We start from the raw sequence: 144,179 nt of genomic DNA, 5'->3' as shown, positions 1-144,179 counted from the left end.
ATATGCATTAGCTTAAGTTTTTATACTGTAAGTATTGTGTGCTGGAGAGAGCAAGGGAAGTTGTGTTTGTGACAAGACAAACAGAAACCACAAATTGGTTTTCAAGTAGGTGAATCATTCCTTCTCCTTCTTCACTACATGTTTCTTGAGAAGTGGGAAGAAGGCCTTGAAAACACAACAAAACAAAAAGTGGGTTTTAAATGAAGCTATTTCAGATACCAAGTGTTGATTAGAGAAGGCCTGCACAACTTATGATCCACCCAGACAAACACACTCGCAGTGTTCTGTGACCTGCGCTCAATATGTGTCTTCCTTGTTTTTCTCCATTCCTGGCTGTCAGCATGAACAGGAGCTTTTGTCAAGCCTCCTGTGTCGTGGGGTGTCGTACGTGGCTTGTGGGCTGCGTTCAAGCTTTGCAGTTCACAGTTTGCACAGACCCAGATTAGAAATGGAATGAATTTGAAATTTCAGATAGCAGCTCCATACGCAGATAAGGAGCAGCTGATTGAAACAAATCTGTTTTCAGTTCCACTTTGAAGACTGGCAAAGGATTGGATTAGGTTGCCTTTCACCTCTTCAGTTTCTGTGATAACAAGTGAGTGAAGACATTAGGAAATAAGGAGCTTGTGCATTTTTTAATAGTTGCCATATGATATTACTCCCACAAAAGAACATGGAACAGGAAGACAGATCATTGGTCCATTTACACAGCTGTCCATCATCTTTACTAGGGATGGGGAACTTGTGGTTCTCCAGGTGTTGGTGAACCCCATCCCTCATCAACCCCAGCTTCTGGAATTCATCTAGTAATCTGTGAAAAATTCACCCCATTGTTGTTACAAGCAGTAGCGTTCAAATCCAGAGTATTCAAACCCAGGAATACCATTGTCTATTGAATGTTTTTGTTGTTCTTCCCACACAAAACACAATGGTATTACGTTAATGAAGTAAAACAACAACAACAACCCTTTCCTTCATGTTCTTGTAGAATAGCCTTCCCATGGCTACTTTTATCAGAAAGGTTGGGGGGTTTTAATTTTCACGTGTGAAATATATGTAATCTCTGGGCACTTGGTAGCAAATGTAAGAAGGTCCTAACAAACGTCGCTTTCCCTTTCATGTCCCCTTGGCTTTGCTTTTACCCACTTATCTGGTAAGTTTATGAAACTTGTAAGGCAATGTATGTAATGGATGGCTTGGGAGTTGCTATGGAAAGCACACTTACTTCAAGCAAATAGGCACATAAATCCCCTCCTAATACGTTCCTCACAAAGCAGGTCTGTCCTGGGAAATGCAGTATTCACAAAAGAATGATTTTCACACTTCTTTACTAAAGACCTCATAGCTGATTTCAAGCACTGTGACTTAGCTATAGAAGTGGTTTTTTAACAGATGTGTAAAAACAGCTTGGCCCTCTCACCTTGGTCTCATCAGCCATTGCTCTGGGATGGGACTCGGTCAAAGGTCTCTGGTGCTGTATGGTGGCTAATACGGTGGGACTCTGTGGCCCTCCCAACAATGGTGTTGCCCATTTAGTTCATCAGAGGTTAAATGCATTGGTCTCAAATACTAAATTGGGTTATATTCTGAAATACCAGATTGGGTCCAAACCAAGTCTTGTGGTCAGTGCTTGCCCTTAGTTTGGTCCAGTCTGTGTCTGCTGCTACAATGAAGGAGCCTGTTGACAGTTCCCTTGGGCTTTTTTTTTTAAGAAAAAAGTTTTCAGTAATGATTTTTTTTTGTGATACAAAACAAACAAATAAATATGAAAAAGCATCTCCACTTTCAATTCACAGAGTATTTTACACAGTTCGTTTACATTCAGTGTGAGACACTATTGTCATAGACACTGGGGGGGGGGAGATGGGGAAGGGTGAGGGTTGGGAGAGGGTAATGATCTATTCATTCTATTGCACAGTGTTTGTACATGGTTTTTGTGTCAGCATCTGTATTTATATAGTTATTTGTTTTTATTGGTATTGACAGAGACTGGAGAGTCCAGAGCTTGCTTGGTTGTGTTCAGTTGGTTGCAGTATGGTTTGTTTGTTTGTTTGTTTGTTTGTTTGTGTGTGTGTGTGGTGGGGTTGTTGTTGCATCAGATTAGCCATATTGATTTGTATGCTTTTTATGTATTGTAATTGATTTAGCTGGTCTCTTAATTGTAAAGATGTGTGAATGGATTTAGCTGCTCTCTCAATTTTATTGGAATTGTGTTGCTTACATATTGATGTGCATTTTACTCTGCCCTGGGGTCATGTGATCAACAGTAATACAAAAGTAAATAAATTACCAACTCTCCTCCCTTGTGGCGCACCGCGCCGGTAAGAGCGGGTGGGGGGAGCGGCAGTGGTCACCATGGGCCAGTTAGACAAGCCTCGTGGGCTGCTACCATCCCATAGGCCTTAGGTTGCCGACCCCTGATCCAGTGCATTGCAATGAATATCATTCAAAGAAAATAACACATCACCAACCATTTTAAATGCATACTACAGTGGTACCTCAGGTTAAGAACTTAATTCATTCCGGAGGTCCATTCTTAACCTAAAACTGTTCTTAACCTGAGGTGCCACTTTAGCTAATGGGGGCTGCCACCACGCCACTGCCATGCGATTTCTGTTCTCATCCTGAAGCAAAGTTCTTAACCCGAGGTACTATTTCTGGGTTAGCGGAGTCTGTATCATATCCCTTCTCTCTTCCACCTGCTATAGCAAATCAGACTCTTGTTGGGTTCATGGTTGTGCAGTAACAGGGCCATCAGTACCAGTTAAGGAGATACAGTAAGGCTGTAGAAAATCCACAGAGGGAGTGTAGACAATTCCAGGAGAGACTGCATCTGAGGGCTGCCATTTATATAGAAAACTAGCCAAGCACACTCCTTACCTGCTAAGAAAGGGTTCTGCCCACCAGAGAGTGCGTTCAAAATATGATTCCCCCTCCCCCGGTGTCTGAAATAGTACAGTCCTACCTGCCGCCTCAGAACTCAAACACCATATTCCTAACACCTTCTGTTCTATGTGTAGACCAAACCTAAGTGCCTGTTTCTTTCTAAAGCAGCTATGACTATTTTATCTCAAACCTTATTAAAAAGGTAAAGGGACCCCTGACCATTAGGTCCAGTCGTGACCGACTCTGGGGTTGCGGCGCTCATCCCGCTTTATTGGCCAAGGGAGCCGGCGTGTAGCTTCCAGGTCATGTGGCCAGCATGACTAAGCCACTTCTGGCAAACCAGAGCAGCACACGGAAACGCCGTTTACCTTCCGGCGGGAGCGGTACCTATTTATCTACTTGCCCTTTGACGTGCTTTCGAACTGCTAGGTTGGCAGGAGCTGGGACCAAGCAATGGGAGCTCACCCCGTCGCATGGATTCGAACCGCCGACCTTCTGATCGGCAAGTCCTAGGCTCTGTGGTTTAACCCACAGCGCCACCTGCGTCCCTCTAAACCTTATTAAAATCAATAGATATCCTCCTGCCCACATACAGGGTGATTAAGGTGCAAATCCACCAAATGTGCATGAGAGCACATTATAGAGGACTTACTAGAGAAGTCATATGAGAGAGAGAGAGAGAGGTAAAGGTAAAGGGACCCCTGACCATTAGGTCCAGTCGTGACTGACTCTGGGGTTGCGGCGCTCATCTCGCTTTATTGGCCGAGGGAGCCAGCGTACAGCTTCCGGGTCATGTGGCCAGCATGACTAAGCCGCTTCTGGCGAACCAGAGCAGTACACAGAAACGCCGTTTACCTTCCCGCCGGAGCGGTACCTATTTATCTACTTGCACTTTGACGTGCTTTCGAACTGCTAGGTTGGCAGGAGCAGGGACCGAGCAACAGGAGCTCACCCCGTTGTGGGGATTCGAACCGCCGACCTTCTGATATGCAAGTCCTAGGCTCTGTGGTTTAACCCACAACGCCACCCCTGTCCCTCAGAGAGAGAGAGAGAGAGAGAGAGAGAGAGAGAGAGAGAGAGAGGTGAAAACCTAGGAACTATGAAGAAGAGAGCTATCTCTGTTTGCTTAAAGGAAACACAGGAGTTTGCAGGTGGCATATCAAATCATTTACAGGAGACTCTGAGCATGATTTCTCTGATTATTATTTTTTAAAATTGAAACCTTCTTACTACCAAGAATCTTACACTGTGAGTGGTTGACTACCTCAAGGTCACCCAGTGAACTTCATGGCTGAGTTGGGATTTGAACCTTACTGTTCCAGATCCTAAACCAGAGCAAATTGGTGTTCTAATATGCCCTGATATGATTGCTGGCCATTTTAATACAGGCAACTCCCCATTTATATGGGGGTTGTATTCTGAGGTACCACACACATCAGTGAGACACCTGTAACCCCATTCTGCCCTGTCCCACCCCTGCCCCCTTGCAGTGCTGAAGATAGTTGTGCAGGTGCCAATCACCTGGAAATGGGAAGTTGCCTGTACTAAAGTCAACCTCAGTTCACCACGTAGACAGAATGTCAGTGTGAGCACAGAGGAAGCTGTCAGCATGGCCCTATATATGTCTATCCGTAAGTAAACTCCACTGAGTTCAGTAGGACTTACTCCCAGGTAAATAGATAGAGGACTGCAGCCTAAATCTCTTGTGTCTTCATCAGATACATTCAGTGGGAGGGGTGAAGAGAGAGAAAACTGAGATATTTTATTCACATCAGTTAGTTGCCAATTTTTGAAGCTTTTAGCATCCAGCGAGAAAATACATTGCCCAGCAGGGAGTGACAAATTGTTCTAATGGCTTTTTAAAATGCTGCACCAGTTTCCCTTTAACACAAGAGGTCAAAGATGCAGTGATCATGTTGGGAGAAATTCTTGTTCAACAAATCGAAAGCTACCCTTATCCACAATCTCTCCCCCCCCCCCCCGTATGAGTTCGTTAAAGACTCTAAAACTTTAAGGTTTCACATGTGTAGTTGATAGTGAGTCACCGATAAAATTATGGATATGTCCAAAGTCCAATGGGGTGCTAGCTGCATATGAATAATCGTTGCACTACATTTAAATAAGCACCATATATCTTTGTGGATATGGGTCTTTCCCTTGTGTTGTGTTGTAAAGAGCCACGCATATCTCCCCAGTTTTTACTCTTAGGTAAGTGTGTAGAAGATTGCAGCTTTCCTCCCTCACCCTCATAGCTTTATGGAGTGGTGGGGACACCACTGCAACTTCAGCCCTGATGTTCATGATACCTGAAGCAGAATCGTAGAATTATAGAGTTGGAAGGGACCTTGAGGGTCATCTAGTCCAAGCCCTTGCAATGCAGGAATCTCCAGAAGTTTGACAGTCCCTGTCCCCCTGCAACCTCTGCTATAAAACCTCGAAGGAAGGAGAGTCCACCACTTTTACTGGGAAAAGAAGAGTTTGGATTTGATGTCCCACTTTATCACTACCCAAAGGAGTCTCAAAGCGACTAACACTCTCCTTTCCCTTCCTCCCTCACAACAAACATTCTGTGAGGTGAGTGGGGCTGAGAGACTTCAGAGAAGTGTGACTAGTCCAAGGTCACCCAGCAGTTGCATGTGGAGGAGCGGAGACGTGAACCCGGTTCCCCAGATTACGAATCTACCGCTCTTAACCACTACACCACACTGGGAGTCCGTTCCACTGTCAAACAGCTCTTACTGTCAGAAAGTTCTGTCAGGAGTTCAGCCTACACTCAAGTAGGACCCTGGCAGAGACACATGCCCGACTGGCATGTTCCCTCCCTCCTGGTCAATCGTTCGGGAGCTTCAAAAGCTTTCTTCTGCCTGATGGCAGATGAAGTTGATGGACTATATGGAATTGGCGGAAATGACTGGCAGAATCCGAGACCAGGGAGAAGAGTCGGTGGAAGAAGATTGGAAAAAATTTAAAGATTACTTACAGAAATATTGTAAAATTAATAAACGTTAGAAAAATGTTGGAATGAAGTTACATGGCTTTAGTAGAAATGTTATAAGGAATTAAGTATAAATAGATCAATAGAGTATTAAGGGGGAAAATAAGGTTAGAATGAGATACGATAATTATAGGATAGAAAACAGATAGTTGGAAAGGAATTGCTGTAATAATTAACAGAAGTGGAATACAAAAAGGGAGGTGTGAGGAGGTCGCGGAAATAAGTGAATGAAAGATGGGATAATGAAATTGTTTGATTTATTTTATTGTTGTTGTATTGTTTTGTTGGTTTGATGTATTGTATTGTATGTGTTTTTTTTTCTTTTAGTGTTAAATTTTTTTGGAAAAGTAATAAATAATTTTTTTAAAAAAAGCTTTCTTCTGCCTGAACATCACAGCGACCGATGCCTACAGACACCGGCACAATTAGGGATCCGCAGAGGTTGCGCCGTTTGCATGACAGAACCCCAGCAACTCAGCATTTTGGCTAATCTACTTTATTTACATATAAACTCACGGAGCACTGCAACAGGGCTCCCCCTCTCTCTCTAGCATCAGACAGCAAAGAGAAAAAGAACAAAGGACAGTAGTCCCACCTCACGGAACACAGTAACACAAACATCCTGTCTCCGTCACTTCCCACTCTGTGGAGTCAAAACATATACCATCATGTGATAGACAACAATCCCATGACTGCAATCATGGAGCAGGAATTCTAACAAGTTCTTCCTGATGTTTAGCTGGAACCTCCTTTCTTATAATTTGAATCCATTGGTAAAGGACAGAACGATTGCAGTGCCAGTCTGGAGCTGGCATAACAATTGAGACTGGTTCAGTGAACACTGGTCAAAATGCAAAGTAATTCCTTCTTGCGGCCCTGGTAACAGCAGCTGGGATGTGCTGGAGGCATTGTGGGCCATACTGGAGAAAGCTTTGGCTCCGTCTGATCCAAAGTCCTTCCGCTTCCCCATGTCACCAGAATGGGGGGTTCAGGGGTAGATTTACACCAACCCTGATGCCTGCATGCTTATTTTCCTTCCAGCTGCACACATCTGCCAACCTCCCTGGCTGGTGCAAGACCATCAGAGATCTGTATCTGGTAGCTGCTGTGCCTTGTCTTCTCTTTCTCTGCCTCCATAGCATCACTCTGCCCACATCTGAACATTTCTATGTCACTTCCCCTTTTGGAAGCAGGGGATTAGACAAGAGAAAGCGAATATAAAAAGTAAAGTTTGCTGAGGAGGATTGGAAAGTGGCCCAAAACCTCCTCTCTCTCTCTCTCTCTCTCTCTCTATATATATATATATATATATATATATATATATAATCAAATTCCAGATTATTCCAGTGCCACAACAAGCTGCAAAGTTTATTGTTCTGTTTCCAGACTGAAGTCTACAGATAATAAATATCTGGGGCTCAGGGCATCTGCAGGTAATGAACATCCGGAGCTTGGCATGCACCCTGAGGTATTTTGGGAACTGTCTTGCAGAAAGAATAGAAAGCAGATAAAATAGCAAAGAGGAAATATGATCAGCAGAGGCAAGGAAAGAGGGTAAGATTTGGTTCAGAGGCTCAAACTGACTGGTAAATAATGGGAACTTTCCACCCCTCATAAAAAATAACTGCATTCAAAGTTTACTGGGAAATAGATTTCAGCTGACACAGCCATAGCTGGCTTCATGGCATTTCTGCCCTATCTTCTGCAGCTGTGGCAAATGAACTTGCAGACCCAATTAAGTGTCTGTGAAGTCAGAACCAGTTTGTTTGTATTCTTGACACTGCCATCTCTTCCAACTTGACCTGAAGGCAAGGAACTCATAACCACCTTGTTCTGTGAAACCTGGGTTATTATTTGTCTGAAACCACCTGGGCTCTGAAATAAAGGACCCAGCAAATGTAAAATATTAGACCTTGAAAATAAACAGGACCCACACACTATTATTATTTTTAACAGACAAGAAGGATAAGTGTCTGATTTGCCATCTTTTTTCAGTCCTTTGCATACAACAAAACTTTTGAAATGTCTTTTCTCCCTTCAACCTTGTACAGGATGAGAACAGAAATCATGCTCTGGTGGCAAGTCGGCAGCGGGAAGCCCCATTAGCTAAAGTGGTCTTCAGGTTAAGAACAGTTTTAGGTTAAGAACGGACCTCCAGAACGAATTAAGTATTTAACTGTACATCCAAATAGTTCCATAAGACATATGCTTGTCTAATTTCCTTCATTAAAGCATAGGTTCATCTTCTTAGTAATATTAGATTACTCCAAACAGACCTAAAATCAAAGGTCTCTCTCTCCAGCTTCCATTAGCCTGGCGCTGTTTTCTCTCTTGGGCAGAATCATTTTCACATCCTTCTCCCACTGTGGCTGGGAACAAAAGAGCAAAGGCAACTCCCTTCAAAATGGATATATGCAACTGATTACCTTACTCACATGATCTAAGGTTAAACACTCATGTGAAAGAGCAGAGAACATCAACAGTTAATTATCAACCTACTTAGAAGCTCAGAGAGCCCTATTTTGCTTTAGTAAATACCCCAATGAAATTTTCCAGTGTTAAACCCTTAGCAATACACATGCATGCATTTCCCATTTCAGTGTGCAACTAAACAATTTTACTTTGCAGTAAGGACCCTTAGTCATAGTAGAACTTTTGAAATCAACAGGACTTAGGACTCATCCAGACTTGCCCATGTCCCAAGCCTAGAAAGCACAGGTCTGAGTAGTTTTAACATTGACATTTGCTCTGATTTATCACTAAAGAGCAGGTATTCCTGGGGGAAGCAGCCAGGTAAAGGCAAAACCTCTTCGACCTGTGCTCACAAGATTGCCCTGAATGGAAAGCCCACCCCCCAAGTATGCTGTAACACAGCCTGTAGTTCAGCTTAAGCATGTGTGACTGGAAAAATCTTGCATCCTCCCTATATTGTTTGGCACATGGCACAGTTTAGATTATGAGGGTAGAATTGCTTACTTATATGAGGCATGAGGAACCTCTTTCAGCATGGGAGCCACATTCCCTTCTATGGGAATCACATGACAGTGGTGGGTAGTGTTAGGATATTTCCGTTCCACCTTAAAAGGGAGCAGGCTTTGTGAGTCACAGAGTCTGCGCGTGTCCTGTTCACAGGATGTTTATGTTTGCTGCTGTTTTCGATTTCTCTCTCTGTCTAAGACACTGACGCAGAACAGTCATGTCTTTTCTTTGTTCTGATCAACGCTGAATAAAGCCTGTAAATAATGCTCTTCTGAGTGCAACTTCTGGCTGTGTATTATCTGCTGATAAGAGCGTGCACGAGCCCTGGAATGTGGCAAAGAAACTCGTGTTGCTAATCGCTACGGGAGATCGATGGATCGTCCGGCAGCCGTCTTGGGGGCCATGATGGACTTTATCTCCCTGGCAGTATCCCAACATGTAGGGCCATAGGCAAAAGCGGGTGGAGCAAAAAATGCTAATTTTACCATTGTTCAGTCGGATCGTTTCTACACACACTTGCACATTGCGTTCTATCCAGGCAAGCAAGAAACATTTTCAGAGTTCAAGGAGAAGCAAAGATTGAGGGCAAAAACACTCAAAAAAGCACAAACCAGTGTGGTGTGGGTTGTTTGGGGAGAAAGGGGTGTGAGAGATGAGAATGTGTGGCTTGCAGAATGACTCAAGAGTCAGATAAAAAGGTTTGGAGGGCTGTATTTGGGGGGAGGGGGACAAGCCTGAGATTCCCCACCCCTGATTTATACTGTTTAAATTGTCATGTACGGTGACAGTGCTTTTTTATGGCCAAAGTTGTTAAGGTTTTTTTTCAGAAAATCTCCATAAAAAGTAAACTTTTTAAGCTACTTTTTGGGATATTCGCCAAAAATGGGCTGCCATATGCCCAGGTTTTCCCTAACATTTTTACCGGTTTTCTCAAATTCCACCATTTTCATATGGCAGCCCTAATATAAATAATTATTATTTTATTTTAATCTAGTTCTAAAAGTATGTATATACCATCTTCTTGCAAATCACCAGGGCAGGGTACAACAGCGTAAAAACATTTAAAAGCAATCGCTGAAATGACTGACTGCTCGAGGGACATTTTAGACAATTGCACAGACCTGTCCACATGGCATAGGCTTAGTGCTACGGCAACAGTGACAGCCGTATCTTTTGACCCTAAGCACAATAAAGCAGCGGCACACAACGGATCAATATAATGCAGTTTTTCAACATACTGAAACATTTTCTTTCTTCCAGCCGCGTGTTCTGTCACAGATGATTTATGTTGCAGGTAAATTATGTAAGTCCCTTAATAATTATTAAGGACTTTCCAGGGGCTTGTGCCATTTGGGGGTCCCTTAAAGCAGTCAGCATTCCTTATGATTAATGTTCTCTTCCTGATAAGGGAAAGCATGAAAGCTTGGTTTCCTGTCTTCATTTACTTCTGGGTGAGGTCCCTCTGGCTTGCCTCATAATTAGCTAAGGGAACTTTCCATAAAAAGGTGGGTCTTTTTTTTTTAACTGAAAGTTTTCTGGGAAAGGTTAGAAAGTTGGCACACCAGGGAGAACTCCCCACTAGTCCTAACTGTGAACTCCTTCTACTCCAATGTGGGCAGCTGCCACTGAAGGCTGTCTGGACAAAGGCTGGATTTAGGTTTGATGAGGCCCTAAGCTACTGAAGGTAATGGGGCCCTTTATATGTCCAACTGTCCTTTGTCAACAACAAATTGTCGCTGTTTTTTGTGTTGGCTATATGCCATTTTCACATAGCAAAATATGTATTTTATCAAAGTAATTGCTGAACTGAAATACACTTACAAAGAAGCATATTAATAGTGAAATACAATTAAGAAGAAGTATATTAATAGTGAAATAATTATTAAGCTCTAACTTAAAGTGATTTTTTATTCAAACTTAATAATGCAAACACATTAGCATTTGGCAATAACAAAAGTTCCTTTAGAAACACAGTTTACAAAGACTCATAATCTAGTCTCTAGAAACTTGCTATAACATGAAATAATAAGAGGTGCAAACTACTAATAATTATAAAAAGCAGAATGTATGCACCCTGTATATGGAAATGAGCAAACCAGTGATATTTTAGGGAGCAGGCAGGGCCCATTACTTACATCACAGGAGCCTACACAACACAAAACACTGTTGGTTTTATTTTATTTGTTTTTTATCTTATATTTTGGAAATGTACATCCTGTTTTTCTCCTTTAAATTTTTTGGGGGGTCCCCAAGAGAGTGGGGCCCTAAGCTATAGCTTGTAAATCCGGCACTGGTCTGGACTCTGAAGGATGCAGCTCATTAAGAATGTGGGTGCTAGCTTGGTAAGTGGGGCGGTCGAACAGGACTGTATATCATCAGCCCTAGAGTCACTACACAGGCTGCCAGGGAGCTATTAGGTCTATTGTAGAAAGCCTTCAGCAACCTGAGACTCAAATAGCTGAAAGTGTGCTTCCTCTAATATTAACCACCTTGAGCCTGACAGTTAGCAAGGGAGGCTTTGGGGTGTATGTGGTGCCACAGCCAGGGTCTGTCCAGGTGGTGTTGAACCATTAAAGGACCTTCACAGTGGTGGCCCCGTTTGTAGAATGTCCTCCCATGGTGACATGCATCTGTCTCCCTTACTGTTAACTTTGAGGATCAATTTTAAAACATTCTTCTTTGCCCAGGCCATTGATGGCTGAAATATACTGTTCTTAGTATCCTTGAAGTTATTAGCTGTGGGGTAGATAACTGTTTCAGGACGCGGGTGGTGCTGTGGTCTAAACCACTGAGCCTACGGCTTGCCGATCAGAAGGTCAGCGGTTCGAATCCCCGCGATGGGATGAGCTCCCGTTGCTCGGTCCCTGCTCCTGCCAACCTAGCAGTTCAAAATCACGGTAAAGTGCAAGTAGATAAAAAGATACCACTCCAGCGGGAAGGTAAACGGCGTTTCCGTGCGCTGCTCTGGTTTCGCCAGAAGTGGCTTAGTCATGCTGACCACACGACCCGGAAAAACTGTCTGCGGACAAACGTCGGCTCCCTTGGCCTGTAAAGCGAGATGAGCGCCGTAACCCCAGAGTCGTTCGCAACTGGACTTAACTGTCAGGGGTCCTTTACCTTTTAGATAACTGTTTCACATGGTGTTTATATATGTATATATCCTTAATTCTTAAGCTCCTGCAGCCAGTCAGAAGCCACAGAAGCTGCGTCAGACATTTGGGTTCCAAAGAACATTCACAAAGCGGAACACCCACTTCCGGGTTTGCAGCGTTGGGGAGCCAAAACGTTTTACTCGCAAGGCATTCGTCAATCAAGGTGCGACTGTATAGGGTCCTGCTAGAATATTGCTGCACAAGGACTTCTGCAAGTGCAGTGGGATTTCCCCCTCTCCTCCCCCGCCACACACCAGCCCCAAATTGGCTCAGGAGTGTCAAGACACGAGAGAGGTTAGTACTGGTGCCAGCACCACAGAGAATATTAAAAAGATCTCAGAACACCGGCTGAAATAGAGATGGTGTTCTTGCTTTCAGGTCATCTGAAACTCTTGGTGAATAACGGTCGAGTCAGCACCTTCCCTTTTTGCTCTGAAATGACAAGGTAAATTGAACCATCTGCTGCCTTTTATTAGAGCTGTGCGGAAAGTGCAAGAAATAATGTCGGAATATCTGACCTCTAAATTCTCCCTTTGTGTTTGTTAAATACAGATGTGTTTGGAGTAGATTGAGTTGTTGACATTTTGACACAGTTACATTGGACATGATAATATCCTGGGACTTATAAAAGGTATTGCAAAGGGAAATGGAAGGTAGATTTTTTTATATATTAAAAAAAGTCTTTTAGCCTGGCAGTAGGAATATAGCAACTATATACTCGTTAAGGTGCTAAATAAGTTGCATGTTATTACCATGAATACTTGGAGAATTCGATCTTTGTCAGTTCAGAAATGAATTGATCAGATCTGCATCCTTACAGATGGATGTGTGGATCAAAACTTAGGACATGTTATTGCTGCAGTAATGGTGGCCCATCCAGACTTCAGGTTTTTTTAGTTGTTCTGCAATGCATTGTAGCCATTGGACACCCTTGAGCTACAGTACATGCAACAAAAGCAGGACAATCCATACACACACCCCACACAAATTTATGATCTGAAATGTCACAGGATTGTGGCAGGAAGCTATGAAGGAATGTGTCCACCCTGAAACATTTTCAGGTGCAAACGTTATTGAGAGGTAGATATAACTTCCCTGATGCTCTCAGGAGTAGAAATCAATGCACAATAAAAAGGAAATCTGAGTCCTTTGTTATCCCACAGCTTCTGCACTTCCTGAGAGCTCAAAAAAAGAAGTCTCAAATTGCATTTGAAGCTACAACTTTTGAGAGCAAATATGTTGAGAAATGTGTATTTTTAGAGAAAATGCATTTAAAAATACATATTTTTATATAACTTTCAGAGGAGTGGCCACAATAGTTTCATACTGCAAAAAACAAACAAACAAAGAGCCATATGACAATTCTTTTGATGTATGCTTTTGTATATCTGGTTAAGTGGGCTACAGTCTGAAAAATGCTAAAATAAACTTGTCTATCTCTAATGTGCCACAAGACTCTTTGGGTGGAATCCAGCTTGGCACTAAGGCAAACATTCAGTCGATGCAAGGATTTCTCTTCTGGAGCATATTTGCAGAGGTTTGCATCACACACAGGAGGGGAAGGAGAGGAGGGGAAGTCCCAATGTGCAAATGGAAATCCTTGCACTGACAGGACTCATTAGTAGAATATGGCTCTTTGTTATATTGTTGTAAGTATTTAAATCATTTTTGGATGCATTCCAGAAGCTCATTTCATAACTTATTTTCATCTTAAATATATACGTATTATCAGGGGTGGAGGATGTTTTTGTTGTCAATTTGATTCTAATGTATCAGGACTGTGGTTGTCCAGCTGTTGTAAAGCATGGAATCCGGGAGGGGAGTATTCATTGTGTACTTTTTACAGTTGAAATAATATGCATTAATATCTGAAGAAATGCCCTGTGAGACCTCCTCAGAGTTCTACACTGGCTGGCAAATTCTTACTGGGACAAATTCAGGTGTTACTATTGGTACCGTATATGAAGCAGCTAACAGCTTGGAACCAGTTCACTTGAAAAATATGTATGTTTCCTTGCAGCCAATGCAGATCTCCAAGCAGAGGTGTGATAGGCTGACAGAATCTCACTCATTTCAGAAATCCTATTTGATTGATTGATTTCTATACCACTTAATATATTTAAAGTATCTCTAAGCAGTGCACAAAAAACTGAAACAACAGTTAAATTAAAATATTACAAAAAACCACACAGTTACATATAAAAATGTTGCATTAATGCAAAATTACTAATATATTTCAATCAATATCCATTCGTTTTCTCCCTCTGTCTCCAGGTTGTCACCCAGGGTCCAAACAAACTCTCACATCACCCACAAAAGTCTCACAACGAAAAGAGTTGCTGGCAACAGCTAACGTCAGCCTAGCCTAGACCAGGTGGAATCTACACACATATTTAAAAAAAGCTGTAAAAATGTCTTATTTTAAAACGTTTTGAAAAATACATTGAATTTTGCGTAGCTCACTGTCCCCATCTAGTGTCGCATTTGTATACTGCACTTTACAACACATATAAAACATTTTATTTGCAGCTGTGTAGCTGTGTCCTTGCTTTTTATGGGCAGGCTAAAGGTGGGTGCCCACAGCTGTGTTCTATTCAGCTGCACTCTGCACACCCTGTTCCAGGTACAGCAGGTTTGTTGAGTTTCCCCAGAGGGTTCAAAGGATGAGAAAAGGGTCCCCCTCAACTCACAGCTCTTTCTTCACCCTCTGTCCTCTCCTCTTCTCCTCCTCCTGCTATAATCTTCTGCACCTAATTGTTTCCACACCGAGTATGAAGGAAGCACCACAGACTTCCAGTAATCTAGTTTGAAGAACCAATGCCTAGACTACTACAGTCAGTGCCAGATTTACGTATAAGCTAACCAAGCTATAGCTTAGGGCCCCACTCTCTTGGGGCCCCCAAAAAAAATTAAAGGGAAAAAAAGCTGGATGTACATTTCCAAAAAATATGAGATAAAAAAGAAAACCTACATACAGCAACAGTGTTTTGTGTTGTGCAGGCTCCTATGATGTAAGTAATGGGCCACGCCTGCTAGCCTGCTCCCTAAAATATCACTGGTTTGCTCATTTCTATATATAGGGTGCCTACATTCTGCATGGACTGGTTGCAGGGCAACATGTGCAAATGGCTTTAGATACCCATTAGCTCCATAAATTACCATATAGCATATATTCAACACAAAAAACAGTGGCAATTTGTTGTTGACAAAGGACAGCTGGGCATATAAAGGGCCCCATTACCTTCAGGAGCTTAGGGCCTCGTCAAACCTAAATCTGGCCCTGACTGCAGTCAAGGAATCTTGGTCCAGGAAGCACCCCAGACTCTTTCAAGGGGACTGCAACTGTTAAAGTACTCTCAGTCAGCAAAGCATCAACACCAGTAATGTTTTGCTGACTGCGGCACAGTATGCCTTCTGTTTGAAGCTCAGAACTCAATGCTGCGGTGGTGTGGTTTTGTTTTTTTTAATCTAGTGACTGCCTGTCTTACTTAATCGTTGCCATTCTGTAGGCATTCATCAGGCAGAGGCGGTGAGAGTGGCTTTCTGTTTCCCCACATGTCTTGCTTTATTCCACATTTGGTGGCAAACCACCAGATAGGTCGTGTACATATTACAGTGGGAGAGACAAGTCAAATTTTAATTAACACATAGGAGGCTTTGCGTTCACGATGCCTGAGATCTCCTTCGAGCTATGCTGAAATATGTCTAATTAATTTCTTCTGCTGCCCTGACTTTAAAGCAGGTGAATTTCATATTATCATTTAGATAATCTGAAATCAGACTTATAGATGCATTTATCATAGAATTGCAGAGCTGGAAGGATCCTGTAGTCCAACTCCCTGCAATACAGGAATCTTTCATCCAACATGGGGCTTGAACCCTTGACCCTAAGATTAAGAGTCTCATGCTTTACTAACTGAGTGATCCCAGGTCTTATATGAAAGAGAGGGGGGTGATCAAACATGCAGCTTTGATATCAGTAAAGGGAAGGGCAACTCTGTGCTTGCTCCCAGTAATGTATGTACAGTATGTATGTATGTATGTATGTATGTATGTATGTATGTAGTATGTGATTTGTCTTCCTCTTCTTTGGCGATCACTCGTAGCCAAGTAAGATTGTCTTCCATAAACACGGTTTTAAAAGTGAGTCCGTAAGTGACTGTGGAGGCCAATTCTGGATCCACACATCCTTCCACAGTGAGGACATAGATTTCCAGGCGGGAGTTGATCATGGTGAGGGTTTCCCAAGCCTGCCTTCCTCTTCGCGCGTTTCTCCCTTTTGTGGGGATGTTTAGGGAGACAGGAGAGGATATATTGTTTAATAATATCCTTCCTAACTTGTGTTAGCAAGTTCGCACATCCCACACCTTTCATCCTGAGTTCAAGCGTCTTCAAAACCCATGACACCTTTGGGAAAGGCTGTTCTCCAAGTGGAGCGCTCACAGGCCAGTGTTTCCCAAATGTCGGTGCTTGTACTTTTTTTTAGTTTATTTATTTACCTTGAGCGTGTCTTTGAGCCTCTTTTGTTGACCACCAGCATTATGCTTACCATTTTTAAGTGCACAATAGAGTAGTTGCTTTGGAAGACGATAATCAGGTATCCGCACAACATGACCAGTCCAACGAAGTTGATGTTGAAGATCTCACAGTGGTCCACAGCATAAATGAGCAGACAGTTGTCTTCTCAGAGGTTCACTGCGTATGCATGTGGTGGGCATTATGGTCACAGCAGCAGGCCCCACCCCTTCCATGTGCCCCACCACACCTAACTTTCCATACATTGGTCAGAATATCTGCAGAGCAGCCTCCATGCACTAGTCTTTATGCCACTACGCGGAAATTGTGTGGTTCAAACACCAGGGAAATGTGAGCGAAGTGTCAAGGAGCTGACCGATCCATCAAGTAAGGTTTGAGAGCCTTTTTCACCCCAAGGGTGTGTGCCCTCCCTACAAGGGAAAATGGGGTGAGTGAAGATCGACATCAGAAACAAAGTGGCGAGAAAGATTGACATTGGGATCTAGTGATCACCATGTCAACCTTTCCTCAGCCATTAATCTGGGTGTTGTATTTTGGACCAGTTTCCAAGTTGTATTCAAGGGCAGTCCCGCATAGAACACATTCTAAAAATCCATTCTGGAAGTAACCAGAGCATGGAGTACGAAGGCCAAGTCGTCATCACCTGGGAAAGCTTCTGCTTTGCAATACCTGTGTGGAGCTTTGACTATTTATTCATGATGGGATGGAAAAGCCCCAGCTGAGTCAGAGTCAGTGAGCAAATCAGCTGAGCTGATGCTAAGTGCAAAACGATTGCCTCGCATTGGCTGTCCACATGATGCCTCCATGCATAAAGGAGAGGGATAAAGCTGTCAGCCTTTCAGAAGATGATATCCTGAGTCATTAAAGAAATCCAAAGATACATGCATTGCTGCAGGCTTGAGAGAGGAGCCTGAAAGACGACGAAGAAAAAAACTAGGTTGGAAATCTTTGAGCGCTGTGTATAAATTGTCACAAGACGACTTTGAGTATTGCTCGCTCAGTCTTCTATAGAATAATCTTTCCTTCACAGGTGGCAGCCCGATCCAACGGATCAGCTTTAGCAGCTTGCTCTTCAGAAGCTAAATTGGCATAGAATTGCTTTGCCTTATCCTGATGATGTCTGTAGCATGCTGTAATTCTGCATGAGAGCAGTAAAATAAACACAGAATGCTGCACGATCAGCACCAGGACCTGAGAAGATCCGTGATAGGGCTGGATGGGGCAGGAGTTGATTCAGTTTGCCTCTTCATGTGGACCTACCATATTCACAGTTCTTGAAACAATGTGTGAACCAAAACTCGCTTTGAAATTTACACTTCCCCGAAGTTTGCCATGCAGTTCTCCAACCAATAATGTGCACGTTCGGGGAAAGAATGCCCAAAATGTGTATATCATTTAAAATAACCTAAATACAGTGGTGCCTTGCAAGACAAAAAGAATCCGTTCTGTGATTCTCTTCATCTAGCGGTTTTTTCGTCTTGCGAAGCAAGCCCATTAACGGATTAGCGGATTAGCGCTATTAGCGGCTTTTAGCGGCTTTTAGCGGCTTTTAGCGGCTTTTAACGGCTTATCTGCTGGTCGGATCAGCTGATAAGCGGCTTAGCGGCTTAGAAAAAGGGGGGGGGAAACCCCAGCAGGAACTCTCAAGACATTGTCGTCTTGCGAAGCAAGCCCATAGGAAATTCGTTTTGCGAAGCACCTCCAAAACGGAAAACTCTTTCGTCTAGCAAGTTTTCCGTCTTGCGAGGCATTCGTCTTGTGGGGCACCACTGTATGCATTATGTATGAGGAAATGGCTTGCAAAAAATACATGTGCAGGTTAAGGAAAATGTGCACTGAAATGCTTACAAATTTCAGTGATGGCTTAACAATAATAATAGTTCCCAGTGTAAACATGTGGCAAACTGAATTTATGATTGCAATAATGGGGGTGGGGGACAGAGAGAAATGGTGGGTGCTTGCTGGCACCGAGAGGGACAAGGCAGGAAGCTCTGGCTACTTCTTCTAGTACTTTTACCTCTGGCAAGTCAGAGTAAGAGAGTAGGTTCAAGCAAAAGGGAAGAGGAAGGGGCAATTGTATCTATATGTATGGAGTTTTAGGGGAGGTGTAGTACCTCTGTATTGAAAAACAATCAACCGTAAGAGGCAACAGACATTATGAAGGTTAAAATCGTATCCGAGAATGAAAATATTGAAACCAGAGAGGTGGAAATGCAAGGAGCAGCAAATCTGAAGTGATTTGTAGAGCATCAGCTGCTTTGGCCAAAGATTCTGTAAGTAAGCAACTCTGGGACCTTCTACACAGCAGAGGGAAGAATATCTCCAAAGATGGAGCAGGGAAATCAGCAAATTGCATCTCTCTTCACACCCTTCACCAGGGTGGAACTGAAGTGAAGGACAGATCCATCAACCTTCTAACAGTTGTCTACACCTGCTGGATGAAGCCCTGCAGAGAAGCTACACGGCCTGTGTTTGCTTTGGTAGTGCAATGAAGCAGGAGGATACGAAATATAAATGAAGACTTTGTGGCTAGACTTTTAAAAATTTGGCGATTTCCTGTGGAGAAACACAGAACGCCACACTGTTGTGGAAACGGCAAGGCGGTTTGGAGCTGAGCATTCTCGCCTCCTACGTGAAGCATCTCATCAAAGGAACGGAATGGAGAAAACCTACTCACAGTGGAGGAGCATATGACCGCGCTGCTCCAGGGGGTGAGGCGTGCTCCTGAGGGGGGCGTGACATGGAGGGTGCCCTCCCAAGGGCAGGATAGCTGCTCGGGTGCCCGGAGCAAAACAACAACAAACAAACCTATGGTCACATAAAGCATACTCAATAAACACATGAGACATAACCGGCTGTGTTCTTAGATAAACAAGGTACAATATTCATAGTATCAAATTATAAATTTCAACGGAAGTAACTCATAAAGTTCAACAAACAAACAAACAAAGAAAACCCAGTGGATCAGATCATTCTTTAGTCAGTTCATGCGTAAGGTCCATCCGTGTAATGGTGTCTATTCCATCTGTCTGTTCGTAAAGTCCAAAAAATCCACATGAAAGGTTGTTACAGTTCCACAAAATCCTTACACAGAGTCTAGACAAGGGGGCAGAATGAGCTGCCCATGGGAGGGCGGAGTGAGCCACCCCTGGCGGACATTTGGCATACCGCCCACCCACAATTCCCAAGCCTCCCCCAAGCTGTCAAAATGAAGGGGGAAGGATGCCACTGGGAAGGTGGTGCAGCTGCCCCCTTACACTGATGGCTCAGGGTAGAATGGGGAGTCGCGGGCGGGCGGCACACCGAATGTCACCCCCCTCAGTGAGGGCACCCGGGTCAGACTGCCCCCACTGCTTCCCTTCCTACGCCCCTGCCTACTCAGCCCTATCAAACAAAGTTGCTTGCTACTCACTGCACATACTACTACTAATAATAATAATAATGTATTATTTGTACCCTACCCATCTGGCTGGGTTTTCCCAGCCACTCTGGACGGCTTCCAACAAAGATTAAAAATACACTAAAATGTCACACATTAAAAACTTCCCTGAACAGGGCTGCCTTCAGATGTCTTCTAAATGTCAGATAGTTGTTTGTCTCTTTGACATCTGATGGGAGGGTGTTCCACAGGGCGGGCGCCACTACTGAGAAGGCCCTCTGCCTGGTTACCTGTAGCTTTGCTTCTCACAGTGAGGGAACCGCCAGAAGGCCCCCAGCGCTGGACCATCATTGCTAGTACCCATCAATAGCCTTCTTCTCCATGATAATCCTCTTCCAACGCCATCCAAGTTGGGGGCCACCACTGCCTCCGGTGGGAGTGAGTTGTATAGTTTATGCAGTACATAGAGGTGGGCCTTGTGCAGTTTGGCCCAAGACATTTTGCTGCCTGAAGTGGAGAATCAAATGCAGAAATCCAACTCAGTTTGCATTGAAAGGCAAATGAACCTAAGTCCTACTTTCCAAAGCAGTGCATGAGCCAAAACATGGCATCCATAAACATCCGCACATTTCTGATTTTACAATGCAGGTCTCCAACCAAGAAATGTGAAACATGCAAGAATACATTATATTAGAGAAAACTGTTTTGAAAAAGCAATGTGTGGGTTCAGCAAAATCACACCGAAACACATGCATATTAGGAGAAATTCACACTAAAGTGCTGGTGCATTTCCATGAGGACTTTTTCTCAAAATGAAAAGAAAAGAAAATCACAAACTGATATGGAGCTGTGGAAAACAGAGCTTAAGATTTTAAGAACTGAAGAACTGAAACTGACATACCCATCCCTAGTAGAACCCAAACTGGTTAGGTTATTTTGACACCTAAGGAAGGAAACCCTGCAATCCCATCTCCTGCTACCCGGCAGTAAAATGCAATAATAATAATATTTTTTTTAAAAAAAAATGAGCCAGAACAATCCTATATTTAGCCACCTCTGCACCCACAGACTTGCCACTTAGGCTAAGCAGGCAAAAGGCAGAGGGTAGACAAAACTCTTCCCACGCTATGCCAGCCTGGGGATGGTGGAGATATCAGGTCCAAATCAAGCCCAATTCTATCAAGTGATAAAGCGTGTTCTCCCTAACAGAGAGCACGTGTTGCGGTTGGGGAACAGGCCGCCCAGCCATGACTAGGCAAATTAATCTGCAACCCTGGCCTTTAGGGTTAATCGGGTTGCTGGGGAAATATGATTGTTACCAATTTGGAGGAGGAGTCAGAAGTTATAAATAGAAGGGCCAGACGTAGGGACGTCCTCTTGGCCGTTTTGCATCGGATCACATGGAGCACTTGGACAATCTTCTCATTGTCTGGTTACATTTCTTTATTTTTTATTTCCCCTTTCTTTTAATCCTCTCTAGTCCCTTAAATAATTTAATTCCCCCCTTTATTTCCCCCTTTCTTTTTAATCCTCTCTAGTCCCTTAAATAATTTAATTCCCCCCTTTTCCTGTTCGATTTCCCACCCCACCCCTTACCCTGCCCTGTGGGAAGATTCTCCCTGTATCTGTGGCTTGCCTTTCCCAATAGGGAGAGAGCCCCCCGTTAGGGGCTTTCTTTTGCAAAAAGGTTTCCCCCATTTCTCTTGTTGAAATTGTGGGGCTAGTCAGGGCTGTTCCCAGCTTAGCTGGTATCACTTTCGTTTATAGTATCCCCGAAGGTTGGCTTTATGGCTCTCTGTGCCTCCAAGGACTATGAGCACTCTGTATATGCTCTTGAACTATGCTGTTTCTGAACAAGTTTATTTTCCTTAAGCAGCCCATTTGTGATAAAAGAACTTTGGGTTTCTTGAAGGGGTGCTTCCCTCAAAAAGGGCAAGCAGGGGTACCTGGACAAGCTGGGGGCTACATCAACTCTGCTATTTCACTGGAAACATTTATGCCTGGCCTAGCAGGTGATCCTAGGGCTTTGCCCTAGAATTCGATGGCCTGGAAGTGTTTCCGGCCTGAATAGTGTCCCCATGTGGTCCATGAAGCATTGGTTTCACTGGGTCAGCGGATAGTGCCGGTAATGCCTAGGTTGCAGGATTGGTCCCTGTATGGGACAGCTGCATGCTCCCCCATTGCTCTACCTGGACACTTAGGTCCTTTTGGTGGTTACCTCACTGCAAGGGATGTAACGGGCGCCACGTTTGCAATATGCAACTGGGAGAAAGCACCTTGCGTGCCCGCATTGCAGTTTGCGTTGCAGAGCACGGGCTGCAATTGCATTGCATTGCTAGGAGATTTGCAGTTGCATTGCACCGAGCGTGTGCATTGCATGGAGGGTGTGTGTGCATTGCACGGAGTGTGTAGTTGCATTGCAGGGAGTGTGTTGTTGCATTGGACAGAGTGTGTTTTTTTTTGCATTGCACGGAGTGTGTGTGCATTGCACGGAGTATGTAGTTGCATTGAACGGAGGGTGTGTGCAGTGCACGGAGTGTGTAGTTACATTGCATGGAGTGTAGTTGCATTGCATGAAGGGTGTGTGCATTGCAGGGAGTGTGTTTTGCATTGCACGGAGTGTGTAGTTGCATTGAACGGAGTGTGTAGTTGCATTGCACGGAGGGTTTGTGTGTGCATTGCACGGAGTGTGTAGTTGCACTGCACAGAGCGTGTTTTTTGCATTGCACGGAGTGTGTAGTTGCATTGCATGAAGAGTGTGTGCACTGCACAGAGTGTGTTTTTTGCATTGCACAGAGTGTGTGTCTGAAAAGGAAGCTGGCTCGGCGGCAGCTTGGTTGGGACTTCTTTAGGGGTTCTGGCCAGCGTCGGCCCTGTAAATTTACATATCATGATGGCAGCACAAGATGCCCCCTGCCCAAGCGGGGGCTGGAAGTTGGCAAGCAATAGCTCAATACCTTTTGCCCATATTCCCATTTTATTTAGGGATCCAGTTGGATATCGTTGCTAAAACATACCACTTGCCTATGGAGAAGCTGTCTGCCTTGAAGGAAGTTATTTTGTAATACTTCCTCTGTAGCAAGTGATGCTTCACCAGATCCGATCTTGCTGGGTCACTTAACTAATCTTCCCACTAGGCCAGGCTGCCTAGATTTCACCCCTCCCATATCCAAGAATCTCCTGAGGAGTCTGCTGATTCTCCAGAGAGGAGGAGGCGTGTTCTGGTCTCTACTTATTCTGCTCCAGCACCAAAATCAGTCAGTCAGTCAGTGTCAGAGAGAGAGAGAGAGACTGAGTGTTAGAGATCATGTGTAGAGATAAGGTTGCTGCTAAGGGCAGCTGCAGACACTCAGTGCAGTGCAGCATTTATTTATGCTTAGACCTATTAAGCTCTGTATATAGTTTGTATAGTTGTAGATAGAATAAAGAAGATATTCTACAGAGCTGCTCTCCGAGTTGTTTATATGCTCTGCTAGACTCTGCTGTACTCTGCTGTGCGATGACTGTCTTCTTGTTGGAGTGAATCTGGTGCTCACAACTCTAAGCTGTGAGTCCACAGCACTTTGACCTGTCCCTGTGCAGAAGGTGGTCTCTGGAAGTGCTACCCAGCTCGCCTAGCCCAGTCGGGGCTGAGTGGATGAGTCCAGTTGGTGGCACTGGCTCAAGGGCGATGCTGACAGAGGTCCCCTTACCTTTGTGTATGCCTACCAAGCGTGGTGAAGGCAGATATCAGGCGATGGTAGCAATTCCTGAATGTATGCAATAGTAGTTCACCATGGCAGGATACCTTGAACCCGCACAGGGATTTTCAGGTTCATGCTGGTGCTGCTGGATCTTTGCCCTTTGGTTTTTATTTCAAGGGCTGCTGGTGTGCAAAGCTATGGCCTCAAGCCAGGTGTGGTGAGGCAATCATGTGACATAACTTTTCTTGAGTTTTCCCCATTGTAGTAGCAGTTCACATGTGGCCCGAGGAGTTCAGTGACCATCGGATCTGCTTTTGGTCTGATAACCAGGTAGTGGTGAGGTCTTGGCTAAACAGTCCTCACACTCTAGCACAGTCTCCGCCCCTCCGCTCATGCTTTCAAGCTGCGCCACTTAAGGTTTAATATTGTGCTTTCTACACTCCAAATTACACTGAAACACTATCCGATTTTCAGATGAAGCGCTTCAAATCCTGGGCTCCAGACTCAGCTATTGCCAGACTTTTCCAGACCACCTGTGGCATTTTGACAACAATTAGTAATTACAGAGAGCGGCAGTTTCCATTTCCCCTTTTGCTTTTACCTCTTATGGGAAGGCCTGGATGGATTTCTTAGCCTTAAGCTGGCAGTTCTCGGCCATTCAGAAGAATTGGCCCCCATCCTCTGAGCAGATCCTGCAGTATTTGGTCCACCTGCTGCAGATTGGGCATGCGGTTATAACTATCCGAATTCAGTCCGCTGCAATGTCTGTTACATTGAAGCTTTATTTTTCAGAGACCCTTGTATAAAGTTTGCAGTGCACAGGGCCTTGGAAGGTTGGAACCTCCAACCTCATAGGACAGTGGGCGGGAAGTCAGTCAATTTTTACCTATGCAGTATCTGCAACAAGTTAAAACTTGTCTGCTGGTTAAAGATCAAGGTGAGACTCCTTTCAGCAGTCCATTGCATTTTCGCACTGAGGGTTGGGAAAATGGTTGTTGGAGCCAGCACGGGGCTGAGAGTCTGGAGGCTTATTGCTTCTGGACTTTTCCTTATCCTTTGGAGCTTGTCATTAGAGTTGGTAACTCTAAAACAGACTTAGTGGACAGGAGTGCCACAATCAGGCTTCCCGCCACAGGTGAGGAGGGCCCTTGCCCGGATAACAGAATATTTGGCTTTTTATTCCCTGGGGGCTTGCCCGCTCCTAGTGCATTAAAATGGGTTCCCGTTAGCCAGGCACCAATGTGCTTACGTCGTGCACCAGTTATTACAGCCTGCGGCTTGCTTACCGCTGAACACTCCTCATTCCTTACGATTAGGTGCTGCTGCAAAGGCTGCACACTGGGGGCCTGTCAGTAGACAGGATTGTGAATACGGGTCATTGGAAGTCTGACGCTGACAAGGGTTATATCAGGAAGTGTCACAATGATGTCTGTGCTGATGCTTGTCTGTTATTTCCTTTTTTCATAGGAGCAGCTGTGCACATTTGGGCCACAGCATTGTACACTAGGCTGGCAAGCATGTTGACGAGTTTGGACTGGGGCGCCATCTCAGTCTTCCTGCCCATGTGAACATATACTGGATCTCCAGATGGGGAATGCTTTGGGAGGAGATCCTTCCTTTGGTGCGGTCGAGTGTGACCGTGCAGGTCCTCCCGCAGTGCTGGTGGTACAGCTGGGCGAGAATGTTTGCGGTCTTCCTCCAGCATAAGTTTGCATTCCTGCATGCAAGAGGGCTTGGATTGAGTTGATGGCAGCTCTCCCTGGACTCAAAATAATTTAAGGCATTGGTTCAAGGTGGTCTGGAGGGGGGGTTGGAGCACCTGTCCCCTCCAATGCGCAAAGATGTTCCATTAAGGGAATCCAAGGATTCGCCATGCTTTTGTCGACCCTTTTGAGGGGTAGGGCCATGCAAGAGTCCCTGGGAGCATTTGGGGTGAGCTTGAGTCTGATCCTGGTTCATTGCTCCCCCATGCTGTTTACTGGAACTGACGATATGGTGGGGCCCAGTCGTCAGTGCTGCCCTGCTGAGGTCAGGTGCAGTTAGTTGGGACCCAATGCCTAGACAAACTACCACCGAGCAGGCCAGAAAGCATGTTAATAAGGCGGTGGATAATAGAATTAAAATAAATAAAGTAAATAAAATAACAAATAAAATAAAATAGGTCCTTGCTTTAGGTGGTTCTGTAATATTGCACCCTCCTAATTTTCTTCAAGGATGTTGCCCTCTTTAGGGCAGATGGGGTGCATCTGTCCCCTATGGGGAACGACACCTGGCGGGATGCGATTGCCTTGGGATTCATTGCTCCCCCACAATGTTTGCTGGTACTGACGATATGGTGGGGCCCAGTCGTCAGTGCTGCCCTGCTGAGGTCAGGTGCAGCTAGTCGGGAACCAATGCCTAGACAAACTACCACCAAGAAGGCCGGAAAGCATGTTAATAAGGCGGTGGAAATAAAATACAGGTCGTTGGAAATCGAATGCATTCAAAGGTTATGTTCGTTAACATTATTGGTGTCTTACAATTTTTGCTTGTTTTATCTTAGGTTTAGCAGCTGTCCGCATCTGGATGGTGGGGCACAGCATCATGCATTGGGCTGGCATCAGTGCACGGCAGTCCGGATTGGGACCGGGTCTCGGCCTTCCTCCATGTGCAGTTGCCTTGGCTGTCTAGACGGGGAATGCGCTGGCCAGAATTCCTGCTGCTGATTCGGAGGCAGATGCTGCTGGAAGGGCCGCCCACTGCTGTTGGGGTGCAGCTGGGTGAGAATGACCTGTGTGGCCATGGACTGTTTTTCGCTACGTGCTGCGATTTTGGGTGACCTGGAGACGCTGCGGGCAATGGTGCCAACAGCAAAAAATTTTCTGGTCAAAGCTTTTGCAACGACGCATTTGGAGGGGCAGTCGTTGCCCAGCTGCCACTGAAAGGGCCAGAAAACTCATCAATTCTGCTGTTTCAAAAAAGATTTTTGAGCTGGGTGGAGATGTGATTTCCCACCCCGAGATTCTTTTTGAGAGGCCATCCTTTTTCCGAGCTGATGGCGTGCACCTTTCTGCTTCAGGGAATGAGGCTTGGATTGGTGCGGTGGTGGCCAAGCTGAGGTCTTGGTTTAATACAGCTGGGAGAGAACGACCTGGTGGCTATGGGCCGTTCTTCACTGCGTGCTGCAATTTGGACGGACTTGGGGACATTGCGGGCAATGGTGCCTACAGCAATGATATTTTGGTCTCAGCTTTTGCAACGATGCGTCTGGAGGGGCAGTCATTGCCCAGTCGCCACAGAAAGGGCCAGAAAGCGCATCAATTCTGCTGTGACACACCGGATTGCTGAGCTGGGTGGAGATGTGATTTCTCACCCTGCGATTCTTTTTAAGATGCCATCCTTTTTCCGAGATGATGGCGTGCACCTTTCTGCTTCAGGGAATGAGGCTTGGTTAGGTGCGGTGGCTGCCAAGCTGAGGTCTTGGTTGGGGCTGTGAGTGGTTTGGCGGTGAGCTGGAGGCTCCATGGCGGTTAGGCATTGGTTAATTGGTGCTTGGAGGGGTAAGTGCCTACCCCTCCAAATGATGCGGAAAGGGAATTCCGTTAAAGGAATCCAGGGGCTTGCCATTCTTTCGTCCTGTCCGTGGAGCCGGGCTTGGGCCGTGCAAGCCCCACCGGAACATGAGGGTGAGAAGTGTTGGATTGATTCCCAGCCTCATTTCTCACCCAATACTTGTTTCCCACTCTGGCTTCCGGTGGAGTCCGGAAGTGCCAGCTCTGTCCTGTGGGGGCAAGGACAGATAGTCACCAATGCCTAAGCAACCACTCACATTTTTTGTATTTGAATAAAGTTGTGGCCAAAATTATGCCAAAAACCTTAAACAAAATTGATGTGTGAAGTGTGTAATTATTTGGGGGGTGGCACTGTGGAACTCAACACGCAACAGTGATTTAGCCATTCCTGAACCATACAACCAACACCCTCTGGGGGCTAAGCTCCACCTGCCCTTTGGGTATGTGGGATGGAGTGATCTACTCTCATGGAGATCAGTGGAGCTGTTTGGGGCTTAGCATCATCCAATCTCTCTCTCCCACTCTTGGGATTGGGGGGTTGCTTTGCAGCCTACACAACAATTTGCTGTCTTTTCAGGACACTGAAACCAGATACTAGAGGTGTTCATTTCACTCTGTCTAATGGAAGCGTTAATCAACCCTGGGCTAGCCACCTATTTTTTTAATGCGCGAAGAGAAATATTTCCGGGTGTTTTAATTACCCTTTGTATGCTTTTTTTAAAGTTGCTATTTAGAAGTGTGTTAGTGCTTTTTGTATTTGTGCTTGTCATTTATCGTTTGTTTCTCATTTGTATTGTGAGCTAGCCTGGGACATATATGAAGAAGTGCTATATACCAATGTCATTCATAAGTGAATAAATATCGGCAAGGCAGTTGTGTGTTTGTGTCACCATCATGTGCGCTCCCTAGCGGGCTTTCCTTTGCTACAACTAACAGAAGATGCAATTGCATTATGCTCTTAGCTTACCCAATGGCATCATGACCACATTAGCAGGGGGCAGGATCCCTCAGGATCCTCCCCTAGGAGGAGCTGGCTTCAGGCAACAGGCCCATTGGCAAACCATCTCCATGTTACAAAGACAGATGGCTGCCAACAACAACTCAACAGTGCTTAATTTGAGCTGCGTGATAGCTAGGTGCAGCCTTCAAGGCTTAACCAATGAAGCAAGTGAAGCAATCTAAAAGAGAGTGTTTCTGAGCATGCATAAGGAACTTTTCCTTTCAGCCCTGCTTAAGCCCAACTACTAGCCCACACACAAACCATGCATCTATTTAGAAGCCCAGCTTCCAGATCAGATTGAATGATCTGGTCATGATCACACACACCTTATATCTAAACCGATTATTGTAATATGCAGCCATCCTATTTCAGTTCCATAGGTGTCAACTCCCTGGAACTCTGGGTGCCCAAGCACCCACAAAATTTCCCATGAAGGGACCAGGCACCCATAAATTTCAGTACCAGGGCCAAGCACGCCGCATGCACCTATGATTCAGGGTACCCACGTTCGTGGGGCCATGCTAGCACTCAGGTTCTATTCTGTATTATTTCCATTGATTGTGGGTCCCTTGGCTCTATTGGGATGTGACATAGTTAGGTAGCCCCAGACAGACCAGAAGAAGGGGGAACACTAAGAAGGAGCAGATGGGGGAGGGGATGACTGGTACCCAGGGATGGAGAAGAGGGGTCCTCTCCTTGTGACTCTAGGTACCAGAGAAGAAGGAAAGCTGTCAGATCCGCCCCACATCCCCCAGCAGAGCATGGGGGCTCATTAGGGTGGGGAGAGGACTTCAGCACACACTTTTGTATACATTTCTGCCCCCCCCCAAGGAAAACTGAATCACAAAGCTTGGGGGTGTGCACAAGTCAATTGTTAGCTGTGTTTCAATCTAGGTATAAACCCAAGAGCTGCTAACTGGGCTGGTTACTGTACTAGCAGCCCAATCCATGGGGAGGAGAGAAGGGGAGAAGAAAACAGATGACCCCCACCCATATTGGATTTGACCCCACCCACTTCTGCCAAACAGCCCTAAATAGACTAGCTCCAAGGAAATGCAGCCCTTGATAGAAGGAAGGATTCACACCCCTGTTTTATCTGGTTCCATTACTTATTTCAGCACATCAAAATCCTTGAAGGAAAAAATAGAAATAGGCTTTACTTAAGACATTCCCATTCATAACCTTCTTCAAACTAAAGCAATGAAATGCTGCTTTTAGCTTAGAATCTGGGCAGGACAGAGCCAAGGTGTGTGGAGCTGAAGCTAAAATCAGACTAAATAGCTACCACTGAGGGTGAGAATAATGAATTAATCAGTACATTTCTACATGTAACGTGGTGAGAAAATGCTACGGTTTGTATCCCTCCCCTGATGATAAGTGGGAGACTGTTACTAGAACCTCAATTTGTAGATTCCCAAATCACTTTTATTTCATTTTTCCAGCAGTGCACATTTGATTTCTATGAGCCAAGCAGGGGAGGAAATCAGAAGATCGGGCCAGGGTTTTCTCTCTTGCTGATTGCACTCCTAAAGAAGTGTCTTATGTTCAACCTACAAAGGGAGGTTACGGTGAACCTAGAGATGGGCCAAACTCATTGGAGCAATTCCACAAAACAATGTGCCCAGATTTTGGCACATACAGTGGTGCCTCGCAAGACGAAAAGAATCCGTTCCGCGAGTCTCTTCGTCTTGCGGTTTTTTCCGTCTTGCGAAGCAAGCCCATTAGCGGCTGAGCGGATTAGCGCTATTAGCGGCTTAGCGGATCAGCTGATTAGCGGCTTAGCGGATCAGCTGATAAGCGGCTTAGTGGATCAGCTGTTAAGCGGTTTAGCGGCTTAGGATCAGCTGATAAGCGGCTTAGCAGCTTGGGAAAAAGGGGGGGAAGGAAAAAAATCCCGCAGGAACTCGCAAGACATTTTCGTCTTGTGAAGCAAGCCCATAGGAAAGTCATTTTGCGAAGCACCTCCAAAACGGAAAACCCTTTCGTCTAGCGGGTTTTCCGTCTTGCGAGGCATTCGTCTTGCGGGGCACCACTGTAACTGATTTGCCATTCCTGGGATACAAATCCCGCTCATAGATAGATAGATAAACTTCAGATATTATCATTCAGATAGTGGCCCTTAATCTCATTGAATCCCACTCATAGTGGCCCCACACATGCTGGCATTCTGCATGAAGGTCAAAAGTGTATCTGGATCACATGGGGCAGGACTCCTGTGAATGCCCAGACCATAGCTGTCAACTTTTCCCTTTTCTTGTGAGGAATCCTATTTGGAATAAGGGAATTTCCCTTTAAAAAAGGGAAACGTTGACAACTATGGCCCAGACTCCTTTCCCACTCCAAGCCACAAGTGTTTGCCCCTAACATCTGAGTATTAGTGACTGTCAGGAGCCAGTGATGCAGTTGGCCACTCATTGCTCCATGGCTGTAAGGTGAGTCAGATAGGCTGGAAGTCAGGACCACGGCAAAGATATGGAAGACACCTCAAGAAGTGCACAGACAGAAGAGAAAGCAGTGGCTGGCGCTGAACAGGGTAGGGAGGAAGCAGCAGAGTAACAGAAAGGCCAAGCAAGAAGGCAAGAGGCAGAGGCTTAGAAGCAGAGGAAGAGAAGAGAGAATGAATATGGTGGGAAGGAACAGTTAGCCTTATCTCAGCCACAAGGGCAATAGGGGGAAATCTGGGGCAGGTAACACCAGTGGAGTACAAAGGGGAAATGATAAAATTGTAGCAAGCAAGCACAGATCCTACATTACAGAATGTAGGGGTGTTAGTAGGGATCATACACTACAAGGAATAGGTGAAAGGGCCCAGGAACTTACGCTGACCAGAACACCCAAATTCAGAGAGTGAGGGGCTCACCAGGCAGTCTCTAAATACAAAAGACCCTCTGGAGTTCTGAAGATCCTTGGGATCTTCGGGGGGTCTCCCTGAGAGTCATAAACAGCTGCGTCCAAAGTAGCACTGATTAACACATTCTGCTAACAGAATTGTTGTTGTTTAGTAATAAATAATAATAATAATAATAATTTATTATTTATACCCCGCCCATCTGGCTGGGTTTCCCCAGCCACTCTGGGCGGCTTCCAAAAGAATATTAAAATACTATGACACATCAAACATTAAAAGCTTCCCTAAACAGGGCTGCCTTCAGATGTCTTCTAAAAGTCTGGTAGTTGTTGTTCTCTTTGACATCTGGTGGGAGGGCGTTCCACAGGGAGGGCGTCAGCATGGTGCAAATGCCTTGGTGTAGTCAATTTGGTGCCACAGTATTTGCCCCATGCCAACTTTCCCACCACCTTGTTTCCCCCCCTCCTGGTAAAAAATAGTAGCTGACCTGCCAGGAAGCTAGCCAGGAATGGCTCCCCGCAACCCCACAAAATATTGTAGGAGCCCAAGTAAGCCCCGCCCTGCTTAATCAACCACATGATGCACTGCACACAGACCATTTGAATGGGACTGCCCAGGGCTGAAGTCCCCACAGGCCCTAGGAGTTGGCTCCTATGTCCCTTCCCATCCATGTTCAATGGATGTCTGCTAATGTTTCATTTTATATGAAGATATTAAAGGTACGCAGGCCACAATGATTAACCTCTCCCTTTCTGCGATAAAGGCAAGCCATCCTTTGCAAAACATATTGCCTCTGAAACTGGAGTTAATATTTGCATCAACACTGATTCCTTCACAAACACATAATGACCCAGATGAAACGTGCATGGTGTTAAATGATGGATGATCTCTATTTTTAGCATAATTTAGTCAAGGGAGAGAAGGGCACCTACATTTAGCGTGCTTTCTAAAATATATTTAAATGCACAATAATATCCTGTAGTGTTTTAAGCCCTGAGAAACAGATGTTATATTTACAGCCATATGTTTCTATTTTTATATCACAAATGCCTCCCGTTAGGCTTTGCCTATACAGCCCTTGCTTTGCAGACCGGGAATACAGTTCTACCAATTCTGATCCTCACCGTTCAGAATTGCAGGCTGCTGACAGTACCTGTTGCTGCCTATTGGCCTGACTGAGGCTAGCATGGGGCCAATAGGGCTTCAGAACTTATACCCCACCCCCATGCTTCATAGCACCTCTGTGGCCATACCCCGCAAGTGTCTCTATTTTCCAGGGACAGTCCCAAGTTTACAGAAGCTGCCCTGGTTTCTGATTTGATCCTGCCTTTCCTTAGGATGTCTCTATGTCCATCAGAGAAATGTTGGGAGATATGGAGTTATCTGCCCCCCCCCAAGTCATTTGAAGGCAGTCCTGTATAGGGAAGTTTTTTATGTTTAATGTTTTATTATGTTTTTATGTATGTTGGAAGCCACCCAGAGTGACTGGGGCAACCAGTCAGATGGGTGGGGTATAAACAGCAAAATGATGATGAAGATTATGATGATGGAATAGGATGTCCCTATTTTCATTGGAGGGTGCTGAGAGGTGACAGGATATTCCCTATTCCCCCCACAGAGCTATAATTCCCAAAGTTTCCTGTGAAGAATGATTGTTTGTTGAATTACTCTGGGAATTGTTGAGAGAGGATGAGGGGTCTCCTAGCAACTCTAGGCACCCTAAACAAATTTCAGCTCCCCACAATTATTTGAGGGAAGCCATGACTGTTTAAAGTGGCATTACAGAGCTTTATGATGTGAATGTGGTCTTAGTCTGATTCCACCCGCGCCCCAAGTTTACTCAGAAAAAGACTTTCAAACCTTTGCAAAAGAAAAAAGAAAAATAGAAAGTTTAATTTGACTAGTGGCAGTTTTATCTTTCCTCAAAACATTAAAAAAGGAATATAACGGACAGAGGGAGGGGGGGGGACCTCAGTGCCTCATACAATCATACAGCTTCATTCCAGATAAGAGAAAGCAACAAATATTTGTGGGAACAAAGAAGTCTTGCGGTGGACCTTTGATGACCTTTTGCAGGATGACGATAAGGATCGATAGAAAATGGAGCTTACCTTGAGCAGAAATAGAGAAAATACATTTTGCCGAGGTCTCTTTCAGGGCCTGTGTCTCTCCGTGTGTTTTTATAACATTTATTCTGCCAATAGATTATTCAATTTACTTGTTTACAGCTTGAAACCAAATCAATCCAAAGTTGCTTTTGCTTTCCAGCATGTGATGGCAGAGTCCTCACAGCGAATTGCTTAAAATGGTGCAATCCGCTTGCTCTGAGCAAGAACAAGGCATTTAATTAGAGTTTCATCTCCATACTCGTGTGTTAAGCTCTCTGTTTGTTCGAGGTCCCTTTGGCTGTCCTTTATTTTATTTATTCAGCTCCGTCTGCTCAAAAATATATATACTCACTTACAGCAAAATAATAGTCACTTGTTGGGAGTGTGCAGTTTCATATCAGTTGAATTTGGGTTATGCAGGCTGCTGCGTGTGTAACTATGATGGATGAGGCAGTCAGAGAAAGCGGGGTGGGAAAGGATGGGGCTGTTTGTAGCATCACTGCAAGCTTTAAAGGTAAATAAGGAAACAGAAGTCCTGCAGAATATAGCTGGGTTCAGATACAATCAGAACATTATATGGGATGGATCCAGACAATGGACATTTATTTTTGCAAGCCCCGCATGTTCATATGCAAAAGGGCATAGACCTGATTTATGCCCAATTATATCAGGTAAGGCTCATGAGTTATTGACCCAGTGGGTGGCAGCCAAGTAACACACCCCATCAGTGTCTTGTGCAATGGGATTCCCTCCCCCCCTGAATATCCAGCACCTTCCCCAGTTCTGTTCCAGAGGGTTTGGGGACATTTCTTGCACAGATTCAGTATGTGCATGGGGAGAAAGGGGAAGTTATTCTGCTAGCTGAAGGCTGATCAACCATAACATCCTTCTGGACCGTCTTGAGGGGCTGGGAGCTGGGGGCACTGTCATACAATGGTTTCGCTCCTTCCTCCTGGGCCGTGTTCCGAAAGTGGTGGTGGGGGATGAGTGTTCAGACCCCTGGGCTCTCACTTGTGGGGTGCCTCAGGGTTCTGTCCTCTCCCCCATGCTTTTCAACATCTACATGCAGCCGCTGGGAGAGATCATCAGGGGGTTTGGGCTGGGTGTTCATCAGTATGCGGATGATACCCAGCTCTACCTCTCTTTCAAATCAGAACCAGTGAAGGCGGTGACGGTCCTGTGTGAGTGTCTGGAGGCGGTTGGAGGATGGATGGCGGCAAACAGATTGAGATTGAATCCTGACAAGACAGAAGTACTGTTTCTGGGGGACAGGAGGCAGGCAGGTGTGGGGGATTCCCTGGTCCTGAATGGGGTAACCGTGCCCCTGAAGGACCAGGTGCGCAGCCTGGGAGTCATTTTGGACTCACAGCTGCCCATGGAGGCACAGGTTAAATCCGTGTCCAGGGCAGCTGTGTACCAGCTCCATCTGGTACGTAGGCTAAGACCTTATCTGCCCGCGGACTGCCTCGCCAGAGTGGTGCATGCTCTGGTTATCTCCCGCTTGGACTACTGCAATGCGCTCTACGTGGGGCTACCTTTGAAGGTGACCCGGAAATCACAACTAATCCAGAATGCAGCAGCCAGACTGGTGACTGGGAAAGGCCGCCGAGACCATATAACACCGGTCTTGAAAGATCTACATTGGCTCCCAGTACGTTTCCGAGCACAATTCAAAGTGTTGGTGTTGACCTTTAAAGCCCTAAACGGCCTCGGTCCAGTATACCTGAAGGAGCGTCTCCACCTCCATCGTTCTACCCGGACACTGAGGTCCAGCACCGAGGGCCTTCTGGCGGTTCCCTCACTGCGAGAAGCCAAGTTACAGGGAACTAGGCAGAGGGCCTTTTCGGTAGTGGTGCTCACCCTGTGGAACGCCCTCCCATCAGATGTCAAGGAAATAAGCAGCTATTCTATGTTTAAAAGACATCTGAAGGCAGCCCTGTTTAGGGAAGTTTTAATATTTAATGCTGTATTGTTTTTAAGACTCGATTGGGAGCCACTCAGAGTTGCTGAGGAAACTCAGCCAGATGGGTGGGGTATAAATAAATTGTTGTTGTTGTATTATTTGTGGACACCCAGAAGCAGCTCATCTGCTGAGGCACAGCAGCAGCAGCAGCAAAGCACCGCTGCCGCTGTTTGCCAGGAGAAATAGCAGGAAGGACCAGGCAGTGCCAGTGGTGGATTAGGGGTTGTGCCAGATTGGCTCCCTCAGTGCCCTCAGGCAGCCCTGACCTTCTTGCTGGTAAGCACCAGAGATGCAGCAGCCAGGAGGCTATTGCTGTGGCTCTGCCCCACCGGGCAAGCTCCCCCTATGCAAACCATCTCATCAAAGGAACAGGATGAAGGGGACCTGCTCAGCCCCAACAAACCGTGCTGCTTCCTAGTCGCTCCATTTTAAGACCCTAAGAAAAGCCTGCTGCATCAGGCCGGTGGCCTACCTGGTCCAGCCTCTTATGCTCACAGCAGCCAACCAGATGCTTGTGGGAAACCAGCAAGCAGCATCTGAACCCAAGAGTCCTGTGGCTTCTAGCAACTGGTATTCAGAACCATTGCTGCCTCCAGCTGTGGAGAAAGAGCACGGCCACTGAAAGCTTTCTCCTCCATGAATTTGCCTAATCCTCCTTTAAAGCCATCTAGAAGATTGGACTTGCCAACAAAGGTCTGTATAGTTAAGGCCATGGTTTTCCCTGTAGTGAGAGCTGGACCATAAAGAAGGCTGATCGCCAAAGAATTGATGCTTTTGAATTATGGTGCTGGAGGAGACTCTTGAGAGTCCCATGGACTGCAAGAAGATCAAACCTCTCCATTCTGAAGGAAATCATCCCTGAGTGCTCACTGGAAGGACAGATTGTGAAGCTGAGGCTCCAATACTTTGGCCACCTCATGAGAAGAGAAGACTCCCTGGAAAAGACCCTGATGTTGGGAAAGATGGAAAGATGGAGGGCACAAGGAGAAGGGGACGACAGAGGACGAGATGGTTGGACAGTGTTCTCAAAGCTACCAGCATGAGTTTGACCAAACTGCGGGAGGCAGTGGAAGACAGGAGCGCCTGGCGTGCTCTGGTCCATGGGGTCACGAAGAGTCGGACACGACTAAACGACTAAGCAACAACAAGAAGATTGGAGGCCATCACTGCCTTCCGAGGGACCGTGTTTCATAGCTGAACTATACACTGTCTGAAGAAATACTTTCTCTCCCATATTCTCAGACTTCTGAGGTCTTTCACAGATAAATGTTTGGGACTCTCTCTGCAAGACAGAGGCGTTCCCTCAAGCAATATGTGCTGCTGTTTAATCCTCAGAGCAAACCCACATCTCCCCGGACCAAAGAAGAGGCAGAACCTTGAAAGAGAGGATTCTCTACTTAAACCCCGCAAGTCCCTGTTCATACCGCATGTGGAGCAGCAGCTCAGGAAAGGTTTGCCAGGGCCCATATATTTGCAGAGGAGACGATTACAGCTCATCCCCCTTTCCCATTTACACTTTTATTGTTTTGTCTGTAAGGTTTCACCGGCAAGATCCCATTTAGAATAGCCCAGGTGCCTCACGCTGGCTCTATTGCTCCACGAGCAACAGGGGAGATAAAGGATGGAGGCTTGATACAGCAGAAACCGGGGACGGTTCCACAAGTGAGATAAAAGAAGAAAAAGTATAAGATGTTTTGACTTTATTAGCTATAAACCCCAGTTTAGCCAGGGATCAAAGCACAGAGTAGGCACTGATAAGTAAATAAAGCAGTTGGCTGTTTCCTCTCTTATCCTCTGAGATGGAAAAAGAGTGACGCCTAGTGGTCAGAGGAGCAACAACGTTCCCAAAATAAAAGTTAAGAAGTAGGTCTAAGACGAACAATAACAACAACAACAAAAACCTCCTAAATTCTACAATGTAAAACTCATTTTTCATGTTTTGTAATCATTGTCCCATTGGGCTTATCTTCCTTTGCAAATAGATATTTATTTCATCAGCTGAATTCATGGTGCAATTTTTCAGTGATATCTTGATGTCATGTGTTGTGATATAAGGTCATTCTGTTTGATGAAGTCTCAGGGCCTAACTAGGTAATGGGCTGTATTCAGCTAAGGCTTACAGTCAAACCTCGGTTCTTGAACAGCTCCGTCTTTTAACGTTTCGGTTCCTGAACCAGAAGTAAATGCTCCAGTCTTTGAACATTTTTTGGAACCTGAACTTCCAACGCAGCTTCTGCTTGAGTGCAAGAAGCTCTTGCAACCAATCGGAAGCCGCGCCTCAGTTGGCGAACATTTCGGAAGTCAAACGGTCTTCCAGAATGGATTACATTTGACAATCGAGGTTTGACTGTACTCAGAGCACACACATTAAAATGAATGGACTTAACTTAGCCATGTTCACTAATTTCACACTAATTTCAGTGTGTCTGCTGTTTAGTAAAGCTTAGCTGAACACCACTCACTACATTTTGTCACATCTACATACTTTTAAAAATGCGATATAAGAGGGGGCAACCTGGAAGGATATATCCCCTCTGTGATATTTCCCCAACAAAATCTCTTCCCCTATGCAGCTGCTATTTGTCCCGAGAGGGAAATGGATATGGGTGCAAAAGGGGAAATAATTCCTGAAAAATAGGGTGGAAGAAATAGAAAGAAACTTTGGGAGTTATAACTGTGGGGTGGCAGCACTGATCCTCTCCCCTTGTGTACTAGCTACCTTGTATTTTCATTGGAACCTCACCATACAGTTATGCCATTGAGTTCAATAAGGCTTATTCCCAAATGGGTGTGCAGAAAAATGCAGCTTAAATCTTAGGTCTGACATGATTTTAAAAGTGGCAAACACTATTCATACAGTTGTGTATGAGCCATATTGAGTGCCTTTCCACATTTGCAATTTATAGTGCTAGGGGTGTTCTGGATTTTTTGGCATGTTGCCACACAACATCGGCAGTATTCAGCTAGTATTTTGGAATAACATACTCAAAAACCTGCTTTTTCCCCTCCTGCAAAAAACAAAATAAAAAACCTGACTCTTGTGAAAGACATCCCTACTCAAATGTAAGGCAAGCATGCCAAAAGCACCCCACCTGTGAGGATTTCAGTGAAACGGTCTCTTTCCTTTGATTATTTCTTTTCTCATTAACCAATCGGTGAAAAATAGGAGACATTTTCAGCACAGCACCAACATCAATGGCTTACTCACGCATAGGAGGGGAACCATGAATGAACATGGTGTCTGCTTCATAACGACCACATCTGAGCCACGTCTGTCTTCAGAATCCATTTAAAAATAGTAGACTGAAGACCTTGAAATATTTATTAAAACGTAGGCATACCATTCAGGCAAATATGTCTTCTCCTTTGAAAGCACACATTTTGACAGCGGGGGGGACGGGGAGTAACTAGTTAGAGAGAATTTTCTCGTTTTAAAGGAGGGCTCATCAGGTCTATTTTTCCTAAGCAATCCAACAGATCTACCTCCTCATCCAAGTTCCTTTCTTGAAATGGTTCCCAGTCACCAAACCGGCCAACACTTCTCTGGTGAAAATAGGAACGTCCTAAATAAATTAATAATAATAATAATAATAATAATAATAATAATAATAATAATAATAATAATAATTTTATTATTTGTACCCTGCCCATCTAACTGGGTTGTTGCAGCCACTCTGGGTGCCTTCCTACATATATAAAAACATAATAAAGCATTAAACATTTTTTTAAAAAATAAACACCTTCCCCATACAGGGCTCCCCTCAGATGCCTTCCAAAGGTTATAGAGTTACATATCTCCATACCCTCCAACATTTCTCGGGTGAAAATAGGGATGTCCCAAGGAAAAGTGGGACATTCTGGGATCAAATCAGAAACTGGGATGGCTTCTGAAAATCCATGGCTGTCCCTGGAAAACAGGGGCACTCAGAGAGTCTGGATCACTTGTTCCCTATTATGCTGACAAGCTACTGGTTGTTAGCAAGAACTGACAGCAAACTCAGCCAGGTCATCTTTGGTCTACTGAAGAGCATAGGAAGAGCCTGATGGTGAGGCCAGTGGTCCATCTATGCCAGCATCCTGTTGTCATAGTGACCAACCAGATGCCTGTGAGAAACCCACAAGCAGGACCTGAGCACAAGAGCTCTCTCCCCTCCTGTGGTTTCCAGCAACTGATATTCAGAAGCAGAGGACCAGTACTATTTATTTTAGGGAAAATAAAAAAATTCCTTCCAGTAGCACCTTAAAGACCAACTAAGTTAGTTATTGGTATGAGCTTTCGTGTGCATGCACACTTCTTCAGATACACTGAAACAGAAGTTGCCAGATCCTTCTATATAGTGAGAAGGTGGGGAGGGGTATTACTCAGAAGGGTGGTGGGAATGGGAGATTGGCAGATAGCTGAGATGAGCCTGTTGACGACTCTTAACGACTGCAATAGGTCTTACAGGAAAAGGCAAGGGGTGAGAAGGTGAGAAATGGCTTAGTCATGTATAATGAGATAAGAATCCAATGTCTCTGTTCAGACCAGGTCTCTCCATGGTTTTAAGTTTGGTAATGAGTTGCAATTCAGCAGCTTCTCTTTCCAGTCTATTTCTGAAATTCCTTTGTAGTAAAACAGCTACTTTGAGATCTTGTATAGAATGTCCTGGGAGATTGAAGTGTTCTCCTACTGGTTTCTCTGTTTTGTGATTCTTGATGTCAGATTTATGTCCGTTTATTCTTTGGCGTAAGGTTTGGCCTGTTTGTCCAATATAGAGAGCTGAAGGACATTGTTGGCATTTGATGGCATACACAATGTTAGACGATGAGCAATTAAATAGTCCCGAGATGGACTATTTATTTTAGGATTTATTGCATTTCTATCCCACCTTTTTCTTGATTCCTCCCCTCCTCAATTAATCCCCACAACAGCCCTGTGAGGTAGATTAGGCTGAGTGACAGTGACCCATTGAGTTCCATAGCTGAGCGGAGATTTGAACCCTGGTCTCCCAGGCTCCAGTCTGACACTCTAACCCAGGCTTCCTCAACCTCGGCCCGCCAGATGTTTTTGGCCCACAACTCCCATGATCCCTAGCTAGCAGTACCAGTGGTCAGGGATGATGGGAGTTGTAGTCTCAAAACATCTGAAGGGCTGAGGTTGAGGAAGCCTGCTCTAACCACTACAGCACACCGGTCACAATATCATTGTCCCAGGTGCAGCAAGACTGAATATTGCTAAATTAAGAATGATGAATAATTATGCTATAATAAAAATTATCTGCGTGTTTGTCAGGGGTTCAGGAGCAGAGACGCAGAGAAGGGAGGAGACAGAGAGCGAGGGGGAGGAATACGAAGGAAGGATGAGTGGGGATGACGACCCGAGATCACCGAGCCTGTCCAGTGAGTCCGAGGATTCCCAGAAGGGAGCGCCAGCGGTCAGAGCAAGGGGGGAAAGCAGGGGGACACCCCAGGAAGAAGGGTCCAGAGAGGGATCAGAGAGCAGCAGTTGGAGATCGGGACCCACGTCCCCAGCCGGGAGCAGCGGGGAGAAAGGGGACCAGACATCGGGGTCCGGAGGCTTTCAGCAGGAGGGAGGGCATGAGTCAGGAGTAGTCACGCCCACCTCCGGGAGCGACGAAACGATCAAGAGGAAGGTAGAGAGTTGGGCGCGCGCGCCAAGTTCAAATGCAGCAGAAGCTGGCGCAGTAAGCAGCCCGGAGAGTGAGCCAGGTCCCAAAGCCCGCCGCAAGGAGGCGGAAGGGTCAGGGGGGTCCGCGTCAGAAGAGAGTAGGAAAGAAGAGACCACGGGGGGCAGAAGGACCCAGAGACGGAGGGAAAGGCGCAGGAGGTGGAGCAAGGCTAGGGTATTAAGCTGGTGTGCTAGAGGCGGAGACTCAGACGGGTCTTCGCCGGTCTGACATAGAAGACGTAGGGCTGCACATTGCAGTTTGGAAATGGAACCTGTAACCCAATAAATACTCTTTTAACGTGAACGCTGGCTAACGTGGTCCTATGTGAGCTGGGACTGGGTAGCAGCCCTGACAGTGTTTCACTAATGAATGAGGATAATTTCCTGCTTATGCATGTCTCCTCGGATGTAAGTCCCATTGAGTTCAAACAGGGCTAGGGTTGCAGGCTTTGACTCCCAGCTAGAGCAGGAGATTTCTAGAAGTGGCTGAAACTAATAATTATAATAAATTTATTTTTTGGTACCCTGCCCATCTGATTGGGTTGCTCCAGCCAGTCTGGGCAGCTTTCAACATATATAAAAACATAATAATGCATTAAACATTAAAAACTTTCCTATATAGGGGCGCATTTCATTCCTGCTTGGAACCAAGGTAGTTTACTCTGTCCTTGTTAAAATGAACAGCAATGCAAAGACAGAAAGTATGTCAGATTCACTATGCGGAGCCACAGGGTAGCAACGCTCAACCCTTATTTCCTCTGCATGCTGTTTATGTGCAAGGTCATTTAATTAATAGTAAGCTGAAATCGCAGTCCTGGGGTGTTTAAAGGCCTTGTTGGTTGCATTCCAGCACAGCTTTCTAAGCTCTTAAGTCTCATTGATTTCAGTGGGATTTTGGTGCCCAGGAAGCCATGTGCTTGATCATGCACACTCTTGCTTTTATACCTATATATATGTCCACAGCACTTATGAAGATGAAATGTTGGATGTTAATGGATGGTTAACTTGAATAAATGGTTAAGCCATGCAAAGATTTATTACAATCACATACATGTATATTCCATTGCAAACCGCTTAGCGGTCTTCTGTTGACCAACTGGTATTTACATTTTAAAATAAAACAAATAAAACCAAACTTAAAAACGTTAAATCAACGTTTCCTAAATCTTATGGGGAGGGGGTTATTATTATTTTTCTTTAATACTGTTATTTTATTTTTTGTGTTTTTATGTTGTAAACCACCCTGTGATCCTCAGATGAAGGGCAGTATAGAAATCTGATTGATTGATTGATTGATTAAATTTAATATTTCAGAACCTTTTGGTATTCCAGTGAACGAGGCACGCATTGTCAAAATTCAGTCACATGTGCACCATCTCATCATTACATGCAAGCCCTAAAGTATAAAGGAACCTATTAGAATTCATCTCCAAGCAGCTTTTTGGAAACCTTTTACCCAAAGCCAGAGGCGATCTGATCTCGCAATCCCTCTCCTTCTGCTTAGCTAATGACCTCTCTAGCTAATTCAGCTCACAATGGTGGAGCAACAACCCATCTGACAAATTGATTCTGATCATCAGTATCCACAGGTACACATTTGTCTAACAGTTTGCGACAGCTTTTGACACCAAATGTCATAAATGATATTCCAAATCATAAGAGGAATGCAAAACATTTGAAAGTAGCATGACCTCTCTGGGTCCCACTCCCTCTCTGCCACAACTCTGGTGGAATGTAGGCAGATATCAGATGCAGCTGACTAACGGGCTTATCGTTTCAAGGCCAGGTCTATGGAATTTCCTTCCTTATAACTAAACTACTCTATTGTATATATAGTTGCACTGTATCAATTACTTGTGGAAGACAGGAGTGCCTGGCGTCCATGGGGTCATGAAGAGTCAGACACGGCTAAACAACTAAACAACAACAATTACTGGGTGGATATAGTCTTGATGGAGGCTTCTACAGAACTGCCACCTCCATGATAAACAGAAACACAAATGGATGCTGTCGTTAGCCCAAGGGAAAGTGCGAGCAGGACAAAATTTCCAAGATAGCAACCAATTCAGTTCCAAATTGCCATTTAAACCACTTATTTATGTGAGAAGCCCAGCCCAGAAATAAATAACGTTTTAATCTGTGTTCCTTATAAATTAAGCTCTGCGGAATTAAGCAGAGCTGTGCAGAAGGTCTTAAACAACAGTGTTGTATTGATTTCCTCGCTAAACAACACAATGCCATCTAACTATCCTTTATTTCACATGGATCCTTTGGCCAGAGCAAAGCAGATGAGCTGCACCTTTCTTTGTCTGCACCTACTTTGTCTCCATATTTACTAGGACATCTCACTTTTCTACAGCCTTTCGATTCGGAAGGACTCCTAAGGATGATAAAGCTGATAAAATTGCAAATCCAAAGACTATTCTTACCCACTGCCCAGTCATCAGACTAGCAGAATTATAGTGCATCAGGTGGCTTATGGGACGTTTGTTCCCACAATTTTTTGTGCTGGCATTTCAGAGCTACATTTAATGAAGGATTAGTTAGAATCCTTAGCTGTGCTTTCAGGTTTTCAGGAATCTCTTCTGCATAGCTGGGTACCATTTCGTTCATTTCCATGCTCACTACAGAAAAATGCATTGGTGCTCCCTTTGGTCTCCCATTTCATTTATGATTGCTTTGTGATGCTCTGAACTGTTTAACTTTGCGCAACTCAACAGCTGCGGACGACCTAGTCTCCTGTTGCATGCAACCTCTCCACATCCTTCTCTGCAAATGCTGTTAAGTGACATTTATCTTTCCATCGCTTTCTTCATTGCACAAGCTTCCTGGCTGTTGAGTTACTGTTGCTTACCAGGTGGGACAAGAAAGCTGGCATGGTGTGAACACACTGGAAGAAGCACTGGATTGGCTCTGCCAGGGCATTTGTACTGTGCTGACCTACCTGCCACCTCGCCTTCCTAGTAAGTAACGGCAATCTACCTGCTGGGGAGCACCACCCTACCCAGCAAGTCACTTCTGGCACATTTCCTTGTGGTGGCACCCCTTGGGTCTGACAATATGCCACTTTTGAGTGGTCGCCTGGCCTTTGCTGGAATGCCAGGTGTTGCAGTGAGAAGTGAGTGGCAAGTAGCCTCCATTCTCATATGGAAAACCAGGTACAGACTTGGGCATCCTTCCTGACCAGAAAGCTTTGTCCTCAAGTCATATGTAGGCAAATAGCGTGGCGATACAATGCGTAGCAATGAGGCCATGCAAATGACTCTGAACACGTCAAAAAAATACATACAAAAATATTGTATCCAGGAACCGACCTGTGTGCCTGACTCAGCTGTCAGGGGAAAGTGCTATGCATAGCACAACCAGTCTCATCAACTGTGGGAAACTGTGTACGTGCAGCTACCCACACAGAGTCAATTAAGGTTTGGCAGACAGCCAGAAGGCAATCTGAAAGAGTAAGTCTGCCTGGTGATAACAGAGGCATGGAGAAAGCTCCCTGATTGGTCAAGCTCTCTCAAAGGAGTGATAATTAATGGCCTACTAACTGGAATGTGTTAGTTCAGTGTTCAGAGGTTCAGAGTTCTGTGTGTCAGTGTAGGAGTTGTGAGTCGTGTAGGAGAGAGCTAGCTAAAGATCCGTATTCTGTTCCTGTAAATAGTCCACTGTATATAATAAACACCTAACTACAAGTTCCTGGTTCCTGCTTCATCTATCCTGTCTGCAGCCAAGTCGCCAATAGCTTCCGTGGATTCTGCGTGTACTCTGCTAGGTCTGGCTAAGGTCCTGCAACTAGTCAGAAAGTTGCAAAACACCAAATAGTCCCTGCCATGACTGAAAGGGGTCCAAGTTATAAATATACATTGTTAACTGAGAGCATACCTTGGAAACATGACGACAAGCAATGAATTGCCATTGCTGAATTCTAGAATTTTAGTTTGTTGATTTGCTTCCACTCTTCATTTCTCCTACTCCCTGTGTATTTTCTCCCCAAATCTCAAAGCTGTACTGTTTTCTATCCCACACATCCTTCCATAATTCATTTGAATTTTGAGAGGCTCACCAAGATATTTCTGTCAATCTCCATTTCTCTGACCAGGCAGTTCTCTGCACCACTCAGCCAGTCTCAGTCCAAAAGTACTGCTATGGTCAAGAGGTTCCACCCATCTGCCTGCAGGCCAAAAAAACCCAATATGATAGTAAATATGTGTGCTAAAGGAGTTACTGGTTCTTAGTCTCAGTTGTGCAGTTCCCTCCTCCCTCCTGTTATCCTGATGGCAATCCAGTCATATTAGCAGCTCGACTTTTCTGATAGATCCAGGAGCCTATACATCAGAGCTGTTTCCTGGAAGGCCAAACCTATACAGTAGCAAAGCTAAGGCCCAGACTCCCTGACCAGCTTTGTTATTTGATACTTTATTATTTCTTTCAATATTTGTGTGAACCAACTCCACTGTACACACTCCTGTTTGTAAAATAAATGGAGATACTGCCCTACATAGGTTAGAACCCTACATGAGTCAAGCCATGACTATCGGGACAAGCTCAATGGTGGAACAGCTGCTTTGAATGCAGAAGGTCCCTGGTTCAATCCCTGGCATCTCCAGGCAAAAATGTGACTGTCCTTGACTATGCCACTCACTGTAGACAATACTGAGCTAGATGTACAAATGGTCTGATTCTGAATAAGGCACTTTTCTATGTTTTGTAAATTCATGTTCTGTTGCATCCAACAGTTGTCTCAGTCTGGGCTAACAGGATATTCAGGATCCATATTTCTCTTCACTAGTTTTTTCCCCCTTAATATCTTCCACTTCACTTTCACCACCTTCATATTAAGGCTTGAGCATACTATTTCACTTCATGTTTTGGTTCTCGCTTTATTGTTTAGCTGCATGTGTACAAGCTACTATTATATAAGTTCAGCTTTATTAAAAAGGCCTATTGCAATATTGTTTATTTTTCTCAGCTCCATAACTTGAACGTTTACAAGAAATGAAATCCCTCGATTTGAGTTCGGCAAAGGATGTACGTATGTGCTTACCTCTTCAGATGCCATTGGGATGCAATGCACTTCCCAATAAGACGTTGAGAACGTCAAGTCAGACTCTTATTACTTGTTGGCAGCACCTTAGATATGGTGCTTCTGTTGATGTTCTGAACCTGTGTTTCTCAGAAAACTCGCATGCAATATTTCAAGAGATGTGGCAAAGAGCATTTTACTTCTAAACTGCTAAAAGGCATTTTAAAACACAGGAGGAGTATGAAATGAAACATAAAAAGACAAGAGAAATGTCTGCTGATAACTTAGATTAGTCTTAATCAGACTTTAATAGACAGGGACAACAGATTCCAGTTCCAAAAAACTGGTCACCATTCTGAAAATTGCTATGCTCAGTGATGAATCAGGACACTGAAGTTAAAGAAAAATATACAAATATTTCATGTAGTTTATACATGTAAACTACATTATCTAAGATACCATCAAAATGAATCTTGACCAACTGATAGCATAGGACAAATCATCAACAGATATCAATTATATTCCAAAGATAATAATAATCACACACCAAAGGAGAGCTTCTTTTCTTCTGGATGTAACTATGAAATATAGCAACTTTCCAATATTATGTCTAAGATGTATATCTTTTGGTTGAAGGTTAAAAAATAACATCGCAGTCTTAATCCAGTCTTTGTTTCTTCTGTCAGCATCATTATTGTTGGCCAATTGTCAATGAAAGCCTCTTTGCTGGAGCAGTCTATCTCAAGGAGCACACATTTCAAATGTCCTCGGCTTTCTTTTATCAATGCTCTGACCGATAGGTGGGGAAAGTCTCTGTCCGATGGATCTTCAGTGGACTATCTTCTCCAAATCAGATCAGGGGGTAGAGGAGAAAAAATCATATCAGTCCAACTATCATACATGTAATGTCTAATACATGGGTGGGGAATATGTGGCATTCCAGTTGTTGTTGGACTCCAACTCCCATCAGCCCCAGACAGCAAGGCCAGTGATCAGGGATGATGGGAGCTGGAGGCCCACAGATAGCAGGACAGATATATATATATATATATATATATATATATATATATATATATATGCAGGTTTTGGTGTCTTCGGGTGTCTTCCCATGTAAGAGTCGGGGTGTCTGTGCGACGTTTCGACGAGGTCTCACTCGTCATCTTCAGGCTGGTGCTTTCGGCTTCTTGTTACTGGAACAGAGTAACTCTGTTCCAGTAACAAGAAGCCGAAAGCACCAGCCTGAAGATGACGAGTGAGACCTCGTCGAAACGTCGCCCAGACACCCCGACTCTTACACGGGAAGACACCCGAAGACACCAAAACCTGCATATATATATATATATATATATATATATATATATATATATATATTATATAATATATAATAAAACACCTTTAAAAGCAGTAAAAATAACCAACAGAATGTAAACCCCAGCCTAACTTTTTCTCAGTCAATTGGGACTCAGGAAGAGCCCTGTGGTGTAGTGGTTAAGAAGGGTGGACTCGTAATCTGGTGAACTGGGTTCGCTTCCCCGCTCCTCCATAGGCAGCTGCTGGGTGACCTTGGGCTAGTCACACTTCTCTGAAGTCTTTCAGCCCCACTCAACTCACAGAGTGTTTGTTGTGGGGGAGGAAGGGAAAGGAGAATGTTAGCCGCTTTGAGACTCCTTAGAGTAGTGATAAAGCGGGATATCAAATCTGAACTCTTCCTCTTCTTCTTCCCTGTCCTTTTTGCAAAATTGAATTTTTGATGCTTTTCAGCATCAATTAATCCTAGTGTGTCCTTACTCCTGTTGACCAGGCCAGCTTCTCCTTCCTGCACCTGCTGCCATCTTACATAATTCCATTTCACACCTTGCCTTCCACTTCAGATAAGGCTTGGCTTTGCCCAGTTTTTAACCCTAGAAATCTACCTAGCCCTGTTCATGCTTAGCTGAATGTGGCTCAAATAACTTCTGGTATGAATACTCTCAAACTAGGTTTGGGATTCCTATTAGATTAAGTCCAATTTCCATTGATCTGTTAATTTTCTCCCACATTTTCGTATGTTCTTTTGCTGTTCCAAATACCTTGCCAAGAACGGCCCCCACAGCTGATCCTCACACAGATCAAAACTTTATTATTTTGCCCACTGCACATTCCAGATAAAAGACTCTTCTTCAAACATAAAAGGAGGAGGAGAAATCCCTATAGTTTAATTATTGGGAATATTTTGATTCATTTTATGTGCTTAAACACTGGGATCAACCTTCAGGTATACACGGCTGAGCAAAGATGGGCATTTTCAAGACTCCTTCCTCCCTAGATTCTCAGGATTTGAATTTAGAAACATGAAGCAGCCACAGGAACTTCAGCTAAAGGTATGAGCATCCACCTTTCCAGATCCAGGCAATGAAATGTTATATTGAACATTAGTGAATGTACATATCCTGGCCACTAGATGTCCCTCAGAGATCATAAGAAAACACATTTAACATGCTGTCCAATGACTAGATGCATATATATGCCCCCTCCACACACACATATCTGCCATGTTTAGCAGGGGAGGATAATTAAAAACTTTATTATAAAATTTCCTGTGATCATGTGTGAGGAGATATGAGGTATAGTTCGCAGCACTTTTTCAAAATGTCCAGATTAACTATAGAAGTGGAGGGAAGTGGCTGTTCTTCTAACAACAATCCTGGCAAATATTTGGCCAATAGCCCAGAAAATATTGATGTGAAGGCTAGACAATATGCGGGAAATATCACCCAAGGGCTGATGGCATCCATCTGTCTTTTCAGTGGGGAAATGTCTTCTGATAAACTGATCACTGTTGGCTCACACATGCCCATGACACTACACTAGCAAACCTTGGGCTCATCTGCTCCCTCTTTTTTCTTCATTTCTTCCTTTTGCCCTTTCCACTTGTCTCCTGAACCTCCTGGTTGGCAGCAAACCAGAGTTTGCTATTACAACCAAATTGGCAAACTGTAGTTTGTGCTTGTCCTTCAACCTGAAGCTGGAAACCATGGTTTGGAGGTGGCTTCCAACCCTGGTTTGGAGAGTGAGCACAAGCCATAGTTTGACCTGGGAAGACAGGAAGAGAATCAGAGCATGTGAGGGAAGGAGGAAGCATGCAAGCCCATTCCTGGCATACCAAACCATCGTTTGGTGATACACGTGATATAGTACTTATTAATGAAAGAAGGCCTCAACTATTATTCCATCAGCTTCCTACCTTGTAAGCCAAAGAGCTGCCCAGTGCTATGTTGCCGTGTGATGTGCTGCCAATAGGCACTGCGGGGCAAGGGAACCATGGTGCTGAGGGAAACAGCCCGGTCACTCATTTTCATCTGTAGCTGAAAGAAAAGGCAACGGACCTTGAGATAAACACATGGCGATATAATTCAGTCATGAAAATGTTGCGTTAAAACCTAGCTCAAGCTTGTAGAAACTTTAGCTTGGAGATGTGTTACTGCAAAAGGAGCATTTTGCAAAATATGACTTGCCACTATTTTGTGATACTTCCATTATTCCTAAGTAAAGGTGCTGCCCAACTATGACTTTCAAGACTCTTTTTTTTTAACCTCTCTTATGCACAAACGCAGGTGGCGCTGTGGCTTAAACCACAGAGCCGAGGACTTGCCAATCAAAAAGTCGGTGGTTCGAATCCCCGCGACGGGGTGAGCTCCCGTTCCTCTGTCCCTGCTGCTGCCAACCTAGCAGTTCGAAAGCACGTCAAAGTGCAAGTAGATAAATAGGTACAGCTCCAGCAGGAAGGTAAATGGCATTTCCATGCGCTGTACTGGTTCGCCACAAGTGGCTTAGTCATGCTGGCCACATGACCCGGAAGCTGGATGCCGGCTCCCTCGGCCAGTAAAGCAAGATGAGCGCCGCAACCCCAGAGTCGGCCACAACTGGACCTAATGGTCAGGGGTCCCTTTACCTTTACCTTATGCACAAACATGGCTACCATTGCTTTTTATGTGACTTAAGATAGATAGATAGATGAGAGAGAGAGAGAGGGAGGAGGTTTTGGGCCACTTTCCGATCCTCCTCAGCAAACTTTACTTTTTATGTTTGCTTTCTCTTCTCTAATCCCCTGCTTCCAGGGCAATAATAATATACCTGCCCTAAGTGCTTAATGTGCTCCATACCATGCATTTAAAGTGCTTTCAATGTGCATTTAAACTACATATCTCCCCCCAAAGAATCTGGGGATCTGTAGCTTCCCCATTACAACTCTGCAATTCTCAGCACCCTTAACAAACTACAGTTCCCAGGATTCTTTGGGAGAGGGGCAACTGGTTTAAATGTGCACTGAATGTGCTTTAAATGTATAGTGTATATCTGCCCTTAGATAAAAGGGTATCTGGAGAAAGGCATCTTCTTTACAAGTACAGTTCATCCTCCCGTCAAAAGTATGGGATCCACGCAACACTTTGTCATTTTTAGTAATTTAGTACCACTGAGAGGGGAACGGAAGCTATAACAAAGGACAGTTTTGAATCTTTACATTTCCCTTTTGCGATTTAACTCTTGGTCAGTTATGATATTCGGCTATATTGATTTAAGTCTCATATTTAACTTCTAATTTCTTCAAAGTTCAGACAAAGACTAAAAGTGTGTGGGGGGTGGAATTAATATGAAATCAACTAGTTACAGTGGTGCCTCGCAAGACGAAATTAATCCGTTCCGCGAGTCTCTTCGTCTTGCGGTTTTTTCGTCTTGCGAAGCACGGCTATTAGCGGCTTAGTGGCTATTAACGGCTTAGCGGCTTTAAGAAAAAGGAAACAAACTCGCAAGAACTCGCAGGACGTTTCGTCTTGCGAAGCAAGCCCATAGGGAAATTCGTCTTGCGGAACGACTCAAAAAACGGAAAACTCTTTCACCTTGCGCGTTTTTCGTCTTGCGAGGCATTCGTCTTGCGAGGTACCACTGTATCTTTAAACACCCACACCAATCCAACGAACACTGAACATACAATAGAGGCTTCCGCCCACAGCATGTTAAATAAATATGGTCCCTCAAGTAATGCTTCAACAGAACTTGTAATGTTATCCTACATTCCAGTGTCATGGAAACAAATCGGAATCTATTTTTGGAATTGCAGAACTCTGTCAAACATTGCACCAAAAACACACACACACAACCCACCCCATTTCTCAAAGCAGAACCCTCATCATTTTGATTTCACTGTTAACTCCTATTCAGTGAAAATGGGAGTGATCATTTTTATTCGCAGAGAACATAAAACTTGCTAGAAGAGAACAGCTAGAGAAAAACAATGAGAAGGGGGGAGCTCAAAAGAAAAGATTTTCATATATGCAATGTAATTTGTATACTGCTTATTTTATATAAACCTCCAAGCGGTTTATATAAAATATGCATTAAAATAATCAATGAAGTCAGAAATTAAAAATACGTAGGTCTAAACCATTTCAAAATATAAATAGAATTGGCAGTTGCAAATATACATTATATGTTAAAAATACATACTAAAATGCATGCTTTTAGCAGGAACCTGTTTAATGTCAAGGGGCAGAGAGTTCCTAGGTGAGACTCTCCTTCCTTGGAGCTTTTCAAGCATGGGTTGGAAGGCCATGTCTCACAGATGCTTGAGCCAAGATTCCTGCATTGCAGGGGGCTGGACTAGATAGATCATGGGGTCCCTTCCAACTCCATAATTCTATAAAAGGTCTCCCAGTTGTTTTATTTATTTATTTATTTATTTATTTATTTATTCAAATATTTATATAGCACTGTCATTTAAAAAAACAAAACAAAGTGGTTTACAGCGATAAAACATAAAGCCATGCAAATATATATATATATGAAAAATGTTAAAAGCGGACATTAGTTAACCATTATGGAAGGAAATAGTCTTAACTGCCTGCAGAGACCTGGTAGAATAGAAAGGTTTTGAGCAGGCATTTAAAAGTTAGCACAGATGGCACCTGCTGAATCTCTGTGAACAGATTATTCCACAGGACTGGACTGATGACACTAAAATCTCAGTGTCTTGTTTTCAAATGCTTTGCAGGGGGTCAGACTAGATGACCCTGGGGGTGTCCCTTCCAACATGTGTCTTGCTGATATGGGAAGGACCAAAGATGCTCCTGCAGGTGATCTCAATGATCAAGCTGAGATATAAGGGTTCAGACTGTCCCTTGGAAATAAGTTGTTTAGGGCTTTGCGAATCGAAATTGGGTAGCAGCTTTCTCTAGAAATATAATTTTAATATTAACTTTTATGAGTGACAGGCACCATCTTAGAAAAGGCTTTCCTTTTCCTCTGTCATGCATGAGGGGATGCTTGATCTATTGTGACATTTGCCTGATGCTTGCGTGCATCAACTTTCTTCAGAAGAATAGGCTTGTTCCTATGCAAATTATGCCAGTTTAAGCAATATTGCTGAAATAAAACTCATACGATTCATCATAAGATTTATTTAAGATGGTCAGAGCCCTGAAGCTGATAGGTAATAGAAATAAGAACATAAACGCTACTAAGTCATACCAAAGTACTATTTAGTCTAGCATCTGATACTAAATATGGATGATGCTGTTGTTGTTGTTACTTATACCCCATCCACCTGACAGGGTTGCCCCAGCCACTCTAGGCAACTAAAGTATTGAAAGGGGTCAGAGATTCATATAGATCACATGGAACATGGGCAACACATGTGAAGATACAGAAGATGTCATTCTCATATACAGTGGCGTAGCGTGGGTTGTCAGCACCCGGGGCAAGGCAACTAATTTGCGCCCCCTAACCCGTGGATTTGCGCCCCTAACCCTAACCCCCAGATATTGTGCCCGGTGCGGCCGCCCCCCCCCCTGCACCCCCCACGCTACGCCACTGCTCATATACCCTTTTTAACTTGCATTTCAGGAATGCATCAGGGACTTAGAAGTAATAGCAAGAAGTATGAGGAGCAGGTACTTTACATTTCATGCAAAAGCTGAAGCCCACCACCCTACCCCATTTTGATATGCCATACATTACTCATGCTAGTCTACAAGACTTAGATCAGTTGTAGCAACTTAGACAACATGCTCACTTCTTAGAAAGAAACAAAATCCATAAACCAATCTGCAAATCTGGTGCAGAGCCATTTCTTATCAGGCTAGTTAATTGAAAAGCAGCCATAGTTACAGACTTGTCCGATAACCCCATGCATGAAGAAATGAAGAAATTGAATGAGTTAACAAGGAGGAGAGGAAGACAACCCCACACTCAAATCTGTTTGCAATCTGAAAATCACAATCTGAACTCATGCTTAGGAAGGTGGCCTATGGATTTTATGTCATTACCGCTGACTGCTAGAGGATGACAGGCAGGGCCAGTAAGCATACCATTGAGTTTTTCACACTCTGTAATAAGTGGTCGTGTTGTTCTGCTATGGTCAGAGCTGCCGAGTGAACCTTCTGATAGATTGCCTCCCCATCTCTTGTCTGAAAGATGAATAGCCCTTCCCCTGTGTCACACATCCTGCCAGAAAGAGAACAGAGTAGGGTTACATGTGAGCGGACTGACGTATTAGCATGCATCTGTAGTAGTGCCTACACAGAAATGTAACAGCATGAGGAGATAACAGCAGCTGATTGACATGGAGGGCCAGGCATTACTGTTTGGCAGAAGGAGGTTTGCCTTAGGTGTCAGATGCAGGGCATGGCAGCAAGCCAACAGAACTAGGGATGCCATGTGGCCTGCCCTGAATCCAGAACAGCCTTACTGGATGGAGTGGAGCTGCTACATTAGTTTGTTGGCGGGTGGATCGCTGTTACTTACTGGGAAGCAGAGTGTTAGAGGCAAGATGGTGGTGCAAACACCCTGGCAGGGGTGCTAGATTGATTGTCCCAGTGCGTTTGCCTCACGCCAACCTGCCCACCACCTTCCTCTCTCCCTCCCAGTAAGAAACAACAACCGGGAACATAGTTCAACCCTATCCAGTAAGCCACTTCTTCCTGCACTCCTAAGCTAACCTGCTACCCTCAAGCGTGGTGCAGGATACGGCTCTGTCATGAGGGCTGAAGGAAGAGTCAAGTGTCAGCCCATTTGGTTTCTGAACATCCAGTTGAAGTGGAGCATCTTGTCCTTTGCCTCAGACAACAAAATGTCTTGTTAATATGTGTTAAGTCAGGAAGCAAATATATGCATATATGTGTGCATATTCATAAGCATGCAACTAACATAGAAGTTTAGATACCCAACTTCACAGCAGCTTCAATGGCTTGGCAGACAGAATTTATTTAATTTCTTTCTTTCTTAGATTTATATAAGAATAAAAGCCTTACGAAAACATTCAGTAGAAAGGAGGACACCAAAGCAGAACTTTCTATCACTTTTAATTTTTATTTGGAAGATGATCATCACACGTTCTGAAATTTCATCTATACTTGGGGCAGAAGTTATCAAATGCAATTGGTTCCACATTGAGCCAAAGTATCAGTCTTCTCATTGTGGATAAAACGACAATCTACTCATTCAAGTTAAAATATATACGAAGGATCTAAGGCATGCGAGTTGCATACAAGGGAATGATGTTGCTGCTCAGTTTTCTGTGTGTAGGTTTTCTGTTGTTACCCCCATGCCCCAATTAAACCATTGTTTAGTATGCTGCTGGCATTCAGCTCTAGTCAATATATGTATCTATGGTGGTGGCTCCACTTTTGCCCAAGACCTGAACCCCAAGTCAAATTGGGTGTATTCAGAGGCATACGGATCTTGGTTGAGTGGGTTTCAAACAGCCTCAGATTGCTAAAAGTCAAGTTCAGCTCTGGGGCTATTTAAATAGGGATGGGGTAGTTCCCATAATTCTTTGGGGGAAGTCATGGCTATTTAAAGTGCCAGCATAGTGCTTTAAATAAATGTATGGTGTGCCCAGAATTCCTGAGTCTGAAGAACTTGTGGAGCCTTGTTGCAAATCATTCACTCACCTCCCAGCTTCGAATGTAAACCATGTTGAGTCCCGCCCGTATCGTCGGAGGGCACTTAAAGGCCAAGAGACGAGCTTTACTCTGGGATTCTGGATGTCCCAAAGACAGATATTTTCAAACGTTATCTGCAAGGTACATTCCCCATGCACATCTAAATTAGGGGATGGCATCAAATACACATTGAATCTCTCTGGGAGAAAAACAAAAGATTTAGACTAAAATCCTTGCAGAATCAGAAACAACATGACAGACATTGTACAATCATATCACAACAGCATTTCTCAATGTCCAAAGAAGTCTGCAAGACAAGAGAGCAATTGGGAAATTCCACAAATGGGGGGAGGGGGAGTTCAGAAATAAATCCACCGCTTTTGCCATCAGAATTGAAGGATGATAGTCTGAATCAGTACACATGTAAGCTCATCACACAATGTAGGACCCTAGAAAATTGGGATTCTACAGTGTTCAAGGAGGATACACTAAAAGAAGGTCATGGGAGGCATAGCAAAGGTCCTTGTCCATGAGAGCTTCTCCCCCTATGTGGAATTTCCCCAATTTTTATAATGCTGGAATAAGACTACATTCTGCACATCAGAACGTTAAGTGTAGCCATCTACCCAGGGTGGAAGACCACTCACAAAAAGTGACACCCACAGCTATCTTAGTAAAGTCTAGAATTCTACCAACTCATACTGCCAGCACTTCGTTCTGCATGGTGTGTAGAAAAGATCTCATCTATAGCATTTCCCTGCCTCAGTGTTGAGACGACGCGTAACAAGGAACAGTATTCAGTCTTTAAAAAAAATCAATTTTCAGGGACTTAGGAACTAGACAGCCACTGACTGCAGACTTGGTTTCACATCCTTATGAAAGGACTATGGGAAGATGAATTTGCTATGGGACTAAGAGCAAACTCAACTCTTTGAGAATCAGTTGTTATCTGTCCAAAATGGCACCACCATATTACCTTGGAGATTATTATTTTTGAGGGGGGATGTCTCCAATCAAAGCCCAGTGAGACCTGAGCTCAGTGGGCACAGAATGGGGGATAAATATTAGATAATGAGAATATGGGGGGCAGGATGCAATGGAATGGCATTTCCAGGAACTGGGAATGTATTGTTCATTGGAAGCTTCAACACAAGCATTCCGCACTATTATCCTTAGTTTGATCTTTGCTGTGTCACTTTGACAATCTACAGGAAAGGGAAGTGATTGATTGTGCGAAAGCCTGCTACCAGTTTTAAAGGAGTTGACTGTGAAGCTGTTTGAGCTTAGACAGGCACGTAGCAAAATCTGTGCGGTTTTAGGTTGCTGCCAAGCTTGACGACTGCAAAGGACATCACACATGGGCATGCTGGAGGCAGATCTTGCTTGTGTGCCTCTCTCCTCCCCATCTATACTTTGAACACTGATATCTTTAAACCAACCAATAAATACAAGTGTGCCAAGGGTGAAAAAAGCTCAGGTCCAGGGACTGAATGCATCCTCTAGGCCTTTCGACATGGCCTTCAAGACTCTTCATATGCCATGGCTCTTCCTCAGACTGCTCTCCTTAGCCCAAGCTCTATTCCATGGGTAGGCAAACTAAGGCCCGGGGGCCAGATCCACTCCAATCGCCTTCTAAATCCGGTCTGTGGACGGCCTGGGAATCAGCCTCTTTTTACATGAGTAGAATGTGTCCTTTTATTTAAAATGCATCTCTGGGTTATTTATGGGGCATATGAATTCGTTATTTTTTCCAAAATATAGTCTGGCCCCCCACAAGGTCTGAGGGACAGTGGACCGGCCCCCTGCTGAAAAAGGTTGCTGACCCCTGCTCTATTCCCTTCTCCAATATCTTGAACTGGGGTGGTGCTTCTTATATGTTGCCCTGCAAGAACCCTTGAATTTTCTCTGGCTGGCACATAACCTACTATACAAAAGTAGGAGTCACAGCCTTTGCACCTCCCATTTTTCTTCCTTCTGACTGGCATGCACCCACCTATCCCAACATTTTCCCACGCAGCCCTCAGCCTGAAAAGTTTCCCCTGATTCTGAGGCAGGCTTTTGACCCTAGAAGGATTCGGTCAAACACAGAACAACATATGAAATGACATATGAAATTCAAGGCAGGCTTAGCACTGTGCAGCAAAACGTTTCGGTTTCCTCTTTGTATCACATCTGAGGTTCAATTTTTTAAATTGTTTTTAAATCCCAACTGTGTTACTGAGTTGGCGGAAGCTGAAACGCTTTAACTTTGGTCATTGCAATATATCCGCATCTATAAATAGGGTAACATTGGGAGCAGCAGCAACCGTGGAGCACAAAACACGATCGCATGGAAGAATGTCACACTCTGTTGCACTGGTCCACAGTATTTATGGATTTCATGAGCACATTGCAGAGGCAGCCTAAACGTTTCTATTTGTAGTTGTGTAAAAAAAAAAAAAGTATTTACATACCACTTTGTTCCCTCTCTACACCGGAAGCCAATAGGTCAGGTTCTCCAAGGCTAATATCATTAATCTGAGTCCCCAGGCACTCCACCTGCAAGACTTTACACCATTCATCCGCTTCAAGCTCTGCATATAAACGACCAAAAATCTGCATGTTGGTGTGGCATGTAACATTTATAATGTTTACAGCTTGCTGCGACAGTTACAGCTACTACAGCTAATGACAACCGCCCATGCCACTAAACCCACCTGATTCACAAGCAAACGTCCTGGATGTGTCATCATTAAAATATATCCCTACAGCGTGCTTCCTTGTGCTCTTTGGCAAGCGCAATATATTCTTCACATGATTAAGTTCCGTAACCTGGAGTAAAAAAGAAGAAGAAGAAGAATGGAGGGGGAGCGGAATAAAATAAGACAGCAACTTGCAGCGCTCATTAAGATCTCTGTGCAAAGAGGTTTATATGGAGGAGGCTTGTGTAACTTGTGACTCAGTGCACTGAACACAACTCACCAGGCATGTATGACAGGGACTTATAAGTTTCTGTATTTGTTTCCTGCTCAAGATGGCAAAAGCAAGATGGCTTGTTAAGAACCTGGGAGGCTACTTTATGCGGCCGGATTGACTACATTTGGCTTCCTGGGTGAGGCGTTCTTCAGGTCGGGTGAAGGCAAGGAGAAATGGGAATACAATGTGTTAATCTGTGCGTTCACAATGAAAAAAAAACGATGCATCTGACCAGGGCTGTCTTACCCATAGGCGCTAGGGGTGTGGGGCACCCGGGCGCAGGCTCTCAGGGGTGCTAGGCCAAGAGTCCAGGGCCCGAGAGTTGAGTCTGGGGAAGAGCCCATCTGTCGGTTAGAGCACCACGGCAGGCTCTGCTGCTGCGGGCGGCTCTGCGCCGCAAGTTGGGGGTGAGCAAGCCAGCGAGACTCTGAGGCAGCCAGCCGGCTCCACCCTCCTGCGTGCCTGGGACTGGGCAACCTGGGGGGGGCACCAGGCGGATCTTTGCACCCCGGCGCCGCATATGCTTAAGACAGCCCTGCATCTGACAAGATGGATTCAGGGCCAGCACAATCGGCAGGGATCAGCATTACCAAGGTATGGGATTCTGAGTGCTCAAAGCTCAAGAGCAGAGGGCTACAGCAGCAGTTTTGCTGGTGTACGTGCACAAGAAAGACCATCAGGTCCATCTGGCAATAGCTTGTCTCAGATGTGTGTCCTCCCAGATTTTTTCCACTTGGGCAGAGAACTGGATAATGATGATGATGATTCCACCCTTCACCCTAAGGTCCCAGGGCAGCTCACAACAATTTAAAGTACATTAAAAATAGTTTAACACAAAATAGCTGGGAATCTCATGATTCTACCACGTTGCGTAAGAATTTAAGATGAGTCTGCTGGTTCAGGTCAAGGATCCATCTGGATGAGCATCTTGTTGCTGACCAGATGCCTTTGGGAAGCCTGCAACTTAGACATGAGTGCAACAGCATTCTGCCCACCTGCAATTCCCAGCAACCCTTATTCAGACGCATACTGCCTTGGATAGAGGAGGTAGAACATAGTCATTATGGCTAGTAGCTCCCGATAGCCTTGCTCTCAATGTTGTTTTTAACAATAATTTTTATTAGTTTTCAATTACAATAATCCAATGGTAGTCTCATGATAGCAATGCCAAATTACAATACAATACAATTACGGATGCCAATCATTCAGATGCCCAATTCTATAATTTAGGTGGCCTCCCTCATGCTAGAATTGATGGTTTGATGATTTACTTTGTTTCTGCGTTCCAAGATCTTATTCATCTGTTACATTCCATTCAAAATAACCATCCCTTGCACAACAACTGCAAAATTAACGACATCCATTCGTCTTGACACATTAAATGATTTATAAACCCTATAGGTGAATCATTCAAACTATATCCTTATTCCTCCTGTATGTGACATTTATTCTATCTGTGGTCTTCCCAGCCGTTGCTGCTCTCCATCATGCCTTGGGCAGAGTTAATATCCCATTGTTGTTTCAGAAGTTCTCCAGCGCTCCGCCGTGTGGTTCATTGCTTTACAACTTCAACAGCAGCTGCAAAAATCACACTGTTCCAGTATATATCCTGTTTTCTCCATTTTTTCCCCCTCAGCCTGGGAAGGAGAGTGATCTGAGGCACTTCAAATAGCTCAGTAATGAACCTTCCTTGGCAAGCACACAGATTCCTTTCATCCCCCCGTTCAGCCGAAGATAGGCAAATATATTATTCTCAGTGTTGACATTCATCTGTCTCAAGAGACGATGGAAGAGTATGCCATTGAGTCAAACCGTTGGTGAGTTACAGCGCCGGCTCTGGCTGCTGAGACCGATACAGGAAAGACATGTTTTGTTGCAGCTGGGGCAGATGAAGCTTTGCCAGTGCACTGTGGCATTTCTTCTCTCTGCGCTCCTGCCAGTGGTCATTTATCCTGTGGTCACTGCTGTGGATACATGACCTGTCTGTCTGTCTCCAGACACTGCGGTCATCTGCAAGGGATTCCCACATGGCGGGTTGCCGGCCTTCATGTCATGTTTGCAGATATCTTTATGACACAGATTTGGTCTGCCAACAGGTCTGGTGCCTGAAGCCAGCTCCCCACAGAGAATGTCCTTGGGGATCTTGCCATCTTCCATTTTATGTCTCTCAAAAAGCCATCAGGTACCCTGCCATTCCATCAGGCAGACATACTGATAATTATCTGCGCTTCACCTCTATTCCTATATATATATTTCTCCTTCCTGCTTCTAGCCTTTCAGTTGATTCACACATTCAACTCCCAGTGGGGTCATGACGCTCATGGGGCAGTCATGACATCTCATCTTAACCTATCTCTCATTACTACATACTGCAGACAAAATAACAGCAGACATTGTTGCCTTCATGCTTTGCTGGAAGGGTTCCAAGAAGCTTCTGACTCAGCGGTGTTTGAAGGAGACTGGTGGACAAGATGCCCTGTGGTCCAATCCAGCAGAGTAGTTATTAGAGTGAGATGCAAAGATTAAGGCTGATCTGAGGCAGGGAAGGGAAGACCTCCCATGGGTGAGAGATCAGGTGGGTCCACCACTTTCTGTGTGAAACAAGGATTCTGTATTTTCTTTCCTCTTTCTCTCTCTGTTTTCGCTTTTATTTACATTAGCTTTTTATCCTATTGTATTATGAGAAAGCTTTATTAATAAAAACAAAACAAATCTTAAGTCTGATCTGAATGCCTAAATTTCTACCATATGTAACTAATACTACCTTAAAGGTAAAGGTACCCCCTGACCATTAGGTCCAGTCATGGATGACTCTGGGGTTGCGGTGTTCATCTTGCTCTGTAGGCTGAGGGAGCCGGCGTTTGTCCACAGACAGCTTCGGGGCCATGTGGCCAGCATGACTAAGCCACTTCTGGCAAACCAGAGCAGCGCACGGAAACGCCGTTTACCTTCCCGCCGGAGCGGTACCTATTTATCTACTTGCACTTTGATGTGCTTTCGAACTGCTAGGTTGGCAGGAGCAGGGACTGAGCAACAGGAGCTCACCCCATCACGGGGATTCAAACCGCCGACCTTCTGATCGGCAAGCCCTAGGCTCTGTGGTTTATCCCACACCGCCACCTTACCACCTGATAATTTCTCTCATTCTCTCACTCACACGCATGCACACACATTAATGTTCTCTCTCACACACACACCATGCAAAGGGGAAGGAAAGACTTTGCCCAACCCAAACAAGGTGATTTTATTCTTGCCTTGTTGAAATCTAGCTTTCTTCCATATATTTTTCTCAATTAAATGAAAATATGCCATCATTTATTTGGTTACAAAGGCTTAATATTTTCAAGATAGCTTTAATCTGAATTCCGGGTGATATACAGCATTAATCACACTCAGAGTACTTAATCATGCTTAAGTAATTAAGTTCATTAATATAATTGGGTCTCCTCTGAGTAGAAGGAAATGAGATATCACACTCTATTTTGAAATGCTTTCTCATAGCAAGCTCTTTATGAAGGTAACTGTATATGGATGAGGCATGGACTATTGGCTGCCTGTGATGGCTTTATGCTGTTTAGGAGGGAAGGAAGTAATAAAAGTGAAGCATTACTCGATTTATTCACGTTATCAATTCATCCTTAAAGGTCAGACACCGAAAGAGCAACTGCTATGCAGAAATCCAAAAGGCAGAGCAATATATTTCAACGTACATCTTGCAAGCCTCAGTTCACATTTGAGGCTTCAAAGTTCATTCACCTGAAGAGTAAAATTTGTTTTCTTTTTGCTACTTGTCCTTCCCACCATTTCACTTCATTTTGGCATCAGTTCATAAAGCAGGCGAGGAAGATTGTTCATCTCCCATGATTGTTATCTTCATAGCGCCAAAGGTCCTGATTTGATATTGCAGAGAGCAAGAAGCATTCATCTACGTGAACACAATAAATTCTGTTCTACTCAATAATAGCCAGACGATGCATACATTAGGGTGATATATAACCAAAACCACAACTGGGAATGAGAAGCTGCCTGAGATCTGCTTTGAAGAGTTTGGGCAGAATGGATTCATTCTACTCTGCCAAGTTTACATTATAATATCTGGAATGGATTCTACGAACTGCTGTGGACATTTCCAGAGAGGCCTAACACTGTCCATTGACATTTCCAGTAGGGATTTTCCAAATTCTCCAAATATTGTTAGATGTTATATAGAAATTTTCCTTAATGTACACATTTTTGCAAAACTATTTTCTGTAATACAATGCATTTATGTATGTTATTTTCACTCACATATGCATTTTTGTACATGTTACTTGGCTGGAGAGCTTAACTGCAAAAGACGGAGAGGTGCCAATTTACAAAGATGTTTCAGTTTGCACATTGTTCCAGAAAATTCAGTAAGTTCTCCCCGATCTTGAATCCTCATGCTCTTCTAGGCCTCCCTGCAGAGATGCTGTGCAACACTGTGCTGCCATGCCTCAGATAGAATAAGGGAGCTGAAAAAGATACCCTCATACCTTCTCCTTTGAAACATTTCTCCTATCACCTGGTTAGGCAAACCCTTCTGGATATAATTTTCCTTGACCACGACTTGGATCCAGAGTTCTTTCCCATGAAAGAAAGGGCTACCAATACAGCACAGATCTCACTTCTGGAAGCTGCAGAAAGACAACTTTCACTAACTCCTCCAGCGCCTCCTCCACTGTTCCAAATGGACTTCAAGGGGAACATTTAAAGCTACCTTCCACCAGCAGGCACTGGCAGCACCTCATGCATGTAACTATGCTCCCAGGATGCTGCCACTGGCAGAAGGAAACTCTGGATCTATGCCCATGTATCTATAAAGCCAGATCATCAGAGTTATATGTCAGCATCATACATCACCAAGGCAAGGGAACATAAGTTAGATGAGCTAGTGCAATAAATCACTAGGAAAAAACAGCTAGATTATATCAGTTCCAGGCACTGTGGAATTAAACTGATCCTAAATCATTGCCTGTGATGCTTATTAGAACACATTATTGACTCCAACGAGGCCAATAAAGGTTTAGTATGTTTTAGAATTCCTGGCTCTATACATAAAAAAGAGAGTGCTGTTGTCCATTGTGACATGACAAGAAGGCTTCTTCAGTGCTATTATTCCTTCCCTGAGAAGTCTGGGCATCTTCTTCTGTATTTGTGTTCTGCTGACAACTGAGCAAAAATCCTTTTTTACATAAGCTTTTTGATGCTGTTGTTGTTTGTTGATCAGTGGTACCAGAGTGTGTGTGTCTTGACTTTTGCTGCTGTCTTTAGTGTGGTAATCTAGGGTTTGATTAGTTGGATTACTGTTTACTTTTGATTAATAAACCACAATAAATATGTTAAAGGGCTGGCTTTATTTGTAATTATGGTTGCAAATGTAGAAGTTCTAGGAAGTCTGTAGATATCACCATACCCTGAATTGCCCTGTTTTTACCAGTACATCCCAAATTCCCAGCATTCCCAGCTTCCATCTGGATCTGGGAATGTCCCACTTCCCACCTCCAGAACTACTGCCGCTGAACTAGGGGAAAAGGATGAAACAGCCAACTGTCTCCATGGCTGCCACCCCAGGAGACTCCACACGGACCAGTGCAGCCTGGTGGGTGAATGTCACATCGAGAGGAGGCCTTGCTGGTGTTGCTATGGTAACCCAGGGCACCTGGCACCCTTATCTCAGAACATCCAGACATGGGGATGTGTTCCTCAAGACATGAGACCAAGCACTGTGTAATTTAACCCACTGTTCACATTACACCAACATAAACAGGGTTTAATGGGTAGCTACATACCTTGAGTGGCAGAGAATCTAGTCTCTGGATTATGCAAGGGGAGGAAATAAAGACCCATTTTAAAGAAGCAAATGTTTAAGAGACTATGATCTTCCATTTCAGCCCTAATTCCCACATCATTCAGAGGTGGATGTACCACTTATACTTCACATTACCATGTGAAGAAGGGGAGAGAGTAAAAGAGACATAAGATTTGCATCAATAATTTGTCGGCTCAGTATCATTACAGATGACACACCTTCTGTGCTGAGCCGAAATTAAAGTGCTCTAAATATACATTCTGCGCAATCCCAATAGGAGTTGAGATGAAGCAGAGGAAGGGATTTTGAGTCCCTTCTCGTGACTTTTGAAAATGGCCTCAGATAAATTTCCCCTGAACGTCTATTTCTAGACACACGTAGGGCCAATTGTCCCCCAGGCTTCATGGCCAGTCCTGTATAAATTATGCATCCGAGAGATGTAGATCGGAGCAAATAGTTTAAGGAGATTCAAATGTGGTATTCTCATGAGATTTATTCCTTAAACACCTCTCAAGCCAAATAAGAATGGATCAGCCACCAAAAGCTTATCTTTTCGCTCCCAGGCGCCGAGACTGTTTGCACACCTAAATCCCAATTTTCTAATATATTAAGCTGTTGCCGTCAAAGATTAAAAATTAAAGGGTCTATTATTGTTATGGTGCTGAGGGGAATTACACATGTACCTTCTCAGGCAGAGTGATCCCAAACTGATTATTTTTTTACAAGGAGTCTCAGAAAAGTTTCTATCTAGCAACAACGATTATGCAAATGATGAACGAATTATATTGTTTCCATTGATACAACCCCTGATAGGTATTCTCTGAAAGGGACGTATTAATTTTTAAAGTTACAATTTAAATATACTATTTATATCTTCTCTAAGGCTGATTATAAACTGATAGGAAGAATAGACCTTAAGAAGAGCCTTTGCTGGATCCAGCATTCTGCAGTCAGCCAGATGTTCTTGGGTGGATGTGCAGAATGGGCCCGGAGAGGGAGGACTAGTGAAGTGCCAGTGGCGAATTGAGGAGATTGGGGAGACATGTGGATGGGTAGGCAGCAAGGGCAGGTGGACGGAACTGCCACCTGAGGCGACCACCTCACCCCGCCTCATGGGTGGGCTAGCCCTGGGAATGGGGCCTAAATCATAACAAATCATTAACAGGATTGCTGCTAAAGTCTAGAATAACCATGGGAGTTACTTACATGGGAAAACCTTCTTGTGAAGGAGAAACAGGAAGCATGCATGTTCTCTTACCTTATGATAGCATCTGAAGTAAGCAGCACGCTCATCTGAAAATTTCTCTATTCTTTTGGGCCCTTTGCTTGATGCTTTCTTGAAGACTAGCCAGCATCTCTGATAAATCTAGAAACATTGAAACACATTATTATTTTTTTAAAAAGTGAACCTTGTGACAAATAATTATTTTCAAATATTCTATTTGGGGGAATGAAGAGTCCCATAAAACTGTGAGGGGTGGGTACTCAGCTCAGCAAAATCCCTTGAGTTGGTTTTGATTCCTCTTTCTCAGACTCTTCCTCTTCCGGCTTTCCCAAATGATGTCCATTTCCTGTACCAACTGACATTCTCACTCACAAGCATGCATTTGTTGTTGCTTTTGGTTGCCAAAACCCTTATTTATTTATGGACTTCAATGCTTACTTATTTACAGTGCACTTTTTTTGGTAACAAATGAGGTGTCAGCACTCATATTGTGATAAAAGTGTCATGGGCGCCGTGGGCAGCAAAGAAAAGTGGTATCCATGACTACAAAATCACACAAAAAGCACTGCTTATTTATCTTATTTATATTCTGCTTTATAATCCCAAAAGATCTCCAAGTCACTTATTTGCACAATGCAATCACCTTCAAGGAGATCTGCCTATACAGAGTGACACCCACCATTATCCAAGTGGACATCCTCTTCCTCCCCCAATAAGCTCTCCCCTCCTGGGTCAGCTGCTGGAAAGACACGGCCAATGACCTCCACAGCTATTGTGCTGTCCGCACTGCAGTTCCCCAGATTCAGCCCCTAACCTCCTTTACACCCTTCCCCAGGAATGGACTCCAATGGGCTTGGGTGTTGTAGAGATTGCCATCAACTAGGCTGGACATGTGTCTTACTTTACAGGCGTATGGCAGGTGTCTGTTTGGAGGGTGGTCAGGGGACAGTCCTCTGAAGGGAGAGCAGGAAGGGCTTTGAATTTGCCTGTCTACTCTTCACACCTGGGCAGAAGACTGAGAAGGTCCACAGATCACTTTGCCGCAGTCTTCTCTACTATCTTAAAATATATAGTGTTCCTATTTATGTCAGGAACATAGGAAGCTGCCTTATGAGTCACACTATTTGTCTATCTAGCTTAACCATGTCCATACTGACTGGTAGCAACTCTCCAGGCTGTTAGGCAGGGACCAATCCCAGCCCTACCTGGGGTCCTGTATTTTGAACCTGGGACCTGTGCAATGTGTAAATAATTTTAGTAATTATTTCCAAATCTGCATCTGTACATATAAAGAAGCATGTTCTCTTTTATCCTTTTTTTGTTGGTGGTGGGGGTGGTGCATAAGTAGCAACCCGATCCCCAATCCCACAATAGCATATTTGCTGGCAGTGAGCACAGAGGAACGGCAAGATATTCTTTAAAGAGTATCCCTGTATTACGCTGGCAATTGCATAATTCAAGAGAGATTCAAATTGCCTTTGATGCAGAATAACAACTTCATATACACCCATTACAGTAGTGGTGGTAAATGGCTGAAAGATGTAAAACCATTGGTAGTTGTTAGAAGAGGAAGAAGGAAAGGACTACATCTGAAAGCTGGTACAGGCAGCTAGACGGTCCTGTTTCAAATCTCCTCTCACCATGAACATACTAGGTGGAGGGACAACCAATGCAGTGGTCTGCAGATGTTGTGGAATACAACTCCCATCACTCAACCAGCACTGCCAATGTTCACAAATGATGGGACACAAATGATAGTCCAAAACAGCTGGCAGGGGCACCATGCTGTCCACCCCTGTGCCAGGTGGTGTGTCAGGCAAGGTGGTGTCTCTCAGCATCAGTCTCATACTGACCCACCTTACAGGGTCATTGTAATGACTACATCTAGAACACGTGGTTGGTGGATGGATGTTTTTTCTGATATTTTATATGAGTCTATCAGTGGTACCTCGGGTTACAGACGTTTCGGGTTACATACGCTTCAGGTTACAGACTCCGCTAACCCAGAAATAGTACCTTGGGTTAAAAACTTTGCTTCAGGATGAGAACAGAAATCATGCTCCAGTGGCCCAGCGGCAGCAGGAGGCCCCATTAGCTAAAGTGGTGCTAAGAACAGTTTCAGGTTAAGAACGGACCACCGGAACAAATTAAGTACTTAGAATCATAGAATCATAGAATAGAATCATAGAATCATAGAGTTGCAAGAGACCACAAGGGCCATCGAGTCCAACCCCCTGCCAAGCAGGAAACACCATCAGAGCACTCCTGACATATGGTTGTCAAGCCTCTGCTTAAAGACCTCCAAAGTAGGAGACTCCACCACACTCCTTGGCAGCAAATTCCACTGTCAAACAGCTCTTACTGTCAGGAAGTTCTTCCTAATGTTTAGGTGGAATCTTCTTTCTTGTAGTTTGGATCCATTGCTCCGTGTCCGCTTCTCTGGAGCAGCAGAAAACAACCTTTATCCCTCCTCTACTTAACCTGAGGTACCACTGTACATTTTTAGTACAGCGGGCGGAGAGATTGGTGATAGTGGTTGGCGACACTATTGATAGTGACTGGGAGATACTGAAGCGATTGGGTGGGTGGTGTGCTTAGGGATGTTTCCAAGGTGTGGGGGTAGAATGGAATGACTAGTGGACATTGTACAACTTGTGTCGACATAAGGATCTGGCTGTAGTGTGCATCTCTGTGAGTGAGGTGAACGTTGCATGCTGTGAGTAAGATGTCCCTTCACAAGGAGGAGGGATCCCTGACTCTTAAGCTGCTTTCAGAACGTGCTGTCAATTGCATTGTAGCTTGTCCGTTCATTTGCTGTATACAATACATGTTACATAACAGATCGGTTATTTTTGAAAACCTTTTGGTAGTCATATTTAGGAGCAAATATTACATAAATAAATTCAATTAGGGGATGTCGGCCAGTCAGGGTCTTCCCCTTATGTCTTCACACTACGTGTAGTACACAGGCACAGCCCTTTCCCATGCTGGCTGAACACACATCAGAGAGGAGTAATTTCTGCTGTGGGTGTCTATGGTTGGGGCAGGACAGGAGCGTTGCGCCCACTCACAGTAGGGGGTTGTTGGTGTTGGGGATACCCTCCACAGCATCCCCCACATGCCCTTTCGACCTGCAGGGGAAAGGTTATGTGAACCTCCCTAGTAGGCAGTGGTGGAGCTTCATGCTCCAGCACCAGGGGCATAGCTGGTGTGTGTCCCAGGGGTGTGGCACACTGCCCGCAGGGGCATGGCGCGCGTCCTGGGGGCATGGCGCCCAGCCCAGTGGTCAGCCACAATGGCACCCCACCGGGAATGTGGTGCTGGGGGCGGAATGCTCCTCCCGCCCCCTTCCTCCGCCAGTGCTAGTAGGCGATTGCCATGGAAGACTTAGAGGACACACCAGTCAGGAAGCTAGGCAAGAACTTTATTGTCTCCCTTAAACAAGAGCAGAATAGACCGGGGAAATTTCTGACTCCTCCCAGATACAATTACTGGACTCCAGTGCCACCTTGTCCCTAGGCTGTATAATGACAATATCCACACCAACTCACAGATGCAAACAGGGAAAATTCTTTGATGCCTGTAATACATTCTGCTAAGCAACCCTGGAGGCCCTTTCCTTGCTGTCTTCGTTACTTCTGCAACAGCTTGTTCTGCACCCGCTTCAGAAGCCAACATGTTGGGAAACCGATCATAACAATTCTCTTTGTTAAAAACCTGAGGATGGTTCATACAATGTTTAGACACACAGCTGATTTGCTGTACTTATTATAAGATAGCTGCAACTTAAACAGCACCACTTACTATATGGGCAGATGGTTATGTGGGGAATAAAAGGGAAGAGAGGCACCGTGTTTCGGCAACCAAGAAGGAACGAAACTTAGCTGCATAATTTAAAAACATAACAGGAGGTTGTGCCAGAATGAAATAACAAAGCAAAGTTGTCCAGCAGTATATGTTACCATACTTAACACTTCAAAATGAACCTCACCAGCTACCATAAGTGAAATGGAGTGGCAGGTTGTACACCAGATGGTGGTTTAGTGTCCATGCACCTAGATGTGGAAGGAAGTCAAGATGTATGTTTCTGTTGCCCACTTAGAAATTCACCATTGAGTGCCATGAAAAAGGAGCAAGTGAGCATTGCATCTGAACTAGGCTAGTACGGGTGCACACACTAAAATTTCCCTTACAGGGAAAAATTAGGGAAAGGGGATTTTTTTTACAAAGGAGAAGCTCCAGAAAATAGAAACGTAAGAAGCTACCTCATACTGAATCACACCACTGGCCCATCTAGTTCAGTACTGTCCACCCCAACAGGCAACTCTCCAGGGCTTCAAGACAGGAGGTTTTCCCCAGCACTACCTGCACATGCCAGGGATGCGGGTGGTGCTGTGGGTTAAACCACAGAGCCTAGGACTTGCCGATCAGAAGGTCGGTGGTTTGAATCCCCGTGACGGGGTGAGCTCCCATTGCTCGGTCCCTGCTCCTGCCAACCTAGCAGTTTGAAAGCATGTCAAAGTGCAAGTAGATAAATAGGTACCGCTACGGCGGGAAGGTAAACGGCGTTTCCATGCACTGCTCTGGTTCACCAGAAGCGGCTTAGTCATGCTGGCCACATGACCCGGACGCTGTACGCCAGCTCCCTCGGCCAATAAAGCGAGATGAGCACCGCAACCCCAGAGTCGGTCACGACTGGACCTAATGGTCAGGGGTCCCTTTACCTTTTTACCTGCACATGCCAGAGATTAAACCTGGAACCATTTGCATGCAAAAAAACATGCTCTACCATTGAGCTAGGGCTCTTTCCCAAAGGGATTTTTTTTAAATGAAAAAAGCCTTTCATGTTTGTGTGAGTATCTCTTGGTTGTTGTTGTTGTTGGGTTGTTGTTTTTTAGGGATCATAGAATTGTAGCATTGGAAGGACCACAAGGGTCATCGAGTCCAACCCCCTGCAATGGATGAATCTTTTGCCCAACGTGGGGCTCAAACCCACGCTCCCGAGATGAAAAGCCTCATGCTCCGCCAACTGGGCTGTCCAAGGTCCATCCCAGGATGCTCTGCCTTCTCTGCAAGTCGTGGGCAATTTGACTACTCTCAAGGAAAGGATGGGAAATTTGGTAGCAAGGGAAAGTGCCCCATTCAGTAAAAGATCAGATTTTTTAAGAGAATGTCAAATTTTGCAGTATATGGAAATTGGTAAAAAATATGGCCATGGTGTTGATAGAATTCAATGGTTTGAATATCTTCCACTAAGGTATGTGTTAAATTATCATGGGAGGAAAGTGAATAGAAAACGAACTTGGTTTGAAAGTAATTCATTTCACAATTACAGTACACTAAAGGGTCATATAACGGGGGACGTGGGTGGCGCTGTGGTCTAAACCACAGAGTCTAGTACTTGCCGATCGGAGGGTCAGCAGTTCGAATCCCCATGACGGGGTGAGCTCCCATTGTTCGGTCCCAGCTTCTGCCAACCTAGCAGTTTGAAAGCATGTCAAAGTGCAAGTAGATAAATAGGTACTGCTCCGGTGGGAAGGTAAACGGCGTTTCCGTGCGCTGCTCTGGTTCACCAGAAGCGGCCTAGTCATGCTGGCCACATGACCCAGAAGCTGTCTGCGAACAAACGCTGGCTCCCTTGGCCTATAGAGTGAAATGAGTCATCCGTGACTAGACCTAACAGTCAGGGGTACCATTACCTTTTTAAAGGATTATTATCTAAAATGTGGGGCTTAATGACAGAAGGGGGAAAGTTAAACTCCAAGGTTTAAAAGCAAGATGGGATTATTATTGTGGGGTGGTTACTGGGAGTATACAGGAAGCTTTTTTGTGTAAAAATTCTCCATTTCTATCCTTTGGAGGCAAAATCATTCTGAAGTGTTGCATAATTGGCATTTAATGCCTTCAAAATTAAGCAAAATGAACAGGTTAATGGAAGGGCTATGTTGCTTTCGTAAGTGGTTTGGGTGTATGAACAGCACAAACTTATTGCAAGGAAATTCATAGAATTGTGGACTTGGAGGGGACCCCAAGGGTCATCTAGCCAACCTCCTGCAATGCAGGAAATTGGCCTGAAAGAAATTAATTTCGAAATTACAGAACACTAAAGGGCTATTATCTGAAATATATTGGGATTTAACGACAGAAGAAATTGTTCAGATTATTAGAAGAATTTATATAGACATGTTACTGTTATCACTATTAATATCTCCCCCACCAGCAACCCAGAAGTAACAGAGTGCATTACTTCCGGGTTCTGCCGCTCGTGCAGACGCTCAAAATGACATCACGCGCATGCGCGGAAGCGGCAGAATGTGACCCGCGCACACACAGACACGCCGTCGCGTCTTACATTCCATTCAGGATGCGAACAGGGCTCTGGAATGGATCCCGTTCACATCCCGAGGTAGCACTGTATTCTTCAACAACAAGAACAGCAGAAACGTACATTGTGCATCTTAAAGGGACTTCCTGCTGAAAGAGGGAAACTATATTTCGCTGAAATGAAGCAGATTTAGAGATCAAGTGTAGAATTCTCTACATTTTCCAAAGGGGGCAATATACTAAGTAAACAACGTAATAGCCTAATATGAAAATGATTACTGAATAGCTCTGTGAGCATTAGCCTTTCTAGAGCCAACTGGGAAAACACAAGTGGTAGATATGCTAATGCAAAGCAATGTAGGGTCCCAGGAAAACAGGACCGCCTAAGGAGTTGGCTTTGTTGGTATTGAGATGCTGTACAAACCTAATGATTGTATAATTAAAGCTGGCAGCACATCTTCCTTTCTCATTACGTATCCTTGAGAAGGAACTGGGGGCTTTGTCTGCAGGACAGTTTACAGTATATTATATACTTGTGGAAAGACTGGAGGGTGGGAATACCAGGCAAAAGGATACAATGGGGTGATGCACTGGAATTAAGTGGCTTTGACAACGAATTCAGAGAGCTCAAGATGGTTTGGGAGTTTTTTGCCCATAATTTCAGAATGCAATGGTTTCAGAAGCCAGTTAAAGGTTTGTTTGTTTTTCTGATAGTTTCATTTGATAGGACTGGGGGCACCAGTAAAATGGGGGAAAGACAGAATATGTAAACTGGACATATAAAACATACAGTGGTACCTCAGGTTAAGAACTTAATTTGTTCCAGAGGTCCGTTCTTAACCTAAGGCACCACTTTAGCTAATGGGGCCTCCCGCTGCTGCCGGGCCGCCAGCACGCAATTTCTGTTCTCATCCTGAAGTAAAGTTCTTAACCCAAGGTACTACTTCCGGGTTAACTGAATGCGTAACCCGAAGTGTTTGTAACCCACGGTACAACTGTATAGGCCCATTTATCCACCATGACACACAGAGTTGCCTTATACTAACTATCTAAATTAGCATTGTCCACAGTGACTGATAGCAGCTCTGCAGGATTTCAGGCAGGGGTCTATTGCCTCCTTATAGTTTTGCAGTTTCTATACTTAGAATGTGGAGAGGGCGCCATCTTGTCCTTTGCCTCAGGCTACAAAACGTCTTGGGCTGGCCTTGAGGGCTAGCTTACCATATTATGGTAAGCTATGGTGAGCATATTACCATCTAAAATGGAGGACTGGATTTTGTAAGGGGGGGGGGGAATCAGATATTTGAGTCATGGAAGTCCTCTGTGTGTCACATCCACTTTGATCCTTACGGACCTACATGATAGATTATTTTAAAAAATCCATTGGGGGTGGGGACATCATGGAAGCAGACCTTCCACATGTGCATTCAAAAGAACAGAGATGGAGACCCTCCTGATGTTGTTGGATGACAAATACCATCATCCTCGACTGCTGAATGCATTGGTTGGGGCTGACAGAAATTGGAGTCTAACATCTGTGGGCTGGCAGCTTCCCAAATCCTTTATTAGAGCTTCTATAAAGAAAACAATACAACTCACAACACACTTCGTTCTACCACACATGAACCCCATTATGTCGACCATCCTCTACTACAGGTTGGAAAGTATTTACTATTAGTATTTACTAGTGCTCTACGTGGGGCTACCTTTGAAGGTGACCCGGAAAGTGCAATTAATCCAGAATGCAGCAGCTAGACTGGTGACTGGGAGCGGCTGCTGAGACCACATAACACCGGTCTTGAAAGACCTACACTGGCTCCCAGTACGTTTCCAAGCACAATTCAAAGTGTTGGTGCTGAACTTTAAAGCCCTAAACGGCCTCGGTCCTGTATACCTGAAGGAGTGTCTCCACCCCCATCGTTCAGCCCAGACACTGAGATTCAGCGCCGGGGACCTTCTGGCGGTTCCCTCATTGCGAGAAATGAGGTTACAGGGAACCAGACAGAGGGCCTTCTCAGTAGTGGTGCCCGCCCTATGGAACGCCCTCCCTTCAGAAGTGAAGGAAATAATAATAATAATAATAATAATAATAATAATAATAATAATAATAATTTTTTATTTATACCCCGCCCTCCCCAGCCAAGGCCGGGCTCAGAGCGGCTTACAAGCAATAATAAAAACAAGATGAGTGATTACAACTTAAAAACAAAAATAAAATACAACATTAAAATAATGGAACATTAAAATATTAAAATGAAGCCTCATTGCAGGAGAAGGAAAAGAAAAAAGAAAAAGGGGGTGGAGGGAATCAAATTGGCTCCAATCCAAAGGCCAGGCGGAACAACTCTGTCTTACAGGCCCTGCGGAAAGAAATCAGATCCTGCAGGGCCCTGGTCTCATGAGACAGAGCGTTCCACCAAGTTGGGGCCAGTGCTGAAAAGGCCCTGGCTCTGGTTGAAGCCAATCTAACTTCCTTAGGGCCTGGGACCACTAGGGTGTTGTTATTTATGGACCTTGAGGCTCTCCGTGGGGCATACCAGGCGAGGCGGTCCCGTAGGTACGAGGGTCCTAGGCCGTGAAGGGCTTTAAAGGTCAAAAGCAGCACCTTAAATCTGACCCTGTACTCCACCGGGAGCCAGTGCAGCTTGTAAAGCACTGGATGAATATGCTCCCATGGCAGAGACCCCGTGAGGAGCCTCGCTGCAGCATTCTGTACCCGCTGGAGTTTCTGGGACAGCTTCAAGGGCAGCCCCGCGTAGAGAGAATTACAGTAGTCAAGCCTGGAGATGACTGTCGCGTGGATCACTGTGGCCAGGTCGGGGCGGGAAAGGTAAGGGACCAACTGCGGCGAAGGTGAAAAAAGGTCGCCTTGGCTGTTGCTGTGACTTGCACCTCCATGGAAAGGGAGGCGTCAAGGATTACACCCAAACTCTTAACGGAAGGCAATGGCACTAATTGGGCCCCCGCAAGAGAAGGGAGTTGGTCCCTCATCCCCATGCTATCCCGACCTAGCCATAGGACCTCTGTCTTCGAAGGATTTAGTTTCAACCGGCTCCCACGAAACCATCCAGCCACAGCTTCTAAGCATCTGGTCAGTGTGTCCGGGGCTGAGTCGGTGTGGCTATCCATCAGCAGATAGAGCTGAGTGTCATCAGCATATTGATGACAGCCCAGCCCAAAGCTCCGGATAATCTGGGCAAGGGGGCGCATAAAGATGTTAAAAAGCATTGGGGAGAGAATTGCGCCCTGCGGCACTCCACACACCAAGGAGTGGCGTGACGACATTTCCCTCCCTAGTGCCACCCTCTGTCCCCGACCAGAGATAAAAGAGCACAACCAGTTACGGGCTATGCCCTGTATCCCCACGTCTGCAAGGCGATGGTCCAGAAGATCATGATCGACCATGTCAAAGGCTGCTGACAAATCTAAAAGGATCAGCAGTCCTGACCCGCCTCGATCCAGTTGTCTACGGATATCATCTGTTAGGGCAACCAGAGCCGTCTCCGTCCCAAAACCAGGACGGAAACCGGACTGAAATGGATCTAATGCTGATGTTTCCTCCAGAAACCTACCAAGCTGTTCAGCAACCGCTCTCTCAATTACCTTACCCAGGTATGGAAGATTTGAAACTGGGCGGTAATTGGATAGGTCTAAGGGATCTAATGAAGTTTTCTTTAAGAGTGGACGCACCACTGCTTCCTTCAGTTCCCCTGGGAATGTCCCCGTGTCAAGGGACAAATTGATAATTTCAACCAGGGGGGTCTGCGCAACATCTGGACACTCCCTAATCAGCCAAGACGGGCACGGATCAAGGAGGCAGGTGGTGGGCCTACCAACTTGGAGGAATCTATCCACATCAGTAGGGAGTATCCGATCGAAATGGTCCAACACTGGACCTGAAGTCAGTCGAGGGGTCTCCAGTTCAGTCACTGTATCTAAATTGGCAGGGAGGTCACGGCGGAGCAACAGGACTTTCTCCGCAAAAAAGCTCGCGAATGCCTCACAGCTGTGGGTCGAATTTGTGCTTAAATTTGGTTGTCCTCCTAAGGATGTTATTGACCTAATTATTCTAAAAAGTTGTGCCGGGCGAGAGCTAGCGGATGCAATGGAAGCTGCAAAGTAAGATTTCTTAGCAGCTTTCATAGCCATCTCATAGGCTTTCATAAGCGTCCTATAAGATGTTCTTGAGGCTCCGTCACGAGTCCGTCGCCATACTCGCTCTAGCCGTCTGAGATCCCGCTTCATTTTCCGGAGCTCCTCAGTAAACCAAGGGGCCCGGTTTCGACGGGGTCGCAGAGGGCGCTTAGGCGCGATCTCATCAATGGCTGCCAAGAGCCGGTTATTCCAGTCCTCAACAAGGTCATCTAATGAGTCGCCAGGAGGAGCAGGGTTCCGCAAGGCTTGTCGGAATCTATCAGGATCCATCAGTTTTCGCGGACGAGCCCAAATAGGTTCGCCACCCGAGCTGGTGAGGAGCGGGAAGTCAATCTTGGCTTTTAAAGTGTAGTGATCAGACCATGGCACTTTCACAGCGGGGAGCATGATCACATCTATGCCAGCCCCAAAGATCAGATCCAGCGTGTGGCCTGCTTGATGAGTGGGGCCCAAAACAAACTGGGAGAGCCCTAGTGTTGCCATGGAAGTCACTAGGTCCAGAGCCTGTGAGGAGGGAGCGGCATCGGCATGGACGTTGAAGTCTCCCAAAACCAGTAGGTTTGGGAACTCCAAGGCCCAGCCCGCCACCACCTCCAGCAGATCTGACAGGGTGGCTGCAGATGTGCTGGGTGGTCGGTACACCAGCCAGACAGCCATGCTCTCCTTGGTGCCCCACATGAGACCAACACATTCAATGCCGGAGATCGCCGGTGATGGCAGAGCTCTGAAAGAGCAATCCTCCCGGAATAACAACGCTACTCCTCCCCCCCGACCTACAGTCCGCGATTGATGGAGGACAGAGAAACCTGGGGGTGTTATCTCATGTAGGGAGACTACTTCGCCTTCCCGTACCCAGGTCTCCGTCACGCAAGCCAGGTCAATCCCCTGCGAGACAAAAAAGTCACGCATGGTGGCAGTTTTGTTGCCTATGGACCTGGCATTGCACAGCACCAATGACGGAGGTGTGTAATCCTTGCTCTCCCTACCCTCATCCCTTGGGATGGGGCGTAGATTGGAAGGGGTTCGAGGATCACTGCATCTTGAAACCCTTCGCCGATAGAGATATCTAGCCCTACCGCCATTCCTCCCTAGCCCTTCAATTGTGGAAATCCCAGATCCCATACTAGCCTCCCCAATAGATGGGTAACATCCCCTCAATAACAAGTCATCCTTGGGCCAGGACTCCTGGGTCAAAATGGTATGGGAAAGAGGTGGAGGTCTGATAGGATAAGTATCCCTAGAAGATAAAACCCAACCAACCGCACCCCAAGCGGGGGGGGACAGTCCCATGGTGTTTCATTAACTGTCAATCCCCCTCTCCCTCCTGGGTTAATTGGAGGATTGTTGGTTCTATCTGTGGCTGTGGAAGTATTAATGAGGTATGTGTTATAAAATGCGGATCACTGGCCAACAAAGAGCCAGATTCGAATTCGGAAGATCTGTCCATCCTGTCTCGCCAGGAGTACAGTAGAGAAGGCTGGTCATTCTGATAAGTTTTTGGAACATTAGGCAAAGGTCCAGATGTAGAGTTGGTGCTGGATATCTCCAGATTGTCAGCAACATAGAATTCTTTAGATGTTGTTGCCATAGAAATGTCGGAGGTGCCAAATTCCTCATCTAATTTGGTGTCGTTTGAAAAGGGAACAGGGAGTTGCACTGATGTCTTTCTATGGGATAAAGAGCTATTGGACGTCTTTAAATATTGTGCTCTAGGCTCTACTGTCCTTATATTTTGGGTAGAAATCTCAGTCTTTATACTCATTAGCCTCTTCTTCAGGTCTTGTAATTCTAGGCTTACAGAGTTCTTTTCTTCCTTCGGGCAATTAGTATTTCTAGTGTTGAGCTTGGTTTCCTTTATCCGCATTAGCTTTGACTCTATGCAGGGGACCAATTGCCTCCTTGTTTCGTCTTTAAATACCCTCACTGGGCGGAGAGAGTGGAACCACCATAGAGTATCCTTTATCTCCATGAGTCGAGATGGGAGGGTTGATGACCTAAAGGTCATAAATAGGCGCATGGTGTTTCTCAAGGTAGGCAGGAAGTGGAAATTTTCTAGATCTACATTTCGGTAATGGTAATTCAAGAGCTGAGACAAGGACATAGTAATTTGTCTGCGGTTCATCCACCTATGAGTGTATCGGTGAATCTCAAGCATTATCTGGCTCGTTTGCAAGACTTGACAGGACCTCACTTCATCCATAGTTTGAGTTGGTGAGTTGTTAACAGAGTCATTTCTTATCATCCCTTTAAGCCCTTGGGCATTTAAAGGGGAGGAACTAGTATCCAATTGTTTCTCAATGTTAACTATTCTGGTGAGGATTTCATCCAGTCTTTGGAGAACCAGAACCATAGTATCTGCAGACAACATGCAAATCTCTTGGTAGGGGTGCGTATCCCGAATTGGTTGAAAGCAGGCTCCTCTGCCTTCTAGAGGCATGGGTGGGTCAGCGTTAGGAGTGGGAGTACCCTAAGAGTCTTTATTGCGTTTAAGGCTGAGGTAAAATATACTAAGTTTATTTCTTCAATGATAGTAATAATTATTATTATTAATAGTAATAATAATTATTTCCCTCAAACTCAAATTAGCGCCGCGAGAGCCGCGAACCCGCAGCTCTGAGGAAAGGGGCGGGATAACAGCACCCGCCTCTCGTGACTGACATTCGAGAAGCTTAGACCAAGGAGGCGGGTGTCTAATTTTATTGGTCTGCTGAAGAATGTAGGCGTGGCCAAAGGCCGAGTTGCGGGGAAGGGCTCCTCTCCGCTCACATTACCGCCCTGTCGATTTGACATGAAGAGAAATCCAATCAAGGAAAGGGAGAGCCTGATTTGTGGGCGGGACCCTGCATGTGATAGGCAATTCCAAGGAAGAGGGGCGGGGGCCCCACAGCGCAGGACGCTGAGCGACCCTCGAGGGGAAGACGCCCGCGAGCTCGAGAATACTGTTAAAAAGCGGGGCGGGGCTTATTCCGGAGGGGGGGATATGATTGGCCAGCAGAGGGGGGACCCGCTCGAGTTCTGCCCCGGGGTTGGCCAACGCACGGAAAGCCTGCCGCGCCTGCGCCTTGGCGCTGTGATTGGCGTCTCGGCAAACCCCACCCTTCCCTTTTCGATTGGTTGCTTGGGAGAGAGGAGGGAGGGGAGGCGGGCGTGAGTAGAAACAAGAGAAGTTGTTTGAGTGGCGGCGGCGGCGCAGAGAGAGAGAGAGATAGAAAGAGTCACCAGCAGGCTCCTCCCTCCTGCTTTCCCCGCCCTACGGCGCGAGCGCTCGCTGGCGATTGGTCAAAGGCAGCGGAGTCGCCCGGGGATTGGAGCCTCTGGCGCGCGGTAATAATCTGGTGCAGGATAAGCAGCTATCCTGTCTTTAAAAGACATCTGAAGGCAGCCCTGTTCAGGGAAGTTTTTAATATTTAATGCTGTACTGTTTTTCACACTTGATTGGGAGCCGCCCAGAGTGGCTGGGGAAACTCAGCCAGATGGGTGGGGTATAAATAAATTATTATTATTATTATTATTATTATTATTATTATTATTATTATTATCACATCCACATTTGTACTACAATATTTTCTCTGTGTTTCTCAAAGCACACATCATACGAACCGCAGTCAGGATTGCAAGAGTGACTTTACGAGGTTTTTTAACATATTTTGTTATCCCTTTGAACAGCATACCATATCCCAAAATGCTTCTGAATCCTTCCTGCATTTCAAATCCAGGTTTGCCAGGTGACAAGGGATTTGCTTTCAGAGAAATGCAACCCAAACCCCTTTGGGGGGCATGCACAGCTAATTGCATGGCTCTTTGGATCCGAGCCAGTTTTTGAGAGCTCTGAAAAGGATTGCCTGAGACACAAAAAGGGCATTCATTTTTGTGAACAAAACCATCCAATCTGAGGCGATATTTTATCCCCACTTGCTTGAGTTCCACGTTCAGGATGACAGATCTAGGTACCAAAGATATACATCATCACAAGAGAAGAATGGCGACGTTTGATGGTAAAATAACTACACAGGATTAGGAAACCAAACTCTGTTTCCAGAGAGTGCAGAGGTACGCCAGCAACCGCTGCGGCATCCAGGTGGCATTGCGTTCAACAGCTTGGCAAATAAAAGCACAGCTAAAGATTTAGGGAATCCAGCTGGTGGGTGAACAGTTTGTGCCTTATTAAAATAACCCTAGGATTATTTGCAAAGGTTAAGCAGGATTGTTTGAATCTGTAATGCTAGCAGCCAGAAGGTAAACATGCTTATTTGTCGAGTGTAATAACGATACTGCTGAGAAGGGATTTGCTTCTAGTCAAAGTGAATTTCTGTAAATTTCTCCCTTCTGTAAATCTACAAGTCATGACTCTAGGGCCGGTTTCTCAGCATCTGAAACCTTTGGCGTCGATTTGTGTGGCATTTATCAAAAGGTTAGAAGACACCACACACTTACTCTTTGAGAGGTTTTGATTCAGTTCCCGTACATCAAGGGCTCTCAAACCCTCCACCCCCAGAGCCCACTTGAGGTAGCTGGAAATTGCTGAGGCCCACCAGACACAAAATGGTGGTGCGGGGGGCACAGCCTGCCACAAAATGGTGGCAGGCGGATGCAGAATTTGGCATAATGAGTCGGCAGCTACTGACATCATTTTCTACTAATATCTCACCCATATTTGGGTGAATTTTCTAAATTCTTTGCCACACACCTTTTCTTGCGGCAAGGAGTTCTCCAGCTCATCTTCTCTCGGGCTAAGCACAGACGTTTGCTCGGGAGGAAATGTAACGAGAGCCAGTGTGGTGTAGTGGTTAAGAGCGGTGGACTCGTAATCTGGTGAACCAGGTTCGATTCCCTGCTCCTCCACATGCAACTGCTGGGTGACCTTGGGCCAGTCACACTTCTCTGAAGTCTCTCAGCCCCACTGACCTCACAGGGTGTTTGTTGTGGGGGAGGAAGGGAAAGGAGAATGTTAGCCGCTTTGAGACTCCTGAAGGGGAGTGAAAGGCGGGATATCAAATCCAAAACTTTTCTTCTTCTCTTCTAACTCAGCTTCCCTACTTTAGGCAGAATTTGACAATTCAGAAGCTCTAAGTGGAGGAGGCTTTATGGAACGCCCAGGCTCTCACAGAGTTTGCTGAGAACCAGGGCGTTCCTGCGCACCACATGTCTTCCACATCACACCACCAAATGGAGAAGCCAAGCAGCAATGCTTTGCAGAAAGCGGTGGAAGTCGGGGTGGAAGCAGGTAGGCAGGAGGTGGCAATTCCAGTTTCCCCTCAGGTGGAGAAACGGGATGGGCCTTCCTTGCCTCAAGTGCAACCCTGTGAAGGATAGCATAAGCATCTACTTATGACTAACGGCACTTTCTTGGACTCCATGATCACTGCAGATGGTGACTGCAGTCACAAAATTAAAAGACTCCTGCTTCTTGGGAGAAAAGCAATGACAAACCTAGACAGCATCTTAAAAAGCAGAGACATCACCTTGCCAACAAAGGCCCGTATAGTTAAAGCTATTTTCCCAGTAGTGATGTCTGGAAGTGAGAGCTGGACCATCAAGAAGGCTGATCGCCGAAGAATTGATGCTTTTGAATTATGGTGCTGGAGGAGACTCTTGAGAGTCCCACGGACTGCAAGAAGATCAAACCTATCCATTCTTAAGGAAATCAGCCCTGAGTGCTCCCTGGAAGGACAGATCGTGAAGCTGAGGCTCCAATACTTTGGCCACCTCATGAGAAGAGAAGATTCCCTGGAAAAGACCCTGATGTTGGGAAAGATGAAGGGCACAAGGAGAAGGGGACGACAGAGGACAAGATGGTTGGACAGTGTTCTCAAAGCTACTAACGTGAGTTTGACCAAACTGCGGAAGGCAGCGGAAGACAGGAGTGCCTGGGGTGCTCTGGTCCATGGGGTCACGAACAGTCGGACATGACTAAATGGATAAACAACAACAACAATGGCACTTTGTCATTACGTCTGACAAGGATAAGCTTTAAACTGGGAGTGAGGAACATCAGATCTGAAGAAGAAATGCAATCCTTGCAATCCTTGAGGCCTCTCTAGACCACAACTCTCACCAGCCCTGCTCCACGGTCTCTGCATGGCTGGAATGTATCCCGGAAGTCTCCATCCTGCTTGCCCAGATGAAGAAACGCATGGATGGTGTGTAGAAACAAACCTTTTGTGTTATCATGTACCCCAGTGATACATAAGGGGAAGAGTCATGTTAACAGTCACAGCCCCCCAGAAAACTGCTCACAGGGGAATGTGGCTCTCAAGCTGTTCCCCAGCCTTGGTGATGGTTTGCTGAAAAAGCAGAGATTAAACCATGGTTTCTGATCCTGGCACATATAGGCTGGATCTAGACACATCAAAGAAGCGTTTCAGTTAAACATCTTGCACATTTAAACAGGGGAAACAGGTAGAGAAAAACTGGGCTCCACAGCACCACCTGGTGGCATGATGCATATACAACACAGATAGATCACTTTTTCTTTACCAATCTAGCTAAGTCCATAGTTTCCAGTTTCCAGTTCTTCGGTTACTGAGTGGGTGGTACTTCGTAAGTCCTGCAGAAACTCTGACTCACCAAGTCAAACTGAGACAAGAAGTATGTATTTTCTCCTCCAAGATGCTGATACGATTCTCCCTGCTTTTGCTTTTCCAGGCCAACAGCAAAATTGGGACATCTATAGAGCCCCTGCTACACCACCATACATTGTGAGCTATGTTCAGGCTGGTGGGTCATAAGTGATTCAGGTCCTGTTCAGACATAACTACAGACAACGTATAGTGGCTATATATTTTAGATCACTATAGATAACATGGAGTGGCTAGGGTAATTATTATTATTATTATTATTATTATTATTATTATTATTATTATTATTATTTTCTCATTAAAAATTCCAGCATTGAGCAAGTGAAATCAGGTTCACAAATGTCTAATGACAACATCCTTTGAGAGCATTTTGCTCTCTGAATAATAGACTTGCCTAGTACGTGCACATTAATTCATTGTTTCTCTGGCTGTTGTCAAATCCATTCATAACAATTATTCAGATTGTCGTCCAATATATAAAACACACTGTGCATTTCTGCTCAGCGGAGCGTGGGGGAAATGAAGTGGCTTGAAAAACCACAGCTGCATAAAGCTTCTCCTTGACAGTTCATGTTGAAACACTATCCCTGAACCAAAATATCAACTTAAAACCTCATTCCAGAGCCTTAACATTTCCAGTTTTTGCTAACTTAAGCCCCGTCTGCATTTTATGCCTAAAGCAGTATCATCCCACTTTAAACAGCCATGCCTTTCCCTAAGTAAACCTGGGAACTGTGGTTTGTGAAGAGTGCTGAGAACTGTTCCTCTCACATAGCTACAATTCCGTCCATCCCCTGGGAAGAGGGATTGATTGTTAAACCATTCTGGGAACTATAGTTTTGTGAGGGGAACTGGGGGGGTGTCTCCTAGCAATTCTCCAACCACCCCTCACAATTCCCCATGCATAATCTTGGCCATGCTCCGAACTGCTACATGCTGAGGTAGCCAGCCCAAATTATGTTTTTGCATCAGAGGGTACACAAATGGATGTGTATGGGGTTTCATGTTCATCCATCAATTCTTAGACTGGCTCTTACACTGGTCCCAAACACCATGAGTATGTGGCCCCCATAACGTTTTCCACCAGGGAATGTGGTCCTCAGCCTGAAAAAGGTTCCCCACCTCCGAGGCAGGAAGTCCCATTGAACTTACAAGGGCTTACCTCTGATCTGACTGCTGCATGTCATAGAATCATAGAATCATAGAATCATAGAATCATAGAGTTGGAAGAGATCACAAGGGCCATCGAGTCCAACCCCCTGCCAAGCAGGAAACACCATCAGAGCACTCCTGACATATGGTTGTCAAGCCTCTGCTTAAAGACCTCCAAAGTAGGAGACTCCACCACACTCCTTGGCAGCAAATTCCACTGTCGAACAGCTCTTACTGTCAGGAAGTTCTTCCTAATGTTTAGGTGGAATCTTCTTTCTTGTAGTTTGGATCCATTGCTCCGTGTCTGCTTCTCTGGAGCAGCAGAAAACAACCTTTCTCCCTCCTCTATGTGACATCCTTTTATATAATTGAACATGGCTATCATATCACCCCTTAACCTCCTCTTCTCCAGGCTAAATATGCCCAGCTCCCTTAGCCGTTCCTCATAAGGCATCGTTTCCAGGCCTTTGACCATTTTGGTTACCCTCCTCTGCACACGTTCCAGTTTGTCAGTGTCCTTCTTGAATTGTGGTGCCCAGAGCTGGACACAGTACTCCAGGTGAGGTCTGACCAGAGCAGAATATGTCAGAGCAGAATGTCACAAGCAACATCTTCCGGATCAAGCCCACACTAACTGCAGCGCACAACAAACTTTAATTCAGGAAGCAAACTCACAGCAATAGCAATACCCAGAGAGATCAATAAAACACATTGTCAGGATTTCATTTTCTTTTGCATAAGGATTACGAGGAAATGAACACAGACAAAGACAAAGAGGTTTAATGTATCCCTAAGTGCTGATTCTTCAAAATGATTCATTTGCCTCTCTCTCTCTCTCTCTGGTTAAAGAGGAGGAAAAGCACTGGCTTCACACTTTTGTATTGATCCCGACACATGGCAGCTATTACAGCTGGATACTTTTCACAGCCAAAGAGTTGAACAGAAGCAATTTGTTCTTAAATGAGGAGGATCAAATATCTGAAGGAACACCAGGAGGAGATGGGGTTGGGTTGCCTGCCTGCCTTTCTGCCTCTCTCTGTCTGTCATTCAGGCACTTGGAATTTCTTCAGCTCAACATCTGCTTAGACAAACTGCCAACAACCACAAAAGCTAAAACAATGATAGAGATCAGCGTTCTGGGAGAAGGACAAAATAAGCAAATACAAAGAGTTTGTTAACATGTAATTGCAGAATCTGGCAGCAGGCCTTGCACTGGGTTGCGGTCATGGTCTGCACAGGGTTCAAACTTCTGCTCTTAGTCTTTAAAACATTTTGCCTCATTGTTTTTGGAAATGGCCAGTGCCTTCATGCAACCGATCCATCAGTCAATCAAATGCTGTTAACAACTTTCAGTTGCTCTGTGACAACCACTTTCTTAGAGTTGCTGTTCAAGCAGCAAACCAGGGCAATGGGTATGATTCTTACCTTTTTTATAGTCGGTTATACATTCCAGCTAGACAGAAGTCACAGGCCTATGCAGAACAGAGCACAAGAGGGATTTTCACAGTTCAGGACACTTAAAAAATGCTTGGGGAAGGCTGCTGCAAGGGGTAAAAGGTAAAGGACCCCTGGATGGTTAAGTCCAGTCAAAGGTGACTATGGGGTACGGCACTCATCTCGCTTTACAGGCCATGGGAGCCAGTGTTTGTCCACAGACAGCTTTCTGGGTCATGTGGCCAGCATGATTAAACCGCTACTGGTGCAACGAAACACTGTGACGGAAGCCAGAGCACATGGAAACACCATTTATCTTCCTGCCGCAGTGGTACCTATTTATCTACTTGCACTAGTGTGCTTTTGACCTGTTATGTTAGCAGAGGCTGCGACAGAGCAACGGGAGCTAACCCCATCGTGCAGATTCAAACCACCCACCTTCTGATAGACAAGCCCAAGAGGCTCAGGGGTTTAGACCACAGCGCCACCCGCTCCCCTGCAAGGGTAGCCTAGGAAGAGGAAGAGGGAATGGGGCCATGGAACATGTCAAAGGACACCCCTACACTAAAGTGAACATAGAAGTATCAAAAGGTTTAGGAGGGTTGTTTTGCAGGATGGGGAATGATGCTGATAAAATACAACATCCATCTTGGCTCATCACTAACAGGACCACCTGGGCAGATAAAACTCCACTGTTGATGAACTCTGGTATGCAGGCCATCAGTTGACCATCCCTTGGCCCAGGAATTCCACCTCTCTCAATATTGTCTACAGTGACCGAGACCGCTCTCCAACATTTCAGGAAGCAGTCTTACCCAACACCACCTGGAGATATTTGCGAACCAATGTGCTCTACCAATGAGCTCTCTCAATTTGAAGGTGCCTGGTGTAGCACCATCTCTGAAGCCTCTGTCAGCCCTGACCTTGACCAGCATCTGTGCCAGTGACTGCTTGGGGGGCACATCTAAGTCATTCAGGGTTCCTTGGAGGAAGGGTTGGGCATTGGTATAACCAAGAACTGAGTGTGCTGCCATATACAAAACAGGTGCATTGGTTTCAAATGAAATGTATGGTTAAGGATTTGAGGTGTTATTTCCATCTTGCTTTTTTGGAATACAAAGAGCAGTTCTTATCTCAGTTATCCCCAGAATGACATTTGTGTGAAAAGACCCGCAGAGGTCCAGGGCTAAGGAACAGTTGTCCACCTTGCAGCTACAGCACTGCAATGGTATTGATAAGCTAATTTTGGGTTGCTGTTTTTAAACTTCTTTATTATATTGCAAAGTAAACACATCAAAACAAAACCACACATAAAGAATAATATCCAATAAAAAAGAAAGAAAAAGTAAAGAAGAAAAAGAAAAAATGCGATGAAAAGTAGACAGTAAAAGAATTTAAAAAGTATAATATTTCAATACAATAAACACTATTTTACATCATCATAATGGTCATCTAATGTTATGACTGTCACTACAGTTGTGTATAGGACAAATCAGCTTGCTCATGACCACAGAATGGAAGACAGGAGAATCCCCAAGGATGGGCTCTACGGGGAGTTGGCTTCCAGCACCCGGCTAGTTGGCAGACCAACTCTCTATTACAAAGATGTCTGCAAAGCCTGGCAACATCGACCCAGCTGTGTGGAAATCCCTTGCAGACGACCGCAGTGCCTGGAGACAGACAGGTCATGTACCCATAGCAGTGACCAGAGGAGGAATGAGCATTGGGAGGAACGCAGAGAGAAGAAATGCCGGGGTGCATCTACAGTAGCACAGCCAGATGCCTTCATCTGCCCCAGATGCAACAAAACATATCTCTCCCTTATCAGTTTCTACAGCTACAGCAGGCACTGAGGCCTTCCAACAGTTTGACTTCACTCCCAAAAGTGCACTCCTCCATTGTCTCCAGAGACAAACAGATGCTGACAACAACAATTACTGTCACTACTGTCCTGCATAGGACAAATCAGGCCAAGCTCTGCTTCATCGAGGCATATGGAAGACTTTCTGGAAAACAGACATTTCACTTTATTTATTCTGCTGTTTCCCCAACAAAAGCAGAATGTGCCTGCCGTGGTTGTACAAGCTGCCAGGAAACACCTATGAGAACTGACAGATCAGGTATTCTGAAGAATTTGCTTTTTTATTCCGTCTTTTCTTCTTTCTTTAAGTGAATGCAATACCCTGCAGTGCAAGATCATATTCTACACACCTGGCTCTGTGCCCAAAATTTGACTTTTCTATACATGAGATAAACCTGTAAAAATAGACGACCTAGAGATAGGGTGGCAGCTCATTAACGGAGACATTTCTCACCATGCGTTCTGCTTCACTAACGTACTTACCTTAAAGGAGGGGGATCACGACAAAATTTCTCCATGCAGGGAATTTTGTATCACAAAACTTCTGAAACATAGTAAGATGTCAAGAGCTTTCCAGCTGGAATTTTATGCTAAACATGACCTGCATGCTTGGAAAAGGTCAGAGCTGATATCAGGTTTCTGACGGAATAAGCAGGAACCTATGAAAAGCCTATGAAAAGCCAGAGACATCACCTTGCCAACAAAGGTCCGTATAGTAAAAGCTATGGTTTTCCCAGTAGTGATGTATGGAAGTGAGAGCTGGACCATAAAGAAGGCTGATCACTGAAGAATTGATGCTTTTGAATTATGGTGCTGGAGGAGACTCTTGAGAGTCCCATGGACTGCAAGAAGATCAAACCTATCCATTCTTAAGGAAATCAGCCCTGAGTGCTCCCTGGAAGGACAGATCGTGAAGCTGAGGCTCCAATACTTTGGCCACCTCATGAGAAGAGAATACTCCCTGGAAAAGACCCTGATGTTGGGAAAGACGGAGGGCACAAGGAGAAGGGATAACAGAGGACGAGATGGTTGGATAGTGTTCTCGAAGCTACCAGCATGAGTTTGACCAAACTGCGGGAGGCAGTGGAAGACAGGAGTGCCTGGCGTGGTCTGGTCCATGGGGTCACGAAGAGTCGGACACGACTAAATGACTAAACAACAACAACAAAAATGAAAAGCCAGTCATTTCAAATTTTGAACCCTCCAAATGTTTTGGACTACAATGGCAGCAGGCTGACGAAAGCTGCCATGGTGAGTTTTGAGGTTCAAGAACTGCTTTATGGTGGCGGCAACAAGACGCTACTCCAGTTGAAGATGCTGAACATTACCTAGCCCCTTCTAATACCTTTGGGGCATGGGATGAGGTATGACTGCTACAGTGCCAGGCAACTTCCCATCAAATCCCAACAAAGATTATGGGAGCAGTCGTCCAGCCAAATCTGGAGAGCTGCAAGTTCCCCATTTTTGTTTTAAAGAGAACATTCTCTCAGTGGTCCTCCAAGGTTCGCTGAAGGGGCTTCTAGTAGTTTAAAGCTGCCACGTTCCCCAGCCAGATTATTGGTATAAATAACTGATTCCTTGCATCTGCAGTCTTGCAAGTCCTGACCCTTTCCAGCAATGTTTCCACTCCAGTTGATATCTGGGCTTCCAGTCTCGAAGCCAATGGTGGTGGAATTTGACAGCATCCCTAATTATTGGCAAGGCATCCCTAAATATTGTCAATACATCACTGAACATTATGAACCTCCAGGAGAGTAATCGCGGTAAGGTAATTTTAGCATATGAAGGTGAAAAGAGATTCTATTATGAAGATTCTGTGATATGCCCCTCTCTTTTTATTTCTCTATATTTGGTGGGTTCCAGCCTTTGGAAGCAGGGTGACCTATCCCAGATGAGCTGTCCAAGTTGAGCTGTCCAGAGCTGGTGGCTTCCAGTGTAGCTTTGTTTAATATGCATTATATTGTTGTGGTTAATATTATTTATCAATCGCCTTCAACATACATTCCAAGTCAATGTACAAAATATAATAAAAGCAGCACCAGCAACACACACACCAGAATATGAATTTTAAGAACAAGACAAAGTAGACACACATGGCACTAGACCTATGCAGACAACTGGGGAAGCTTCTCAGAATAAAATGTCTTCAGTTGTTTCTGGAAAGTTCAGATAGTGAATGCCTGCCATACTTTGGCAATCTAATAGGTCCATCTCCATGACTAATCTATAATGTTCATTTCATCTCTTAAATCCGAATGACCAGGATACCTAAAATAATGGCTATCCAAACTTTGAGGTCCCACTCCAGTTGGTACCACGGAAAGGGCCTCCTCAGTGGTGGTACCTCAGTTGTGGCATACCCTTCCCACCTTTCTTGTGGCCTATTCGATGCCAAGTGAAGACTTGTTTATTTTTCCTAGCCTTTCAAAAACCCTGTGGTTTTTAACATGTATGAAATTGCCATGGTTTTAGCCACCACTTTTGAGCTGCGGTTTGTTTTTATTTCTGCCAGGGAGAAGCTTTTCTGCTCTGAAAACTGTGATTTTATGATACTGTATTTTAATTTTGCATTTTATTGTTCTATGTGTGCCATCCAGAGAGCAAAGCTATTGAATGGCCATATGTGACTATAAGAAAATCCAGAGACGAAAAGTTCCCAAACTATGCCCAACATGTTTCGGAATTAAGAAATTCCTTCAGTGGGGCAGCACTTCTTATCAGAAGTGCTACAAAATTTTATCTGTTCTGGTTGATCTTGAGAAATGTTGCTGCTAGCAAATGGATTTCTTGATTCTGAAGTGATGTTGGGATAATAAAACATGCTGGCACTCTGAAAACTTGGATTTTCCCTCTGTCTAGTCCCTTCTCTCTCCTTTTTGGCCTTATGTAGGGCGATAGTCAATTTTAGTCATACTCAAAAGTAGACCTATTGAAATCAGTTGATTTCAGTGGTCTGTTTACTTCCAGTATCACTCATAGCAAACAAATAAACCATAAATACTTTTTTTTTTAAAGTAAATTATTTATCTATGTTTTTTAAGGATGATACTATCTTTACTTGTGGTATGCTTGACAAAATGGAAGCTCACCACTGCCACAAAATGCAAGGCATAAGAATGTAAGAGACCTGCTGGATCGTGTCAGTGGCTTGCCTTATCCAGCATCCCATTTTCACAGATGGCTGTAGCAAGCAGACTCGTTCTACCTCTTCAGCACAGTTTACATGCAAACTGTCTTTTTAATTAAAGTGGTTAAACCAATGAGTGGTATGAAGAAGTAAGGTTTATATGTCTGCATCCTAAAATATGCCTCAAATTTATTAAGCATGACACTGTTATTTGCCCATGACACTGATATCACCCTCCTGCTGCTACAAACACACGGTTCTTATTTAAAAAGGGATATTCGCCAGTTGCAGAACTAACCACACATTTCATTTTACTACAGGGAGATAATGAGATACAGAGAGACTGAGAAAGGGAGAGAGTCTCCTTGCAGGAAAATATAGATGTGCCATAATGTGTGAAGTGCAAAATGAGGTGAGGGGTTTTTTCACCTCCTGCGGGCTCATGTCAGGGTTGGAGTCAGACGCAGGTCAGCAATAAAGGAAGAAGATCTGTTGTCAGGGAACTTAACACTTTATTCAAGGAATCAAACATACAACTCAGTCTAATTGATTCAGCAACACTTCCCAATAGGTCCTGACCCTGTGGAGCAGTTGCCAGGATTGAAGATCTGTGCCTTCCACCCTCTCTAAGGCTCTTCCCCTCCCAGATGTTCCCCAAGCAGTCTCAAACTGTGACTGCAAACCTCTGACCTTAGTTCTGCTCTTCTCATTACTATCTGAGTTCTTGAAAACCAGGGGGGAAGGGAGTTTGTCACAGCCGGAGAGAGAGACTCCCTGAATTCTTGACCCCTCCTCCTCTGCTTCAGCCTTATAGTCTGAACTGCTCCCTTTCACAGGGTCCTCTTGCTCACTAAATCCTGCTGCCCTTCGGCATCCAGCACCTCCTCCTAATCTTCTCCCTCTCACCTCTCTTTGGTGTCCCACCACCAATGCACTGGCAGTTGTCTCCTACCACTCCTCTTTGTCCAGACAGTGCCTGACTGCTCATGGATTTGGAACATATGGCAAATACAGTGTTAAGCAGCCATTAATCTTACTACACCATGCATAAGCATGGGAGCTCTGATGCCACCCATAAAGCAGAGGTGACAAATTGCTGCCCCCAGGACAGTTCTGGCCCATTAAGTCTCCCCATCCAACTGTTATATGAATCCCTCAGAACCCTGTGATTCAGCCGAGGACCAGGAGGCACCTAAGGATGAGGACTCAGAGTGGAAAATGGGCAGGGATGAGACGAGGTCACAGAGCTTGCACCCGGGCCTGACAAGGCAGGGGACCCAGTGACTATGCTTTCCGAACCTATGGAGGATGAAGGAGCCTCAAGGTCCCTTCCAACTCTAGAATTCTATGATTCTAAATAGAGTAGTTGTTGTTGTTGTTTAGTCATTTAGTTGTGTCCGACTCTTCGTGACCCCATGGACCAAGCACGCCAGGCACTCCTGGTCTTCCACCGCCTCCCGCAGCTTGGTCAAACTCATGCTGGTAGCCTCGAGAACACCATCCAACCATCTCGTCCTCTGTCGTCCCCTTTTCCTTGTGCCCTCCATCTTTCCCAACATCAGGGTCTTTTCCAGGGAGTCTTCTCTTCTCATGAGGTGGCTAAAGTACTGGAGCCTCAGCTTCAGTATCTGTCCTTCCAGGGAGCACTCAGGGCTGATTTCCTTAAGAATGGATAGGTTTGATCTTCTTGCAGTCCATGGGACTCTTGAGTCTCCTCCAGCACCATAATTCAAAAGCATCAATTCTTCAGTGATCAGCCTTCTTTATGGTCCAGCTCTCACTTCCATATATCACTAAAAATACATCTTATGGTCCAGCTCTCACTTCCATACATCACTAAAAATACATTCCATACATCCCCTTCATGGATCACTGCCTTGCCGTGGCGAAGGGGCTTGAACAACTCAGAGAAGCTATGAGCTATACCGTGCAGGGCACCCAAGATGGACAGGTCATAGTGGAGAGTTTTGACCAAACGTGATCCACCTGGAGCAGGAACCGGCAAGCCACTCCAGTATCCCTGCCAAGAAAACTCTATGGACAAAGACAACAGGTATATAAATAGAATAGTAGCACACTCAATATTTGGTTTGGTTCTGAGACTCACTCTTCCAAGGAAGCCACTCCATTTCCTACCTGGGGTAGTGCAGATATTCCCTCCCCAGCTCTCACCAGGAAGAGCCTTATGACCACCATTGTTGTGGGCTCTCACCCCACAAGGTGACCAACAGCTTTCCTTCCACACTCTCTCACCATGCTGGGGGCCATAAATAAGGTCTCAGAGTGGCAACTCCCCAAGTGGCAACCCCAAAATGGATTTTCGGTGTAAGGAACACAGGAAACTGCTGAGTCAGACCACTGGTCCATCTAGCCCAGGATTGACATCAGTTTCTCCAGACGTTTGGTCAGGGGATATTTCCAGCGCTACCTGGAGATGAACCTGGGGCCTTCTGTAGACAAAGCTACCACTGAATTACAGATATTCCCACCAAACCAACCACTGCCTCTTCTGTCTAACTGGGGCTGATCCTGCAGAACACTCAAATTTATATCCAAAATCGTAATCTGGTATTCCTCCTACACTTGTCCCTAGTGCTGAAAGTCCACCTTGAGTGTCCACACTAATATCCATTCTGCTTCAACGTGAAGCTGATTCCAAACATAAATTATATGAGTAATGTTCACAGTACAGTAACTAAGTCTATAATGACAAAGACACAGAAAATACTATCGATTCAGCTCTGTTCCTGCTACCTGACTGGAGCTTCCACCAGCGCAGATCAGATATTGCTTAAAAATAAATAAATGAGTCAGTTCATTAATAACTTGGGCTGCCTGCCAGTGCAATACATCCAGTGACTAACTCGTGGCCATACAGACTTTGGAACTTGGGGGACTATGAGGACTTAGCAATTAGGATGAAGGCTGTGGCATTTTATGGTTCTCTCTATCCTACTTACTGCATTTAATTAGGAAGACGCAGAGGAGGGGGAAGAGCTGTCGTCTGTTGCTAATGTTGACGTAGCTTGTACAATGCACTCATTAACACTTTGCTCACCTCCATCTTCTGTGGTATGCAGCCTTCTTTCCTCCACTTTTAATAATGATGGTGATGGTGATGGTGATGGTGATGATACGAGCCATAAGAGAATGATGTACAAAACAGATGGAACATGCCTTCTGCTTATTGCCAGAGGGTGATACCTTTGTGGTACTTTTTGCTTAGGTCCAGTTGTGCACAACACATCTCTCGATTTCTGACCTTTTGGTAATCAATCAAGACTTGCAGCAGCAGGCACAGGGATACTAGGAGTGTTTTGAAGTTTGTTTGGTTGTGGGGAGAAGAGTCGAGGTGGTCAGGAGGTTGTGATGAATCTTGCTTTTTTTATCAGAAATATATATATAAAAAATTGTCCAGAAGCACCTTAGAGACCAACTAAGTTTGTTCTTGGTATGAGCTTTTGTGTGCATGCACACTTCTTCAGATACCATTTTATCAATGCCTTTTTATCAGAGTTGTTTGCTTTAAAAAGCCTTGCTCACTTAATGGGCCAATTGTGCTATTTAATGTTGTTGGTTTTTTTAAACTCTGCTGGTTTAAGTTCAGAGCTAGAGCTGTCTGATGTTCACTCGAGCTCCACAAAGCCAAAAAATTAGAAGCTAAGACCAAGGCCTTAACAGATGTGCCTCGTGATCAGAACTCCCTTGCCTCTATAATAAGCTACGCCATTCAATATTATTGAACTGAATTTATTGTATACATACATACATACATACATATACTTGAACAAAAGAAGAAATTGGAAAGCATACTCTTAACTGAGGATAGGGAACTAAAGTCTTGGGGACCAAATGCAATTGTCCAGGAATCTGTCTGATGTTCAGGACTCTCTTTAGGCTATTCCCCTCCCCCACACTGGGCCACACCCACTTTCTCCAGGCCACACCCCTCACTGGCCCTGCTCCATGACCCCATCAAGTGCTATTTTTTGAGCAAAAAATACCCTTTGCTTGCCTTGATGGAGGAGAGAGGTGTGTGCATGTGTCTGTATATCTGACATTTGCACAGCTGGAATGTAGCCTACTGTTATCAAGGTTAAGAGTCTCATCTTCCCACTTTTGCTTCTGGACTTTTCCCCTGCCAGCATGCAGCCCTGGAAGGAATGCAGCTCTCAGATGGAAAAGGGTTCCTTCCCTCGCCACGCTCCAAACTAAATCAGTAAGTTCACTGGAACCAACGTTTTCTTCGTTGACATCAAACAAATGAGGAGTCCAATTATTTAATCCTCTGCAGTTTAGGCACCAGGAAGTAAATGGTGTAAACATCCTAATGGATCAATAATTTCAATTAAAACCAGTGACATTAATTTCACTGAAGCAAAAGTCTGAGTCACTCTTGCAGCGTGGGACTCCGATCATATTTGCAGACAGTGCAATGAAAGATCTGTCAGCTCCAAAAAAACTATATGAATCAAATCCACAGTATGTCGCCCCAATTATTGCTGGTTATCTTGCAGATGGATAAAGAAGCCTTGAAAGTCTTACACTTTGGGTCTGTTTCTAAAAGGGCAAGTGCCAGTGTTCAAAAGTGTGTGGAAAGCGCACGTTCTGACCTAGGTGCCCAGAGGGGGAAGATGATAGCAGCTTAGTCATCAACAAAGTGTAACCCATATATTCTCGGAAAAACCCTTCATGAATTTCTTTACGTTTCTACGTAGCCTGTTACCTAAAGAGATGAGTGGTACAGCGGTAAACAAAGCCCTGAGTCATTTTAGAAGCGTGGGCCCTGGCCATACTTGCTGATGACTCAAGAAAATGAAAATGGCAAGAAAAGTCCATCAACTCCACAAAAATTAATCTAATCCCCAGTTAGTCACTCCACTTATCATTGGTTATCCTATATACTGTACATATATGAGAAGAGGCCCCAAAAGTTGTACACTGTGGTCTGTCTCTGAAAAAGGCAAATGCCAAGCTTCTGCCTGGAGGGGGAAGATGGTTGCAGCTACTTAGTAATGAGCTATATGTAACCTGTACATGCTCAGAAGCACTCTTCACAAATTCCTCTGCACTCTGTGGTAAAGTAGTAAATTTTCATAATGGCTCCAGCTGCAGCCACAGTCCCAATAAATGTCTACATCACAGCTGTTAACCTTCCCTTTTTTTTTTGCAGGAAATTCCCTTATTCCAGCGCCGTTTCCCGCTGCTTCCCATTGCTATCTCGGATTATTACATATCCTGTAGACTGTCCCTAGGACAGGTGAGGCTGCTGATCCCTTATTTTTGAGGCTACTGATCCCTTATTTTCAAATCTGAAAGTTGATAGCTATGGTCTATAGGCATGTCCTTCAGGGAAAGTCCCAAAATGCAGGCTGCTGAATGGATAGCGGTAGATAGAGAACACGAGCACCAATAAATAGCATAATATCCAATTTATCAGGACCATCAGGACTGCAATTCTATGCATAGTTTCTTTGGAGCAAACTCCACCAAACTCAGTAGAGCTTACTTCTGGCAGCACACTGAACTTAACAAAAAAAAGATATTCAGCCAGCTGACATGCAATATGTAAGGCAGTGGTTTCCAATTAGCTAAGTACAACAGTAGGATTGCCATATTTCTAGAAGTAAAATTCAAAAGTTCTTGAGATTTTGGGGGAAACGAAACTCAAAATTTCCGATTTTTGAAAATTTTCTGGAAGCTATGGCAACCGTAACAGCAGCCCCCCTGTTTTTCAAAAGCCAAGCCATTAACCCACTATTTTTGAAAATTTTGGTATCTCTACAATAGTTTTTGTTATGTGAATGGTGCCGCAGACACCCTGGTTGGGTTATATAGAACAACTGGGGTTCACAGACCACCAATTGGGAACCACTGCTTTGAGGCATTCAATCGGAAACAAAAACAACTTGCAAAGAAGTATAACCATTTATACTGCATTAAAGAAAAGGGAATAAATAACCAGCTTCACCCTATGGCCTTCCTCTATGCTGATCTGTTGAAAACAAACTTGAAAGCCTCGCCATCAACTCATTCGTTTTCCAAAGCAAGAAGACTCCATCAAATAACCTGCTGCTCTCATTGTTGACATCATCACTCCTGCTATGGAAAAAGTCCCACGCTGAACTCCGTAGCATTCTCCTTCTCCCTTACTGAGACCCAGTTCAAATCAAGGCCTTCCCTTTTGAAACTAAATGTAATATGCAGATGGGACCACAGCCGTTTCCTAAGGTGCCACGTTGTAAACGTGAACCATTCCTGGCAGATGTCTGCTCCATCTTTTCTTGGGAAGGAAATTCCATACGCCCTCTCAGTTGTTTGTTCCGGTGAGCAGCTCAGTTTACATTGTCATCTTATAGCCCAGACAGCATTGCTATTGCTGCTGCTCTCAGTAGATCAAGAGAACAATTGCTCCCTTTTAGAACATTATATTTTGTGTTTGAGTATTATAATCATCTTGCAGCCTGATCTAAACACGTCGACTTTCCAACGAGTTCTCAGTGTGAGTGCTCAGAACTGCAGCCTTAAATGGCTTTTCTAAAATACCTTGCTATTTCCATTTGCCCACATATGATTTATCTCCCTGACCTTTTCCACTCTCATAACTTTCTCGAAAACCTCCCCAGTTTGTTGACTGTTGGTGTTACTGGCACAGAAAGTTCATGCTTTAATGTTTTTCTTTGAGACGCTGCCTTTACTGATATCTGATGCATTATGCATTAAGTTTCTGACACAGTCCGCCCTGGGAAGGTTCTGCCCTGGAAGTTGTCATCTAAATGTTCTATATAAAGTAACTGGATTACTTTCAATCAGCTCCTGTGCTGATTTGGATCAATGCAACTCCATTTCATTAAGCTCCGCCAATGAAGAATAGAAAGGAAATAGCCAATGGCATGCATTACTTTAAGCAACTTCCCTTAATTGTCACTAGTAACCAGCAAATCATTTTCCACAAAATTTAGTGGGGAATAACTACTCTAAAGGCTTAAGCACTGAGTCACTGAGAAGCAGTAAATTAGAGTTATCACCTCACAACCTAGACTTTTAAAATACAGGCAGCTGTGGTTCCTCTTGTGAGGAACTACAGGGGCTACAGGCAGTGCTTTTTTTCTTTAAAGGGGTACAGTGGTACCTCCGGTTGCGAACGGGATCCGTTCCAGAGGCCCGTTCACAACATGAAGCACCGTATCTGCGCATGTACGCGGCGTGATTTGGTGCCTGTACGCATGCGCAAAGCACGATTTAGCACTACTGCGCATGCACGAGCAGCAAAACCCGGAAGTAACCCTTTCTGGTACTTCCAGGTCGCCGTGGGATGCAACCTGAAAAAACATAACATGAAGCAAATGTAATATGGGGTATGACTGTGCTCTCATTCTCCTACGCATATTTGAAATACTGCCACTCAATGAGGTCAAACTTAGATTCACAAAATGTTTAGGGGTATGTATACCCCCAGAAAAAAGCACTGGCTTCAGGAACCCTTGGCTCTCTGCACAACTGGCCTTTTAGGATGATGAGCCATCAGGCCTACAGGTTGGAGCGTATTCCTAGAGAATGAAGGATGGTCAGTGTCTCTCCCATTCAAGACTGGGCACTATCTCTCCTCAACAGGAAGAGATGTAAAAGCTTCCTTTTCTGCCTAGGACTTTGCCTTGATGATGCAAATCCATCTCTAGGTCTTGGCCTGGTTTCTGGTGCTGACTTCACCTGAGAACAATGATTGACGGGAATGTTGTAGCTCTCTCTATGGTAGAAAATCCGCTTTTGATGCAGGAAGTCTGAGGTTAATCTTCAGTACAGTGGTACCTCGTGTTAAGAACTTAATTCGTCCTGAAGGTCTGTTCTTAACCTGAAACTGTTCTTAACCTGAGGTACCACTTTAGCTAATGGGGCCTCCTGCTGCCGCCGTGCCGCCACCACATGATTTCTGTTCACATCCTGAAGCAAAGTTCTTAACCCGATGTACTATTTCTGGGTTAGTGGAATCTGTAATCTGAAATACTGGCCAGCCACTGCCAGTCAGTGTAGAAAATACTGAGTTAGATGGACCAATGACACCAGCATGAGTGGGATGGATCAAAGCCAGTTACAGCCTAAGGCAGGAATATAAAACAGGGAGAATGTCTTGCTGAACACAAAGCTGTTACTTTGAGGAAGCACCCCTTAGCTTTGAGCTATACCACCAGGCACTGGCTGAAAGTTACAAGCTGTCCTGGTTAAATGCAAAACATACTGTTGTTTGAGAAGGGTTCTGTTACAATAACTACAATGGAAAGGGCCTCCTCCGTGGTGGCACCCCAGCTGTGGAATACTCTTCCCAAAGAGGCTCACTTGTCACCTTTCTTGTGGCCTATTCGATATCAAGTATTTATTGAAAGTGCCTGAGGCCGCACACATGAAAGTCATGACAACACATTAAAAGCTAAAATACACAGAATAAAAATAACAGAATAAAACCAGATTGGTTATCACAACTTGTCAAATGTTCTCCAATGAAAACCTATCTGACTAGGTAAATATATAATACACAGGTACTTATATTTGCTTTGGACTGCCTTGGGCACCTTAAAGCAAGTAAAAATTTAATAATAATAATACATTTTAGTGTATCTTTCATCTTTGTTGGAAGCCGCCCAGAGTGGCTGGAAAAACCCAGCCAGATGGGTGGGGTACAAATAATAAATAATTATTATTATTATTATTATTATTATTATTATTATTATTATTATTATTATTTTCTTGTTTTCCAAAGGAATGAATGAAATAAGTATTTATTTCTGTTATGCACACTGTGAAAATGCTTCCAAAGGGAAATCATTCAACAGAATGCCAAAGATGACCAAAACAACTCTTAACAATTCAGACACTTGCAGAAATATGTCTGTTATCTCTGTTCTACAATCCTAAAACAGGCTTGGCAGACATGATCAGCTATAATAATAACTTTAATAACTTTTAACTTCCTTCAAGAGTAAGAATCATTTTTTTTAGCTCATCTGACACATGAACCATCATCTCTAAGACATGAAAGCATTTTGCAACTTTCCCCAAGATGCTGCTTCAAGATTAACTTTTTAAAAATATTCTTTTGTAAATCTTCAATGACAGCTAGCGGTTTGTCTTGGCAAATTTTCCGTTATGATGTGGCTAAAACATAAATCCATGGAATCTTGGGGGGAAACATGGCCTGGAATTACAAATTACACACCACTAAGAGTCAGCACAGGCAGGTCATGCAGAAAAGCATCCAACACGAGCACGGTGAATTTAAAAATCACAGTGTGCTCTCTCTCACGCACTCTCTCGGTTTCCCCCTTGGTTCTCTAATAATTGCAAAACAGGGAAATCAAACAAATGGCCTGTCAAAAAAATTGGCAATAGAAGAAAGTCCTAATTTACATTCTAAAGATGGCGTCTGTTGAAATACCAAGAGATAAATAAAACCCCTGTACATTTGGGGATTGTAAATTAAAGCAAGTCTGAATGACTTGTGTCCCAGCAAGCCAAACACAGCATACTAGCCACATATTATCTTCTGTAGGTGCCTGACACACACACACACATACCCTATATTTACAGTCCCAGATAAACAGCAAAATCAGATCAGTTATTTACACAGCCAAGCTGCAGTTGGCTTAAAAGATTTCAAGTTGTGCTGCTTAATGATTGTCATGGACTGGTTGGGCACAGGAGAATGGTGAGAGAAACTGTTAAGTTGTGGGTGAACACATTAGATGACACAGTGATTCTTCAAACAGCTCTTGTTTAGTCACAGACCCAGAAGAGAACTGAAGTGAAGGGTTCAGCCAGCCTGCTTATATAGAGCTCCACTACAACGCAACTGTAACAACTTTCTGTAACTATCCAATCACTGAACGTCACTTTCAATTCCTTATTAGCATATGTGGACCTGAGTGAAAACTATCTACAGTATCCCCCTGCTGGCCCAGGGTGAGATACATAACAGAAACCAGGTGAGGAAGCCCCAAGGGAAGAAGGCTCCAAGACATGGGGGAGGGGGGACGATGCTGAGTGGTCAGAGGGAGAAGACTGGGAGGAGGTGTCAGAAGCTGAAGAGGTAAACTGGGTTTGCTGGGAGAGTCTGTGGCAAAGAGAAGTCCAGAATCAGAAGCAGGAGAGTGGGGAGGCCAAGAGGCAGAGAGGAGTCCAGCTGGTGAAGAGGCACAGGTGTCTCCTGCTGCTGCTGCTGCTGCTGCTGCTGCAACAAGCTCCCCTCTCTCCTGGTCTCCCAGAACCAGGAGAGGCATGAAGAGGGCAGAGTAGTTAGCTTCACACAGGCATAGTCTCAGATTACTTGGGGAAAATACTGAGGAGGACAGGATTTAGGCAGCTGTGGAGGGGCAGGGACCTTCAGTCTTTACAACAAGACCTGCTAGAGATGAGTTGCTGTGCTCATTAGACATGACACTCCTGTGCAGATCCTGTTTTTGCTAATCCAGAGTTAACTCCAACTTACTCAGTGTAATTTACTGCTGGCTCGCTCCTGTCAGTGATACTGGCAAAGAAGATGAAACCAGGTAACTGGTAGAATGTGTAAAACACTAAGAGGGGCACTATTCTGAGGCAGATGTGCCTTTCTCTCCTGCCAGTCAAGAGCTTAGCAGAATAGAGGAGAAGAACCCTGATGGATCAGGCTTAAAGTCTAGGTTTCACGGGGGGGGCAACCAGTTACCTATAGGGAGCCCCAAACCCCTCTCACAGTTTCCAGCAACTGGTATTCAGAGGCAAACTGCACTGACATGGCCCTGAATGCTCCCTAACAATGGACCATCACTGATCCATGGTGGATTTGTCAGCGACTGGACATTTACTGCCTTATTATCTCAATGCAGTTTGGATAAGTGGGGGCATAGAAGGAGCTACTGGGTGGTTGTTCTTATGTCCCCTGGTTTGTAGTTTCAGAAAAGTTTCAGATACAGGCCACCTGCATTCATGTGCAACAAGGATTGCTGCACATTTAACTGTGGGATAGGTGTCTGGGGGGCAGGGAACAGAAGACACTGTGTTTTAGAAGTATGGCACATTTGAAAAAACACAGGAATCTAGCAAAATGTTATCAACGAAAAGGAAATTCTGATCAAAGAGCAAGCCAGAGAATGAATATAACAGAATAAGATAGAAACACAAAATAAACAGGTAGGTATAGTGGGAGATAGAAAAGTTAGACCCGGCCATTAATAAGTATTAGAATGGAAGAATTTGACAGTAATATCAAATAAAACAACCCAACTTTGCAGGGAGTGCCCAAAGGGATAGAAAGCAAACTAATGGTCTGCTTAACAGAAATATGTATAGGATTGAAAGACAAGAAACAACTTTAATGTTCAGATAAATGCCTGCATGATCACAAAATCCATGTGGTTATTTCAGAGATGCAACCGTTTTGCACACACCTGGGAATGGGGCTGACTAGCTCATGGAAGGTACATGAGCTCAATTAATCTTGGTGCACTGCAAGGCCTGGTGGGCATCAGCTGGGTGCCTGGTGCCCCTAGCTCTGTTACTGCCCCTTTGGAAGTCTGTAACTCCTTAACTGCCATTTTATTGGTTGATAAAATTGCAATCATTGCAGAAGCGGCAGGACGGGGAAGTGGGGAGCAAGGTAGAATTCAGAGTCCTCCGCCAGAAACAGCAGTGGGTGGCTCTAAACTGGTCTGTGAACACATTTGGCAGCTTGCATCCAAGTTCAAGCCCTGCCAGTTCCAAGTCTTGTCCTCAGGTTGCCCCATTAAAGAGGATATCAAAGATGCAGGAAGGAAGTCACTATGGAATGCTCAAGTCTTAGCAGTTCACACTCTATATATAACAGAAGCGTCTCCGCCTGGGATTCTTCTTCATGTTACAATTGGTGGGAAAAGACGGTGTCATTTCTGAACACAAGGACACCCCCTCCCCGAGTATGTGTCGGTGGACTTTGACAAGCCATACAAGGTTCTCAGGACACCTGCAAGGATGATACAAGATCTAGCAAGAAAACCGTAGGAGAGGCAGCCAATGGAATCGCCTGTAATTAGACTGAAGCACTGGAAGAGAGAAATGGCGATCATTTTACAAATAGTAGAATGCGTATCGCAGGATGTAATATAGTAGATCATCCCTTCCACTGACAATAGAACAGGAAGCAGTGAGTTACAGGAAGGCAGATCTGGGTAGAGAGCAGAAAGTGTCCTTTGGATTCAGTTATCATAGTCCAGATAAATAACTGTATAATATATTACATAGGCAACATAATATTGTGATTACAGATCATTCAGTCTCACAAGCATATGTAGCAAGCGTATTGCAGACCCTGCAAGTGTCCCTGTTTTCCAGGGACACCCCTGATTTAGAGAAGGCATCCCGGTTTCTGATTTGATCCCAGAATGTCCTGCTTTTCTTTAGGATGTCCCTACTTTCATGGGAGAAATGTTGGAGAGTATGAAGTTATCCAACCTCCAAGCCATCTGAAGGCAATCCTGTACAGTGGTACTTCGGGTTAAGAACTTAATTCATTCTGAAGGTCCGTTCTTAACCTGAAACTGTTCTTAACCTGAAGCACCACTTTAGCTAATGGGGCCTCCTGTTGCCGCCATGCAATTTCTGTTCTCATCCTGAAGCAAAGTTCTTAACCCGAGGTACTATTTCTGGGTTAGTGGAGTCCGTAACCTGAAGCACCACTGTATAAGGACGGTTTTTTTTAATGTTTAATGTTTTGTGTTTTTATATATGTTGGAAGTGGCTGGGGCAACCCAATAAGATATGTGGGGTATAAATAGTGAAATTATCGTTATGGAATGAGACATCCCTATTTTCATCTGAGAAATGTTGGAGGGTATGGTATTGTCTAAACCAGGACAACATTAGGACAATGTTCCCAGCTGTTTTTAACTTATAATCAGCAATGGAGAACAAGCATTGGAACAGGGAGTGCTTAATCGCCACCCCCCAGTGTTATTTCTCAGCTGAAATATTCTCCTTCAATCACAGAATTATAGAATGGTAGAGTTGGAAGGAACCCCAAGGATCATCTAGTTCAACCCTCTGTGATCTTTTTCTCTCCAGCAGGGCTAATAACAGCTTGTGGCGGGGGGGGGGGGTAATTTTAGTGGGGGAGCTGTTCAGCATTCCCCTGTTAGTTTGCAAGCCCCCTCCATAGAGGCTGGCCCCTCTCACTGTCCTTGGAGCTTGCTTACCGGTAGCCTCCTCTGGCTGATATCCAGACAGACCAGGGAAATTTTGATAGGCGACATTTTCCCAAGAGTGGGCAAAATGCACAACCTCTCTCTCCTGCTTCTGCAGGGGAAAGAAAATAAGTCAGAAATCCCTAGCTGATTTTAAGAGTTTTTTTAAAAACTACCTTGGCCCTTAGATTACACGCTGAAATAGAAGTAGAGGAGCAAAGCCACTTCATGGCACATTCCATTTACTAAAGGAAAGCATTCTGTAGATGCTCAGAGGTATTTCACTTATGAGGGGGAGAAACTGAGTCAGTGTTTGGGGATCCTAACCAGAAGGTGCACATATAGTTTAAATCATCTAATTGATGTACAGTGTTTGTTTTTTATCTAATTTTATATTGTTTTGTTGCTTTTTTTAAATCTGGATGACACATTGGGGGGGCCTTTTGGAAGTCAAAAGGCAGATAAAAAAATTTGCAGAATGATAATGAAAATGACGACAACAACAGCAACAATGTTTTTGCCTTGAGATCCCTGGATTTTCAATAAGAATTTGGTATTTTAGAGAGGCAATGCGATAATTTTACTTTTCTTTGGAAGGAGGATGTGATACTATTGCTTCCATGGCAACTATTTTTTTTAATTAAATGAATATGCTAATTGCCCGTTTCAAATGGAATGTAAAATTGCACTTTTACTAACAGTAAATAACCCAAATCAGATTTTTAAATTAGCCACCAGCTATAATTTCTGTAATTCCCTTTCCTGCTACATGTATATTCACTTACTGTGGCCTTCAAGCAAAAACTTGTTTGTATATATAAATATTTCAGCTGGTTCAAATGTTTAGCAGGACTTTGTCTCCTGTCTTATCACAAATAACAAGAATGAGGCTCATACCATTGGCTTGGATGGGACCAACTGCAATTAGTCGCCTCTCCTCCTTGCCCCAAACTGAGTTCATCAGTGGCTATTTTATAATTTTATTCTATATCATTATATAAGAGCAGGTACCTTAATTTCCTTATTTTCTTCTTCCTCATCCTTTGGCATTATGACTATTAGACTATGTGTCATTTTAAAAAAAAAATCAATTTGAGTGTAATACATTTATATAATATATTTATGATGCCAAAGGACAATGGATGAGGAAGGACAAAGGAAGTAGAAAATAAGGAAATTAAGGTACCTGCTCTTATATAATATAATAGTGAATAACTAATCCTGGATTATAATTCCTCAGTTGTTAACCCACATTGAGCCAGAATTCCCTGTGTCACATGCCAATGCTCTAAACAACTTGGGCCCCAAATATTTGAAGAAGTGTCTCATCCTACATCAATCTGCCCAGATGTTAAGATCAGCAGCAGAGGCCTGGTTGGCCGAGCTGCCACCCTCCATGGTTCAAGAGGTGGTAGCATGTGACAGGGTCTTCTCCGTGGTGTCCCCCATGTTGTGAAATGACCTCCCCTATGAGGTCTGTCTTGTTCCATCAGTTATGTTTTTTGATGATTGGTCAAGTTGCACCTCTTTGGTCAAGGGGCACCTCAAGCCTTGGGCTGAGGGTACATCTTCCTTCCTCCTCTTCCTCCTCCTCCTCCAGTGTGGTCCTACAGTTCTGTGCTGTCATTTTGTTATACCAATATTGGTTATTTTTTCCGGTTTTTATACTATGATTTTAATTGTACATTTCTACTTATTTTAATTCTTACTTTTTTTGACCCACCATCATGACCAAAGAAGACTATAACATAAAATAGTAAACAAATAAATAAAGAGAACTGTGGCTTAATGTGAGACAAGATCACACTGAAACCATTAGGCATAAGTCTTTGGCCTCAACACTCACTGTTCACACCCACTATGCCTATCTCTGATTCCATGTGCTTGTGATATTGTATTCAAGATCTAATTCCAGGGAGGCTAGAATGATGTTGTATCAAAGCAAGTCATGAATGTTACAGATGTTTTAGTTGAGATTCGCTCTGGTTCAGTTGCTGCTACAGCACCGGAGAGTGCTACACGGCAGTGGCATCACAACATGACATGATGACATCAAGCCATGTCACAACTTCACTAGGGCATGGCGCAGTGCATGCCAACATTGGGCACCCACAGTGGGGACCCCAAGTTGGTGCCCCAGCCCTTCTGCTGCTACCTTGCTTTGTGCTAAGCCATGGTTTCGATTAGGGTGTCATTCAAACCCAGCCTTGTGGTTTGTCTCTTCCAGGCAAAGCACAAACTGTAAGCCAAGAACAAAGTTTGGTTACAGCTTATGGTTTGTCTAAAGCAAGAGAAACTACGAGCCTGGGCTTGGACAACATGCTAAGCCAACCGTGGCTTAATTCACAGCAATAGGAACAGAGGCAGAAAGCAGCCACAAACTCATATCCAGGAGCCACAGTGACATCCTCTTTCTCCAAAATAATGTCTCCTGGACTCCATTAATTCTAACTATTCTATTTAACTTTAAAGGAAATGCATAGCAGTACTGAATTTGTAGGTTTTCCCTTTTCCTTTCGTCATCTCCATAGGCATCCATGTTTTATTAGCTAAAGGTAAAGGGACCCCTGACCATTAGGTCCAGTCGTGACCAACTCTGGGATTGCGGCGCTCATCTCACTTTACTGGCTGAGGGAGCCGGCATACAGCTTCCAGGTCATGTGGCCAGCATGACTAAGCTGCTTCTGGCGAACCAAAGCAGCACACGGAAATGCCATTTACCTTTCCGCCGGAGCGGTACCTACTTATCTACTTGCACTTTGACGTGCTTTCGAACTGCTAGGTTGGCAGGAGCAGGGAGCAACGGGAGCTCGATGCAGAAGACGAAAGTGGAGGCCCTGGGAGTTTATGAAATTAAGGAATTTAAAATAAAGAAATATAATTGGGGCCTCCACATAGACTCTGACTTTGATTACCTTCAAGATTCATGCCTTGTGGAAACTCTTCAGCAGCTGTTTGCAAATATGGGAAGAGACTTTGGATTGATGGTGAAAGAACTCTTTCGAGATGTGACGACTGGCATAAAGGGTTACCAACAAGACCGGCGGAGAGGGACTGAAAGAGACTGGAGGGCCTCGGACGTGAGGAACCCGGGCTAAGAACTGTTATTTTGGACATGCTTTGGGAAGGGACGCAAACCGGGGATGGGAGGGAGGGAAAAATTAAGTTCTAACAACACTCATGATTATGGGATTTGGTTAAAAAGATCATTATTCAAGACAAAATGGGAAATCGATGGAAGGGAATTGAGGTCCAACTTAGAAAAAATTAATTTTGTTTGCTTTTATAAAAGGACTAATATTAGGACAGGGAAATGCCAATTTGCTGACATAAATTTGGAAATGGGGATGCAAGGGAGGGGGTAGGGGGAAGTCAATGACCAGGGTTAGGAAATAATATTTTCGGGAAAGTATATATGTTTGTTGTTGTTTTCTTTTTTTTCTTTGTTTATGTGTTTATTTGTTTCTTGTGTTTTTGTTTTTGTTTATATAAAATGTGAAAACCCAATAAAAATTTTATAAAAAAAAAAAAAGGGAGCAACGGGAGCTCACCCCGTCCCGGGGATTCGAACTGCCGATCTTCTGATAGGCAAGCCCTAGGCTCAGCGTATAATAGCTTATAAATACATTGGTGAACAAATCAAATGGACAATAACATTTTGGGGAGGGGGAATTTTTCCAATAGGTATCAACTATATAATAATAAAAATAATTTATTATTTATACCGCACTCATCTGGCTGGGTTTCCCCAGCCACTCTGGGCGGCTTCCAACCGAATATTAAAAACAATACAGCATCAGACATTAAAAACTTCCTTAAATAGGGCCGCCTTCATTGTCTTTTAAACGTAAAATAGTTGTTTATTGCCTTGAACGCTGGGAGGGCTTTCCACAGGGTAGGCGCCACTACCGAGAAGGCCCTCTGCCTGGTTCCCTGTAACCTCACTTCTCGCAGCCAGGGAACCACCAGAAGGCCCTCGGTGCTGGACCTCAGTGTCCGGGCTGAACAATGGGGGTGGAGATGCTCCTTCAGGTATACAGGACCAAGGCCATTTAGGGCTTTAAAGGTCAGCACCAACACTTGGAATTGTGCTCGGAAACGTACTGGGAGCCAATGTAGGTCTTTCAGGACCAGTGTTATATGGTCTCGGCGGCCACCCCCAGTCACCAGTCTAGCTGACACTTTCTGGATTAATTGCAGTTTCTGAGTCACCTTCAAAGGTAGCCCCACGTAGAGCGCATTGCAGTAGTCCAAGCGGGAGATAACTAGAGCATGCACAACTCTGGTTAGACAGTGTTCCACACCATGAATTCAATATAAGGTGTCCTGGACAAAGTATAAGCACCACTTTCCACCTGTATAGTCCCTGAGCTCCCATCTAAACAAGCACCTGGTGGTGGTTTTTTCTCATTACACCTGGTGCAAAACACAATTAATTAGCAATATAATGAGAGCAGCAGCACTGACCATTTTGCTGTGTTTGTTTCAAACACTTTTTAAAAAAATGACAGCAAAGCTAATAATGATAACACCATAGATGAGCACAATAATCACAGAAAGCTTACCACACCTGAGGTGACAATTTAATGTGAACTGTACCTGAGGGCCCTAGCACACGGTACAATTTGGCATATTTCATTATGATCTTCGCAAGGCATCATCTGTTTGAAACTTTTAATAACTAGCAAGCTTTATCTCCATCTCCCAATAGGCCACCTTTCCCACTTTTACTGCACCATTGGAAGTGTCTATTCTGTGGCTCCTTAGCATTCTTCTTTCTTTCTTTCTTTCTTTCTTTCTTTCTTTCTTTGCAATGTAACAAGCTTTATTAATAGTCTTATAATACATTACATATATATAGTAAATCTCATTGAGTAAATTGAGATTTCAATCATATACACGCACACACACACAAAAACCCCATATACTTGTCCTTTCTTACATAGTTATAAACCTTAAGCTTCAGCTGTGTTTATGCTACTTTTTATGCGGTTATTAACAAAGATTATTAACAATAGTTATTAACAAAAAATATCATAAAAACTTTGGAGTTCCTGTCAATTCTCATTGTATGCTTTTATTCTAATAGTGAATGTACCTACCATTTTTAATCTATTCTTTATATATTCTCTAATACATTCTTACAACAATTTGTACCGTTAATCTTATTTCTCCTATATTTCTTTATCCAAGGTCATTCAAATGGTGCCATAGACGAAAAACCTTTGATATATTTTTGTACATATCTCTTGTATTTATCCCATTCCTAGCGAGGACTCTAGGAGTCAACCTGCAATTCAAATCTGAAATTCAGGCATCACCTATTTTTCTCTCTGCTCCTTGCCACGTGAGACACCTTAGTTATATGTTCTGTATGAGCAATCTCCAAGATTGGTCATAGTTCCCATTTCACAGATGGAAGAACCAAGGCAGAACAATAGTGAGTTGCCAACGTCTATCAAGTAAATTCATCAATGGGTGAGAATAGGGGTATAAGAAGCTGGGGTATAAGAAGCTGCCATTGGTCCATCTTGCTCAGGAACGTCTACACTGACTGACAACAGCTCTCCAGATTTTCACATAAGAGTCTCACATAGCACTACATGGAGATGCCTGGGAATGAACTCAGAATATTATGCAAGCAATGCATGTGCTCTACCATTGAACTATGTGCCTCCCTCAAATTTGAACCCAAGACTTCCAGAACCCAGTCCTAATATGGATCACTGTAGTTCAACATTGTGTGGCAGAGAGCATGATGGCGGAGTTAAGACTATCATAGGTTTGCTACATAAACCTCCATGAACCTAGAGTACAAAATGGAACAGAAGTGTAAATAAATGAAATCATTGCTTAAATGTAAAATGTAGAGCCAAACCAGGAAATTAAGGCATCAGTTTCTGTTGCAATCAATAAGGCACCGGTCTAGAGATATATCTTTAAACACACACATGTTCCTGCAAGGTATTTCTTCTACACACACACACCTTCCATACCATGAAACTTTGTGAACATTTATAGCCAGCACTTCTGTACAATATCAACCCCATTGGAATAGCATAGGTTCCTGTTTCCTCAAACTCTCCAACCAAGTAGAGAGTTGCAAGCTCACTAAGCACACTAAAGACTGTGGCTTTTTTTAGGTACCAAATGCTGCGTGGAGGGGGCATCCTTGGTAACATTTTGACACCGAAACTTAGACCTACAGTTGCACTGCAGAGGTTTCCGACAAGTGCCATGTATGTAGGAAATGACATCCTCACATTTGCACCTGTATCCATGCTGAGCAATACACATTTGAAAGGAACATCTAATATTTAGTCAGGTAGCAAGCCATGTGTCCCTTCAAACAGGTGATTTGTTAATGTGAGACTATGATATTCAAGAACTGTCATTCCAATTACCTACACACTGCACTTGTCACACTGCAGCCAATGTGAATTTTACATATTTGTCACATTGCGGCCAATGTGAATTTTACATTCCCGTTGTAGCTTGATGTCTGCGCCAGCTAATGCAGCCTGAGATCCTATACACACTTAATGTGGTGTAGTATGGAGTCAATGGGATTTCAGTCAATGGGACTTAATTCTGATTAGACATAGATATGACTGTCCATGTCCACGGTAGCACCCTTGCATGTTGGCTCAGAAACAAATGCATTACTGCTGCCTGTCATCTAGGCATTACGTTGTTGATCATTATTCAAAAATTTTATATCTCTGCTTTCTTTATCAATGTTCAAGGCAGCATAGGAATGTAAGGAGCTGCCTTATACTGACTCATACAATTGGTCCATATGGTTTACTGTTGACTCTCCAGGGTTCCAGACAGAAATCTTTCCTAGCCTTACCTGGAGATGCCGGGGGTTTCACCAGAGACCTTTTGCATGCAAAAATACCACTGGATTTACTGCCGCGGCATATTTACTGGGGTATAAATGTCACTGGATCCTGCAGGGCTTATTTCTGAGCCAGCTTGTCCAGCATCAGGCTGCTTATCTCTAAGGTGCTACAACACTCTTAATCTGCCAGGAAGTTCTTTTGGGCGAGCCCCATTGAAATGAATGGGAACTGCGCATGGGCACTGAACCACTGAGTCCTAAAGTCTGCTTGCTGGCTTCTCTTCTGAAAGTGAAAAGTTAAGAGGGGATACTGGCTGACTAGGAGATCCCTTAGACAATTCTAATATGATTGGAGAAGAAATTTATCTAAGCACGCTCATAAATCTTCGGAAATGAGCCTCACTTCCACAAACCCCATTAACAGAAGAGTTCTGTGACATTCCAAAGCTTGCTACTTTCTCCAGACACAAACACAGCTAAGGCACTGGAAAGACAGCATTAGAGCGAGTGTGGATTTTGCAGGCTTTCCTTTCCTCCACCCCGCTTGTATCCGTTATCGAGAAATGTCCTTTGCACCGCACTGCAAGCTGCTTCTATATTTATAATGCACATATGGCAGTGGAGAGAGACCTGGAAAAGGACTGGCCCTTTGCATAGTCAAAAATGAAATAAAAATAAAGCATGCAACCTTGTTTTCCCTTTCAGGTCCTCGGACAACCGCACACAACGCACGTGGCCAACGCTGTGGTTATTCAACACCAACCCATTGATAAATCAAACACGGTACAATAACGCCAGTGGAGGGTTTTGGTTTGTTTGTTTTTCTAAAAAATAAAAATACTTACTCCTAAACGTCTGCTCCTTATCTTGACATACCCTTGCTTCACTATGTCGTTAAAATTGGAAGCCATCCTGGACGGAGGGAACAGAAGGAGCGGAGTTGTAGCAAAGTTGCAATGCAATCCAGTTTGGGTTTGTGGGCTTGGGTGCTGCTGCTGTGTGTTGGTGTTGATGTTTTGCTTTAAATCCCCCCCCCCCCCCGACCAGCCTTCGGAATATATCCTCCTCCTGACCCAGAAACTCCCCGGCAAGAGTTTTGTTGCTGCTGCTATCTTTGAAAAAAAAAAGGAAGGAAGGAATCCACTTGGGAAGTGAGAGGAGAAGAGTCAATGAGAGACGGAAAGCTCTCCTGCTGGATCAGCTGACGAGAGAGGCAGACAGCTCGCAGCTGACTGGCTTGTGCGATGAGATCAGAGAATCAGCCCAGAGAGAGCTTCCCCCTCCCCAAGCCTCGTTCCTTCCTCCCCTCCCCGGTTGTGGGCGGCGAGATCCGCCCTCACTCGCTGCCTGGGTGAAAGAAATGTTACACTTATATATAACGACGTTTGTTTGCCCCCTTCTCTCTTTGGAAGCGGGTGGGGCTGCGCCGGGAAAGAAGGGCTCGCCTGATTGTGGTCCAGGGATGAGGATACCTGTGGACCTCAGTCCAGATGTTTGCTGGACTGCATCTCCCATCATCCCTGACAGCTGTCCGTCCTTGGCATTAAAAAAAGGGGGCGGCAAGAAAATCGAGTTTTAAGCTGGAGCTCATGGCGACTTTGTGTTGGCACCTAATTGGTAGTAGCATCAAGAGTGAACTCCTGGAATATGGGTGCCCCTGAACAGATGCAGAGGGCATTTCCGCCAACCTAAAGAGGGTCCCCTGGACGCGGGTGGCACTGTGGGTTAAACCACAGAGCCTAGGACTTGCTGATCAGAAGGTCGCGGTTCGAATCCCCGTGACAGGGTGAGTTCCCGTTGCTCGGTCCCTGCTCCTGCCAACCTAGCAGTTTGAAAGCATGTCAATGTGCAAGTAGATAAATAGGTACCACTCCGGCGGGAAGGTAAACGGTGTTTCCATGTGCTGCTCTGGTTTGCCAGAAGCGGCTTAGTCATGCTGGCCACATGACCCAGAAGCTGTACACCAGCTCCCTCGGCCAATAAAGCGAGATGAGCGCCGCAACCCCAGAGTCGGTCACGACTGGACCTAATGGTCAGGGGTCCCTTTACCTTTACTAAAGAGGGTCCCCAGCTATCAATAGTGTCCTCTATTCATTTGTTTGTTCAAATACAAAAGTGTATTGTTTGTTATAGGTGCTGTTATTATTTTGTAGTGTATTTTGTTGCTCTTTCACCTGGCGGACAGCGAGAAGAATTTCTGTTAGTGAGTGGCTATGTAAACGCAGGGCATAAAATACGGAACAAGTACCTAAAACATACTAGGCTCTGAGACAGAACAAGAATAAATGAACAGGTCCCATAGTACTCACAATGTTCGGCTGGGTCACTGGGGGGTTGGGGGCTTCCAGGATGAACCCCATAAGTAAACGGAAGAGGGGGGTTAACCCCCCTAACATTGGCCCATTTTCTATATGGCACAGAGCAAGTATTTGGTTATTCTAAGTGTGGTGCTTAACTGGCTAGCCAATGTCACTACCTCAATGGAAGGAAAAGGTTTGGCAAGCTTGTTCTTATACATTTTACCCCAACAGGTAAAGGAGCCCAATAACTGGAAGGGATCCAGGGCATCATCTAGACTGACCCCCCAACTCTATACAGTATGGTTCTCTTGTAGTCCACCAGAGTTTCACAAACTGTAAGCCAGAGAGGAGCAGCAGGTCCACTTTCAGCAGTGACCACTTTCAGGGACACTTTCGGGCAGCGTGCCAACGGCCTTCTTGCTTGCCTCCCTCATTTCTGACAGCAGCAGCTCCCAAACAGGAAGAGGTGGTTTGTAAGCAAGGCTAAAGCATGGGAATTTGACAGGGGGCAGGAAAAAGAAAGAAAAAGAAGGAAAGAGCAGAAATGGACGACAGGGGAACAGACTGGGGACTAATCTATACTGGTAAATTTAAAATGTTATAAATGTGTTATAAGCATACGACACCAGAGGGCACTGCAGAGCAATGTAAAATTGACAATGTAAAATTCCATTGAGAGCTATAGAACGTTTCTTTTTTAAGCGTTTTTACAATCAGCATAGATCCAGATGGAGCGTGTTCAAGCATGGGGAATATTGCATTAGTTTTACTGATTATAATACTAAAGCTTCTGTCCCGTTTTTTAATATTCTGTTCAGACACTGCACTACTTGTTGCATTGTGGAATTGTTGCTTTTTGACCAATATACCAGCATGGATATAAAAGGGACGCGGGTGGCGCTGTGGGTAAAACCACAGTGCCTAGGACTTGCCGATCGTATGGTCGGCGGTTCGAATCTCCGCGGCGGGGTGAGCTCCCGTCTTTCGGTCCCAGCTCCTGCCCACCTAGCAGTTCGAAAGCACCCTTAAAGTGCAAGTAGATAAATAGGTACCGCTTTATAGCGAGAAGGTAAACGGCGTTACGTGTGTTGCTCTGGTGCAGGCTCGCCAGAGCAGCGATGTCACACTGGCCATGTGACCCAGAAGTGTCTGCGGACGGCGCCGGCTCCCGGCCTCTAGAGTGAGATGAGCGCACAACCCTAGAGTCTGACAAGACTGACCCGTACGGGCAGGGGTACCTTTACCTTTACCTTTACCAGCATGGAGCTGTTTGACAGTAAGAGCTGTTTGATAGTGGAACAGACTCCCTTGGGAGCTTGTTGGCTTTCCTTCATTGGAGGTTTTTAAGCAGAGGTTGGATGGCCATCTGTCCTGGATGCTTTAGCTGAGATTCCTGCATCTCAGGGGGTTGGACTAGATGACCCTTGGGGTCCCTTCCAACTCTACAATTCTATGGTGTTCCAAACTTCATTCACATTGGTGGACGCCGTGTGACAGAGTGACGAACATCACTGGAAAATGTCTTTACTCTTCACCCACTTTTTCTACATGCCTGCTTCTCTTCTCCCAATGATTCACCCATAAAAGCAGCAGGAAAGAACTGGGTGACAGTATACTGCCTCAAATTTCATCACTTTCGTACTCCTGGAACCAAATAACATGGAACTGAGTGCCAAACATGTGCAGTATTCCATTAGATTTGTGGAAGTGGCTTTTACGTACGTCTTTTCGAAAGCTAAAATGTAATGCATAAAGTGATTGTTAGGGATACGTGGAGGAAAGTGAATAAACTTCCATTTGAATGCAGCCAGTGTCTTCCTGAGTGTGAAGAAAGGGGAAGGGGGGAGAATGGGAAAGGAAAGGTGGTGAAAGGGATGGTTAGACTCAAGGAGAAGACAAGAAGAAGCACCCAGGGGTGCTGCTGCACCCTATGGCACTCCCCTTCACACATACACACACACTCATCACTCCCGACATCCCACTTGTCCCTCTGAGCCAGGGTGACTGATGAGCATCTCCCTTCTCCCTCCACCATGGCAGAAAAGGCTCAGTGGCCCAGAAGGTACCACCACCCCAGAGCAGATGGAGATGGTGCTCTTCATCACAGGGAAGTTCCTTCAGATGGCCTTTTTGAGAGGCCCAGCTCCGCTCAGCTGGTGGAAGCAGACATAAGCGGTGAGGGTGGTGGTGTGCTTTCCTGCCAGCAGTTTCTAGGAACACTGTAAATACCCTGATCTGAAGTCTCTGCGTACACACAAGTGCTTCATAAGACATCTCCTCCCCACATAGAGGGAGGACGTTTGTCAGCAAAGTACAGTGGTACCTCGGGTTACAAACACTTTGGGTTACAAACTCCGCTAACCCGGAAGTAGTACCTTGGTTTACAAACTTTGCCCCAGGATGAGAATGGAAATCGCGCACCGGCGGCATGGCGGCAGCAGGAGGCCCCATTAGTGAAAGTGCACCTCAGGTTAAGAACGGTTTCGGGTTAAGAACGGACCTCCAGAACGAATTGAGTTTGTAACTCGAGGTACCACTGTATCGGCATCAGGCTTCTTATTAAATTCATTCTGTGCAAGCTGCAATCTTGAATGGAAATGAGTGTGTGTGTGTGTGTGTGTGTGTGTGTGTGTGTGTGTGTTTCAGCATTTTCCACAATAGCATTATTATGTTGTCTCAAACCAGTGCTAGCATTTCTAATTGCGAGAGAACAAAAGGTCACATTTATGGGCTAGCCCTGTTGTTAATAATTTAAATGGATGATAATTATAAAATTACATTATGGGAAGCATGGGGGGGGGAAGCGTTTCAATATGTGGCTGAGATTTTTTTCTGAGAGGTTATGAGAAAAGAATGTCCACTATTTAGACTGAAGCCGTCTGCTTGATTCAGAAACAATCCACTGAGGGGTCTCCACGCCCAGCTGTGCTTCTCAGGCTCTCCCTCAAGGTGGATTGGTGAATGCATCTGATCAAAGTATCCTTCAACAGTAATTTCTTTAGAATGTCAAAAAGATTAAATCAGAGGTGTAGAACCTGCGGCCCTCCAGATGTTTCCAGACTACAACTCCTATCATCACCGACCATTAACCATTCATCGCTGAGGCTGATGGGAACTGGAGTCCAACCACATCTGGAGGGCCACAGGTTCCACACCTATGTGTTAAGTATTCACCCTGCTCATCTTTCATGAGCACAGGGAACCAACGATTACATGAAATGTCCACCCTACAAGAGCTTCCACATTTGTTTCAAAAGTCAGGTCAGCTTTGCATGGGCTTATGGTCCTCTGGGCTCCTTAGAAATGATGGGAAAAACCCAGAAATGTAGGATCTACATTAGCACACAAGCAGGGATCTTTAAGGTAAAGGGACCCCTGACCATTAGGTCCAGTCATGGCCAACTCTGGGGTTGTGGCGCTCATCTCACTTTATTGGCCAAGGGAGCCTGCGTACAGCTTCCGGGTCATGTGGCCAGCATGACTAAGCCGCTTCTGGCGAACCAGAGCAGCGCATGGAAATGCCGTTTACCAGAGACTTCCGGGGTTGGCGCGATCTGGAAATGGCGGATTCCCTCCGAGCTCCGGAGGGAATCGGCTCAATGGTGGATGGGTCTTTGCCGTGCCGGCGACACGGGGACCCTTAAAAACCGCAGGCGCGGAAGCCTGCGGACTGAAGACTCGGTGGGTACCTTAAGCGCCCCCCCTGATTCGCGAAGAGCCTTTTTAAAGGCTGCGGAGGGGATACGGGGGACGGCGCGGTGCTGAGAGTCGATCGCTACCGCCGCTGAGCGAAGCCGCGAGCCATGACTGGAGAGCGCTGACTTCCTTCCTTGAAATTTGGACTGAAAAGAAGAACCCGTGAGTAAATTGGAATTGGACTTTAAGAATTTTACCTTTTGAATTTGAGACGATCGGGGGGTGTGCTAAAAGGAAGTCCGCACCCCCCCCCCTTGCAGACGATCTAGAGCAACGATATAAGAACTAAGCTGGAGTGCCTACCCTGTAAAGGGTGAGTTTAAAAAGACAGTAACTTCCAAGATTTGGAAAAGTAATTTTGAGCAGGAGAGTGGAGTGTTGGAAGTCGTTTGCTTTGCTGTAAACAACCCTCCCCCCCGGGCCCGGGAGCGTCCTGTTCTGGAGCTTGTGTAAGAGGCACAGAGTTTGACAGCTGTCAAAGCTGTCAAACAGACTGTTAATAGTGAAAAATTGTAACTTAAGATTCCTCTGGATTAAAAGGGTTACAATTGAACTAAAATTGTTGGAAATAAAGAAACAATAACAAGATAGAGGATTGTTGGAGAAAAGAACACTAAGTAACCAGATTCCCTCTAGGGGGAATTCTGTGGAATTACAATGGCTGTGGATGGAAAGATACTGGGGGAAATCGAAAGGATGTTCTATTTGGTGGGAATCTTACAAGAGCAGACTACGGCTATGAGCAAACAATTGATGACCTTGACTTCTGAAACAAGCAGTTCTGCTGAATGTAATGAGGACCTGAATGAGAAAGAATCCACAGCTGAACTCGAAATGATAACTAAAGAAGAGGAGAAGACAAAACAAGAAAGAGAAAAAGTGAAGTGGGAAAATACTAACCAGAAGCTGGCACCTGGGGAATATAAGCAAGGAGACTATTGGATTAAATCTACTACAAGTCTACGAAAGATGCAGAAGACGAAAGTGGAGGCCCTGGGAGTTTATGAAATTCAGGACTTTGGAATAAAGAAATATAATTGGGGGCTCCACATAGACTCTGACCTTGATTACCTTCAAGATTCATGCCTTGTGGAAATTCTCCAGCAGCTGGTTTTAAATATGGGAAGAGACTATGGACTGATTGTAAAAGAACTCTTTCGAGATTCGATGACCGACATAAAGGATTACCAACAAGACCGGCGGAGAGGGACTGAAAGAGACTTGAAAGCCTCGGACGTGAGGAACCCAGGCTAAGAACTGTTATTTTGGACATGTTTCGGAAGGGACGCAAATCGGGGATGGGAGGGAGGGAAGGAATTAATTTTAACAACACTCAAGACCAGGGGGTTTAGTTAATAAGATTACCATTCAAGAAAAAATGGGAAATCGATGGAAGGGAACCGGGGTCCAACTTAGAAAAAATTTATTTTTGCCTTTCTCTATAAAAGGACTAATATTAAGATGGACAAGAGAATGCTAATTTGCTGACATAAATTTGGGAATAGGGATGCAAGGGAGGGGGTGGGGGGAAGTCAAGGATCAGGGTTAGAAAATAAGTTTTTCGGAAATTATATATGTTTGTTGTTTTTTGTGTTTGTTTTTGTGTTTTGTTGTTGTCTATATAAAATGTGAAAACCTAATAAAAATCTTTTTTTTAAAAAAAAGAAATGCCGTTTACCTTCCCGCCGGAGCAGTACCTATTTATCTACTTGCACTTTGACATGCTTTCGAACTGCTAGGTTGGCAGGAGCAGGGACTGAGCAACGGGAGCTCACCCCGTCACGGGGATTCGAACCGCTAACCTTCTGATCAGCAAGTCCTAGGCTCTGTGGTTTAACCCACAGCGCCACCCACAAATAAATCATCTCTCTCTCATAACACTACAGCTCATGGGCACCCAAGGAAGCTAAATGTTGGAAGCTTCAGGACAGAGAAAAGAAAGTCCTTCTTGGCGTAGCGCATAGTTAAATTATGGGACTCACTTCCCTAGCAGTCAGTGATGGCCACCAACTTGGATGGCTTTAAAAGAGGATTGGTCAGATTCATGGAGGATAAGGCTACCAATGGCCACTGGTGATGATGACTATGCATGGCCACCACCACTGGAGGCAGTTCTTCTGAATTCCAGTTACAGTGGTACCTCGGGTTAAGTACTTAATTCGTTCCAAAGGTCCATTCTTAACCTGAAACTGTTCTTAACCTGAAGCACCACTTTAGCTAATGGGGACTCCTGCTGCCACCGCGCTGCCGGAGCACGATTTCTGTTCTTATCCTGAAGCAAAGTTCTTAACCTGAAACACTATTTCTGGCTTAGTGGAGTGTGTAACCTGAAGCATATGTAACCTGAAGCGTATGTAACCCAAGGTACCACTGTACTGAAAAGCACAGGAACAGGAAAGGTTATTCTGCTTGGGTCTTGCTTGATAGCTTAACACAGGGATCTGGTTGGCAGTTGTGAGAACAGGATCATAGACTAGATAGGCCACTGATCTAACAGGCTCTTCTCGGTTTCTTAAATGCTACTTGTTTTTAAACTACAGCAACCTGATCCACACACACACCCCAAACCAGCCCTCGTCACAGGAAAGAAATCTGAACAGCTCTTCCAAGCCTGTCTGAACAGCTACTGAGTCAGAACCAAATACTTCTTTTCTCTCTTCTTTATCCCTACTCCCCTCCCCCCTGAACTATTTCAAGTTGTCTTATTTCCGGCAGAACAATTCCATCTGTACAGACCTTCAAGGTCTTCTTTCGTCATTTAATGCCTACCTAATCAATTTGAATGGGTAGTCAGAGAACCAGGAAGAAAGTGGATACCCCAAGGATATTTCTCCCAAACTCCTATGACATTTCATGCTTTATTGTCTGCATCAGATAATTGGTTTTATCTGGATTCACAGAAGAACTTTCGGTTTCCATGAAAAGCACAACAAACAAATGAGAACTCTCTTTCATTGCACATTAGGATTCATTTTTTAAAAAGTATTTCCTGGTTCTCGCCCATTCCTGAACGCAAATAAACATTTTCTGATGCTTACTGAAGCTTAGCCTAACCACAGCAATTACGGCAAAGTCTTAATGAACCAGTTCATTAATGAGTGTGTCAGGCTTTGGCAACAGAGAACTGACTGAAGCAGAACCCGGACTAAATGGAAACAGTGATGGTCAGCAGATCTGGTGAACAGCAGGTGGTGAAGGGAAAAGGGGTTCATGCCTAATTGACGGAGTTCACTCTCCATCAAGGGTTTGTGATTGCTGCCTTTAGACACTCCTGGACCCATCTCAGTTCCTGGCCTACCTGATTGTAGATTACCCAAGAACTACTTTATACAGACAGGGAGGGATGTGGCAATTTTTACTTTCATCCAATATAATCCAAGATGGCGGGAGGAAGGGTGTGTGGGTTTATGGGTGTGTGCTACCATCTCATAAAATATCCGTGCAATACATAGCAACATTAAAACATAAGGTAGTTCTGATCTGTTTACAGGATCAGTACCATACAACGAACTTTAGCAAAAACCACTACAAGAAAACCAACGTTAAGGAAGCAAAGACACCAGCAGTTAAAGAGCAAATCAACAATCTAATCCACAAATGGGGAACAGAGAACAATTCCAGTGTGGAGTGTCTTTCCAGAACTGTAACAGAAAGTATTGCAGTTTACGGGTGAATGGGTCATTATCGACAGGAGAGATTAACGTCTGCCATATAATGCTCAGTCAGGTGACAGGGCTAGATCTGCCACCTAACGGACACTCCTGAGATGTAAGGTAGAAACACAGGACTAGTGGCGCAAGAGAAATAATGCAATTGGATGTTAGAGACTTCTGACAAAAACAGAAACAGGAGTGGAAATTGCCAGTGATTGCATATTCCTCCCATGTCCAGAACACAAATAAATCCAGTTAATATAATCAGAATTCACTGCTATACTTACTTTCAGGGTTTACATTATAGGAAATTGATTTGTTTTCCTCCCCTTTGCATTGTGTTTCATTTACATTGAAATGAATGTAATGGAATAACGTAATGACAATTTAAGTTGCATAATTTACGTAAAAAAGATGTAGCATAGATATGTTATGTAATTTCTTGCATCCCTAGTGCGAGAGCTCAGCTGTTGAGTCCTAGTTTGAGAAACATACACAAAGAGCACCTTACAGACCCCTCATGTATTACCCAGCTAGCTTTTCTCTTTTTTTATGTACCATCACATGCTCTTTTCCTTCCAGATCAGTTCCCTATCAGTCTCACGCACCTCAGTGGGCCCTGCTCAGCCATAGCATGATTGTGTGTTTGCACATTGCTCAAAACTGATCTAAAGCCTTCTCTGGTTGATTGAAAGCTTAATGACTTGCTACCCTCCTTCCCTCCCTCCTCCTCCTCCTCCTCCTTCTCTCTCCCTGCCATTTTTATTATTCAACAGTTTTGGTGCTGAAAATATGCGGTGACATTGTGAGGATGGATGATCTGCAGTGGGAGATTTAACACTGAAAGCTAAATTTACCATAGAGGTATAAAAATGGTGCTATTAGGAAAGACTGTCATGAAATGATTAATACTAGAAGGTTGTGATCATTCCTTTCAGCCTTCAAACTAGTGAAGCCCATTAATCTGAAATCTGTAGAGTCATGCCAAATGTCGCTTGTTCCAGTGCTTATCCAGAGAAGCCACGATGTCTTCTTCATAAGGAAACCAATATTGAATGTGACCTGCCCTTTGTTTCACACTAATAAAAAGGGAAAATAAAAAGGCTGTGTGCAAATGCATTTCCATGTGTTTGTGGATCTAACAAATTTGTAGAAGTGGAGTTATAGGCATCATTGAATGAATACTGAAATGCCACAAGAACTGTCCTTTAAAATGCTTTTCAGATATATACCTATAAAGAGCCTCTCTCTATTGGGCTGTGAATCAGCTGGTTAAGAGCAGCAGCTATTCCACGATGCAAATGTAAGGCTTCTATCTTCCTTCAAATTCATCCTCAAAGCCTACCCTTTTCGTGTGATCTTTAGATTATCCTTTTAATCTTTGTTCTCAGCTGTAACTAAGCTTTAGGTACATGTGATGGTGTCTGCCCACATTCTTTTCTTCCTACAAGATGACATCACACTGATCACATGATCTGTAGGTATAAATAGATGAATGAACAAAAATAATGGATAATGGTAGTAAGAAATGTCAGTCTTTATAATGTGCCACAAGCACAGAGTATTCTATTCTATCCTATTAATTTACAACAGGGATGGTCTTATGTTTTTAGGTCTGTAAGCACATTTGCAAACCAGAGAAACTGTTGTGAGAACCACAAGCATCATACAACAGTGTTTCCCAACCTTTTTTGGGCAAAGGCACACTTGTTTCATGAAAAAAATCTCGAGGCACACCACCATTACAGCCCCGTGACGTCAGCGCGCAGCGTCACGCCGGGAGGGACATGAATTGCTAGCAAATTACATAATCACCTCCTTGAGGGCTGGCTCATCTTCTCCGAAGGCAGAACGGGAGGGAGGGAGGGAACCCCAGGGGTCATCTAGTGACGGCGCCCCAATCGAAAATTTGACTTTAAAAAAAAATAATTTTTTTCGAATTTTTTAATTTTTCCCGCGGCACACCAGGCAACATCTCGCGGCACACTAGTGTGCCACGGAACAGTGGTTGGGAAACACTGTCATACAACACACACCACAACCTTGTCTAATGGTGACAATAGAAAGCTGTTTTCCATACCTCACAACTTAAGCAGGGCGTCCCTGATCACAGAAGCCAATCCTAGCTTCTGTTTTGATCCCAGAATGTCCCATTTAAGACTGGCACCCTGGCACAAGTCAGCAGTGCCAGCACACTTTCTGGGATTGCTTTGGCGATCATCAAAAGGTTGCTGCCACCACTGTCACAGTTACAACAATGGCTGTGGCATGCCCCTTGGAGGCTGGATCTGAAACCTCCTTGGCATCCCATGCCCATGTTGCCTCTACAACAACCTCTCAGTGAATGGCTCCCTTAGGGAGGAAATGGCGAGGGCTGCCCTCTGAGCTCTGCACCCACCTGACATTATTCAGAATGGACATTCCTCCCATAACAAGTATTGATTCAGGTAATGTTGATTGGATTCTCTCCTTGTTCCTGATGTGGATCTTCAGTTACCCCTTCTTAGTTCCCAAAATGTCTTGGGCTGGCCCAGCAGCTACAGCTTAAACCAATTATTCCATGTAGATCAGTCTATGCCCCTACAGATGTTCCTGAACTACCACTCCTATCAGCCCCAATGGTCAGGAATGATGAGAGTTGAAGGTCAACAACATCTGGAAGACCACAAATTCCCCATCCCTGTTATAGAAAGGATGTGGTATAAATGTACAATGTATAGGGACCTTACGGAAACTAAGCAGCTCTTTGGTCTGGTTGAGATGGAAGACCATCTGGGAACTCTGCATGCCATTGTAAGGTACAGTATACAAAACAATAGATAAAATCAACAGCTGGTGCAGGTTTTTAAAGGGTGTATTTATTAAACTTCTACCAGCATATAAGCAAAATTCTCTGCACACTTTGCTTTAAAAACAAACAGAACTCTCACAATAACATTACAGTCAACCAAAATAAAATCCACAACAGCAATCCAAAAATACATACTATAGGACAAAAATGAAAACTGTGATTCTCCGGTTTAAAATCAGCTTCAGTTAAAAACTTTCTGAATTTATTTATTTTTACACGTGACTCTCAGAGGCCCAAATGGAAGGTGCTAAGGAGCTCTCCTAGGCAAGGTAGCCTCTGTGGCGCCCCCAAGTGATGAGATTCCCTCACCACAGAAGTCCATATGTAGTTTCCATTACATGCTGAAGACCAACTCTCAGCTTAGCCTGCCTCACAGGGCGATTGTGAAGACAAAGGGGGGAAGACAATGGAACACAGACTAGAGCTTTTAGGAAGAAAACCAAGTTACAAACTCACAACAAGCAAAGCATATGTGCAGTTTCAGAACTCTCACACAAAACTCTTTGCCAACCTTAATAAACAGCAAAATTCTTTGTGCTAAAGTACAGTCTCTGGGAATTTTAACTTGCTGCAGTTGTAAGATGCTTCATTATTTTATGGTTGTATTTGCTTATTCATTTTGCATTTTATATTTTTATTTTATGGTTACTGCCGATTGATAAATAACAGCCCAGTGATGACAAGCAGACCAGTAGTAGTCCGGGGGGAAAGGTTGGGCTTAGAAAATCTGAGGAGGGCAATGCAATATCACATTTTTTCTCAATCAGAAGGAAGCCTCGTTTATATCAAGAGAGCTATTTCCAAGTGATTGTGTTTTGTTCTGCAAAGGCAGCACACTTGGGGAGTGAATGAAATCATGTGGACACAAGAAAAATGCTTAAACAAACATACTCCAGTATCCTCCATCCAGCTTCGCTTATTTTGCTGCTGCTCTGAGTCCCAGCTGGGGATAGTCAACATTTCTTCTTGTGATTGCTTAGCAATGGAGATTAAGCATCCTTAACGATGGTGCTGCCTGCCACAGCCTTGGCATTGTCCTTGCATTTTGTTTTATAACTTTCTTTAGAAATGTGTGATTGACTTACTTTTTTTTAAAAAAAATATTAAACGTCTGGGGCCCCTACTGACCCCTGTACTTCCCTGTTGGTGGCCCAGATCCAGACCATCTTTTCACACGACTGAAACTTTGTGAACTCTCTGGCATTTTTCTCTGATCAAGAACAAGGCATGAAAACTTCAGTTTTGATGCGCACTCTGAAATAAAATAGAATCTTTCCCACTTCGCTTTTCCCTTTCTCTGCCAATCCTTACCATGATGGAAAAGAGAGCTCAAAAACCTCTGAGCCTTTTAATTGCAGAAGTAGCAATGCTGCCTTTTCTCTCCATTTTCAGCACTCCTTCTACTTAGCTCTTTTCTTTCCTTTACAGCCTCCCCACATATGCTGCTTCTCTCTTTCTTAATTTAGAAGGATTGATTTAGACTTACTTCTTTGCTTTGCAAAGAAAGAGACAGGGAGAAATAAACTTTTCTTTCCAAACAAGCTGTACATATCCATTAAGGAGGGACCATAGCTCAGCAGTAGAGCACATGCTTTTTCTGGAACCAGACCTTAGCTTCAGTCTTTGGCATCTCCAGTTAAAAGCATTAGGCAGCGGGAGATGGGGGCAGCGAAATGTCTGACTGAAATGAACCACTGTGTCGGAGCAGAAAATACTGGGTGAGGTGGACTGTGAAGAAGAAGACGAGTTTGGATTTGATATCCCATTTTATCACTACCCGAAGGAGTCTCAAAGTGGCTAACATTCTCCTTTTCCCTTCCTCCCCCACAACAAACACTCTGTGAGGTGAGTGGGGCTGAGAGACTTCACAGAAGTGTGACTGGCCCAAGGTCACCCAGCAGCTGCATGTGGAGGAGCGGAGACGCGAACCCGGTTCCCCAGATTACGAGTCTACCGCTCTTAACCACTACAGCACACTGGCTCTCTGTGACGGAAAGGCACACAGTTGGGGGGTGCGATTGTTCCGGGTGAATCCAAAATGGAAACGGAAGCTTCGGATAGGTCCAAAAGTGCCCCAAATTGAAACAGGGACCTCCAAAGTATTTTGGGTTGCTTTGGAAATTTAGATATCGATAAAGCATTGCAGACAGCATGTCTGCCAAAATGGAAACATTTGCCCACAAAGAAGCCAGGGTGGGTAGAGTAGAATGGAAGACCTCTTTTGTGACTGACAGGTCAGAGGGATTGGTTTCACCAGGGCCCTCCAATCACAGTGCTTTGAGGGAGGGGTGCTGAAGTAATATATCACCTTGTTCTTGTCTGTTTTGTGTTCTCTACTTGTTCTGTAGGGTGCTTGCTTAGAAAATGTTGGACTTTCAAAACCTTCTGGCTCAGTCACATGCCCACCCAGCCACTTCTGTCAAATCAGCTTTGCACTTAGTTTCTGAGACTTTGGGTGCCAACTGAGCAGAACATGAGACTGAAACTTTTATCATTTCCCCATTTATTTCAACCCCCTTTGTTATGTACTGAGTTGAATAGGATCCAAAATGCAGCAGTCTGATTGGTCCTAGAACAATAGCATTCAGAATGCAGCAGTCTGATTGGTCCTAGAACAATGCAGCAGTATGATTGGTCCGCAGGAGCCACCCAATCCAGCTCCAGGTGGAAGTGAATCCACAACCTGATTGGTCTACAGGAGAATCCAGGAATTAGCCAATCATGTGCAGCCCATTGTGTAAATAATGTATATAAAGCAGATATTTGGGGGGAACATTCATTCCTCCTCACCACTATGAGCTGAATAAAGAGCATGAAATCCACTCTCGACTCCGAGTATATTTCACCCTTCATCTATCCTCCTGAAAATTTAGTGGCTACTTTCCTAGCAGCAGTTCTACAATGCGCGGATGGCGCTGTGGTCTAAACCACTGAGCCTCTTACTGATTGGAAGGTCGGTGTTTCAAATACCCACAATGGGGTGAGCTCCTGTTGCTGTGTCCCAGCTCCTGTCAACCTAGCAGTTCGAAAGCACGTCAAAGTGCAAGTAGATAAATAGGTACCGCTCCGGCGGGAAGGTAAACGGCATTTCCGTGCGCTCTGTCTCTCATCACGGTCCTCCATGTGCCAGTAGCGATTTAGTCATGCTGGCCACATGACCCGGAAAACTGTCTGTGGACAAACGCTGGCTCCCTAGGCCTGAAAGCAAGACGAGCGCCACAACCCCAGAGTCGCCTTTGACTGGACTTAGCCGTCCAGGGGTCCTTTACCTTTACCTTTACCTCTAGAAGGCATGACATTTTGCTACTGAAATCTTTCCCCACAAAACTACAAGGAGTGAAAACATCTTCCTAAAAAAAAAAAGAGAGAAGGGAAAAGCATAGACTTTAATGGCACCTAGTAGAATGCACGCAAACCACATTAAACCTTCAGATTTATTATTTTTAGCATAAATAGTAGAAAAAGTATGAAGCCCCAAAACCACCGGAACTATTTGTTCTTAATTTGGCAAGTTTATCCACTCAAGGGATGCTACTATGCCTCAGTATGTGATCCAATTCTGTAAATCTGGGAAAGGGGGGAATTGCAGACTTTTTAATGGAAAAAAATTAGGCACCCTCTGGAGTCACCCTTTTGATGCAATCGGAGTTCAAACAAAAACTTGTATTTGGTGCATACCCTAATGATTTGTTTCTTAGCAATAAAGGCTAGAGTCACCCTGCTTTTTTATCTACACCTCACCACCACCACCACCTACAGTTTATTGTGCTGAATCTGAACATGTGAAAAATTCAGGTTTACGGTGCTTAAAGAAGTCAGTTCTGCTCCTGTGATTGATTAGTGTAAAGTAGAGGAGTCAGCTGCAGGTGAGATTGTCCCAGTAAAGCTCATTAATCAATTCCTCGATACGAATTTAAAATGTTTCTTAGATGGTTAAAGGTAATATATATATATATATATATATATATATATATATATATATATAGGATAAGAGATAGCAGATTGTATTTAAAAAGAAAACAACAGTACTGTACTTTTTAAAAAAACTAATCCTAGACTGGTATAACCTTTCAGATAGTTTCAACAACCTGTTGTTGTTTATTAAATTTGTATATCACACTTCATCCATAGATCTCAGAGTAGTTCACAGCATTAAAAGACAAGCGAAAAACACAAATATACAAGTAAAGCATATTCAATAGATTTTTCAGAAAGCACAAGATTCCTCATAGCAAAACACCTGCCCCAATTAGAAAATGGTTAATCCTAGTCTAATATATTCTGCATCATTGTGACAGCCAACTCACATTTGTCTCCATAATTTAAACAATGCCTTGCAATATCTAATTTCCTACATAATGTCCCCACTTGGTATATAATTATCTGCCACCCGGTTATTTTGGGAAAATATACAACAGCACATATTTTTAATATGCATATTTTATGCCACCCACAGCTATGTACTCACAACCACTAATACAGTTTAGAAATTCTGCCATGAAACAGGCATTGAATGAGCACCCTTCCATAGGAAAATACCAGTATATTTTTCACACAATGCATAAATAACTATTGGAATTCATTGTCACATGATGTGCTGATGGTAAGCACCTTAGAGAGTTCCTGTCCGCCATGGTCATCCAGGGAAGATGAAGAATGAGAGAATCAGAACAGGCAAGAATATGTTACACTTTACACAGCTTTACACAAGAAATAGTAATAAGCCTAGGACTTGCCGATCAGAAGGTCGGCGGTTCGAATCCCCGTGTTGGGGTGAGTTCCCATTGCTCGGTCCCTGCTCCTGCCAACCTAGCAGTTCAAAAGCACATCAAAGTGCAAGTAGATAAATAGGGACCGCTCTGGCGGGAAGGAAATGGCGTTTCCGTGCGCTGCTCTGGTTCACCAGAAGTGGCTTAGTCATGCTGGCCACATGCTGGCTCCCTCGGCCAATAAAGCGAGATGAGCGCCGCAACCCCAGAGTCGGCCACGACTGGACCTAATGGTCAGGGGTCCCTTTACCTTTTACCAACATAGATGGCTTTAAACGAGGATTAGACAAATTCATGGAGGATCAGTTTATCAATAGACGTTAGACCTGATGACTATATGGAAACCAGTAGTGCAGTGGTAAAGTTCAGGGTCCGTTCATTATAGGCACAGCCACACCTCTTCTAAGATTGTACAATAATATTATAATGATAAAATAATAATAATTCAGGGTGCATTGCAATGATCAATGTGTTGCCTTTGGGCTTAGACCTACTATTTTCTCTGCATGGGCATGGGCAAATCATCTGGAGTACTCCCATAGCTTCTTTCTGAGTGTTGGCCAGCAGGCAATGGCTTTTTCCATCTGCCTAAGGGAGCTGTTTCCAGAGGAAGAAATGTGAGGGGAGACAGACTCTGTTTGCCCTCGTGGGGTGATTGGTTTCACCTGTGCGGTTCCACCTCCAGCCCAAGAAACCTTCAGAAGGGAGTCGCTGTGCCATGTATTCGTGTATTTTAATGAGCAGAACAGAATAAAATATTATGAGTCGTTGGGGTGTGGAAAGTGTGTGCATGAACTTAACAGTTTATTTTTGGCTGCTATTTGCTAATGTGATTTATATTGTTTTATAGATTCTAAATGCTGCATTGATTTGTCAATTGATATGACTTTTGCTTTAACTTATTTTCAGTCCTTGCCTTGTTAGCAGCGTTTTATAGATTGTTATTGTTTCACTGAGGATTTGTTAATTATTCTGTACGATTTATGCTGTATTTGTAATGTTCTATTATGTCATTTTTATTTATTGTTGGTAAGCTGCTTTGAGATTCACATGAATGAAACGAGGCACAGGAATATAACAAACCAAACCAAATCAAAATGAAATGAAATGAAATGAAATAAGTTGCTCCATTCTCTTGAACTTGCACACCATTCTCTTGAAACTGAAACACTTTGGGTTTCCAGTGCTCCTAAATCAAAGAATTGCAGAATTGGAAGGGATGATACGGGTTGTATAGCCTAACCTGATGTAAGGCAGGAATATTTTTGCCCAATGTGGGGCTCAAACCCACGACCCTTAGATTAATAGTCTCGTGCTCTACCAATTGAGCTATGCATAGCTTTGGAGCGTACAGTGACTAAAATGTGCCCCCTTTGTGCTAACTGGGTGGCCCTAGGACACTGGAGACAGAGATTTGCTACAGTAAAAGGTGCTTGCATATATGCACCCTGTAACTCTGGGTCCCTACATCACTGATGGAAACTACACTTTGAGGCAGTATGCCCTTGAAAACTAATAGCTGCCAAGTGAGGTCAAAAGCAGGGCAAGGTTGTTATTCATGCCCTGTTTATTGAATTCCTGGAGGCAGCTGACTGACAACTCTTCTCAGTAGGAGTTTGGGAGAGATGGACTTTAAGCCCAATCCAGCAGGGCTCATTTTATAGATGGACTACTGGTCAGCGTCCGTGTTTTCCCATTCAAAAGGAAATCAGCATTCGGGGAAGTGTGGAAGTGCAAAACACTACATAAGGCCAATAAATAAAAGTCGAAAGAAGCCTGGTTTATCAGGGTTTCTGGTGTCTGGTTTTCAGTGACGATAAGGGTATTTTCAGGTATGCTGCCTATACAAATTCTTTATCAGAAAGATACATCGTTTACAAAAATCTGCAGGCGCTAAAGAAAAATCTGTTGTTGTGAAAGCAGAAACAAGGATGATCCATTGACAAGGATTTCTACTGGCTGGTATAATTTTATTCTGTGCTTTATGCCAATGAATAATTTACAGGCAATGCATTTGAGATGAATAAGTCATTTCGTTCATGTAAAATTATAACTTTTAAATGAGGTTGTCCTTTGGGGGTGGAAGGATGCCTCGTATTCTATGTTAGCAATTATAAATGCCATAAATTTATATGTATATGCCTGGGTTGTGTTATTTTATATTTTAAAAATCCTACATACATACATGCCTGATTCATTCTTCACTACACCTTCATGCAACTTTCAGCTGAAGGTTTTGATCTACTTTCCGGGGGGGGCAGGGGCGGGAGTTGCTGCTGCTGGGTGTATACCATAAAAGGGCAACGCTGCAACTTAAGACATCGAAGGGCTGGTTCACAGAGGCAAATTGATGACTTGATGACTAGAGTACTAAATGTTGGCTTGCACATGCAAATGAATCATCACAGAGCAAATCTCATATATAATATCATGTCAGTGGGCTGGTCCAGAACAACATATTCAGACTTTAGCCCCCTTGAAATCAGTGGGTGGCATTCAAGGTTGGCCACACTCAGAGAAGATTCACTGAAGTTAATGGACGCAACTAACTTGGTTCATTCATTTTAATGGGCCGAATCTGAGAAGAATTTAGCAGAATAATAATAACAACAATAAATAAATAAATAAATAAATAAATAAATAAATAATAACATGCCATCTCCCTAAATAGGGTTGCCTTCAGATGTCTTCTAAAAGTCAGATAGTTGTTTATTTCTTTGACATCTGATGGGAGAGTATTCCACAGGATGGGCGCTACTACCAAGAAGGCCCTCTGCCTGGTTCCCTGTAACCTCACATCTTGCAGTGAGGGAACCGCCAGAAGGCCCTTGGAGCTGGACCTCAGTGTCCGGGCTGAACAATGGGGGTGGAGACGCTCCTTCAGGTATACAGGACTGAGGCCATTTAGAGCTTTAAAGGTCAGCACCAGCACTTTGAACTGTGCTTGGAAATGTACTGGGAGCCGATGTAGGTCTTTCAGGACTGGTGTTATGTGGTCTCGGCAGCATATACAGTGCAATGGGACTTAAGTTGCACATGACTAATTTGTCCTGTTGATTTCAAGAGGACTAAATTGTGAGTAGCTTAGTCTAGATCGTAGAATCATAGAACTGTAGAGTTGGGAACCAAGGGTCATTTAGTCCAACCCTGTGGAACACAAGAATCTTTTATCCAACATGGGGTAGGAACCCATGACCCTGAGATGAAGAGTCTCATGCCCTACTGACTGAGCTATCCTCCACCCTACGTTTTTCCATTTACAGTGGTACCTCAGGTTACAGATGCTTCAGGTTGCAGACGCTTCAGGTTACAGACTCCGCTAACCCAGAAATAGTACCTCGGGTTAAGAACTTTGCTTCAGGATGAGAACAAAAATTGTGCGGCAGTGGCGCGGCGGCAGCCCCCATTAGCTAAAGTGGTACCTCAGGTTAAGAACAGTTTCAGGTTAAGAACAGACTTCCAGAACAAATTAAGTTCTTAACCTGAGGTACCACTGTATTTAATTCATGCTTTCAGCTACACATTATTGTTGAGAAAAATCTTATGATGGACATGTGAGGCTGAAGCTCTCCACTACCCAACAAGACTGAGAATGCTGTAACTATGCAACTATTTAAGCTTGGCTAAGTCAGTTCATATACTAACACATGGCTGTTTAAAATGGTTGTGGCATTACCCCTCTCTCTTTCTCTCTCCCCCCACCCCAAAACCCTGCATTTCAACTTTCAGAATAAACTTTCCACATTTTCAGTCCTGCCCTTATTTAAAGGCAGAGCTTGCTCATTACAGATGCTAACATTTGTTGCCGGGTATTGCAGAATCTTAGCGAGTTCTGAATGTAGCAAGGGCAGAAAGGACAACTGTAATGCACATCTGCAAATCTCACACCGGCCAAGGTAGTAGGATAATATATATATTTTTTTGCTAGGGCATAAGACTTGAAGTTATTCTGAGAGGTTGTTTTGGGTCTGGGTTTGTTTTTCCACAGGAGAACCAGTTTCTGAACAAATGCACTTTTAAAAATTCAATTTCCTTCTAGCTGCTAGAGGAAATTCACATCAAGTCTCGCCTGTGCAGATGGCAGAAGTCCAAGCATAGGGGAGATCTAGATGTCAGTATGATGTTCTGTCTCTAGTTACCGAGGTCTGTAATGGGTAATAGCTTAGACAATAGGATGAAAGGCTGAACAAAACTCTCTCTCTCTCTCTCTCACACACACACACACACACACACACGCACACACACACATTTTTGCACCAACAATCCAAAGTAAAGCATTTTTAAATCCATCTGATTAAGCAACCTGCTAACAGTCACCCATTGTACTCAATGGGTTTCATTATGGCTGGATTATGCCCTACATTTAAAATACAGTGGTGCCTCGCAAGACGAAAAGAATTCGTTCCGCAAGTCTTTTCGTCTTGCGATGTTTTTCGTCTTGCGAAGCACGGTCCGTCGCAACTGCGCCTCTTCAAGCGGCTTTAAAAAAAAGTGCAAGACGTTTTCGTCTTGCAAAGCAAGCCCATAGGGAAATTCGTCTAGCAAAGCAACACAAAACCGAAAAACCCTTTTGTCTAGCGAGTTTTTCGTCTTGCGAGGCATTCGTCTTGCGGGGCACCACTGTACTAAGAAACTGATGTTTCAGCACCAAATTATGTTCAAATTAGTCCTAAATAAAACATGTTAATTTGTGTTGACACAGTGTCCAATGTAAAAAGGTGTGAAATCATAATATAACTCACTTTTTGTCTTAGGAAACAAGAATGGGGGGGAGTGTTTTAGTTTTGGTAGGTTATCCATGCAAACAGTTTGATATAGTGCAGGTGTGGATTACAGTTGGATTAGTGTCTTGTTATTAACCAATGGAGGACAACTTCCCCTAAACAAATGTGAGTGGGTTTATTGCTACATGCTTTCAATGTATGTATTGGGCCTTTATGTTAGAAAAGAACACAGGAGAGGCACTATGGTGTAATGGTTAGAATGTTGGACTAAGACGTAGGAGTCCCAGCTTCAAATCCCTGCTCAGCCATTAAGCTTTTTGGGTGACCTTGGGTCAGTCGCCTTCTCTTAGTCCATGGGTAGGGAAACTAAGATCCGGGGGCCAGATCCGGCCCAATCACCTTCTAAATCCGGCCCGCGGATGGTCCGGGAATCAGCGTGTTTTTACATGAGTAGAATATGTCCTTTTATTTAAAATCCACCTCTGAGTTATTTGTGGGGCCTGTCTGGTGTTTTTACATGAGTAGAATGTGTGCTTTTATTTAAAATGCATCTCTGTGTTATTTGTGGGGCATAGGAATTCGTTCATTTCTTTTCCCCAAAAATATAGTCTGGGCCCCCACCATAGCTGTCAACGTTTTCCTTTTTTTAAGGGAAATTCCCTTATTCCAAATAGGATTCCTTGCAAGAAAAGGGAAAAGTTGACATCTATGCCCCCCACAAGGTCTGAGGGACAGTGGACCGGCCCCCTGCTGAAGAAGTGTTATGTACTGAAGTTCTCACCCTGGGCCAGCAGGGGGATAGTATAGAAAGTTTTCACTCAGGTCCACATATGCAAATAAGGGATTGAAAGTGACGTTCAGTGATTGGATAGTTACAGAAAATGGTTACTGTTGCGTTCTAGTGGAGCTCTATATAAGCTGGCTGGCTGAACCCTTCAGTTCAGTTCTGTTCTGGCCTGTGACTAAACAAGTGCTGTTTGAAGAATCGCTGTGACGTCTGATATGTTCACCCACAACTTAACAAAAAGTTTGCTGACCCCTGACTTAGTGTAACCTACCTCACAGGGTTGTTGTGAGGATAAAAAGAGAAAGGGGAGAATGATGCATGCTACCTTGAGCTCTTTGCTAGAAAGCTCAATATGTTACTGCTGATATGTAAAGCCCTTCGTGTCATGGGACTACTTTTCTTGCGGGATCACCTGACCCCCTAACTTTGATCTGCAGAACTGGTACTGTTGTAGTTGCCACATAATACTTGTTATAAGAAATCAATCTTTTAGTGTGGCAGCACCTACATTCTGGATCTCCCTTTTTAATTTATTTTTTTATGGATGATTTTAATATTTCTGGTAAACCACTTACAGGTAAATAAAACTTTATGTGTAGGAACTATTTGCACAACTAGTTCCTTATTCAGTTAGGGATTTACATGAGGAATTATTCACTTATTATAGCACTGCTCAAGCATGAATTAAAATAATATATTAAAATATACATGAAATGCTTCTAAAACTCAGAATGTACTGATGCTGAGGATGTAACACAAAGTGTTGCAGTACCAAATGCTTCTGTTCTGGGTCCCAGTTAACCAGCCATTCAGCTGCACCCTCTTCCAAAATACTCCATTATTTCTTTACTCCCTACCCACATTTACACAAGAGACAAACAGCTGTGGCAGTTAGCATCGTCAGACATCACGGGCTGTTCAGATTTTGTTTCATTTCCTCTCTCTCTTTTTCTTTTTTTTCTTTTTTTGTCTTCTTAGTGATTATTTTTTCTAAATATTTTTAGCCTTCTGAAAACCTTGGGATTCCCCAAGCATTCCGACTCCTTCCTTTGATGCCTGAGTGCTGCTTTTCCCCTACGCAATCACTTCTGAACACAGCTGTTCAAATGTTGGTACCATTACTGCTGCTGTTGCTGCTACTGCTAGTATTACTGTGTGGCATCTTCACTATACAGTATTTATGCAACAATTCAGCCCATACTGAATACTTTATTTTTTGGTAGGAGGCAATTTTGATTAACAGTTTAACATCACATTGCATTTTAAGATTTGACTCTCATCCATTATTTTTACTGAACAGTGTTTTCAGGCCCAACTCCAATAATAAAATTAGTTTATTTGTAAGCAACCAAAATATTACTTTATTTGGAAGGAACTAATTCAGCTTTGTGATCAGCCACAGAAATACCAGACCACCAGCCCGTCCGTCTCTCTCTCTCTCTCTCTCTCTCTCTCTCTCTCTCTCTCACACACACACACACACACACACTTTAGACCATTACACAATCCAGACCATCAAGTACATACATTGAAACTGAAGCTCAATTCAGATAAGACTGAGGACTCAGCTACACTGGTAAAGAAAAAGCGTTTTATATGCATTGTGTATGCATTATAGCACTGTGACTCCAGATGTTCCGGTTTTGCCCACACAATTTCTCGTACAAAGATTGCAATGCGTTTTCCTGAAATGCTTCTTTGGTGTGTTGAGATCCAGTCTGAGGCACTGTGGGCAGTTTTCTAGATCGATGGATGAGAGGTTACCTGCACTTGATGGGCTTACACTTGATCTGAAAGAGCAGCTACATAGCTTGGGTTGCTTCCGGTTCCATTGCTGTCTCTTGGACTCAGTGGCATGGCATGCCTTCCATCAGCTTTGCCTGGTGGCCCAGCTGCACCCCTATCTGGACAGGAATAGCCAAACCTCTCTTGTCTAGGCTCTGATCAACTTTAGGTTAGATTACTACAATGCATTATATGTGAGGCTGCCTCTGAAGACAGTTCAGAAACCAGCTGGTACAGAATTCAGCAGCCAGATTGCTCACTGGTGAAAGACGGTTTCAGCATATAACACCAATCCTGGTTCAACTGCACTGGATGCCATTTAATTTCCAGGCCCAATTCAAGGTGTGGTGTTGACTTATAAACGGCTCAGAATTGCAATACCTCTCCTCTGCCAGTGTGTTTGCACCACACTGACCTTGCTTCTTCCACATCTTCCGCTCTACCCTGCAGCAATGCAACCAAACGGAGGTCAGGTGAATGGCAGCAGCCTCCCCCTCCACACACATTGTCTGCTACTGGTTCCACTGATTTCAGTGGCCCTGGTACTTACTAAGTGTGCACAGAATCAAGGCTGCTCAAGGATATTTTGCTACTGAAGGCAAAACAGAAAATCGAGGCAGCCAAGGGAAGCCCCAGAATGCTGGGGGGGGGGGAGGGTGGACCATGGAGAGAGGCAGTGGGGAGAAGGAGGGCAAAATGCACAGGAGGCAGTAAGCAGCACGCTTCCAGCTAGTCCAACCTGCCGCCTGAGGCGACTACCTAACCAGGTCTCAGGGGCAAGTAGCCCTGCATAGGACTGCATATCTTGATTTATTGTTTTCTCTCTCAGACATCCAACATGAGCCATGCCATATGCTGAAAATTTTATTTGGACACTTTAAGACAAAAGCAAAAAAACCTAAGGTTTCTCTCTCTCTCTCTCTCTCTCTCTCCCCCTCCCAGCACCTACCATTTTAATAATATGGCCCAGGAAAAATAATTTCCCACTGGGGCGGGGGGAATCACAAGCAGCTGAAAGCTGATGGCAGATTTTTTTGGGAGAAGGGGAAATAAATTCTCACCCCATTATTATTTTTGCCAGATGACAAGAGAGAAAGTTTTCCATTAAAAAGACTCTGACAGGCTGGGGCCTCCTTTGGAGACATACAAACAAACAGCAGATCGCAGCATGGCATCTTTAATACATTCCACCCATGACAGCAAATCATTTCAGACTTTGCTAGAGAATAAATATGAAGAGTGAAATTAGGTGCTGCTTTCTTTTTTTAAAAAAGTTGTCAAAGATCAAATGGAACTTTTATCGTAATTCAAGTGATTCCACACACCTCCTCCCTTAGTTAGGTGGCAAACCTCTGGAGATCCCCGAATGTTAATTGAAACTTTGACACATTACTTTTTCATCTCTGGGTCGGAAAGTACTCATGTTTACATGTCAAATCCTGTTAAACTGGGAGGTGGGGAAAAAATTAATTAAACTGCCATAGTAGCAGTTTCACACCCAACACACCATCATTACCTGCAATTAAATGTATTTGATGGAGATTCAGCAAAGAATTTATCCTTATGGTTTAGGGGCAAATGAAGGAACATGGGAAGCTGCCTTGTTGTTGTTGTTTAGTCGTTTAATCGTGTCCGACTCTTCGTGACTCCATGGACCAGAGCACGCCAGGCACTCCTGCCTTCCACCGCCTCCCGCAGTTTGGTCAAACTCATGCTGGTAGCTTCAAGAACACTATCCAACCATTTCGTCCTGTGCCATCCCCTTCTCCTTGTGCCCTCCATCTTTCCCAACATCAGGGTCTTTTCCAGGGAGTCTTCTCTTCTCATGAGGTGGCCAAAGTATTGCAGCCTCAGCTTCAGGATCTGTCCTTCCAGTGAGCACTCAGGGCTGATTTCCTTCAGAATGGAGAGGTTTGATCTTCTTGCAGTCCATGGGACTCTCAAGAGTCTCCTCCAGCACCATAATTCAAAAGCATCAATTCTTCGGAGATCAGCCTTCTTTATGCTCTTTATGGAAGCTGCCTTATACTGAGTCAAACCCATGGTCCATCTAGAGCCATACTGTCATTGTAATTTTCAAGCAGAGGTCTGGAGTTTTCAAGCAGGTGTCTTTCCAAGTTCTGCATGGAGTTGCCAGGGATTCAACTTCATGCAAAGCAGAAGCTCTGAGACTGTGTGATGGCTCTGTTAGGATATTTCCGTTCCACCTTAAAAGGGAGCAGGATGTTTGTGTCACAGCCTGCGTATTTCCTGTTTTCACAGGATGTTTCTGTTGTGCCTTTGCTTTTGTTTCTCTCTGTGCTGGAGACACTGACGCAGGCAGTCATGTTTGTTTTTTTTTTGTTGTTGTTCTGATCAACGCTGAATAAAACTTGTAAATAATGCTCTCCTGAGTGCGACTTTTGCTGTGCATTATCTGCTGATAGAGTGTGCATGAGCTCTGGAATGTGGCAAGATATTTCAGGAAACTCATGTCACTAATTGCTGATACTGCGTGCCTACGGGAGATCGATGGATCGTCCGGCAGACGGCTTGGGGCTGTAGTGCATTATGATTGGTCTACAGCACATTATGATTGGTTACTGCAGCAGCTGTACGGCCATAATGCGCTGTAGTGGGTCCAAAAATGGAAGCAAGAAGAATTACCCATGATTGAAGAATGGAGGATGAAGTTAATGGACGATGCAGAACTAGATAAACTAACAGGAAGGTTTCGAAACCGGTGGGACCAGAAATTCACGGAAGACTGGAGGAAATTTACGGACTATTTGAAAAGTATTTGTGAAGATCAGACGACGTTTGTAGGTTTGCAAGAAGTTTTTTGAGGAGCGTTACTGGAAGTATTGCAAAAATGAAGAAGGGGAAGGATGAATTGTTAAGAGACGTAAAGGCAATATAAAGTTAAGAAATGCATAAGAAGTGGTTAAAACGGTGGATCATCAGAGGAAGTCTAAAAAGATTGTATAAGTGATAAGGTTTGTGCTACATTTTATAATTTATATGTTAAAATTAATAAAAATTATTTTTTAAAAAAGACATAATGTGCTGTAGCGGAAGTCAGTATTTAAATAACTGGTAAGCAGTACAATGTGTGTATCCTACACCATTACAGCTCCTTCTGTTTGGTTATTCAGAAAAGTTCATTCACATCAGCAACTACACAATGGGATAGCTAATCCCTCACCCAGAGGCCTGATCTGGCACACAAATGTGGCAACAATTTTTCTCTGGCCCACCAAGACGCCACGTGTTTGTGTGTTTGCAGATGGGCTTCTCTGCCTGCCTTGTGTCGAGGTGTGTGCCCAACAACTTTGGGGTCCCCCCCTAAAAAAGGTCAAGAACTCTGGGCAACCCTTTCCTAAAATAATAAAGCATGGGGGGGGAAGTGTCCCTGGGTTCCTTGAAAAAAATCTGGTAACCATTCTATAGCAAGCAACTGGAACACACTGTAGTAACCACTATCTTGGCATCAGGGTGACACAATAAAAATAAATTATTTATACCCCGCCCTTCCCAGTTCAAAAAACCAGGCTCTTATGTGATGCAACAAAAAACAGCATAAAATACAGTATGAAATGTGAATAACAGTAAATTCGGAATTCAAAAATCAATTTAGGGGGGAAATCCATCCAATAAACATTAGATGATCACCCGGGCTAGCTGGCTAAATTAGTCCTATTTGGGCCAGCGAGGAGACCAAGGGAGAATTAGCTGTGGGATCCCAGAGCGGGTAATCTTCATAAAAAGGGGAGGGGGGAAGGAAGAGGAATAAAAGTTCAAATTGAAAGCCAAGCAGTGATATGGGTGGAGGGAATGGGTGGGGGCACCTGCCCCTCCTGAAAAATGACTTATCCCTTTCCCTTCTGCCATGCTCAGCATGCACACAAGAGCATGGGATGCTCTGCAGTGCATGGTTGGAATTGCTGCTTTCGAACGAGTTGATGGGCTTTCTGTATCCCTTCCCCTCCGCATAAAACAGCGTTCCCTTCCAGTTCTGTTCTGCCGCCAATTTGCGTTGCCTCCCCACAACTCACTCCCCTTAAACACTTTTCATAGTCCCACCACTGAGCTATATTTCTACGCATGCCCCACCCTCTGATTCCCAGCACCTTCAAGAAATTCATCAACAGGCATCAGTATGTCCAGTGCACTGTGTTTTTATTTCTTAGACTTTTTTCCTTAAAAAAAAATAAAAGTGGATCTGAGATGATCTTGAAAAATGGGAGAACAGGCGAGAAATGCTGCCACAACCCAATACAGTAGCAGCTGTTAATTTTATTTAAAAAGCCATTTGTTTGAAATGTTTCAGCTTGGATTCAGTTTCTGGGGGCAGACAGGCAGAAGGACACATTCGCCGAGCAAGCATCTGCCAGCACAACCAGTGCCGTCTCATGCATTCTGAGCAGGCAGGAGAGGGATGAGCTCACATGGAATTGAAATTAACTTATTAGACATCCCTCGCTTTCCCAGTGTGATTCCCCAGCATATGATTGTGAAGGCAGGAAGATTCTTCCCAGGGCCAACTCTTCCAAGAAGCAAAACAGGCCAGTATCATTAATTGGGGGGGGGGGAGGAAATTGTTGAGCTATTTAATTAATCGGAGTGCATTGTTAAACTATGAAATTCTCTCGCACGAGAAGCAGTGAGGGACACCAACTTGAATGGCCTTAAGAGAGAATTAGACAAACATTTGGAGGATAAAAGCTTTCACCCTGATGGCTATACATTTAAAGCAGTAAGGTAAAGGTAAAGGGACCCCTGACCATTAGGACCAGCCGTGGCCGACTCTGGGGTTGCAGCGCTCATCTCGCTTTATTGGCCGAGGGAGCCGGTGTACAGCTTCCAGGTCATGTGGCCAGCATGACTAAGCCGCTTCTGGCGAACCAGAGATGTGCACGGAAACGCCGTTTACCTTCCCACTGGAGCGGTACCTATTTATCTACTTGCACTTTGATGTGCTTTTGAACTGCTAGGTTGGCAGAAGCAGGGACCGAGCAACGGGAGCTCACCCTGTCACAGGGATTCGAACTGCCGACCTTCTGATCAGCAAGCCCTAGGCTCTGTGGTTTAACCCACAGTGCCACCCGTGTCCCATATTTAAAGCAGTACCATACCACAAAAAATCCAGGGAATTGTAGCTTGCTCTGAAAGTTGTTAGGAAACCCTCATATTCCCCTCACAGGAGTACAGTTCCCACAGTTCCTTGGGGGAAAGGATTAACTATTAAACCATTCTGAGAATTATAGCTCTGTGAGGGGAACAGGGGTCTCCTAACTCTCAGCGCCCATAACAAATTGCAGTTCCCATGATTCTTTGGAGCAAGCTATGAATGTTTAAAGTGGTACAATACAGATTTAAATGTATAGTGCATATGGGGCCTCTGTTCTACCTCCATTGTTACCTCTGAATACCAGTTACTGGAAACAACAGGAGGGGTGAGTGATGCCCTATGTCCCTATACAGTGGTACCTCAGCTTAAGAACTTAATTTGTTCTGGAGGTCCGTTCTTAACCTGAAACTGTTCTTAACCTAAAATATACTCAGAGTCAAGGGTGGATTTCATGCTCTTTATTCAGCTCATAGTGGTGAGGAGGAATGAAAGTCCCCCCTAAGTATCTGCTTTATATACATTATTTACACAATGGGCTGCACGTGATTGGCTAATTCCAGAATTCTCCTATAGGCCAATCAGGTTGTGGATTCACTTCCATCTGGAGCTGGATTGGGTGGCTCCTGCAGACCAATCATACTGGTGCATTGTTCTAGGACCAATCAGACTGCTGCATTTTGGATCCTATTCAACTCAGTACATAACATAACATAACCTGAGGTACCACTTTAGCTAATGGGGCCTACCGCCGCCACCCCGCAATTTCTGTTCTCATCCTGAAGCAAAGTTCTTAACCCGAGGTACTATTTCTGGGTGAGCGGAGTCAGTAACCTGAAGCGTATGTAACCCGAGGTGCCACTGTATCACAATCGTCCAACAAGCAGTGGGGAGTGCGGTCAGTGGCACTGCAACTATCATGCACGCTTTCAAAACAAGAGGCGAAAGGGTTGAGTGAACCCCCACTTAGGCAGCAATATAAAAGAGTTGGTATCTGAGTATTTTAAACTGCAAAGTGCCTTGTGCACTTCAGCAGGATGTAAATGTAACTAGGCAAGAAAGGAAATAATGATGCACAAACCCCCAGTTCTCTCTTGCTTATGCACTCTGTGCTAAACAGCCTGAGGAGTTGAAAAGAGGTGACTAGAGAAGCAAAGCATCACTCTCTGCACAAGTCATTCTCTGCCTTAGTTTTATTGATTCACCACTATCCTCCCTCCAGCAGTGTCTCTATTTATTTGGATCTGGGAAATATAAAGGCTGGTGGGAGAGAAGCTCATCTCCCAAGCATCTATGGCGGCGCGCATAGACGCTGCGGCTTAGTGCTCTCCCTTAGCGTTTTGTTTTGTTTGTTTTGTTTTTATTATTTTTGCTTGGTCTGAGTATGTCTGGCCGGCCAAGAAAGATTTACAGCAGGCAGGAACTTCTGAAGGTCAGGTTACAGTGTGAACAAACTGTAAGAGCTGATTATTTTCGCCCAGATAACGTTCCTGTGGGAGTAGCCAGGTAAAGTCCAACTGGCAGTTAAAGTCCAACTGACAGTTCAGCTGCTGTAGAGCGCTGGCTCTGGGATGCCATTTGTCTACACGGGATTTGCACCTTCCTGATTGTGAAGAGGACCGAAAATTAATTCAGCCTTGAATAAGCGAATAAGATAACGTTCCTGTGGGAGTAGCCAGGCCACCGGGCTCTCCATGGATTACTATGCCTCCAGGGAGGAGGCGAAGGCGGCGTAGAGACAGGAGGCAAAAGCGGGGTTGTCGGGCTGGCGTCCTGGTAAGATTGCAGAGGAGTCCATCTAAACCACCGCTCCCTAGCATATTTCTTGCTAATGTGAGATCTCTTACCAACAAGATGGACGAATTGAGGCTGCAGGCAGCAAAAAACAGCCTTGTAAAAGATTGCTGCGTTTTAATTGTCATTGAGACATGGCTTCAACCGTCCATACCAGACACAGCTATTCAGTTGGTAGGCTGTGCGGTACATCGTCATGACCGAGTTGTACAGCTAGGGAGAGGAAGGTGCTCCAGAAGGTCATAACCACAGCCCAAAGGATTATTGGTCATCCTCTCCCATCTTTGGAAGAACTGTACGGTTCCCGTTGTCTTAGGAAAGCAAATAACATCCTGCAGGATTCATCTCACCCGGGACACTGTCTGTTTGCACTACTGCCTTCTGGCAGAAGATATAGAAACATCAAGTCAAAGACAAATAGACTGAAAAACAGTTTCTATCCAAGAGCTGTGGCCCTTTTGAATGCTGTAACTCGTTAGTGTGACCTGGGAGTTTGATGGGTGTGGTGTGGGTGTGGCTGGAATGTGGTTTGTTTGGTTGTTGTTGTTGTCTTGCTTTTGTTGTTTTAAGGGATGGCATCCAATTTCGTTGCACTTTGTGCAATGTTGCACTTGTGTAATGACAATAAAGAATCTATCTATCTATCTATCTATCATTGTAATGTTAAAAAAAACTCCACCCACCATTGGCTCCAGCTCCAACCACCATGTGACCACAGCACCCAATAGACTTTTCCCACTGGGGATGAACTCAAAGGGACAAATGTAGCTTATGTGGCTTCACACATAAGATTTAAAGGAGCTCTTGCTTTAATTGGCTTCACAATGTGGATGTAAGACCAATGCTGGCCTGAATATTCACTTGCATGACAAATACTTCTCATCCAGTGCTCAGGATAAACTAGTTCAGTTGAACAAAGTTCACTGAGCCAATGAAAAAATTCTCTGAGCCACACCCGAAAGTCATTTTGATAATTGCTGGGTGAATTGTTCATTGGCGGGGGTAGAACTTTGAACGATTTCTAGTTCACATTTATTTATTTTTTCCCCTGCCCTGCCTGCCCCCCAGCAGGAGGCCTGGGCCCTTAGAATAACTTTTTCAAAAATAATGGAAGCTATCAGACATATAAAGAAAGTTAGAAAGCAAACTGTGGAGGCACCATTTTATGGCTTATTGGGCAGATAGAGAGGTGCCATTGGTCCTAAAGACACTTGAGTCAATCACTGTTGCTAAGCAATAAGAAGGAAGGAATGTGAGGCCTTTTCTGTATCTTTTCTACTGAGGAGATTTGTTTTCTTACAATGGAAGCAGTCTGTATTAAGAAGTACAAAGTGAGAGATGCCTTGTCCTTTTAACAATAGTGCGGCTGGGACAAATTAAACAGGGTAAGTCTTTTCTAGTATGGAAATGCAATGATGAGGAAACCTTCACTTGTTGACATTCTGTCTGTCTGTCAGAAATCTTATTACTTCTGTGTGGCACTGGATTTACTTTTCAGCCCTGTACTTCACCACAGTAGCTTATAATTTGAGGAACTCAAACTGAACTAATTCATTTTGTAAAGGGGCAAAACTGAACAGGAACTAGTTCCTTTTAAAAACGAACTTTCCAAGCTCTTCTCTCCTTTGCTTTCTCTCTCTTTCTTTTAAAGGTTTGTTTATTGTTTCAAAAGGATATAATCAAAAAGAAAAACTTTGCCCCACTCCTCTTTGCTTTCATATGAATAGCAATCTGACATTTAACATAAATAGCAAGAGATGTTCAAATGTGATCTTTTTAGAATCTAACCTGTGAAAGTGGCTGGTGCTGAGAGCAGCATGTTTTCTGGGAGATTTCCTAGCAATTTTGATGACTGTAATGTGGATTACGGACATCAGAGCAGTCCGTAGGTTTGGGACACTGTTCTGTTTTGATGGAGTTGCCAATTTCACTCCAAATCCTGCTTTTCTTGATTTTTGATAACCTCGTTTCATGAAATGTACAGTAACCACCATCGGAAAAAGGGGATAACACTAGTCATGTTAAACGACATTGCTGAACAATCCTAGTAATCCAGCATCCCTGATTTCATAGAAATCACACTTGGCAGCATTTTGCAACATGGTGGGTTTTTTTTAGTTATTTTGTGGGCTGTGTTTTGAGTTTGGTTTCTTTGTTTAAGGGGTCTATTAGTAATTCAGCAATCTTGTCATCAGTTCTGTTGGCTAAGCTCCCTAGAAGCTCTGCTCATATATGGCAACTAGTCGGAACAGGCAATCTTTATGCATACTTCCTTTACTTGTACTGTAAATAAATCACACTGGGCTCTCTGGACCAACTTCCTGCCAAATAACCATGCACAGAAGTGATCAACACAGCCGTACCCGTAACACAGGGTTGTACATGCTTAATCCCATTGAAATCTATGGATCTAATACTTTGCTGGACCGTAGGGTAACACGGCAATCATATTATCAGGTGTATTGTAAAAGATTCCATTGAACTCATTGAGACTTGGTTTGCAAAAAGCCCCATAGTTAGGATAAAACTGTATTTCGATAAAGCTGCCAAAAAAATAAAAAATAAAAAAATGCCATGCTTTCACAGATGGGGATAAAATTGCCTAAGGAAAAATAGGAAATTTGAAAGGAAAGTAAGTGAGGATAAGCATGATTATAATAACGCAGCAATTCAACACATGCTGAATGTCAGGCAAGGTCAAACGCCTGACTGTTCAGAGGATGAACATAAGTGCGAACAGTGGGACATCAGTGTTTCTGCAGTCCGCATATTGCTGCTCTGTTTAGAGTAAGTGTTTGAAATAAGTGCATAGCTCATTTCTGAACTGCACTTTATTTTAGCAGAAATTGGAGGTGCATAACAACTTTTTTTCCTTCTTTGATTATCTTAATTCATCCTGCTTCCCATCATTTAGAGACTGCCATCAATGAACACAATGCTTTCAAGAATAACGTCATCAAATAGGACAAGTCCCTGCCCTGAGGCGCTTACAACTATGTCCATTACAATAAAGGGACAGGAGGGAAAGAGTTAAAAAGGAGGAGCAAGAGGAATAAGGGGGTCAAAAATTAGTTTCGTTTCAGCAGAGGATAAGGATTGGGGAGAAATCTGTTAACATTTAAATGTGAACCTTTGCTAATATTCATTTCCCAACCAATAAGTCACCTGAAGCAGTTATCCTTTCAGTTTTGCACTGCTCCAAATTTTGTGGTGCAGTGTGTGTGTGTGTGTGTGTGTGTGTGTGTGTGTAAAGTGCATGCACACGCACACAAATGTGTGCCTTAGTGAAAGTAACATGTCTGGGGAAATTGCTTGCAAAAACAAGCAAACATTGCGTGTATACTGGAGGAAACTGCCT

The 144,179-nt window shown here is 44.2% G+C and overlaps 1 protein-coding gene across 2 annotated transcripts; it reads right to left on the bottom strand.

The window, feature by feature from the left end:
* Positions 1–46,042: 46,042 nt before the first annotated feature.
* On the bottom strand, positions 46,043–110,595 carry DOK5 (docking protein 5). Of its 2 annotated transcripts, none has more exons than XM_082226440.1 (8): positions 110,201–110,595; positions 64,730–64,837; positions 57,383–57,497; positions 57,140–57,259; positions 54,696–54,846; positions 53,112–53,247; positions 48,992–49,112; positions 46,043–46,608 (listed from the first exon to the last, which is right to left on the bottom strand). In XM_082226440.1, exons 1-8 carry the CDS (start codon positions 110,264–110,266, stop codon positions 46,550–46,552), a joined length of 876 nt encoding a protein of 291 aa, XP_082082566.1. In that variant the 5' UTR covers positions 110,267–110,595; the 3' UTR covers positions 46,043–46,549. The 2 variants fall into 2 exon arrangements, with proteins under 2 accessions (XP_082082566.1, XP_082082565.1); XM_082226439.1 differs by having other exon boundaries at positions 54,696–54,885; positions 110,201–110,594.
* Between the last annotated feature and the right edge of the window lie 33,584 nt (positions 110,596–144,179).

Source organism: Podarcis vaucheri (assembly GCF_965113315.1).
Source record: "Podarcis vaucheri genome assembly, chromosome: 6".
Taxonomy (NCBI): Eukaryota; Metazoa; Chordata; class Lepidosauria; order Squamata; family Lacertidae; genus Podarcis; species Podarcis vaucheri.
This window is presented reverse-complemented; position numbering and strand designations above follow the sequence as displayed.

Excerpts from the sequence above, each read along its gene's own strand:
- DOK5 (XM_082226439.1), bottom strand. The coding sequence starts at position 110,266 with ATGGCTTCCAATTTTAACGACATAGTGAAGCAAGGGTATGTCAAGATA. Across the intron at positions 54,886-57,139 it reads TGTAGAGAGGGAACAAAGTG|AGAGATTCAATGTGTATTTG; the intron begins GTATGTAAATAC and ends TTTTTCTCCCAG. Across the intron at positions 53,248-54,695 it reads TTTACATTCGAAGCTGGGAG|GATGTGTGACACAGGGGAAG; the intron begins GTGAGTGAATGA and ends TCTTTCTGGCAG.